The sequence below is a fragment of the Tamandua tetradactyla genome, chromosome 25, assembly GCF_023851605.1.
Source record: "Tamandua tetradactyla isolate mTamTet1 chromosome 25, mTamTet1.pri, whole genome shotgun sequence".
Lineage (NCBI taxonomy): Eukaryota > Metazoa > Chordata > Mammalia > Pilosa > Myrmecophagidae > Tamandua > Tamandua tetradactyla.
In genome coordinates this window covers 31,911,925-32,056,103 of record NC_135351.1, presented here as the reverse complement: position 1 = coordinate 32,056,103, position 144,179 = coordinate 31,911,925, and the positions used below count along the sequence as shown (strand labels likewise).

At 38.4% G+C, this 144,179-nt stretch overlaps 2 protein-coding genes across 2 annotated transcripts; one reads left to right on the top strand and one right to left on the bottom strand.

Annotated features, from left to right (window-relative positions):
* The first annotated feature begins 2,412 nt into the window (after positions 1-2,412).
* On the top strand, positions 2,413-5,470 carry CCN2 (cellular communication network factor 2). Its single transcript, XM_077143975.1, has 5 exons — positions 2,413-2,595; positions 2,707-2,923; positions 3,099-3,350; positions 3,494-3,705; positions 4,105-5,470. Exons 1-5 carry the CDS (start codon positions 2,530-2,532, stop codon positions 4,399-4,401), a joined length of 1,044 nt encoding a protein of 347 aa, XP_077000090.1. The 5' UTR covers positions 2,413-2,529; the 3' UTR covers positions 4,402-5,470.
* A 39,396-nt stretch (positions 5,471-44,866) lies between these two features.
* Positions 44,867-139,837, bottom strand: ENPP1 (ectonucleotide pyrophosphatase/phosphodiesterase 1). Its single transcript, XM_077143973.1, has 25 exons — positions 139,643-139,837; positions 89,535-89,607; positions 87,237-87,353; positions 86,329-86,454; positions 84,709-84,769; positions 79,400-79,497; positions 77,483-77,562; positions 76,468-76,587; positions 75,285-75,394; positions 73,840-73,905; positions 73,468-73,540; positions 70,393-70,501; positions 69,262-69,393; positions 65,028-65,059; positions 64,164-64,291; positions 62,763-62,832; positions 61,966-62,053; positions 60,695-60,864; positions 59,808-59,859; positions 58,325-58,476; positions 54,945-55,074; positions 53,778-53,858; positions 52,810-52,942; positions 49,357-49,519; positions 44,867-46,484 (listed from the first exon to the last, which is right to left on the bottom strand). The coding sequence occupies exons 1-25, from the start codon at positions 139,835-139,837 to the stop codon at positions 46,314-46,316; spliced, it is 2,730 nt and encodes a 909-aa protein (XP_077000088.1). The 3' UTR covers positions 44,867-46,313.
* Between the last annotated feature and the right edge of the window lie 4,342 nt (positions 139,838-144,179).

Genomic DNA, 144,179 nt, shown 5'->3' with positions numbered 1-144,179 from the left:
ATAAAAGGAGACTTGGGACCATGGCTCCCTAGGATTTGTGAATGGTAGTTACCCCACGTCCTGGTCACCCTACTATATCCCAGAGGAACCACTTGTCCACTCCATGAATGAGAGTGTCCTTACACCACACATAAAACTGCTGCTAATGGCTCTCAGACCCTTCTAAGGATTCACACACTTCCTGACTGTTCCCCAACTTCCTGCACACACCGTGCACGCCAGGAGAGCTTACCTTCAAGCCCACATCCCCCTAGGTGAGGTCTGAACTTCACATCCTTACCTGCCCCCATCCACCACATCTTTCCAACCATCCACAGTAGAGGTAATTGGGGGTTTAGGTCTTGAAAGATTTCCATGTGGCTTCTCACATATTTTGGACTCTTAAAATCATCCACAAAGGAAGAAAACCTGGGGGGTCAAGTTGCCTTTAATACACATGCGGCTATTGACATAACTTGGAATGTTCCTTCTTTAAACAGAACCTCTTCGGCCTCTTCTCTTTGAGGAATGCTTGGAAAGAACATTAAATAACAATGATGAAAATTCTCCCCGAGCTTCAGAGACCATTCACGCTGTTGACATGCAACTACCCCGAACGACATGTGGATTGTGGAGGGGTAATTGTGCACAGATGATGTGGCCGAGGCCCAGCTGGAGGGGTTGTTTTCTTTCTTGGCTGTTTTTCAAATGAATGAACTGAAACTTAGAAAAATTGGCCAGTTTTACCAGACTGGCTTCAAATGGCATATCTATAGCATCATTTCTAAAGCTTGTCTTTGCATTAGAAACAGACATGATTATCTTAAATATATACACCAAATATATTTATTGTATTGTATTTAAACAGAAGCAATGCTTCTGTTTATTGGTTGAACACAGATGTCAAGTGATGTAGCATTACAACAGACAAAGATGGTGGGGCCCTTGAATCAGATTGCTCTCTTTAAAGAAAATATTAACTGGAGGGAGTAACAAAAAAACACCTAAATAATACAGATCAAAGTGAAAGAAAGAAGAGTTCATTAACTGGGTCTTCAGTGAAGCTAACTGGCCACGTTAAGATATGGAGATACACTTAAGCTTTATGGCCATATTTGACATCTGCACACAAGCAGAGGAAATAAAACTCATTCTTTCCTTGACATGCTTGTTGAGTAAATAAGAAGTCACCATCACTATTCCTAGATGTGAAAGGTAGTCGCTAAAAACATGTTTATCCACTGACACTATTAGCTTAGAACTAGATACAACATGATACAAGCAATACAACATTCTTGACAGACAATCAAGTGCTTTACTTCCAAGCAAACTAAACTCAATCCACACTGGAGGAATATAGGTTTCCCTTATTGTTCAAAGACCCCAGCACAGCTGTGTTGAAAATGTCCCAAGTTTTACTTCCCCAAGCTTCTTGCTGGTCCCTTCTGTCTGGTTTCCCTCTCTTCCTACCCCCAGCTCCTCTATGAAACCAGCACATTAGAGCAATCATTTGCTCTGATGTAACAATAGACCCGTTTTTCTGGAACACTGGTGACCACTCAGCCCCTCTCTTTTGCCCACACCCCCCAACAATAAAACTCCTACATAGGGAAAGAGAAAACAAAGCGAGGGAGCTAGAAATCTCCCTCAGGAAACTGCATCCATACTCAGAACCCTAGCTTAGTCTTCTTTCTGGTATGGCAGAGGCTTCCAAACTGTTATGGCAAATGACAACCCATCAATCACCTACTCTTCCAATATGGGATTCCAGGTTTTGCAAAACTGAGTTTCTTAGGGATTTCTGCTGGTTAAAAACAAGTAACTCGTGTTGTGCTCTCAGGAGAGTTTCAAGGGTAGAGGGTATCTAAAACTAAGATCCTGACAAAAATAGTGAAAAAATCCTTTCCATTTTTTTTTAGGAATCCCTGCTGTTAGTTTCTTCAGCTATCTACCTCCTAAAAAGGATCTAGGGCAGTGGGAGGTAGAACAGGCTCAGCTATTAGAAATAAGAGTGGGTGGTATAAAAATAATAATAATTATTATGTGTGTTTGAAAGATATAAGCCAGGAATGGAGCAAAGAGGAAAGGGGGAAAAATCCTATTTGGCTATTTGGTGCTGGAAATACAGTGCCTCTCTCTCTTTCTTTTTTTTTCCTCTTTTGGAGCTGGAGTGTGCCAGCTTTTTCAGACGGGAGGAATGCTGAGTGTCAAGGGGTCAGGATCAATCCGGTGTGAGTTGATGAGGCAGGAAGGTGGAGAGGAATGCAAGGAATGTCCCTGTTTGTGTAGGACTCCATTCAGCTCATTGGCGAGCCGGGGCCGCCCTGAGCGCATAAAAGCCGCGGGCCTCCAGCCCAGGCAGCACACAACCGCTCTCCCCGCCCAGAGGAGACAGCCTGAGCCCTTGCAGACCCCGACGACCGATCGATCACCTCCCGCCAGACGGCAGCCTCCCCAGCCGAGCTCAGCGGAGACCACTGCCCGGCGCACCCCGACCCCCGCCTCCGACGAGAGCCCGCGTCCGACTGCCCGGCCCCCTGCGCCCTGACCATGACCGCCGCCGCCCTGGGTCCTGTCCGCGTCGCCTTCGCGCTCCTCTTCGCGCTCTGCAGCCGGGTAAGCAGGAGGGAGAAGCCGGGGAAGCCGGTGGGAGGCCCGGGGCCGGGGATCTGGGCGCTCGCGTCCCTGCGCCCTCCGCGCCGCCCCTGACCGCGCCTTCTCCCGCAGCCCGCCGCCGGCCAGGAGTGCCCCGCGCAGTGCCGGTGCCCCCCGGCGCCGCGCTGCCCGCTCGGCGTGAGCCTCGTGCTGGACGGCTGCGGCTGCTGCCGGGTGTGCGCCAAGCAGCTGGGCGAGCTGTGCACCGAGCGCGACCCCTGCGACCCGCACAAGGGCCTCTTCTGCGATTTCGGCTCCCCGGCCAACCGCAAGATCGGCGTGTGCACCGGTGAGCCCCGCGGCCCGCGCCGCCGTCCCCGCCCTCCTGCCCGCCTGCAGACAAGCCGCTCCCATCCAGTCCCTTGCTCCCCTGCTCCCTATTCGCTTCCCCGGGGGCGCTGGGGCGGCGCGACGGACTCGCCTCTGACGCCTGCCCTCCCCCCTTGTCCCTTCCTCCCATTCAGCCAAGGATGGTGCCCCCTGCGTCTTCGGCGGGACCGTGTACCGCAGCGGGGAGTCCTTCCAGAGCAGCTGCAAATACCAGTGCACTTGCCTGGACGGGGCGGTGGGCTGCGTGCCCCTGTGCAGCATGGACGTCCGCCTGCCCAGCCCCGACTGCCCCTTCCCGCGGAGGGTCAAGCTGCCCGGAAAGTGCTGCGAGGAGTGGGTGTGCGACGAGCCTAAGGACCGCACCGTGGTCGGCCCTGCCCTGGCCGGTGAGTTGTCTTCCTCTCGGCCAGAGTCGGGGCCCACTCCTGCCAAAAAGACCCCAGGGCCCGAGTGAGCGCTCTGCAGAGGGAAGGGGGCAAACATCTCAGGCCGGCGGCTTACCCTGCTTGTGTGTGCCCTGCCTTCACAGCTTACCGGCTGGAAGACACGTTTGGCCCCGACCCAACTATGATTCGAGCCAACTGCCTGATCCAGACCACAGAGTGGAGCGCCTGTTCCAAGACCTGCGGGATGGGCATCTCCACCCGAGTCACCAACGACAACGCCTTCTGCCGGCTGGAGAAGCAGAGCCGCCTCTGCATGGTCCGGCCCTGCGAAGCCGACCTGGAGGAAAGCATTAAGGTACCTGCTCTGCTCTTGTTCCCTAATGTGCAGGCAGAGAGGTTGGCTAGGGTAAGTTGGGTCTCTAACCCCCTTTTCATTAAAGGCCATTATCTCCCCAAATACCTAGGCAGTGAGCTATTTTGCTGGATGAGATGTTGTGTAATAGGAACCACCGACTTTCCGCGCAGAAACCCTCCACAGTGTTAGTTAATTCCAGACATCCCAAGAGGCCGTGTCTATTTTTGGAAAACTGGCAAATGAGACTCAAACTTCCTCTGCTAAAATAGAAACAGAATTCAGACAGCAGCGAGACTGGGAGCAGAACACACAGAGGGTTGAAAAAAAAAGCCACTTCCTTGGTGAAGTCATTGATTCTCTTCTTTTTTTGTTTTTCCTTTTCTCTCTTGTCTTCTGTAGAAAGGCAAAAAGTGCATCCGTACCCCCAAAATCTCCAAGCCGGTCAAGTTCGAGCTGTCAGGCTGCACCAGCGTCAAGGCCTATCCGGCTAAGTTCTGCGGCGTGTGCACCGACGGCCGCTGCTGCACGCCCCACAGAACCGCCACCCTCCCCGTGGAGTTCAAGTGCCCCGACGGCGAGGTGATGAAGAAGAGCATGATGTTCATCAAGACCTGCGCCTGCCATTACAACTGCCCTGGAGACAACGACATCTTTGAGTCCCTGTACCAGAGGAAGATGTCCGGGGACATGGCGTAAAGCCAGGGAGAGGGAGCTGCGCGGACTCGTTAGGCTGTAACTTGAACCGATTCGCATCTCATCTTTGTGTAAACATGATTTCAGTTTCAGTAGTACAAGGTATTTAAACCTGTTTTTTGTAACTGGGGAAGAACACTTCCCACCCGATTCCAAACATTGTGCCATGTGACATTTGAACGAATAGCTGATCAACCCCCAGACACTGGTTTGAAGAAATTGAGACTTGAAGGTGGGACTCCATCAGCATCCGGCTCCAGAATGAGGGCTGAGGGCATGGCTTTGGGAGCAGGGGGAGGGCACAAGCAGGAAGGCTGGTGCCATCAGGATGTCACTGAGTGGTAATGTGTCTATTTTGGAGTATAATCGAGAAGGAGAATTTTAGCGTGCCCCCTGGTCTAGTGACAGCTAGGATGCCCGTTCTCCAGCCAGCCAGAGGTGGAGAGCAGTCGTACTTTAAGTCAGGACAGTAAACTCAGCTCTGACAGTCTGATTCAAGCAACAATGTGCAGGAATCAGAATCCTGTCTTAGACTGGACAGCTTGTGGCAAGTTAATTTGCCTGTAACAAGCCAGATTTTTTTTATTGGTATTGTAAATATTGTGTATATATATATTTGTACAGTTATCTAAGTTAATTTAAAGTTGTCTGTGCCTTTTTGTTTTTGTTGTTAATGCTTTGAAATTTCAAATGTTAGCCTCAGTTTCTGAACACCGTAGGTAAGACGTAAAGCTTGTCTGATATTCAAAGCATGAAATGGATCTCAAATGGAAATTCTGCTCAATCAGAGTGACAGCCCATCAAGACAGTTGTTTGTTAAAGGTGAGGCAGTGATGTCCTTAGAAGTCTGATTTATAAGTTACAAATGTGGTGGCCTCATTTTTAATGAACAAATGACCTTTTTTAAAAAGATGAGTGGCTCTTTCTAGCTGATCAGTTTTTTTCACCTGGAAGCATTTGTTTCTACTTTGACTATGACTGTTTTGGGGCAGTTTATTTGTTGAGAGTGTGACCAAAAGTTACATGTTTGCACCTTTCTAGTTGAAAATAAAGTATATATTTTTTCTATAAAGGGCTTGTTTATTCATTTATTCTCAACAGTTCCAAGTTTTCTTGAGTATAAATGGGAAGTATTTGCTTATCTTAAAACAATTCAGCAGTCATCTTTTAAAGAAGTATTTTTTATTATACATACTAAAAAAATGGTTAATCACTCCAATAGAATTTTAACTTAACATTGACACTGAATCAAGGGTTTCAAACTTGCAGTCATACACACCAGAGTGACCCACAAGCATGCTTTATCTTCAAGATACTTTAGAAACATTTTAAATTCAATACTCTAGATTACCTCAGTCGCCACCAACCCCAACTGTATTACACCTAACCCTGTTTACATCAACCCTCTGGCCACTATAGGCATTTTATTTCCAACCCTTCACATCACAAAACTAGCACATGTGCCTCTCACATAGAGAATGTCTAAATATTTGTTGGATTTGTATGTGCAACTGTAAGTCTATTTCTGAACTGCAATATCTTACTGTTAAATCTGAAAAGTATGAAATGAAACCTATAAAAAATGGAGTCATTTAAATGGAGTCTTATTTTGAAGAATTCTGTTTTCGGTTGCCACGATGACCAATCACAAATAGATACTGGCTTACGCAGAAAAGGAGGATAAATAAGCCTTACATTCACTACCATTAATAGAAATGTGTCTTAATTTAAAAGCAACTTCTCCGTTTTTCCAAGTCTTTAACTTTATCAGACCTCAAGATCAACAGATGCTATCTTACCATGTGGTTTATAAGTGATGAAATGAGATTGTTGTAGGAGCCCAGTGGACCTATCCAGGCCTCTACTGAAAAGTAAACTGAAGTGAGTAACGAACTAAAGAAATGCTCCAAGGACAACCAGAAGTCCAGTCTTTTCCCAGAACAGAAGAGCTGTCAATTTTAGAGAAAAAATAGTTGCAGACAGACTAACCTGTACTGGGTAATTAGCAATGCTATAGCCCCAGTGTCATTCCAAGAGACAAAAATAAAGACTAGGTTTGACAGTGTCCATGCCACAAACCAAAGGGAAAACTTCCCGAGTTCAAAATGTTTAAAGTATTTCTGGTAAAAAACATCAGACTGCTAGGATACACCCACATACGTACATAGTGACACTGCCAGCTACAGTACCCAACTTCCCCAAATAAACACACATGCAAACACACACACACACACACACACACACACACACAAACACAACATTCATTGCTTAGTACTCTTTTCCTTTCTTTCAATTGACTTTTACCTGTAAAGATGAAGGCCCATGAGCCTGACTATTCAAAAAGTAATTGGAGAATTCTGCTGTAAACACAGATTTTCAACTTTCTATATTCCCACGTTACAAATAAAGTAACTAGATGGCAAAAGCAAAACCCTTTCAGAGGTCAGGACATGATGACTCAGCAGGCAGAGTTCTCGCCTGCCATGCTGGAGACCTGGGTTGGATTCCCGGTGCCTGCCCATGCAAAAAAATAATAATAAAAATAAAACCCTATCAGTGATACTTATATTATTAGATGACAAGGCAGCCTCTTGAAACCCAAAATACAAGTGAATGGGAACTAATCAACAACCACAATAGCTGCACAATGTCAGCATATGTGTGGGAAAAACAAAGGGACACAGCACTTCTGATGCTTCTGAGGACAGGACAGCTCCAAAATAGCAACACGTTTTCACTAGAAAATATAGGAGGCCAATTCAAGAACAGCTGCTGAAACTGGCAGTGTTTCCCCCACTTCAAAAAAAAACTTACAAGCCAGGGCTCCCTTTCATAAGAGGACCCCACACTCTTGGGAGTAAATTCAAAATTGAGCAGGTCAAGGGCAACTGAGACAATGAAAGAGAAGGTCCAAAAAACAATGAAGAGGGGAACAGAGGCAAGAAATCTCAAAGGACGGAATAACATCTCTACAGATAATACAATTATGCCAGCAATACATGCCAACAAGACATATCAAAACCATAAACTATGTCAAAAGAGCATTAAGAAATGATACTAGACATAAATGATAATAAGAAAACAACTATGGCATAAACTAGCAACATAAATCAGAATTAAAATAACATAGAAATATAGTGACAGAACTCAAGAATTAGAAATAAAAGAATATATCAAACTAAAAGGAACATAAGAGTGAATACACACAGACAATTACTCCTTAAGAAGAAGTGATGGTAAGAAGGAGAAAACTTTTGTCAAGTGTTTCAAGGAAAGTGATATATATTAAGATAGGCAAAGAAGATCCAACATGGATAGTAGGAGCTCCTGAGAAAGAAAATCCAAAATGTATAATTAAAAAAATTCCTAAAATAAAAATATATATATATGAAAGCACATATTGAAAGATCACCCCACATATCCTATACAATCAACTCAGAATAGCTAACTCCTAGACACATTCTAGTAAAATTGCTAGAATTTAAAGAAAATGGAAAAATCCTCTGGGCATCTATGCAAAAACAAAAACGTTCCTTATAAGTGAAAGGAAATTTGCTTATCATCAGAATTTTTGACAGCAATGCTTTATGCCGGAATAAAATGGAATAAAGTATTTAAGATACTTAAGGTCAGAAAATGTTAGCCAAAAAGTTTTTACCCCGAAAAACTGACTTTCACTGTACAATGGGCATGAATTGTTAAAAATGTCCATGAACTCAGAAAACTTATGAGCCCCTCCTGGGGAACCTACTAGAGAACAAGCTCAGAAAAATCAAAATGTCTAGCGTGATATTAACATAAGGACTGGTGATGAGCATGAAACATAACTTATCTTTAGAACTAAGTCTAAATGAAAGTTAAAAAGGTGCAAGTATGATATACAGTGCTATGTGCTCAAAGTACAGGCATAAAAATGAGAAAAGAATGGGGATAATGTAAGCACCCTTAAAAAATTTTAACTGTTTTTATTAATCATAATTGGTGATAATAGTATTGATCCTGTTATTCTGAGACTGTCATGTATGCAATGTGGGATAAAGCAAAGAGAAATTATAGATGTTCTAATTCTATTGTTCCTAGCATTGGTGAGAAATTAGATTCTCAGTGAGGAAGTCAGAAGATGTAGATATGGTAATATAAAATAGAAACAGATATAGATATAATACAAAAGTGGTTAAGAAACTATAGTCTTGAATTTGAATTGAAAGTAGCAGTACCAATTCATGAAGTATTTTATCTTTTAAAACACACATCTATACACACATATACATGCACATAGGTATTTTGCCACCGTTTGCCAACTAGGCTTAGGTACAGTGACAATGCAATAGCAATGAGAATTCCTGCTTTGAAACATCATTTCCCACTAAAGGAATAAGGGATCCTTGGAGAATCACTCGTTCTAGGTCTGGGGTAAGAAATGTACAAGATGGGCCTGAAACATCTTTTCGTCTTGGATAACAGCAATGAGCGTTGGGATAATATCAAAAAGTTTCAGGATACAAATTAAAGAGACTTCTATTAAAGATGGCACAATGTGGGCTTTAATAAGGATACAAATGTAATGGATTAAATCTATCAACTCTTAATTTATTAGTTCAAGATGATAACTAAGGAAAATAATTCTAGTGGTCACCTTCTAAGAATGATAGAGAAACAACTTATTATGCACAAAATACCATTTTACTATGATGCATTCAGTATCATTTTTTTTTGTGCATCACATATCTCACAGTGTCTCAGAAGAGATTGGCACAATCTGTACCAATCCCAGACAGAATCCGGAGATGGTTTTTAAAAAATAAATATTTTAGCCAACAGCGTTCATCTCATAATGGTTGGTTAAAAGTAACTTTAATTTCTTTCTTATAATTTTCAGTATGTCAACAGTTGAGGTTCTCCAGAGAAATAAAACCAATAGGACACACACAGAGACACACATATCTGGCATATCCAAAAATTTCAGGCAGGAGTTGATACTGTACTCAAGTTTGAAATTTTTAGGGCAGTACAGCAGGCTGGAAACTCAAGCAGGATCTTTATATTTCAGTCTTAAGGAAGAATTTCTTCTTTTCCAGGAAGCCCCAGTTTCTGCTCTTAGGGTCTTCCACTGTGTAGATGAGACCCACCTTCATTTTCAAGGGTAATCTCTTTACTTGAAAACTGATCATAGTTGTTAACCACATGTAGCAGCATCTAGATTAGTGTTTGATTAAATAGTTAGATACAGTAGTTCAACCAAGTTATGATATAAGACTAACCAGCACCCTGTATTTTGGATTTCATGATACATACATAAATATAAATGGTTTAGCTATTCAACCCACTACGTCTTAATTAGCTATGTGCTTAGAAGCATACACAACACATGTACTGCCTCCAGGGAATTCGCTATTCCTGGATATTCAGTGCATTCTCCTACCTCATTTTCCTGTGCTGTAAATAAAATAGTGGAGGAATTTCCTCCATAAGTTTATACTATTCTTTACTTCATGAATCATACTGATTATATGGAGACTGTTGTTAAGACTAAGAATAAAGTAAACAAAGTAAAATATATTCTTAAAATATAAAGTCAAATTCCAGATTTAAATATAGTATCTAAGGCAAGAGACGTGGAAACTATTTTCTATATCAGAAATTTAGAAGATAGTTAAAGTAGCGCTAATACAGAGTGTGGAATATCATTAATTACTATTTATATCTTAAGGTCATAGGACAGGGAGTACAAGCAGCAGAATTCTCGCCTGTCATGTGGGAGATGTGGGTTCGATTCCAGGTCCATGCACTTCCCAAAAAATAAGCAAAACAGACAAGCAAACAAAAATTTAACAAATGGTGCTGCAATAGTGGGATACTCACATGGAAAAATAATGAAATATGACCCCGCCATACAGTATGTTAAAAAAAAAAAAAAGACCGTAGGATATTTTAAGACATATGTTCACTAGATTAACAAATTCTAACACAATATTGTGAACAGAGTTGACATCTATAATTTATATAAATATAATAACTTTTTAAAGTTCCATGGCACTATCTAAAAAGCGAAACATATACCTAATTGAGACAGAGCAAATTTTCACTCCTATGTATATGTCCAAGAGAAATGAACAAAAGACTACTCAAAGCAGTTTTATCTACCCAAAAACAATCTGAATATCTATGAAGAGGAGAATTAATAAATAGACTAGAGAAGGTTTACGTGATGGAATACAATATACCAACAAAAAGACATACTGACATTACGCCAAGTAAAAGAAACTGGGCACAAAAGCATACATACTTATGAATTCATTTATGTGAGACTGAAAAACAGGCAAAATAAATCAGAATGGTGGTTACTTGGGGGTGGGGGCATAAAGAAACCTTCTGGGTACACTTAACACATATTGAATGTATATTATATTTCAATTCAAAAGGCTTAAAAATAAATGCATCATTAAACAGAATGATTTTGAGTTTGTGTTTTTTTTCATCTTTCTAATATACCACATTTTCAAATTTTTTTACAAAGAGTACCCCACAAAAGACACGCTCAAGTCTTACTCTGTACTTCTGTGAGTATAAACCCATTTTATAAATAGGAGGCTCTTTAAAGATTCTCTTTAGGTATGACCACACTATCAGGGTGGGCCTTAAACCATATGACCAGAGTCCTTATAAAAGAGGAAAGTGGAAGGCAGTGAGTAGAAGCCAGAAACCAGAAGAAGCCAGAAAGGAGAGTGAGATCACCGGGTGACAAGGGATGGCCATCCCCGGTACTCTCCCAACCCCAGGAGAAAGTTTAGTCTTGTTAACATCTTAAGTTTGGACCTCTGGCCACCATAACACCGAGACAATAAAACTAAATGGGAGGTGGTCCAATGGTGACTCAGTGTCAGAATTTTTGCTTTCCATGCCGGAGACCCGGGTTCAATTCCTGGTGCCTGCCCATGCAAAAAAAAAGAAAGAAAAGAAAAACAAAGAAAAAAAATGAATGGGAATAGAAACTCAAAGCCAGAGGTAACTTTAAGAACAAAGTAGCCCTGATGTCGTTTGGAGGCATTGGATTTCCCTTTTAATATTAGATGTTACATAAGCCAATTTTTATTTAAATTCTAGAGAACAGGATTTTCTTCCAACATTTATTTTTCAATTAATTTATCAGCAGACTCACTCATTAAAACATAATTCCAGAATGAAGTTGATGAATGGAAACCATGAAATTGTATACTTGTTGAATATTTAATTGCGACTCAAAAAACATCATCTAGTTATAGAGCATAACAAGATTTCAAGGTATCTGGAGTTTCAGTGGAAAGTAATGCCTCAATATGTAAGCTCCACTTAGCAATCAGTATTAGCAATACACTACATTACATGTGTGTGTGCATTTCGGCTGGATACAGATGGGCAAATAAATAGAAAATACCACTTTCATGTAAAACAAAAATTTCCTTTATTCACACTACCTTTATGTAAAAATAAAAGTGTAAACAAACAAAATAAACTTTATAGACGATAATGATATAGATAATGTATGGAGATAGGGCACTAAGCAACAAGAGACAGAAAGAGGAGGTGATGCTTTCAGTAATTTTGACTCACATGTGAATAAATATTTCTAACCAAATCCAGTTGCTGATTTAGAATGTAAACTTGCTCCATATAGACTGTTTCATATAAGAAACCAAGCTTGAAGAATCTCTTAGGGCATTCTGGGCCCTTTCACTATAAACAGTGGGCTATAAAGAATTACTATAGTGATTATAATTTTAGCCCAAGGTGTAATAAGGTCAAAGAGAATAATAATCAGTCTCATGAATCTAACTGTTTAGGAAACATCTTATATTAATTATCTTGTATTTTCAAGTGAACTTCGGTCTATTGCCATCTTAAAAATAATATATTAAAGCACATAATGTATCCCAATTTAACTGCTGTTGTGCTATGTGCTATGCAAAGAAGTTAGAATTGAAGAAATACAGACATTTACAAACCACATGAATCCAAGATTCAGAAAAAACATTCTAATTGGGAAATTGTGATCCAAATGTTGAATTTATAGATCTTTGTCCACTGCTAACAATGCTGACTAATCCTCATTTTCAATCCAATTTATACTGATTTATTCAGTTTGGGACTGAAGTCCTTTAAAATTGAAACCCCCAGCATTAAAAAATGAACTATTTTTGTTCTTTTTTTCGAATGCTCTTTTATATCATTCCAGAGGGACTTAATTTTATAATGAGAATAAATCCAACTCTTTATTTTTCTCCCTAATCCGAATTCCTCCCTAGCAAAATTCTTTCTGATCTCTGTCATCCTTGTTCATAGTTTGGTATACCCTCTCTAGGGAGATAACATCAAGCACCAAAAATGACATTAAATTCAAGGGCTTAGGAAATATTTTCGAGAATATGACTGTCCCTTTTTTTTGTTGTTTGTTAAGCCTTTTATTTATTTGACTTGGTTTTAAACTTCACTGGTAGTTTGAGCTGATGAATCTAGTGAGAAGGTTATTTTATGTCACTCATAAAAGGCAACTCAAGGTTACGTTAGAGAGTTATGAGAGAACCAGAGCAATTCCTAGGACACTACTCAGAGATGCAAAGAGAGGAGGGAGGAAGGTAGGCATTAGCCAAACACCAGATTTGGTCAAAGAACTAGATCTTTGGGTCTTTGAAGATGGGAATTATGGACTTTATGCTGCAACCTTTGGGAGATGGGAGGGAGGGAGGGAAGAGCTGAGCTGTAGGTGTCCGAGTTTGGAAAATTAGGGCACATGTTCCTCCTCAATGAACAGTAGAAGACAGTGAGAAAGGCCACTAGAAATGAGACACTGACTGACATCACCCACGTTCTTGGTTCACTCAAACAATTCCTGGTGGCTTTCACCCTTTTTGGTATGAATTTTTGACAAGCGTCTACAGTACATTGTAGCAATTGTTCTGTTGCACTGTTAAAAACGCAGTTGGTTACCACCTATCCTCATTTCCTAGAGATGCCATTTTAAAAGTCTAATAAACTAAGTGGTTTAAAACAACAGAAATTTATTCTTGCACAATTCTGGAGGCTACAAGTTCAAAATCAAGGTGTTGATAGAGCCATGCTCCCTCTAAAGTCTTGGGGGAAGAATCCCTTTTTGCCTCTTCTAGCTTCTGATGGTTGCAGACAATCTTTGTTTTTCCTTGGCTTCTGGATGCATCACTCTAATCTCTGCCTCCATCTTCACATGCTCTTCTCCCCAGGTCTGTATTTCTTCTTCTAAGAATACAAATGATTGGGTTTAGGGTCAATCCTAATCTGGCATGGCTTCATCTTAACTAATTACATCTTCAAAGATTATTATGAAATAAAGTCACATTCTGAGGTTCTGGGTGGACATGAATTTGGGAGGACACTAGCCCAGCACACCTCCCATAAGCAAAAAAGTTGACTGGGGTACATAGAGACACCCAGCAATATTCAAGTCAGAAGCCTAGCATCTCTATCTATGGGAGTTTCCTAGTAGAATAGCCAAGATCTAAGAACTCTGAAAGAATAGAGTGGTTAAAATTCGATCTGCCTCTAAACTGGGGAGCCTGTTGAGAACTGGCCTGTAATGGTGGTGCTGAAAGTCTAATAGAGTTCCCTCTAACCAGTAAGGGAATTATGAGTGAGAGGTTTTGGGTTGAGGTTCTCTAAATTTGAGCCTATCATAATGGCATGGTAACGATATTCCAGGAGATAGAGGTCAGGATCTACTTCCAATTGCTATGAGCAGCATTCACCAGCAGGAAGATCTGTTTGGAGGCATTGCTGCTTGTAAGGACCTGTGCCAATGGAGACAGCCACTGGAAGCTGCTACTATGGAGACCCATGCTAACCACTGAAAGAAATAGCAGCCAATGGGAGCTACCAATGCCTAGAGCAATAGTCAGAGGTCCTATTGGGACATGTTAACTGGAAGCACTATTGGGCATAACTGACCAAAACCTAGGTCTGGGGATCATCTGCTTGAAGCTTCCTTTTTTGGGGGGTGTGAGATGCGGAGGGGGTGGATTCTTTATTGTTTGGCTTAAATATGTTGAGGTGAATCATCCTTGATTTGGGAGAGAAAGGGAGACGATTGGCCTTATTATCCTCCTCACTAACACAGCATTATGATTTCCCTCAAAACCAGGTTTTCCACATGATCACACATTTCTAGTGATTTTCTATTAATGGCACTATTAATCAGCTTCGTACCTAGGCAAAAGCATTCCCTTATCGTTGACTCTTCCACTTCCCTTCACCCACACTCAAATATTTTAGCTTAGATTCAGAAATTCATTTATATAAAATGAGGCCAGGCTAGGTTAGCAGCAAGGCAGCTGGCAGAAGGAAAAGCAAAATGTCTTTAAGGGAACACACACACAGCCTGCATCCCGCAGCGGTGTGACCCACCCCCACCCCTACTTCTTGCCTCTCTATATAGAACCCCTGAGGATTGAAGGGAGGTGTTTAAAAGGTAATGGAAGCAAACCCTCTTATATAACTGGTCACTTCTCAGTAGGAAGGAAGGATCTCTGTTTTCATTTGGGATTACTTGGCTGCTGCTGAGACTATAAACACTGGGTCTAATTTTGTTAGGCTGATATTGAACTTTATTCAGTTCTTCTATCAATGACAAAGCATTATAGAACAGTTGTGCTTCTCTTTAGTCCTGCTGGCCAAACAGAACCTCCACCCCTCTTGAGTGGAGCTTTTTAGCATGGCCTCACAGTTACTTGGTGCCTCCAACTCTCCCTCCCTCCTCCAGACTCTCAGATGTTTCAGTGGAACAATATGGGAACTACTGAGATCTTCCTTTCTCTCTGAAGTACCCATAAAACTGAGTTTGGGTCAGGGTTTTCCCCATCTTATCCTCAGGCATCAAGGCCACCCTGATGGTGAGGCTACTGTGATGTTTTTTAGGCCTTATGGACATTCCTGTGGGTGTAAACCTATTGTGGGTAGGTCCTTGTGATTGGGTTATTTCAGTTGAAGAATGCCCCAGGTTAATCTTAAACCTCTTATTGAAGTCTCTTATAAGAGAATGAAATTCAAAACCAGAAGCTAAGAGAGGAAGTCGCAGATAAAGAATAAGCCACTAAAGCCAGAGCTGGAAGCAACAAAACCTGGAAGAAAAGGGAAAGACCAGCAGATGTCCCCATGTGCCTTGCCATCTGACAGAGGAGTCCAGGTATCATGTTGATGATGCTTTGATTTGGACCTATTCCTGGTCTCAGAAGTGTCAGCTTGTACGCTAATATATCCCCATTGTAAAGGCCAACCCATTTTATAGTATCTGTATTTCAGCAGCTGTAGAAGACTAAAACAGCTACTTTGCAAGCCATCCTACCTTCAGAAATTTGTACGCGATGAAGTAGGTATGAACTCTTTATTCACATATTCACATGCCTCCAATCCCAGAAAATTTCCTCTGAACCATCTCCAACCTCCCATTTCCATCATTCTTACTATAGGTTTTATTATTTACTATTACTCTCTTGAGTAGTCTTCATATACCACTCCAATTTTCCTTCCTACCTACTGCCATTGGATGAGTACCTCTGATCACATAACTTTGTGACTAACAAAAAAATGCAAGAGGGCAGGGCAACAGTGGCTCAGTGGCAGAATTCTCGCCTGCCATGCCAGAGACCTGGGTTCATTTCCCGGAGCCTGCCCACCCAAAAAAAGAAAAAAAAAAATATATATATATATGCAATGAATCCTTAATGGTTATCAAAAAGAGTACTAACTTTTCCATATGGCAGTCAAGATTTTTTACAAAATGGCCTCAAAAGTCCTACTCAGAACAATCTCCACTCATTCCCATACATACTCATTATGTCAAAACCATGCTGGACTTATTCATGTTTCCCAAGTAAGTCATACATTTTGCCTTCACTCAATCTAGTCCCTCTACCTGAAAAATCTTTCCATATGTATGTGTATTTATTCATGTATGTATATATATATATATGCACACACATACACTGTATTCATCAGCTTTCTCCACAGAAACAAAGCTGACACAGTAGATGTAGACATCTATCTATATATCAATATAACTATAGCTATATAGCTATTCATCTATATATGTGAGTATTAAGAGATTTACTACAGGAATTGGCTCACATGACTGTGGGGATTAGCAACTTTGAATTCTATAGAGCAGGCCATAGTAGGAAATTCGATGAAAGTGACAATGAATTCCCCTGGAGAAGCCACAATTTGGGGACTACAATGAAGGTAACAGTAAATTCCAGAGGAGAAGCTGGCTGCTGAACTAGAGATAGAAATTCAGCTTTCTGACTGCTGAAATCCTCAGGTGTCCCTTCAAAGCCTCTAACTGATTTGCTAAGAAGACTCCTCTCACTGTTAAAGGCAATCTTCCTTGTTGATTGTAGTTGTAATCACCCATAGATGCAATCAACTGATTAATTATGTAAATTCATGAAATACTTTCACAGTAGCAACCAAGCCAGTGTTTGCTTGACCAATCAACTGAACACCATAATCTAGGCAAGTTGACACAGGAAGTTAACCATCTCTCTCTCTCTCTCTCTCTCTCTCTCTCTCTCTCACACACACACACACACACACACACTCTCTCTCTCTCTCACACACACACACACACACACACACACACACACACGCACGCACATTTGTATATCAATTAATTCTAACCCTACCTATCCTTTAAGACTTCTTGCAGAAGCCACTCCCATAAATTCTCTCCTGAACTTTCCTGAATCCCCTAACCTGGTATCAGTCCTTTTTTCTTTAAAACTATATGGCAGATATTCTGTTTATAACTTTACTATGCCACTTATGTCAGTTTTACCCATATTTTAGTTCTGTGTTGTCCAGACAGGAGTCAACAAATAAATGTAGCTATTAAATGTAAAATTTAGTTTCTCAGTTACAGTCACAGCATTTCAGATGCTCAGTAGCTGCACATAGCTAGTAGCTTCCAATTGGATGACACAGATTTAGAACATTTTTATCATCATGGGAAAGTTATGTAGGAATGCGCCCTTCCAGTTGTTTATGGATTTATTTTATTCTTCCCCCATTCAGCTCCAAAGTTCTTGAGCAAAAAAATGCATGTTGGATGTGGAAGGTTCTCATAAGTGTGTGTTGAAGTAAATTGGATATTTAATGATTCTAGTAAATGAATATATACATTAACTCTTAAAAATAAATTAATCTATCATGTCTATTATTAGTAGTTAAATTAAATAATTAAAATATCCTTTTTAAAAAAAATTGCATTTGAAATTTTGCATTTAAATTCTTAAAGCCAGAAATGCAAAACATGTCAGTGAGGCATAGAATATATCAATAGTTTATGAAATGGACTGAATTCAACAGAATATCATTTTAAAAACTATTTTCCACCACCACTCCACCTTCAGAAATTGAACTTGTCTTGATGAGTATGCCTATCCTTTCTCTTGGCAAAAAAACAAAAACAAAAAACTATAATTTTGCATCCAATTTAAATAATCTCTCCATTTCTCATGGCAGGTTGGTGAGGAAGAAAGATTACAGGAGCTAGTCTTCCTTTCACTCACCTTACTCTACCTCATTTTCTCCATCTTTAGGTTGTCATTTCAAATTGAACTGCTACCAAGGCACATGCAATCATTTGCTTATCTTTTTCATACACTTTCTAGGGTAGTTTTATGCACTGTTTTAGGCAGTAAGAGAGATGCAAAGATAAGCAAGAAGTGGTTTCTGCTGTTACCTATCTTACAACATATAGAAAAGGAATACTTGTCCATAGATAGTCATGAAATAAGATAGAACATGTTAATTATCCTGGGAGTTGTATGGGGAAAAAAAAATCTTATAGGATGGTAAGGGAATGAAAATTTGCTTTCAACTGAGACTTTATGACAAAGGAAGCATTTGAGCTGGGTTTTTTCTTTTTTAAAAAAAATTTAAAAATTTTTTTTAAAATACCAAAAAAACATCAAACAAACGCAAACATTCTTAACTTTTGATCATTCCATTCTACATATATAATCAGTAATTCACAATATCATCACATAGCTGCATATTCATCATCATGATCATTTCTTGAAACATGTGCATCTATTCAGAAAAAAGAAATAAAAACACAAGAGAACAAAATTCATACATACCACACTGCCACCTCTCCCCTTCACAGATCACTAGCATTTCAATCTAAATTTATTTTAACATTTGTTCCCCCTATTATTCATCTTTGTTCCATATGTTTTATTGAGCTGGGTTTTATAAGGAGGATGTATAGGAAATTTCAGAAAGCATGTATTTCTTAATTTCATCTTAATAGAAAATAAATTATACATATCATGATCTGTCATTATACACATCATGTCCTGTCATTATGTCCATTGGATTTCTTTCCATTGCAAGCCACAGAAAAATCAATCTAATCTGGCTTAAATAAAAGGGGAATTTATTGGCTCATATAGTGGGAAAGTTCTGGAATATATTGGCTTCAGGCAGGAGGACTTGATGCAGGAACTCAAAACTCATCAGCAGAATTTAGTCCTCTCTATCTCTCAGCTGAACGCTTCTTTCTGCCTTTTGTTAATTTCAGTTTCAGACAATCTGTCCCATCAGAGCCCTGTGATAACCCCTCGCTTCTTTCTGGGCTCAAAACCAACATATCTTTCTGGGCTCAAAACCAGCATAAGAACTATAGACTTTGTCCCAGAATTCCAAGAAAAATTCTTGAGCTGTTATGGATTAGACAAGCTGAGGTCCATACCCACATCTAATTCAATTATTCATGCCAGCAGGATGGACTGTGCAAATTGGTTTAGCCCAGGTGAGCTTTAAAGCCCATGAGTGTTGTCAACTTAACCCAAAGAGCATGAGCTAAAAAGCGGTGAATATGGTTCCACCACAGCACAAAAGCAGCCAAAGACACTATGCCAATGAATGGACATAGCTATCTTCTAAGAAAATGTTATTATTATTATTTTTTAAATCAGGAGGTAAGTAAGATTTGACCTATAGGCTATAGGTTTTCAACCCCTGCACTAGAGAGAAATTGCATATAGTTACCAGATGGAGGCCACGTAACAAAAACAAAAAAAACGACAGATGTCCACTGCATGCCCAGCTAAGCAGTATAAATATGCTTACTATTTGGACCTTTGCATCTCTCTCTTTATAAGGAGAGCCACAACAGATGATCCATAGGAAATTGTTTTTCTTCCAAGTTTCACCTGGCCTCAAATTAAAATGGTCTACTGATATCCAGGTGATACTTGGGTACACTTGGAATGCAGGAGGAAAGAAAAGTAACAGCCTTTCCAATAGCGAGTCATGAGAACTTGCCTCTAGATACAACTCTTTCATAAGCTAAGAGATATAATATCCCTCCCTGCCTGCCCCCTACCTAAATCTGCTTTTCTCCCAGTCTTAACCATGTCAGGTAATGGGAACCTTTACCCAGTCACTTAGACCGAAAGCTGACGTGACATCCTTGATATTTTTTCCCCTCACACCTCCTAGCCAATCTGTCAGCAAGTTCTACATTCAAAATCCATAATGAATCCGGTCACTTCTCTACACCTCCACCACCTCAACTTCAGTCCATGTCTCCATTGTCCCTTACCAGGACTTCTCCAGCAGTCTCGTTGCAGGTCTGTCTCCTTTCACTTGCCCCTCTATTGTCCTTTCTCCCATCAGCTGCCAGAGTGATCTTGCTAAAATAGAAATCTTCCCACGACTTCTCAATATGTTGATAATAAAATCTAAACTACTTAGCATAGTTCACAGGCCCATGTTCGGACATCCTCTAACCTTCCCTGCCTCATCTCCTATGCCTGTTTGAAACTGTTGTGTACCTCAGAAAAGCCATATTCTTTAACCCTGATTCAGTACTGCTGGGTGGGATCTTTTGATTAAGTTGCTTCCATGGAGATGTGGCCCCCCCAACTGTGGGTGGTAACTTTTAATCAGGTGGTTTACATAGAGATGTGTCTCCACCCATTCGAGGTGGGATTGCTTACTAGAGTCCTTTAAGAGGGAACCATTTTGGAAAAAGCTTTATAGCCCAGACTGCCAGAGACCTTTGGAGAGGCAGAAAGAAAACAGCCCCAGGGAAGACATTTGAAGAAGCCAGTAAAGAAAGCTAGCAGAGGTCTTAGCTTTGTAAAAAAAAAAAGAAAAAAAGTGTCCCAGATGGCATCAGTTTTTCTTGAGTGAAGGTAATATCTTGGTGGTGCCTTAATTTGAACCTTTTCCTAGCCGTAGAACAGTAAACTTGTAACTTAATAAATTTCCCTTTTAAAGGCCATCTCTTTTTTAGTATATTGCATTCTGGCAGGTTAACAAACCAAAATTTTCCTAATACTGTCAGTCTTTTTATTCTATTCTAGCAACATTGCCTTCTGATCATTCCTCAGATGCTGTAAGCTTGGCTCCACCTCAAGGCTTTAGGTCTTAAGAGTGATCTCCACCCATAGGATATAGAACAGTGCTTGACACAGAATAGACAATCATTCGATGTGTTCTGGATGAATGAACAAAGGAAATGTGATGAGACAGATGAGAGCAGATACACAGACAATGGGATAATATGGAAATATTCAGACTAGTGTTCTAGATTGAAAGTCCATGAAGACATTTCACTGCCTGGTCAGATGACTGCACTAAGAAAATGTAAAAGTAACACTCAATCAGTAAAAATAAACCAGAAACAACAACAAAAATCTTAGTAATTACTACTTTGCTTTAATTAATGAAAGGTTGTATTCTTCTGAGTCAAGATACTTCATTTATCTAGAGCTCAGAAAATAAAGGACAAATCAACGAGGGGGTGAATAAGCAGCAAGCTAAATTAAGCCACTAAACCAAATATTTTTACTTATTTAATACTGATTTTCTATGAAATCCAGAAAGTATGTTGCAAAGAATTCCTAACACTAGCCAAATTGGTGACAAAGAATATTTCACACTTATAATTTAAAAACACAAAATGCCTACGTCAGTAAATCCCAGGAGGGGTCATTAGGGACAAATAAACTTTATTGGCTGTTGGAGTATCTCCATGACTCCATTCCCAGCATCCTGACATGGCTCCTTCCAGCACCCTGACATGGGCGGTGAAGGGATTAACCCTCTGTTAACTCTCTTTTCCGGTTAAAATGCCACTTACCATAAAGTATACACAGTATGGTTCTGGGCAAAGTGGCACATGCTGCTTTTTCTTTTCTTTTTTTTACAGTTGATTCATGCAAAGATCCTCTTTTATAAATTAGATCAACAAAAGATCAATGAGAAGAGTCCTCTCGCTTGCAGGAGTCCCTTCCTGAACCCCTGTATTAATCAGTGCTCCCGGATCTCCATGGCTTGTAACAAATAGCATTAATTTCTCCCACAGTTATGTGTGAGCATCTATCTGGAGCTGTGCTCCAAGCACCTTCTCAAGCCAGTAGCCAGGCAAAAAGAGCAGCCCCCATTTGGGACAGGCCATCCTTCTTGAGGCAGAAGGGGAAACAAAAGAGGCAGAGCCAAATCATACAACTGCCTGGAAAGTTGTCGTTCGGATGTGGCTTCATTGCACTTCCCTTAGCTAAAGAGAAATGTGACTAGGGCAACTTAGGAGCTGATGTGATTTAAATTTTTTTAACTTTAATTAATTTGAATTTAAGTTTAAACCTAATACTCAGATCAGTTATTGGAAAACTTTTATATGTTGACTGAAATAACTTGGGTACATTACATAATATCCAGCAATAAATGTCATGATATCTAAATACAAATCAAATATTTCTCATGAAAACTTTGTATCTGTATTGAGGTGTCTTTAAGTATAAAATATATACCAGATTTCAAAGCCCAAGTATGAAAATAATGTAAAATATTCAGTAATTCTTGTATTGATTAAATGTTGAAATAATAATATAATATAATATATTGGATTAAATAAAATACATCTTAATATATTTTATGATCCAGCATTAATGCATTGATTCAATATATTATTAATATATTAATTTGATACATTTAAATATGAATGTTAAGCATTTCTAATTTTGTATAGGCATATGAATTACATAAATGTGTAAGTCAATGCATTTAAAACATATTAATGAATGTATAATTATATATTCCTTAATTAATTTAATTAATGTTCCTTTTTCTTTTTGTTTCTTTAAGGTGACTCCTAGGAATTTTAAATTGCATGCAACACCTTATATTTCTATTGGATAGCACTGCTCTATTACAAGTTGATGTAGATCTTTCTCCATTTTTCAGCAAATATTGTTTCTTTAAAATGTACTGCATATACTATTTGGTGACTTTTTTCCCTGTTTCTCAATGCTGTGAACATCTTTCCATATCAATAAATATTCATCTACAATCTCATGAGGTCCAAAGTAAATGAGAGATCCTTGTTTCCTGGAATGAGCTTACTGCTGAGAAGGTATATGTGCTGAATCTCCTTTCCTTAATTAGACCTCCTAAAATACCAAGGGCAGAGAGACAGCAGGTGGGACAAAAGCAGACCACCCAATGGGATGTGTCTCCAGGTGTCTGAGGAGGGACTTTATGAAGGGAGTGATTATGAACTAAAGCCTTCATAGTTCATCTGCCCGAGTTGCAGTAACAATAACAGACAATTGATCAAGCAATAATACCATTTTTAGAAGGTGACTCTGTAGAGTTGACGAATCACACAGTTGCCTCTAAGCAACCAATACAAAACAGATTGATGGAATTTACTGCATTTAAAGTCTAGTAAGAGAACGGGGAGTAATAAAGTCTCAAAATAGATTTTCTTATATGAAACATTCCCCTTAAATGTCAACTTTTGAAGTTCAGCTTAAATATAGTAATCTGGACTTATGCTTAAGGAAGAGAAAGGTAATAATTTTTTTGTGCGTATGCCTACATATACTGGCAGAGAAAGGCTAAATTACTTCACAAATTTCCAAATATCAAAAGGATAGTTAATGGTACCAATAATCCTTGCACGGTAAGAATTGTCCAGGGAAAATATTCACTATTAAGACTATTTCTCAGAGAGGAAGCATGGGATTGTGGGGAAAAGCATGTGTCTTCAGTGTCTCAAAGACTTACATTCAATAATTTGTATATTGATTAACTGTTGATGTAATCATATAACATATTGAATTAAATAGAATGCTATTTAATATGATATATTTTATGATCCTAAATCCAGGATAATGGATCCACATTTACTAGTTGCGTGACTTTAAACTGTTATTTAACCTTCCTAAACCTCAGTTTCCCTATCTGTAAAAAGGAAGCAATGATAAATGCCTTATACATCAACACAATGATCAAATTTAATATTTTACTCAAAGGATCCTTTGAAGGACTTATTATATGTTAGGCACATAGCAGCTGATATATAATAAGCACTCACTAAATGTTCGCTTTTTTCTCCCCTTTCACCTTGTATTACTTTAGCATCTACCAGGTTACATTACAGAGCACATAAGGAAAAGAGCAAGGATAAGAAAAAAAATAAAAAACAAGAGATTTGTTTGTTTGTGTTTCTCATGTCACTTGCCTAGAATGATTTCATTTTAAAAGATATTGTGATGTCTTCAGTCTGTTGAGAGTTCGGTGTTTCTACCTTTGGATTACACCGACATCTTGTGGTCATCTGAAGACATGCCTGGAACTTGGCAATTATTCTCAAATCTTCAACTTCATTTGCAGAGATGCCAAGCATGCACTGACATTCAGAGGCCCTATTATTCATCATCTCAAGTGCCTGAAAATTCACTCACATACCACCATAAACACATGGATAACTTTAAGAATTGAGATGAATTGTCTCGGCTCATGAAGTCACATTGTTTTGTCTCATAGAGAAGTAATGAAAGAAAATATGTATTAATTTTGATTTACAGTTAGTGTTGTCTCTTTGTGAGTTGGAGACAAAACTTTGATTTTCAAATTATTAACATTTTTCTTAGATCTCCAAAATCTTGTGGCCCTGGGCACTATACCTAGAGTATCTCATTAAAAATGCTGCTTTGTTGTGTATCCAGGCTTTTCAAACTCTAGCGTGCATCAAAACCCTTGACATGTTTGTTAAAACCTAGGTGGTATTCTCCACCCCTTCCCTCCGAGTTTTTGACTCTGTAGGTCTGAGATGAGCTGAGAATTTGCCTTTCTAACAAGTTCCCAGGTGTTGCCGATTCTGCTGGTTCAAACATTGAACTCTGAGAATCACTAATGTTGAGTTTGCAAGTGTTGGAATAAAGATGATTAAAAGCAATATTCAGAGTCACAGACTATCAGGATGTATGTAGACATGCAAAAGACACTGGGTTTTGATTTCAAACCACTTACTCTGTAGTGTCCAAAATACATGGAGGTGGGACAGAGAAGAGTGAACTACCAGCTCTCCCATTAGTTTGTAGATTTCCCTTAACAAAAGCACTTCCCGTCTCTAGCATTTAGTTAGTTTTTTTAAGGGGGAAAATAATGCCTTCTTTACAGCATGTTTTTTGAATATCAATGACTTATGAGATGGTAAAAGACCATACAAAGAAAGTTGTTATTTTTCCTATTGCTAAGTGAGAAGTGAAAAGGATGAGGGAAGTTTAATATCTGTAGAGGAAGTATATGCAGTCTAAACACCACTGGGTTTTCCCACAAGCAGTTTGGGGGTTGAAATTGCACTGCCTCTGTAGTCTGGGAACTTCCAAGTTAGGAGATAAATATAAAACTGAGTCCCAAATTCTACTATCACCAGGCGCCTGGTGAAAGCAAACTGGAAAGGCTTTCCACAGACAAAGCCTAAGAAGTATTCACAGTTCAAATCAGACATTGAAATAATCCACGTGGGAATGTTAAGACTCAAAAATAAAAATATTAAACTCCCAAGAATTAACAAAAACAAGGACAGAACATCAGTTTGGGCTGAGGTGGGGGTTGGAGGGTGAGAAACACGTCTCTGCTCTATGCAAATCGTTAATGACTGGGAGTGGCTCTCCAGAGCTGGGAGAGTTCTCAGGCCATGTCCAGGATGGGTGGAAAAGAGTCATTGGCATGTCAGAATGTTTTCTTCCTATTAGAAAGGTTTGTTTGCTTCTTTTCTCTCTCTCTCAAGATCAGGTATCCCAGGACCGGTCAAGTAGCTAGTGATGAAAAGGTTTGTGATTAGAAGTAAAAGGAGTAGCAGCAAAATATTAAATCTTCTGTAACCCCTCCACACTGAGGGTCAATATGCTCCCTTTCTGGCTGGCATACACATTTAACAGAACTCATCATGGACTAAGAATAAAGGTTTACAAGCCTACTTCTACCACCAGGCAGTTTGCTTCTGGGAGAAAAAAAGGTCATGTTTCTTTCAAGCATGGATCCCTAGAACCTACAGGAACGCTTATCCCATAGAATGCATTGGGAAAAAGTGTGCAAAATTGAATTGGAGTGAGGCAGGGGAGGTGGAAGTCAGAAGGTAAAATCATTTCTTAACGTAATCAATCATCTCATTCTTCCCAGACTGAATAAGTGCTTTTCACTCTACCCAAAGTGCCTCCAAAATAAGTTTTTAAAATCCAGAACCTCCATAACACATTTGTTTTTGTGTCCTCCTTCCCCCCACCCAAGAGTTGACACTGCTCTGCTGAAGCACAGCAGGTGCTCAATAAATTCTTATAATTGATGAATGGTTCAGTTTTCCCGAAACAAAGCTTCCTTTACTCTTTGCCATGCTACCTGTCTTCCCAGAATTTGTGACCTGAGTTGTGACACCAGCTGCTGAGAAGCATCAAAGGCAGCAGCCAGCCTCTGCTGTCCCAAGGGGCAGCAGGAAGTCAGCTAATGAAAGGGTGAGCAGCAAACTGCTCCATATGCCAGCTAAAAGCCACTATTTTTATTTCTTGCAAGATATTTTCCACTTCAAAATTGTTTCCTTTTCCCTCCTTGATATATCTCTTACTTCCCAATTAAATTTCAGGCTTTCCTTTTTGAAGTTTCAAACCAAAATTCTCTCCCTAGAGATCTCTTTCCTGACCATGGTTTTATGAGGAAGGCTGAGAGGCGTGGACTGCAGGGCACTGAGGGCACCTTTGGTTTGTGTGAGATCACAAACGGCCCTCTCATCCCCCGGACACACCGCCAAACAGACAAAACTTTAGATAGATGGAACCCAACCACCACCCGCCCTGCCCTCCTTGCCTTCATCAGATTCCCACATCCGAAATCTCTGGCCGTCGTTGACACTCCTCTGTTTGGTCTGGACGGGGGAGTGACTTTGGCAGGACTCTCAGAATAGTTTTCATGAACTCGTGTTCCTCTTTGTGGTCTAGACAACCACAACATGTTAGTTCAGTTTCCCTTTTTAAGGGAAGTTTAGGAGCTGGATGCATTTAAAGTCTTGCACTGTTGAGAGATTGGGTTATGTTGAGTGGAAGAATGAAAAAGATCAAGAGAAAATCGCTCTGTAGAGGAAATGGCATTTGAGCCAGTGTTTGAAGAAAAAAGTGCCTCTGTGGAAATGGGGAGGCAGAGGGGAGGGGAGGGGAGAGGGAGAACAGCGGGAGCCACAGTTTGAGTAAAGTTTAACAAAGTAGCAGGATGCGTGAAGGTGAGAAATAAAAATGATGTTAATAAGTTAGTTGGGGGTCAGATGGTGTGTGTTAGTTAGATTCAGTTGTCAACTTGGCCAGGTGAGCATACCTAATCTTGTTGCTGCGGACATAAGCCAACGGTACGTGAACCTCATCTGTTGCCAATTACATCTGCAGTCGGCTAGGAGGCGTGTCTGCTGCAATGAGTGACATTTGACTTAATTGGCTGGTGCTTAAATGAGAGAGCGCAATGTTGCACAGCCAAGCATCTTGGCATTCCTCATCTCAGCACTTGCAGCTCAGCCCAGGCCCTTGGAGATGGAGGAAGAAATCACCCCAGGGAAAGTTGTTGGAACCCAGGGGCCTGGAGAGAAGACCAGCAGAGACCATCCTGTGCCTTCCACGTAAGAAAGAACCTAAGTGGAAAGTTAGCTGCCTTTCCTCTGAAGAACCAACAAAATAAATCCCCTTTTATTAAAAGCCAATCCGTCTCTGGTGTGTTGCATTCTGGCAGCTAGCAAACTAGAACATGGTGGAACAGAAATGAATTAGAAAGTGATTTGGTGGCAATCACCAAACTGCAATCATTTGCATATCTACCACGTGCCAAGATCTACAGTAGCCACTGAGGTCACCACAGTGTGTCTCCATGTGCTTCGATGTTCCCTCCAGGGACTCAGTCTTAAGAAACACACATTATAAAATATAGAGTATTTTACTTCCAATGAAATAAACAAGGTGTTTTGGGAAGCCAGAGCAAGGGTGGAGAATGCCTGGTGTATGGAAAGGTGGGAGGTGGGGGTGGGGGGCAACTTCAGTGTCACTACAGGAGAAACAAACTAGAAATTGACCTTGGTGAGGAAGATGATCAGAGGTTTAGAGATGACAGGGATGTGTGGCCAGGAAAGGGGGGTATTACTAAAGGAAGAAGCCAGTGGGTTTGAATCAGTGGAATACTGGTCAATATTTTACACCAAGCTGAAGGGAGGAAAGCTCCTGCCTTTTGGTATTAGCCCATTTTCATTGGGGGTGCTTCCACCAGAGCCAATGTCAAGTTACCAATGTGAAGTCAACCAGCTCGCAATTCATCATGTAACATTGAGCTCTTATAAGCTGTTACAAGCTGGCTCGAGCACACCACTGTTCAGTTTGAACACGATGAATCTGAGATGACAGCCTGATATCTAAGTGGAGGTGTCTACTAAGAATTAACGGTATGTTTTTCCATAAGAAGCTGAGATAAATCAGGGCCTTCAAACTTCCAAATTCTCCTGTATTGGGAGAGGGCACCACGGAGAAATTAGGCTCCTGGGTCCATGCCCTTTTTAACTAAAGCAGCTAGCCTGAAATAATCTTTCACATGCTTAAACAGTGTGTATCACTTCAGCAGCTTGGAAGCACCAAATGAAACAGTGTTTCAGTTAATAACCAAATTGACAGGGGACTTCTGATCAGCAGGAGTTACCCATTTCAAATAGCCCTTGATGAACTTGAAGTTCCTTTACATTGATGCTTGTTACAGTATTTCTCATGGTCCCTTCCTGCCACCTGCTGGGTGAAGAAATAAGGCACTCAAGGATAAATTGTATCTCAAGAACCAAATGAACTCTAAGCAGCTCTAACTTCTGGGCTCCTTGTCCTCTGGTGTCACTGCTGTTGTTGAAGCAGAGCCCAGGGGAGAAAAGACGGTCGAAACACTTCAGAGACATGTCCTCACTGGCAGCTGCCAGTCATTCTTGGAGTCTGCACGTGCCCTGGTGAAGGTCTCTACTGATGTGTCCAGACTTCAAGACCTTAAGAATAGGGGCAAACACTTCTCATTTGAATTGCAAACAGATCCTCTTAGCTAGCACTCCCAATGCATACTTAAACAGACAGCCTACGGTACCCAAGAAATCCCTGGTACCCCCTATATCTAGTTCAAGAGTGAATCTAGTATCAGATACCCCTAATATTTCCCACACTGAAAATATCCAGGGTGATATTTCAATGAGATCTGTTTCGAAGTTTTTATATTGTCTACTTTATTCTGTCAATTAGATGAGTCAGCTCAACTTTTTTTTTGCAAAGTGACTATAACTTATTAGTTACTACAGAAAATGTAATTTCAAAAGCCAACTCTAGTTGCTAAATTGTTTGACCTTTTTACTTTAATCTAATTAATTCATAAGGGTGAATGCTTCATTATAAGGAGAGAAAAGTACCCAAGGGAAGGCATAAAAAATATTTTGTAGTGATTGATCATCTAAATATTAATGTGATCACTACTTTTATGGAATCACCATAAGGTGAAATTTGTAAATTATGTATGAATATGCTATATGAGTATTATAAAATTTCACCAGGAGTGCTAGTTTTTCATTGAATTATTTATTTTTCTAAGTGTTTTTATAAAGATGATTACTGTTTGTTTACCAAAAAAAAAATGCTCATTAAACAAAGTGACTCCTGTTCTGATTTAATTTGATTGAGAAAAATTACATTAAGTTTCTTGCACTTTATAATGGTGAATAAATTAAAATGCTGCATCTTTTTCTATCAAAAGATAAATACTAACATCTACGAAGATCCCTACTGCAAACGTTATACGCAGTGGTGGAAAACCAAATGTTTACTTGCTAAGATCAGGAACATGCAAGGATGTCCACTCTCGCCACTGCTATTCAATATGGTGTTGGAGGTCATAGCAGTTGCAATATGGCAAGGAAAGAAAATAAGAGGCATACAGATTGAAAAGGGAGAAATGAAACTGTCCCTGTTTGCAGATGGCATGACTGTCTATATAGGAAAACCCAAGTAATCTAAAAAAAAAACTCCTAGAACTAATAAATGAGCTCAGCAAGGTTACAGGATAAAACATCAATAAGTAAAAACCAATTGTACTTCTATATACCAGAATGAATATTTGGAAACCAATTAGAAATTCAATCCATTTACAATGAACCCTGTTTTAGTGTGCTAAAGCTGCTGGAATGCAATATACCAGAAATGAAATGGCTATTTAAAAAGGAATTTATTAAACTGCAAGTTTGCAGTGCTAAGGCTGTGAAAATGTCCAAATTAAGGAATTAACAAGAGGCTACCTTCATTCAAGAAAGGCTGATACCGTCCAGTACATCTCTGTCAGTTGGGAAGGCATGTGGCTGGCACCTGCTGCAGTGTTTGGCTTCTGAACACCTCTTTCAGTTGGGAAGGCGCCTGGCAACATCTGCTAGCTTTCTCTCCATATTTCATAAGGCTTCTGCAGGGGGTGTTTCCTTCTGCATTTCCAAAGATCTCTGGCTGTGTGGGCTCTGTTGGCACTGAACCTTTTTCCAAAATGGTTCTCTCTTAAAAGGTTCCAGTAAGCAACCCCACCTTGAATGGGTGGAGAAACAACTCCATGGAAATCACTTGATCAAAAGGTACCACCCACAGTTGGATGGGTCACATCTCCATGGAAAACAATAAAAAAATGATCAATATTGAATGAGGATTAAAGAACATTGCTTTTCTGAGGTACAGTTTCAAACTAGCACACCCTCTTCCCCCCTAAAAAAATATCTAAGTGTAAATCTAACAAGAACATCCTGATAACTATGAAACATTGATGAAGGAAATCAAAGATCTAACTAACATGTTCACAGATTGGAAGATTCAGCATGTTAAAGATGTCAATTCTCTTCAAGTTGATATATGGATTTATCACATTCCTATCAAAAACCCAGCAGGAAATTTTATAGAGAAGACAAGATTATTCTATAATTGATATGGAAATGCAGAGTAACTAGAATAGCTAAAACCATTTTGAAAAAAGAACTTACCAAGTGTGCTGGTTTGAAAGGAAGTATGCCCCCTAAGAAAAGCCATGCTTTAATATAAATCCCATTTCATCAAGGTAGAATCATCCCTATTCAATACTGTATATTTGAAACTGTAATGAGATCATCTCCCTGGTTGATGTGATTTAGTTAAGAATGGTTGTTAAACTGGATTAGGGGATGACATGTCCCCACCCATTTGAGTAGGTCTTGATTGGTTTATTGGAGTCCTATAAAGAGGAAATATTTTGGAGAATGAGAGATTCAGAGAGAGTGACACTACGAAGCAGGGAGTCCTTCAGCCAGCGATCTTTGGAGATGAAGAGGGAAGATGCCTCCCGGGGAGCTTCATGAAACAGGAAGCCAGGAGAGAAATCTAGCAGATGACGCCGTGTTCACCATGTGCCCTTCCAGCTGAGAGAGAAGCCCTGACTGTGTTCACCACGTGCCTTCTCACTTGGGAGAGAAACCCTGAACTTCATCGGCCTTCTTGAACCAAGGTATCTTTCCCTAGATGCCTTTGATTGGACATTTCTTTAGACTTGTTTTAATCGGGACATTTTCTAGGCCTTAGAACTGTAAACTTGCAACTTATTAAATTCCCCTTGTTAAAAGCCATTCCGTTTCTGGTATATTGCATTCCAGCAGCTAGCAAACTAGAACACCAAGACTTAAGATGTACCTATAGTAAACAGGCAGTGGAGGAATTATAGAGATAGATAAATCAGTGGAACAATATAGAGCACGAAATATGCACAATTATTAAATGTCAAATCCAGGACACACTAATGTGACCTTTGAAGAAATCAGTTGTTGCCAGAGGTTAGGGAGGGTAGAGGGAAGAGGTGGGTATGACTATAAAACAGGAGAAAAAACTTTGTGGTCATGGCATAGCTCTGTATCTTGGTTGCAGTGGTGTGTAGTGAATCTACACATGCAGGCATGTGACACAGAATATGTACACACTTCATACCATTATCACTTTACTGATTTTGAAGATGTAACCAATGGGAAAACTGAGTGAAGGGTACATGGAACCCCTTTGTACTACCTTTGCACTCTTTCCTAAGAGAAAGAAAACAGGGATCTAGATTGTAAGCTCTTACAGCAGTCACATTTAATCCGGAGTGGTAATTATTATTTCTGGATTTTGAGAGGCTATTTTATAAATGTATAACCTGGTATTTAGAGAAAGAACGAAGTTTATCAGATTGGGATTAAGGTAATTCAGAACACAGGGGTAAGGAAGACATGTCTATATCTTAGAACCTCACCTACTCTTTCAGACTAAAGGAATAAAATTTTATTTTGTCCAGAAACTAAATTTTTTGTAGCACGTAATCTAACTCAACCTGTCTGGATAGCTCACTTTAACAATTGAAACACAGGGAGCCCAGAATAAGAATGAGGGCCTTTAATCTTGTATAGTTTAATGTATTGTCTGGATATATTCCTAGAATATGGTAAGAAGATAATAAAAAAAGTATTGGCAAAGTCCCTTGAGGGATAGTACAGAAAATATGGAACAATCAAACTTTACCACCGGGAAAACCCCTGATACCATGTCAAACATTAAGGACGCCCAAATCAATAGGCCAAGCCCTTGATCTTGAGGCTTGCTCTTATGAAGCTTATGTTTGTAATAGAGAAGGTTAGTTTACCTATAGGTATGCCTAAGAGCTACTTCTGGAGGACCTCTTTTGTTGCTCAGATGTGGCCTCACTCTCTCTAAGCCCAACTCTGCAAGTGAAATCATTGCTTTCCTCCCTATGTGGGACATGACATCCAGGGGTGAAAGTCTCTTTAATGGCATTGGAGATGACTCCCAGGGATGAACCTGGCCCTGGCACTGTGGGATCAACAATGCCATCATGACCAAAAGGGGAGAAAGAAGTGTAAACAAATAAAGTATCAGTGGCTGAGGGAGTTCAAATAGAGTCGAGAGGCTACTCTGGAGGTCACTCTTATGCAAGCTTTAGTTAGACATTGCTACCTATCATAAATTGCCAAACCCCAATCAAAACCATTCCTGCCAATCCTAAAGAACATCTAGGGTGTTATGTAAGATTCTACAAAGGTTCCATGCACTAGGATAACTTTCCAGAAGCCTACAACCTCCAGATGGGTCCCTGGATAAAATAAGTTCAGAAACTTAGAGGGGCCAGACCTGTATAGTACATCAGCTAGATCCATCTTCCTACCCCATATTATTGACAGCCCCTTTCAACATGAAAAAGTTAGAATGGGCATAACCCAAATACCCCTAAAGAATGGGAGAAAGATCAAAGATGATGGCGGAGTCATACAGAGAAGGTAGGGTTTAACAAAGGTGCATTATTGCTGAATCATCGTATTAATGTTTCTTTAGTCTCCAGTATCTTAAAGCAGCTAGAAGTAAAAACCTAAAATTGTGGGATTGCAATCCATACCAAACTCTGAAATTTGCTCTATGACTAATTATTGTGATGTACTTTGAAATGTATTGCTTTTTTCCATATATGTTATTTTTCACAAAAAGAGAAAAAAAGGGTCAATTGTGATGATAAAAAAATGTTTGTTCCTTCTAACCTCCAATGTTCTGGAGGAGCTAGAGTGAAGGATCTGAGATGATGGTATGGCAGCCCATGACAAACTGTTGGATCTTTCCTGTGGCTGTCTGTTGAACAGTGCTTTGAAAATTACTAATTTTTACTTTCTTTGCTTTGTAAATATATTATACAATTTTAAAAAGTGTTTTTAAAAGCCCTTCTGACCCTTAAAAAGCCAGAAAGTAAAGAATAATTTCCATGTGATGATTATTGTGGTGACTTAGGGCCCCCTCCTAAACAAGAATTAAACCCCAGGCACATAACTGTCTGTTTGACCAGGGTGAAGTTTCAGAAAGCAAATAACTTCCCCAGAGGGAAGAGAATGTAATCATGGATGTAAAATGGCACTAATAATATCTCAGTCTTAAACATGAATCTTAGTAAAACATCAGGTCTTATGTCCTTTAATGATTGTGCTAAAGGCTCGATGTCCTCATACTATGTGGACTGTCTCTATTCTAAAATCATATGTATGTTGCCCCTTATACTCCCTGTCCCTTTGTGGAGCACTATCCCTCTGGACTGCCACCACCGGAGACGTTCTCCTGTTTGTAAGTCCTAATGAATCTATGTCTACTTCTGGCATGTTTTTCAGTCTCATGGCAGCACCAGTTTGTTCTCTTTACAAACTCAGTCTTGGCCTGAATGGCTATCTAGTTGCATTTCTATAAACCTGTGTTTCTTTAATTATCTAAAAATGGATGTTATGGTGGGACCATTCATTGATTTTCATTCATCCATACATTTTGTATTAACTTCTATGTGCCAGGCAGTATGCTAGAGCAGTGGATACAGAGGTGATTTCTGTTCTCTCTGATGGATGACCTTGGGGATAAGAAAATACTATTGTGATTGTCTTTATTCATCGTACTTATTATGTTCTAGAAAGTCACTGTGAACACTGAATTAGGGGAAATACAGGATTAGGTGTCTGGTCACAACAGTTCTTCAACTGATCAATATAGAATCTTATTTTCTGAGTGTTTCTGTTTAAAGACACTGTCATGGTCAGGTTCATGTGTCAATTTGGCCAGGTGGTGGTACCTGTTTGTCTGGTTGGGCAAGTGCTGGCCTGTCTTTTGCTATGAGGACATGTCATAGAATTAAATCATGATCATGTCAGCTACCTCCATAGCTGATTCCATTTGTAATCAGCCAATGGGAGTGTCTTCTTTAATGAGTGATGCTTAATCTAATCACTGGAAGCCTTTTAAGGAGGATTCAGAAGAAACGGGTTTTCTTCCTGCTTTGGCCAGGGACCCTCTCCTGTAGAGTTCGTACAGACCCTCCCTCGGAATCATCAGCTTTACAGCCTGCCCAACAGATTTTGGACTCTACATTCCCACAGTTATGTGAGACACTTTTATAAATTTTACATTTACGAATATTTCCTATTGATTCTTTTCTCTAGAGAACCCTAACTAATACAGACACCTTATGTCTTTTGCTTCCTTCTTAAATTTGCATACGTTGATTCCCTGGAAAGTTCTTTGTTTTATCAGCCTTTTAGAGACTGCCCCCATTTAACCCCACCTAGAAACAGCGCCTTCAGAATATTTTACAGTAGCATTTAAACAAAGTCCATTGTTAAAATAAAAACTGGAGTAAAATATGGTTAGATCTCAGACAGTTTTATTGAAACAATTTATGAATTGGGGAAATTCCAGTTGCTGGGAGGTAGAGAGGAATTCCACTGAATGAAGAGAGCAGTGGGCTTCTATAGACAGAGCAAAGGAAGATATTGGGAGGAAATCGTCATTGTTAATGCAGCTGCATTTCCTAACATGGTTAGTTCAGGTGTTGCTTAGCAGTGACGAAGTTAGCTGGCCTAATAATAGGAAGTTGGAAATAGAAGATTGGCTGATTTAACTTCTGCTTTCGGGGTGAGCTGGACATTTTCAGGGAATAGAAACTTACTTAGACTGACTTTACTGATATGAAGCTTAGCACTGGTGCATCTGGGGCCTAGTAGATTTGTTTATTAATTCCCCCTTTTTGATCAGCCAAATTGAGGGCTGAAATTAAAACTTAAGGCATTAGAACCATTCAACCACCTGCCAGCTCTACACAGCTTTCTTAAGCAATGAACTGTTGGTCATTTTTGTTCTCTTCATGCTCCTGTTCTAAGTGGATGGACACTACTTGGCTAATTGGCTGGGAGCAACCCTTTATAACTCTTGAGAGAATAAAGCACAGAGGGGACCATTATGATTACTTTGGGTAGTAAAGGGCCCAAGGTTTGGAGTATGCTTCTGAGCCAAGGACCCCAGAATCCAAATCCACTGAAATGAAAGAAATAAAAAATGATTCCAAGAAAGGATTTATTTGCTTGAGTCATGCTTGATTATTATACATAACCGCTTTTCGATTTCCCCAGAAATGTTTATCCAAGTACAGCAAGTGATATTGATGACAGAATAAACTTTTCCTTGCTCTGCAAGGAAGTAGCCAAGCACAATCTACTATTTCAAACAACTCTAGCAAAAGAACCTAAACATTTTTATAATGCAGCAATGGCCTTTGCAGTGTAAGCAGCAATTTCTCCTACACAGTTATAGATAAATTTTAAATTATATTTTAATTGGTGTTAACTCTTAACAAAGGCAATAAGAGACTAAGGAAAGAGGCCCATTCTGCATCAGTGACATCCCCAAGCAATTTGGGGATTTGACTGAAGAACATAAATTAAGTGGGGTAGTCAGATTTGTTATGAATTTCTGAGGGAATAGGAAAGCATTTGAGGATGAATTGTCTTATCACTGCCCAATGACCGCTGCAGGGAGTGGCCCAACTAGTAGAGGTTTTATTTCCTCCACAAAGGAAAATAAACCCTGGCAGAATGCAGTACACCCCTAGAGATATCTGGTCATCTTGGGTTTGCCTCTGGATTTATGAGTGAGCCTTCTGCCATTTCCATTGTATTGGGAGTTGTTGCATCTTGCCAGATCGCCCAGGGTCACGGGGAAGAGGGGTGCACAGCTAGTAGCTGTGCCATTCTCTTTGTACAGGGTATAAACAAAAGCCTTCCTGACATTTGTACAAATGCAAGGCAAGGAAAATCAGCTCCTATGGTAGTGATCCTGACTCAACAAAGAGGAGAGCGAGATTGAGGACAAGTGGCATTTTTAAAGGTGGCATTTGGGACCTGAGAGTGATTGATCGTGGGTATAACAGTTGGGTCTCTGGCATCATGTACAGATCCTGGTTTGTAATGACAGATCCAGCAATCAGTTAGATCCTCTCGCCATTTTGCATTGGCCAGGAAAAATACATGATAGTGTTGTCTGTCCACACCAAGGCAAGAAGGAAGAAGGAGACAAGCAAGAAAAGTTTAAACATTTTTAGTGTTAGAATTTTCTAAGCAAGATGGAAAAGGTGAGTAGAAATGTAGTAATAATTGTAGAAAATAATTAGGTTAAGGAATATGTTGGGAACATAGAGGTTCTTGGGGTCTTGTTCCATGGTCTTGGATGAACATTCCATGATCTTTGTGAAGCCATCTACATCTTGCTCTAGTAAATTTCAGTTGTAGGTCTCAGTTTGGTCACAGTTCCAATTGTGGGAAGGTGGAGCCCTTTTAAGTTATGAGATGTGAACCCAAGTTTCAATCCCTTCTATTTGGATAGTGGTGTCAGAAATTAAGAGTCCCTTCTAGCGTGAACAAGGGTTGTTTTGTATCGATGTCGCTTCCAGTCTATTGAATCACCGGAAGTTAGGGTGTGAGGAATCTGAGGAAGGTTTGGATCTGGAAATGAGCCCCTCACCTGTTTGGGGATAACCTTTTGTGTAAGTCATAGAGATTTATACTATTGAGTTATCTCCTGTTAGGGAAGCAGGCGATAACACAATGTTAAAAAGGAAGTCAATTGACATAGGTCTTCCGGTGATAATTTTATAGGGAGAAAGTTTATGTTTCCCTAACGGTGTGCTTCAAATGGCCATAAGAGTCAGTGGAAGAACTTTAGGCCTAGGTAATTCGGTTTCCTCAGCTAATTTAGATAGTTTGAGTTTTAATAAGCCATTTGTTCTCCCTACCTTTCCAGAGGATTGAGGGTGACGGGGATAAGGAGAACGCCAATTTGTTTGTAGAATCGTGGTTAGAGCTTTAATGACCTGTTCAGTAAAATGAGGGTCATGGCCACTGAAAATAATTGAAGGCATTTCTCAGGTGAGGGTACATTTTCTAAGAGTCTTGCAGCAGCAGTTATAACATCTGCCTTATGACAAGGGAAAGCATCTGTCCATCCTGAGAATAAAGAGACAAAGACCAGGACACAGTTCAAGTCCACGCTGGTGGCAGTAGAATGAAATCTAGTTGCAAATGCTCAAAGAGGCCAGAGGGGGGCGGTGGATAACTTCTTGCAACTGCGATGGCTTTTCCAAGGTTGTGCTGTTGACAATTGTGCCTTTACTGTAAAGATGGGTAGCAACCTTATGAATATTTCCCCACCAATATTTATTTAGTTTGAGCCATTTTGTTGGAAGTATAGTGGGAGAAGGAGAGTAAAGTTCTAAGGATTGGTTCCTTTGAAGACTCAGGAAGTATTAAGCAACAACCCTTACTCTTACAAAAAAGTCTGCTGGAATTAAAAACATATCTTTCCAGTATGACATAGTGAACCTTGTTGTGGACGATGGCTGTGGTTAATTATACAAATGTAAGAAAGTTCTTACATGAACTAAAACCAATATGCATCATTACTACAAGGTGTTAATACTAAGGTGGTATATGGGAACATGCAACTAATACAAATTATGGATTATGGTTAACAGTAATATTGGCACTATACCAAGCCAAGCGCCAATAATAGGGGATATGAGACATATGGGATTATTCTTTTTGGAGCATTGAGAATGTTCTCAAGTTGATTGTGGTGATGATAAAGGTTCAATTCTGTGATTATACCAAGAGCCATTGATTGTGCATTTTGGATGGATTGTATGATATGTGAGTAAAACTGTTTTTAAAAAAATGCATCCATCATCTAGACAAGTTTGTATTTTGACCATGAGGGACTTTCCTTGTTTTACCCTTTGGTGTTCTGAAAATGTTCGATTAAAATTAGGAATTGACATGTCTAAGACAGAAAATTGAGTAAGTGTATCTGACAGTGGTTTGGTTGTAGCTATCTTTGTATGGAAATCTGCTAGCACATTTCCTTGGTGTTCTTTGTGTGTGTGTGTGTGAGCCTCAACTTTAATAATAGTGTTAGAATGAGGAAGTAGGATGGTAGTAGGTCAATGACTGGTTCTTTTATTATATGGGATCCAGTTGAGGTCAGGAAACCCCTCTGCTTCCATAGCATTACAAAACTATGGACAGCTCCAAAAGCATATCAGCTGTCAACATAAACATTACCTGTCGTTTTCTTTTTTTTTTTTTTGTATGCTGTATGGTAGGGGTCACATTTCATTCTTTTTCCATGTGAGTATCCCCTAATTGTAGCACCACTAGCTGAATTTTTGTTTGTTTGGTTTTTCATTTGTTTGTTTGGGAAATGCATGGGCCAGGAATCAAAACGGGGAGTCCCTCATGGCAGGCGAGAATTCTACCACTGAACTACCCTTGCACCCCCAACATTACCTGATTTTTTAGGTGACAGTGTACAAGCTCTAATGAGAGCATGTAGTCCTGCTTATCGGGTCGAGGTAAATTACTTCAATTAGTTTGCATTAGGTTGTGACTGCAGATCCAGCTTGAAATTCCTTATTCATTCTTCAGATATAGGATCCGTCAACAAAGAGAAAAACGTCATTGCTATGCAGTGGTACTGCTTATAAGCCAGGACAGGGGGTCATTAACTGAGAAGTGTAACCAGTTCACAGTTATGAGCTTCATCTTCATCTGGTAAAGAAAATAGGTGGCAAGGCTAAGGGTATTGCATTCTTTTTAAGGATTAAAATTAGAAGGGGGAGTAAAAGGACTTCATAGGAAGTTAAGCAGCTCGAGGATAGATGCTGACTAAATTCAGAGCTTAAGAGGCTTTGGACAGCATGAGGGGTTTGTAGATATACATTTTTGCCCAGTTTTATTTCAGCAAATGTTTCAATTAATTGTGCAGCTACCACTTTTAAACAGGCAGGGTGTGCTAGGACCACAACTTCTAATTGTAAGCTGTACAATTAGACCTGCAAACAGGTCTTAGTTTTCCCCTGTGTTCTTATGTCAGAAAGCCAAGAGCCTGCTTACTTCTTTCATGAACAAATGGAGGAAATGGCTCAGAATAATTTGGTAGTCCCAAGGCTGGAGGTGTTAATAAGTCCTCCTTAAGTAGTTTAAAGTCCTGTTCCTGAGAGTCGGTTCAAGGTTAAGGTTCAGGTGTAGGGGGGCTTAATTAATTCATAAAAAGGGGATACAAATGAAAATTTGGAAACCAGAATTGGCAATAACTTGCCAGCCCAAGGAATCCCCTTAACTGTCTTTTTATTGTATGCACAGGGAATTCCTGGGGTCATTTTTATTCTTTTGGGTGACAGGTAAATTCCTTCAGCATTTAAATCATGGCCCAGGGGTAGACTATCTCTCGAGTAAGCTGTAGTTTCTCCTTAGAGACTTTTGAGTTAGCTGCTGGAGTACTCACGGAGTTCTCTTTAGCAGAGGAGCAGACCAATAAATTGTTCACGTATTGTAATAGAGTGGAGAATCGTAAGGTGCCCAGGTCTTTATGTTACACTTGAGAGAAATAGGAAAATGCCTCTGTAAAGCCTTAAGATATAACTGCCCGAGAGTGTTGCTGACTATTCCACCTGAAAGCACATAGATATTAACTACCTGGATCTTCCCGAATGTTGGGGAAAAGGAACACGGATCTACAAGTGTAAACCACATTTAGAATCAAGAAGAATCTGGGATAACAGGGTATTTGGGTTTGGAACTACAAGAAAGGAAGGGATGACTAATTTATTAATGGCTCTGAAATCTTGAATAAACTGTCATCCATGGCCATTATGTTTCTATACAGGTAAATTAGGAGTGTTACGAGGACTAATGCAGGGAATAATTAATCCTCGAGATACTGAGTCTTTTAAGTACTGGGGTTGGCTGGCAATCGCCTCCAGTTTAAGTGGATATTGAAGAAGTTTCTAGAGGGTTTGGATGTGTCTATCTGTATTTTGATAGATTGGGCACTTTGGAGTCTCGCTACGTGGATAAAGGATTAGAACCCTTAAAGATTACAGGCCTATCCAAGGTGTCATGAGTGATTTCCTCCACCTCAACATCTCATAAAGTTTGCAAAAAGCATATAAAGTCAGCTTCAGTCTTTTCAGGAAATTCTAGAGAGAGTTCTCCCTAGTTCTCCCTCTGGGGAGAAGCAAATTATGCCTCTCACTTTTGATAGTATGTCTTGTCCCAGAAGTTTTATGGGGGCAGAGTTGCTAAGGAAAAAGGAATGTTTTTCAGTAAAGACATCTGGATTGTTTGGGAAAATACTCCTGTTGGATTCTATTGCTAAACCCCACGATCATCATTTGCTTTTGACTCCAAGGGAGCTGTTGTTTTAACTGTGTAGGGTTCAGAGTTGAAAGTTCAGATCTTTAAGGAACTACAAGAACCTTACATGTTCCCTCGATTTATTTTTTATTCAGTTTCACTTTGTGCGTTTACAGGGATTATGGAATAGAGGTCACTGGGATTCCCAGAACCTGGTGAACACTGAGCAGGGTTTCCTTTATGCCCTGGTAGATTTCTTCATTTTTCTTAGGGCAAGCTCTCTTCCAATGGCCAAGTTGATTGCTAATTAGGTCCCTATTTCTAGGCCATTGTTTGGGCATTTTGATTTCTAGACTTAAAATTGTAATTGGTTTGAAACCCTCAATTAGTTAGTCTAAGTCTGGGTCCTTGTAATTGTTTTAATTGCAAGGACCTACATTTGGTACTTTTTCGTTTTTTGTTCCTGAGGTTCTTTCAAAATATTCATTCATAGCTCCCATGTCTTAAAGTGTGCTATTAATTAAAACAGTGGTGGTATCTTAAGAGACAAACAAGCAAGCAAACAAAAGTCCCATGGATTTACCACTCTATTTTGGTATGGACCGCAATATAAAAGATATCAATATCACTTATATTGGATCTCAATATAAGTCTTCAAAACAAAGATACTGAAATTGTGCCAAAGGTACAGAATAATCAATGATAGAGAATTTAATGTTATAGGTATCATCTGACTTTTTTTTTTTAAGTCGTGAAAATTTGAGCAGTGACATCTATTCATTGGGTAGAGAAATTTTCAGTCTCATTTATTTAAACTAATCTCTCAAAAAATTTTAGTCACATAAACTTTCAGTTCCGAGACCCTTCTTTCATTTCACTTTATATCCAGGACAATGCAATTAAAGTGTATGCCTAAAGAAAATAATTAAAAATATATGGATTTGTGGAGCAAAACTATTGAGAAGTGTTGCAAAAATCTCATTTCCTGAATGTTTATCAATTTTTTAATCCGTAATCTATGAAAGTTGAAATTTATTCTGAGTACTGAATATCTGATGTAAGATAACATGGAATTAGAAATGACTTTTAAATGAAAGCATTGAAACTCATTTTTATAAAAATCTTAATTTTAGTTCTCCCTAGAAAGATTTATTGGAAAGCATAAAGTTAAATTTGCAACACAGGGATTGGGGTGAGATGAAAAGGGTTGCATTTAGGCATTCTATTGGTATAATGCCTATTCCAGAAGATTTTTCCGTTTCTAGTACACTAAGCCATTTTATGGATCTATGGTTTCTGGTAAATATCTTTACTTTTTCTTCACTAATCACTATTTATATATATAAAGGAGAGAGTAAATACAAAAATTTCATATGGGAAGAATCTATGGAAATTACAAATTGGAGACTTTCTCTCTGGTTTCAGTCCAGTCTAAACACTGGAAGGATATTTATATATAACTGACACATTTCCACCTGGAAGCATGATTAAATGTAATTAAAATAGCAAAACCAAGGATATAGGTCACAGATCAGAAATGGATGTTTACACTGTTGAACCCGAAATGAACTTTGGATCTTTTTATTCCTTCCTACAATACAATTGTCAACAAACCTTGGACTCAGTATTGTGTCTTTGAAGAAACACCACCCCCCTTTCCCTACATACACACATATATAAGAGAGCAGCCACTCTTCTGTACATATAACTTTATTTGCAAATCCGCCTTTCTTAGCTTAGAGATACCTATATTCTGTAGAAGAAATTTTTTCCTCCCTTACAGTATTTAGACTGGCCCAAACAAGGGAAAATGTTCTTGGATTAGAGACATGGTAAAATTTCACTTAATACTTATCAAAGCACCCACACACTGAATTCCTATGCTAAGGTTCAGGATGAAGTATAATTACCAAATTTAGTTTCAAAGTTCAAATGCCAGTTCCTGTTATAGCTAAGAATGTACCCACAAAGCCAGTAGGGAAGTTAGGGTTGTGGCTAAAGTTAGAGAAAAGTAAAGGGGGTGGCAGCCTCTTCTGAAGGGCAGGTGGTCTCAGCCCCAAACCTGTCTTATCACCTTGAACAGATTCTGGCTAACCAGCCTAACCTGCCCCAGGGACGTATCTACTTACTCTGCTGGTACATGAACATTCGCCTTCAACCTCTTTTCTGATTCTTGGAAATAGTTTTATATCTGCTATTAATTAATTGAGCAGCCATTAAATTTCCTACGGAAGTTACTTACCTCATTTAAGAAGTGTTGAATTGAGGCATGACAGTAAAATTAGGGATAAATTTAGGTATCCTTTGTGTGAGTGAAAAGCAAAGTATAGCCTTTATTAGAGATGTAGGATAAAGACATTTCCATTTACCACTCAATTTAGGGAGGCTGGAGATCCATCACATGTTTTAAACTGATGGAAATATTGAAAAGAAAGAATCAAGAAAAGAAAACAATAAGAATATTGTGTAAAAGCAACTGAATAAAAAGCTAAAGAAAAGCAGATGTGTATGTCCTTTCTTTAATAGAGACAGCATAGCATTTATATTCTTACATTTCCTTTAAGAAAAGGAGATTATCGTTAACAAAGCAAGAAAAATGAAGAAGAAGCTATGCACTGTAATTTAGTCACTATGTCACTGTAGAAAATATGAGAACCAGCAGTGAATGGGGAAATGCCGAGAAAAGTACCCATCCAAGGGATACTAGAATGTGCTTTCAGACTTTGTTCCCTTGAAGAGCTCTAAGTCTTAGTCCAAACATCATCTCCTTTGGGCTGCCATGCTGATATTGCCAAAGCACCAGTGTTTCCTTGGTGCTCCCTGGAACCTTGTCCATGGCTCTGTCATAGTATTTTCCATTTTCCAGATGTCCTTGCCACTCCTGCTGCTTCCTCCCCCTCCCCAAGACTGTAAGACCCTGGAAGGGGCTTTTTCACCCTGGTCTTTAACAAAGGAAAGGGGCATCTATCCATTCAATTCAGCTTTGCTAAGATGCTTTAGTAAATCATGCATTTACATGTGTTTTAAAGACTAGGTAAAAGTCAATCAGCAACCCTTGCAAAGATAGGGTAGACACTTATCCCTATTCCTTTCACTAAGGATAGGTAACAAGCCTGGATGTTACATATAAAACAAACCTAAGGAGACTCTAAAAGGTGGTGAGAAGAAGGCTGACTGGCTAGGGAACTCAGGACCCAAGGATCAACACTTTAGTAAGTTCTCTCTTTAGCCTCATATATCCCAGACTTGAAGCTGAAGAAGTCAGCAAACCTGGAAATGCCAATGAGTGCAAACAAAAAATCCTCAAGAAAAAACTGCCCTCTTGCTCATGCTAAAAGACCAGAAAGGGTGCAGCAAGACAGACAGTAACAACTTCTCTACTCCAGCCAAACACTACAGAAAACCTGTTGTCCCACCCCCACCCACGTCAGCAAAGCCTGAGTGGGGAGCCTAGACTTCCAACCTCATCAGCCTACAAAGAGGTACCCTAACATCACTACCAGGGCAGTGTCAGAGAAAACCGAGTAGGGAACTAGGGATTTCTTCCCACCTGCCAATGATAAAGTCTTCTCCACCATCCTGATTCTCCAGGGTCAGTAGAGATCACATGGAAGCAGTAGCAAGGTGCTCCTCTACCCATCTCAGCAAGGGAGGTGTCAACAGAGCCCTGACTGGGGAGCCTGAACTCCTACCCCACTCAGAAGTTACATAAAGCACCCCACCAGGTGTCCATGAAGGTTGAGAATCTGGATTTCTAGCCACACCTGACAGTAATGAGGCAGCAACCCCTCTTCCTGCTAGAGTAGTATCAGAGAAAGTCCACTAAAACAGAAGGTTTAAATTAGATGCATAGTCTTATAATATAATACCTAAACTGTCCAGATTTCAATCAAAAATCACTTCTAAGAACTTGGAAGACCTTAAGTTGAATGAAAAAAGACACAATAAATGCCAACACAGCGATAACCAAGATGCTGGAATTATCTGCAAGGATTTTAAAGCCAGCATCATAAATGAACCAATAAACAGTTACAAATATGCTTTAAGCAAATGAAAAAATAGATGTTCTTGGCAAACACATAGACTATGTAAAGAGGAACCAAATGGAATTTTTTAATGAAAAAATACAATAACCTAAATATAAAACTCAATGAATGGGCTTAAACGTAGAATGGACTGGATAGAAGAATCAGAAAAATGATTAATACACATTATTCAATCTGAACAACAGAGAGAAAACTGACTGGAAAAACAAAAATTAAGAGAGGCTCAGGGACCCATCAGTCTAAAACAAAAGTCAATGAGATTTTCTCAGTGATTACATAATTTTCAGTTCAAAATTCCATTATTTAATGGTCTTTGTAACTCTTGGAGCTGTTGAAAATGATTATCAGGTTTCAAACAGAAATACAAAATGTATTACTATCACACTTAAATCGTACCCAGGTAGCCTAAAAGTTAATCTAGCCTTTGAAGGTTCACAGGTGTGGATTAAAAGCTATGGTCTAGGCATCGTAGCAATTTGTTTCATTGTTTCATTTTTCATGACCAATGAGAGATGTGACATGATGGTGATATGTTCTCTTCAAATCTATGGAACTTCAAAACAAACTGCCTGGCACAGAATGCCCTGCTGCTGGTGAGGCCATTTTGATGCAGAGGAAAATGTTGCTACTATCTTGATGAAAAAAATGCTACATTGCACATGGTGACAAATTCTCTGAAATTTCTTCAAGATAAGACATATTTTTTAACAATCTCAAATAATAACTTTTATAGGTATTTTCAACCTGTGCTAATTACCAGTGAGCAGGATGGCAAATTTCTCTTTTTTTGTACAGGTACAATTTTTATAAGTAAAATTTTATAAGAGGCAGATATACTCAATTTCACAGACCTCCCCTCAAATTTAACTTGTCAGTGCCATTAAATCTGAAGAAACCCAATCACCATAAAAAGTAAACAAGATTAATATTTTAACTTTTGAGGGGATATGCAGAAAACATAGAAATAGGGCCACAGAAATATTTGTGCTTCCATTAATTTTTTGATTAAAATTGAAAGAAATGAAATTCCAAGTTAAAAGGAATCCAGAATCACTTTCCAATTCTTGGGACTATATTAATGCAACATAAACTGTTCCAATCCTATTCATTAGTTTAGCATTTGCCAGCTCTATAAAAAGTTACTAACAATAATATGGTTCAAACATCTGGTGTCCAGATGATATTCACACCTACTTCTCTGTTTAAGAGAAGCAGAAGAAGAGTTTTGGTGTGGTCTTTCTTTATTCCCCAGAACCTGAACATCACATACAATTCTTACACTTTCAGATATGTGCGAGACTCAGTAGGAACATACTCCTAAGGCTGGGTCGGGTCTGCAAATTTCCCTGAGATGTCCATATCACAGAGGATTCCTAGTTCTAACTCTGGCCAACAGTTTCTAAACAGTGTAACAGTGTGAATATAGGGCTGTACAAAATAAAAGTTTTTTTCAAAAATATTTATAGTATATTTCTGGAATTAAAAAAAAATCAATCTTCTTGGCTAAAAGTTGGCAAGTGTGTTTTCAACTTCAAAATGTCTGATACTGGCTCTTTCCTCTCTTGATAGAAGCTGAGTCCAGTGATGTGTTCAACATCTGTGATCCGGGCTCTGTGTAACCTCAAGAGCTCTTCAACCCATGAGGATTCATGCTTCCCGTGCTATGAGGATGGGAAATAAATAAGAAAAGTCAGTAGAGAACAGCCAGTTCCCTTTCTCTACAAGTTTCCATCTCCCCTACTTAAATCAGTTATGATACTTTGGCCCCCATAGGGCCACAAGATTTGTGAGGCAAAGTCCCACATGCTGAGAAACTCACCATGTAATATAAACCAGGCATGCTTTTTTAATTAGATGTGTCACTTTTGGGGAAGGGAAAGTTGACCTAATCTGCTTCAAGAAAATGATATCATGTATTGCAGTGGTGCAAGAAACTTCAGCAGGGTTTAAGAAATGTTGAAAAGCAGATGCCAAATGGCATGGTAGAAAGAATATGGAAATTAGAATGAAGGAACTTGAATTTAAGTCCTGGCTTCACCATTACCTATCAGGTAAAAAGCAGCAAGTGACCCAACACCTGAATCTTGATACCCTTGCCTGCACCCTCTTTAAAGGGTTGTTTTTAGGATCAAAGGTAATGATGTGGCCAAATTCATTACACAAATATCAGTTCTCATCAAAATGAATCACCTACATAGATGCATGAAGAATGGGGTTGAAAAAAGTAGTAAAATACAATTTCATTTCTGGCAGAATCTAAAGTCTTAAATGAGATCAGGAAGGAATTAAAGGCAGATACCCTGGCAAATGAAAGCAGATGTGGTCACTGAGACACGTAATAGGGAGGAAATCATACATCCACGTGGTAGTGTAAGTTTTTCTGAAAAACACTACTAGAGAAGGTCAGATGAAGAAAGTATCCACTGGTTTGTGGCTGATGTACTTTAAAGACACTTTTCAATACAATTTCATGTACCATGGGACATAACTAGTTGAAAATAGTGAATATAGACTTTCCCCATAGTGGGGAAATGGTCCCAAAATGCTCCATCTTTCCATTAGCCTCCAATTGCTCACTACCTAATATCATAGCCCCACACAGTCTCCCTTTCCACAGCAATCCTTACTCTTGCTCCAAGGGAAATAACATTGATGCAGGGCACTCTAGCCAGTAGATATTTGCCCTCTGTTCCAACATTTGTAGGAACTGAAAAAAGTACAAATAAAGCATCTGTTCTCTCAGGACGATATCCAGCTAAACTTTAGTTACCACTGCAGAGTAAGATTTAGATATACCTTCAAACAAGCCTCTCTCCAGTTCTAGTTCAATAGTTAGTGATTTCCAGGTCCATTGTTGTTACTGAATTTGGTAAAATGCTTGCATTTAAGATATTGATAAAACAGCATTTGGAATGCTAGAAATGGAAAAGGAACTCAGTGCCTAACTCATGGCACTTAACGTTGTTTCAGTAGATGAGATGTAAGAATAAGCTTGTTGTTGCCTTCTTTCCTTCGAGGTCCAGAATGCAGACATGATATCTAGAGAATCTTTAGCCCAGGTGGGCCAAAACTGCATGCTAAGAATGACAGTGCAGAAATATAAGATCCCTGATGGTGCTTCTCACACAATGCACAATCCCTGGACGGTCTACATCTAGACTTCCTAATTACATGAGGAGTCCTTCCCTTGCTCAAGTCACCTAACTGGGTTATCCCATATTTGCTCTTGAACACACCTCTAGCTGATACATTGAATGACAGCTTAATCTCTCAAGGAAGAGAGAGCAAAAGAGAAGGGGCTATTTGGTATGTATCCAACAATGTCCACAATATTGACCATTTAGCAGAGTTAGGTTCCCCAGAGACATCCAAATAGGTGAAATCCTGTTACTCTGCTGAATTATGAAGATTAAGGAAAAATAACTTATAGAGAAGAGTGTTCCATGAGGAGGGTCAAATAATTCAGAAAGCTTTTATCACAGAAACGATTAAGTGCAGTCATAACTTTAATAACTGATATGTAGAAAGTCTGTAAGTGAGGGATGGCAAATGGGTCACTGTATTCAATACCCAAGCCATGGCAGATATCGCCGTCTGTTTTGTTCACAATTGTGACCCCTAAATGGAAAAGAGTCCCTAGCAGTAAATATTTGTTCTATGAATGAATGGTTTGATCAAAGAGTAGATAAAGGAATGAAAGAAGGAATGAATGAAGGCCTGATCGCAGCACTCTTCCTGCTGGGTTACGACTGGACCACAAGATCCTCTTCACCAGACTCCAGATATTCACAAACCATCCATTGGGGCTAGTACGAAAGCCAGAATCTATTTGCTGACTCTGGTCTAGACTTACTTTGTGTAACTTCAGTGGAAAAAAAAAAAAGAAAAGAAAAACAAACCAACTAGGAAATGTGGGAAGAACTCAGAAAGGAAAACATTTCGCTCAGAATAAGGAAAAACTTAAAAACTGCCAGAATTTTATGCAGTCTTGATGTTCAAAGACTACAGTTTAGGTTTTTAAAATTCGGAGTAAATAAGAGAATAAAAAGCAATGTTTCCAAACAAACACAGGAATGACAACAGAATCAGAAAGGGTAATTAGGGACAAACATATGATTTTCATAAAAAATGGATATACAGAAAACTCCATATGAAATGTTTTCTAACCGCAACTTTAAATATAATTTATGACAGTGTTGACAGTTTTGGAATGATAAATCCAGTTTTAAAACTAGAGTAAATTCATATTTCAAATAAACCTAGGTTTGAGTGGCTAAGCCGTACAATGGAAAGTCATATAGGTTTTTACATTCTGTTCTAACTTTTAGTGTCTTTACCAGATGACAGGGTGGTCGTCTCTGAAGACATGTCATTTTTAAAGGATAAAATTTAAATCCCCCTTGTAATTTCAGAGTGTACATATAGTTCATCGTTATATATGATTCCACAATAATGTCAGGTATAGGACACCAACAATACACAATATGTATGTATTTTTAATGTTTATAAAGTAATTTGAGAAAGACTACTTACCACACAGCTCTCACTGTTATCAGTCCTATGAGGCAAAATGAAAGCTAAGGTGTCTAAATTTTCACACTGCAAGGGAATCTGCGATGTATCTTTACAACTTGTTAGCACAGTGAAGAAATGTGTTGGTATGTGAACTTCTTGATTACGGATGAGTCTGAAGTTTCTGTAAAATATGCCAGTGTACGCTTTAAGAAATAACTATCTTTCTTTTAATGAATATTTCAGAAGAGCAAGCTTTTAACTCAATCTATCTAAAAATATAATTCAATCAAATAATTAAATAAAAAGTTAGTAATCATAACACCTCAATATATTCTACCAGATTGAAGGATAGTAATAATAATAACAGAGTTGGACAAACTTTGTTTTCCATAAAAAATTTGTTTAACTTTTGGAAGTTTTTAAAAATTTCTACCTGAAGACACAGGAATTGGGACATTAAAGAAAAGAAAACATCATTTTTGAACATCAGCCCCCAAGATCTAATGCATTACTGAGTCTTTTAAACTCTGCAGTTGTGGCATGGGCAGTGGGCAGAGGGAGAGTTGGCATGGGGTTGTTTCATTCCCACTCCTTCAGAGAGGACACATTGCTGTGAATTCTTCATTTTAACTGATTTTTCTTTCCTATCCCAATAACTATTTTTATTTATTCTTTCTTTATTTGCAGCCAGTTATCAAAGATATCCCAAGTCCAACCTTCACCTGCTCTTAATTATCCAATTTCCTTTGTCCCCAAAGCTATGTTTTGCTTCTTTGTTCGTTTTTTTTTTCTGGAATCTTTCAAAATTTAAGGCAGCAGGAGTGAGATTAGCCAGAAACAAAAGGACAAATACTGTATGGTCTCACTGATATGAACTGACATTAGTGAATAAACTTGGAATATTTCGTTGGTAACAGAGACCATCAGGAGATAGAAATAGGGTAAGACATTGGGTAATTGTAGCTGAAGGGATACAGACTGTGCAACAGGACTGAATGTAAAAACCCAGAAATGGACAGCACAATATTACCTAACTGTAATACAATTTTGTTAAAACACTGAATGAAGCTGCATGTGAGAATGATAGAGGGAGAAGGGCTGGGGGCATAAATGAAATCAGAAAGAAAGATAGATGTTAAAGATTGAGATGGTATAATCTAGGAATGCCTAGAGTGTATAATAATAGATACAAAATGTACAAATTTTAAAAATGTTTTTGCATGAGGAAGAACAGAGGAATGTCATTACTGCAGGGTGCTAAAAATAGATGGTAATTAATATTTTAAAATATCACCTTATGTGTGAGACTAAAGCAAAAAATGTTTATTTGGTACAAAATTTATATTTTGACTAGTGCATTTCCTAATATAACTTATGTAGATAGTTTGATTGAACACCATAAGTACTTGGAATCTCAGGTAGGACATGAGATTTTGTTGGCTTGCCCAGAGTGATGCCCCAATGAATCCCAGAGTGATTCGATCAGTGAGTGGAAAAGTATTTGCAAAGCCCCCTTCAGGGAATGGTGAGAACAGGGAGAAATTCAACTTCCCCAAGTTGAATTCTTGATATTCTCACAAGCAGTATAGACAACCAAAGCTATAGGCTGAGCCCCCAGTCTTGGGGTTTGTTCATATGAAACTTAACCCCACAAAGGATAGGTCAAGTCTACTTAAAACTTAGGCCTAAGAGTTACCCCCAAGAGAGTCTCTTTTGTTGCTCAGATGTGGCCTCTCTCTCTAGCCAACACAACAAGCAATCTCACCACCCTCCCCCTGTCTACGTGGGACGTGACTCCCAGGGGTGTGGACCTTCCTGGCAATGTGGGACAGAAATCCTAGAATGAGCTGAGACTCAGCATCAAGGGATTGAAAAAAACCCTAGAATGAGCTGAAACTGAGCATCAAGGGATTGAGAAAACCTTCTCGACCAAAAGGGGGAAGAGTGGAATGAGACAAAGTGCCAATGGCTGAGAGTTTCCAGAGTCGAGAGGTTATCCTGGAATTTATTCTTATGCATTGAGTAGATATCACCTTGTTATTCAAGATGTAAGGGAGAGGCTGGAGGGAACTGCCTGAAAATGGAGCTGTGTTCCAGTATCCATGTTTCTTGAAGATGATTGAATAATGATACAGCTTTCACAATGTGACTGTGTAATTGTGAAAACCTTGTGTCTGATGTTCCTTTTATCTACCTTATCAACAGAAGAGTAGAATATATGGAATAAAAATAAATAATAGGGGGAACAAATGTTAAAATAAATTTAGTTTGAAATGCTAGTGATCAGTGAAAGCGAGGGGTAAGGGGTATGGTAGGTATAATTTTTTTTTCTTTTCTGTTTTCGTTTTATTTCTTTTTCTATTGTCTTTTTATTTCTTTTTCTGAATGGATGCAAATGTTCTAAGAAATGATGACTATGCAACTAAGTGATGATATTGTGAATTACTGATTATCTATGTTAATTTTTATTTCATTTGTTGATTTTTTTTTAATTAATAAATAAATTTAAAAAATAATTTAAGGCAGCAGGATCCTGGTTTTCAAGTGTAATGTTATGCGAAACCAAAATGTCTGAAACCAGATGAACACGAAAGGCTTTGGTTGGACCTGAGGGTGGGAAGGGTGTGCAGTCTACCTTTATGTAAAGAAGTTCTGCTGTAGGAGCCTAAGAGGCAGCTACTTGGGACCTTTATGCTTCAAGGGACATTGTAAGGGAATTTCAATTTTACAAACAAATGCACTTCAAGATATTTGTACAGAAACAATAACCCCTAAATCAGCTTGGGAGTAGAGGAGAGTCCTTGGAGTCGGGGTAGAACTCAAAAGAGACATTAGTCTCTGTTTCTTTGCAACTTTAATAGCAAAATTGCTTTGAAAAATCTTGTAATTACTGCTTTAGTAAAGATCAAACAGCACTAAAATGTTCTCTCTTTCTCCTTTTATAAACAGCACCACCAATGCTTTCCTTAAGATGTCACACCATCATCCCTTCTCACCCCTGAAATCTCCAGCAGTGTGGGATTAAAACTGTGCCATTCTCCTAAGGCCCTCGGACCTGGGCCACTACAGTTCGAATGTTCTGTCCCTTCTGGGCCTCATGATGTCTCCTGCCACACTGTGTGCTTCTTCATCTTCCAGCTGGTGGTACAGTAACAGTGACAATTAGCCACACCTAGAGATTTTAAATGCTGAAGTTACCTTCTAAACACATGGCAGAGTTCAGCATTAAACTGAACTCAAGAATTACTCATCTGAGGTGGGGTGGAGGGGAGAAACACTACTTCATTCATGATGGAGCACTGAGAGAAATGTCAAAATTAATCAGATATTTCAAGGGGCTTTCCATGTGGTCAGATACAGCACGTGCGTAAATATGAATAGCACAAGATAAGAAAGGTTCTGTGCACTCATCATTTAGATAGCAATCCCACTAGGCAGCTATCTTTAAGATGCAATGAAATATGTTCTTACTGGTTCAGAGTCTGGGGAGAATCATAACGCCCATCGTAATCAAAGTCAAACACAGGACCGCTGACGACGTTGACACCATTTCTTTCTTCAGCATACCTGCGCAGTAGGGTGCTGTGCAAGTGCTGCCACACGACTGCAAGAGGAAAAGAGAATGGTTCCGTGTGAAAAGAACAAGGGGCCGTGCAGCCATGCGAGATAAACGAACATCAGATTCAACACCAGGGTTTGTAATCAACAGAGAGAAAGTCAAGTTTGGCTTTGAACTTAGAGTGAGGTCAAAATACATTGTTCCTTTCTGGCCTTTGGAGGGCCTAATTGGCAACTGGTGAATTGAACTCTTTTAGGCACCCCTAAACCTGGGATCAAGTGTCATCTTTAAGCACATCATGAACACAGACGAGGCATGGCATTCAGGTTTATCGTTCATATCTGAATATTCCCTTTGAAATATACACAAGTATTCTAGATATAAATTACAGTAAAAATCTCTTGCTCTGCTCCATATTCTGAAATTCTGTGTCAATTTAAATATAAATTTATTTTATATTTTATATGTCAATTTAAATATGCATTTACTACTATAAGTCAAATACACAATAATCAATGATGTAAATCTATTAATTTCAAAATTAAAATTATTAAGAACATTCAAAGAGTTAAATGGGGAAACAGACTCTGCATTAATATAAATATTATTAGACCATATTAGCTAGACAACATTCGGAGAAACATTATATTCTTTTTGAGTCAAAGATGTTTATAAACATTTAAATACAAAGCAGAATAATAGATATTGGAATACATAATTCTAATATTTATAGAATGCTTTTTCATACTAGTATTCTCAAAGTTAAACAAACCATTAAGAATGTATTTTATATTTTCTCATTTAATTTAGATCATAAGCCCTATTACATATAAATTACAATATCTGTTCTGAAATTATACAATATAGGTTAAATTATTACCTTGGAAACTCTGGTACATTGGCACCACATTAGTGGTAAGCAATGCTTCAGTATGTATTTGTCTTGAACCTTTATATAGTTCTACAAATAAAAATAAAAGGCAACTTTTTTACTCTTAACAAATAATATTAGAAAGCACAGTTTCTCATCAGGGAGCGTTTTAAAAAATTAGCTGAGTATCATCTGAAACTACAAAACATTCCCAGATACTGGGCCAAGGGAAAATGCAACAGGTTTGGTCAAGTCCCTTAAAAACATCAGCCAAATATTTAGATCTTTTCTTCTTCTTCAAGATGAATTTATCAAGCAAACAGAAACCTTAAAAGAAAAAGGACTGCAAGTATAACATATTCAAACTTGACTTTCAGTACTTTATTTCAACTAAAATGTACTGCGCTGACAATCTTCTTTCCTTAAAGAAGGAAAATGAAAAAGAAAGAATATGTGCCTTCAGAACCACACCTACCTCAAAGAGGGGAAAAAAAAAAAACAAGGATGTCTGCTTCAAAATTCTGTACAAGGCTTCTTTGTATGAATTTTGGGTATGGACCTGGTCTATTTTTATAATGCAATACCTAAATTCTGACATCAGACACTTATTCTGGGGACTAGCCTGGGTCCTGAGGGTGACTGAATACCTGAAAGCCTCTGATTTTTACCTTTTAAGGCTGGCCTCAAATTGTCTTCTCATTAACATACAAATTTACCACTTTAAAGAAACAAAAAAAATTCTAAAAACTATCCCTTTAGGGAAGGAAATAGAACTTTGTGACTTAAAAAGGAAATGTCATTTGTCCAAGAATTAGATAAAGGCAGAGTTTTAAGATGATTAATTTTTCCCTCATACATTTATTCCCCTGAGGCATCCTTCTAAGGTCATTGAATTTTCTCCATATCTGCTTAAAGAAATGTCTATTAAGAAAAGTGAGGAAGAGTGCTGCTCTAGCTACAGTATCCGCACTAAATCAATCACCCTTCAAACAAAATGAAAAGCTTTTTAAATTTAAGTTTTCAATGTTCTAAATTTTTCCCTAGTAGTTAAATTTCTAATTCACAATTTTTTACTGATAAATAAATAAGGCTCCATAATGCATGACAGATATATAAATACAAGAAGAAAGAGAGGGAGAAGAGAAGGGTTGGGGAGGAAGAAGAAAGAAGACTTACGTGGTGGGAACAGGAACCCATAGCTCAGTTTGGCATTATTTTTATAAAATGAACATTTATGGACAGGACTAAAAGAAATTCGAAGATCCTGGTAAAGACAATTGGAAAAGTCTTCTGTAGAGAAACTGTCCTGAAGAATAAAATAAAAAGAATCATCAGGCATAGGGGGAAAAAGAAGATTGCTTTATAAGTAGAGGAAAGGTGAACTACAGCATAAATTTCTAGAGTTCCTGTCTGTCCATATTTCTCACCATTTTTCCATGAGAGTATTCTTTGCTCTAAGTGAAGTAAAGAAACTCTTTTCAATATTAAGGAGAGTCATCCTTTTATTTTTGGACATATGTGCAAATATTTTCCTATCTTGTGGCACTAATTTTGTTTAGACTGTTTTTATCTGCACAATTTTAAACTTTTAGATTGCACTGCTAATTTTCAAAGAGATATGAACCTATTTTCCGTACTCAACTATTCAGCCAAGAGTCAGGAAGAAAATAAGCCACTGAACAGCAACTTAAAAGCTTCAGGTAAAGTGGTAACTGTGAATTTACGTAGCTTTGATTATATGTGGAAACTGAAAATTCAAACAGAATCAAAGAACATTATGATAAAGGTATTAAACAACAATAAATACTGTAAGAAACCAACACAACATTGTGTAGAATGCTATATATTACCAAGCCAAATAAGTCTTTAGAGCAAACTAAGATAAAGTCTTCAAAAAATTTTGAAAAAAGTTTAGAGGCAGAAACTTTATATAAAAGTATAAAAATATGTGTATATAATACATTTATAAAAGTATAAATATATGTGTATATAATACATATTTTAATGCAGATTATACACACATATTTCTATCTTTTTAACTTAGCAATCTCAGTGAATACTAATAATAATTGCAATTTTAAACCCAGCCACTACCCTCAACTGCACTCTCTCAAATTCCCTTTTCATCCCTTTAGACATCCAATAGCCTGCCAGTCACATTGTCTCTGAATATCATTCTGGTCAGTCCAGTATGAAACTCTGATCTCCTATGAGATCTAACTCACACCTCGTCCCCTTCCCTCTTTCAAGGCCTACCTCCTACGTGACATTTCTTCCCACCAGGTCACCATGGAGGAAATGGTGCTCTTATCCTGGGATGTTTGCCCCATTCCCCTTCAAGCCTAACTCTTCTGGGCTCAGTCGTGGACAGGATGCCCACACCTTCCTCTGGTTTGGCCTGTGGCCTTTGGGTAGACAGCGGCATTGTGCTTGAACAGCAATGTCCATCAGTCAAGACCCCCTTAGATTTGGGCAGCTGCTAAGATCCCTAGAGGAGGTTTCTCTACTCACCAGCCTCCTCATGTTTTCCTAGCATCAGCGGCTGGGAAGATGTTTGGCCCCTCTTGGACTTCTGTAGCTCAGAGGGACCCAGCACACTTACAAAGTGGCTGTGTCCACCTTCTCCTACAGGGATCCACAGATCCCCAAATGCCAAGTTCTTTATAGGATTCGCTACCCTTCAGTTCTTATCTTGGATTCTGACACTGTTCTCCAGTGCCTTGAACTACCTATAGGAGAGACAACTCTACAAGAGAGAAACTCTACACTAATTATCTCCAGGGACCTTGATACTGCTGCAGTTCTCACTCACTCCCACAGGTTGACCAGCCCTCTAGCTCAAGAGGCAACTATCTTGTAGCTGGTCTGTCAAAACTGAGGCTACAGTTAGACATCCATAATGCCAGAGTCCCTGCTCCATCCACCCTACTCCTGGTAGCCAAAAGGAGCTTCTGCTCCCTCCTCTAATCACTCAGCTCCATTGTGGGAACTGCTAGGTCCACTTCCGTGCTCCCAAAGATGTCAAGGAACTGTGATAGGTGTGCCTCTTATCCTTTCCTGCTCCTCCTAGGACAGGATTCCACAGGGCCTCTTTGGCCAGTTAGCACCAGCTGCTCCAGCAAGCATTCCATAATCAGAAATGTCACGGCACAAGGCTAGTTCCCACATTCCCATGTTGTATGTGCCAAAATCCAGAGACCGTGGGTCAAGCTCTCCCCAAGCCCCCTCACCATGCTCCACTACAATAGCAGCACTAGATGCACCTAAAGGCCCAGCTCAGCAGCATCCCACTGCAGTGAGGCCCCAGGCTTCCTTCTGCTACAAGGGGAGACTCTAAGAGCCTCCCCTGCCACTTGACTTGGGTGAGAGGGCAGAAAACCAGATGGGCAGAGCTACTCATTAGCAACTGGGATATAGTGGTTAGAGTTGACAGATTAATCTGGCAACAATAAAAATACAGGAAACCCAGTTAATTTTATTGTCATACAAAAAAAACAATGAATAATTTTTAGAACATTGCATGAAACACCTGTATTTATTTGTCAACGCTAGTAGAGGTGGTAGTACTGATTGATTAATATAAGAACAGTTCTGCCGACTCTTAGTTAAAGCTGGGTGTGAGGGTTAGTCTTATTTGTCAACCTGGCTTGGCTACGGTATCCTGTTACTTAAACACTAGTCTAGGTGCTGTTATGAAGGTATTTTATAGATAGGTTAACATCTATAATTGGTTGACTTTAAATAAAGGGGTTTTGCCTCAATAACATGATTGAAGGCCTTAAAAGCAAAAACTGGGGTTTCCTAGAGAAGAAGAAATTCTGCTTCAAGATTAAACCATCTACTCCTCTCTGAGTTTCCAGCCTGCCATCCTACTCTACACATTCCATAGTCAAGACTATGAAAACATCATTCTTGCCAAGTTCCCAACCTGCCCTCCTGCCTTATAATCTTGAGACTCTCACAATCCCAATTCCCTAAATAAATTCCTTAAAATAAATTTCTTAATCTCCTATTGATCCTGTTTCCCCAGAGAACCCTGCCTGATACACTAGGGAAAATGTCTGTCCAATGTTGGTCATCCTCTTTAGAATGTGGGGAAGTTTAGCAACTGCTGTTGTTAGCTTTGGGTCCTCTTTAAATCCTGAGGAAAAGATAAAGTCTGGTTCAGCTTCCTCTACACACACACACACACACATTCTAGGTTAATAAACAACCCCAAAACACTTATCAGGCAAATCCTCATGTTATGAATTTAGAGGTGAATAATTAGAAACACAAAATATTAAACCTGGAGAAAAGGAAAACCCCCTTTACTGCATGCCCCGCATTCCCCAGGAGAAGAAACTTGCTCTGTCTGGACCTCAAACTCACATGGCTGGTTAGTGGCAGAGCTAGAATTGGAACCTAATATTTCTGAAGCCTGGCCCAGTGTTCCTCTAATGTGGGAACTGATCACAGAGCCAAGATTAGCAAGGAGAAACTATGGCTTCAATGTTTTGTTTAATGATTATAGTTTTAAATAGCCACGCATAGCTAAAGAGGTGACAGATACTTGCATTTCTGTTGACAGTGTAGGATGTCCAAAGCGGCAACCGCAGGTCATGGCTGTACCCAGTGACGAACTGGTGCTGATAAAGAAGACAGATGGTGCTGTTCTGGACAATTCTGGGTCTTCCATAGGGTAGAGTGCCTTGCTTAATGAGCTTCTCTTGGTTTGGAGGGGGAAATGAGACCACCATTTAAATATATTTAGTGTGCATCATATAGTGATATATAAGGATACACTCAACTCTTCCTCTATTTAACCCTATTGAAAGATTATTCTGAACTGGTAAAAATAATAAGACTAATTACAAAGACAAGAACCACAAATAATTATAAAGCAAAACAAAAGGTTTTCATTGCAATTTATGCTTATGAAGATACTGAAAGAACAATGTAATGTCAAGATATCAAAAGAGGACACTACGTGAAGTTGCTAGAAATTGCAGTTAATTGGGATTGAAATTATACCACAAAAATTCCTTAATATTGTCTTAATTACTTATTAATTAATTAATTAATAATGGCCATTAATTAATAATGGCCTTATTCTTTAGGCCATACTCCACAATGACATTTTTCTGGTTGATGTGTGCGCTTGCAAAGGCAAAGCTCAGAACTGTAATTTTAAGACTAAACTGAACAAAACAATAACAATAGTGGATACCACTTATTTCTCTTTTTCCAAATAGCGGGTGCTTTGTAGAGTTCTTGACATACATGATTCTCATTTAATGCTTTTATCTCCCTGAGAATTGAGGCTAAATGCCCATTTTGAAGATGAGGAAACAGTAGCTCATGGAAGCAAGTAATTTTTCCATCAATATATAGTTCCTAAACTCATATTCAAACCCAGATCTACCCAATTTCAAAGGTGTTGTACTGAACCACAGTACTTTGCCACAGGGAGGCTATCAAAGATTCCTCTTAACCCAAATACGGACAACAGGGATTTTACATAGACAAGCTCAAGTCAGGATTAGAGCAGATAAAATAATGTGAGGCAACCAACTTTAGATATCAAAGTTGTGTTTAACATCCAAGTCAAAACCGAACATTTCATCAGTTGTCAGCAAATTCTTAATTTTCATTCAAAAGTTATGAAGAAATAATTTTAGATAAACTAAATCTACTTATGCTCTCTTGTAATTTACAAAGAACCAGGTCAGATAGGAGTTCAGATATTCCAGAGGAATTCTGAGGCTCTATTATAAACCTTCACAAATCTTCAAATTTTCCAAACACCTCCATCAAGTTCATAAAGAGTGATTCAGCTTCCACAAAATACATTACACACTATTTCCACTGCAAATATCCCTTCTTCCCTTATGACTAACAATCTAGACTATCAAAGAAATCACTATTTCATCAGCTGGTCTTCCACTGCTGCATTAACTTTGTTGGTTAGTCTCAAATAATGTCCCTAATCAATTGTATTTGGCAAGCACTGTTTATTTTCACATTCCAAGCTTAAGAGTACAAACTTATCTTTCTTACCTTCTGCCATGGTCAGATTCAAATGTGTCTGAAAATCCACACTTGGGAAAACCTTAAAAAGTTAATAATACTTGTTTTGAGGGCTGAGAGAAATGTTTTAATTTTATAACATAGAGTTCTACAGCTTAATTAATCCAATTTGAAACAAAGATAACATTTTAAGCTGTCTCAGGTAAATGAAAGTTATTTTTTTGATGACCAAGGAAAACGGACAGGGATGATAGTTGTAAAAAGATAAAATTGTTAGCATAAGCATAACTCTATAATGGAAAAATAATATAATTACTGCTTTATAACTCTTATCTCTATTTCTACAATCTTTCTACAAGCCTAAATCAAAGAAGTCAAAGATTAAGACAAAATTGAAATCATGAGCTACTCCCCAAATCTCTACCATCAATTTTGTTCACAACTTGCCGTGAATTGTTATCTTCTCACAACAATTACAGTTTGATAGGAGTAAAACAGGAGCAGAGTCATACATCCATTTCCTAGCCCCCCCCCAAAATGTTATTTCCCCTAAATTTAAAATAGTTTGAGATGCATTCTAGAGAAGGAATATTGTGATTGGTTTACATGTGTTCAAGACCTCACTACTTAGGTTAACAGCACAAATTCTATGATCAGAATATCCCAGAACTCAACTAGACTTCTTCCAACCTGTAGCCCAATCAAGCAGTAGGATACAAGTCGAGGTGAAGATGCAAAAACTAGGAAGAGGAAAATATAAATAGTAAAAGGCCTTCATGCACTCCTAGAAAAAATAAATATATGAACCCCACCCCAGCACCTGAATTTTAATTTGCTCATTAATCTCTCTCTAGCACATCCAAGCAGAGGGTGCTGTAACACCATACACCCTGGGCTAAACTTCTGGCGGTACTTACAGAGGGATCGCATGAGCAGCCAAGGTTATCTTGGGTGGTTTTGGTGAAGGGGCACTGTACTGGAGGGCGGACTTCTTTGGGATGGTTTGGGCTATAAAAGGGATTCTTTAGGAGGTGGTTAAGACTTCCATGAGTTCCGTTATTAGAAGCTGGTGCCAAATTAAGCAAATCTACAAAATTCCAAGAATGGTCAAAATAAGTTACTTCAAAGTTTAAAAATCATATAAGTAGATGTGTACTGTGATTAAAAGAAAACAAGTCTACATGTGCCCTTTACTCTTTACCAAAAAATAAAACTATGAAATTTTCTTCAGCTTTCAAGTATTCCTGAAAATGTTTTTTCTTAAAGGAAATACTGATATGTATTCTTTACTTCTCTATAAAAACGTCTGAATTTTAAAGAATATGATAATTATATAATTATCAGCTGTTGAATGCTTACTGTATACCAATCACTGTGCTAATATATTTTTCTTATTTAATCTTCAACACTATTGAGTAACTTTTAGCACCAAGATTTGGTAGATGAATAATAAAAGGGCTTTGTCAAAGGTCTCAAAGCTGCAAGGATGGAGACTTAGGATTCAAAACCAGCTCTGCCTGAGTCTAAAGCATTTAACAGTAATTAATATTGGGTATTACTATTCATACCAATATTAATAATAATAGAAAACACTTACATAGAAAGCACTCACTATGTGCCAGTGCATAGTGGGGACATATGTACAGTTTTGCAAATGCCTGGCACCATTATTAGAAAAGGGAAACAATACTTACAACTCAGTATCTCACCATAGGAGTATTAATTCAGAAGGTACAAAGAAACTGAGAATTTTCCTAGTGGATCCATTCCTACAACCTTGGCACTGTCATTTATTCATGCTACTATGGTAATCATGTCTGACCGGTTTAGTCTGCCTTCCACTGTCCCCCAAACTCTTTTCTCTATGATGGCCCTAATTCATAAGCAGTCTAATAATGAAGCGCAAGGCCTGGCTCAGTGCTAACCACTGGGTATATAGGAGCCACCTCACCAGGGATGATGCACTTTGGGACACTTTGCAGCCTAAAGGAAGAAGCAGATAAGTAATCAGATGACATGTTCAGCACATGTTTTCAGTGACTGGCTCAGGAAGAAAGAAGGTGAGAATGTGAGGGGCTGTCTTCCCTCATCACCGTCTCCATGAAGTAGTTCACCATGGGACCTACTTTTAATAACGCTATTCCAGCTCTGCTTTCAGAAGGGATGAAAACCCTGTGTACATACTTACCACACATTAAGTTATAGATTTCGATATTTTCAAAGGGGTCGACTTCTACACCATGCTTGAATCCAGGTCCATAGCCAACAAAGAGGGCCTAGAATAGTCCAGAAGTAACAGCTTATAAATCACATTATATTCTCATAATTATAGTAAACAAAAATTATAATGTCCACATGGCCCACATATAAACTGGCTCTATTAACATAAAAAGGGAAAACTCCTATGCCCAATGGACTTTGTAGGATATAGTTTTTGCCCCTGTTGCATATAAAATCTGAGGAAATCAGGGATATTTCTCTTAGGTTTATCATAATTTCTGACTTGACATTCACAACAGAATGGGTGATAAAAACATTTTTTTTCTTCTATGAAATGGGATATAAATTCACCCTGGCCACTTCACACAGTCCTGTAGGAGTCAACTGAGATGATTATTTTGAGTGCATTTGGAAAATTTTAAATACTTGGTACTATCTTCTTTTAGAACATCTTCTTACTTATTAAATCACTGGCTTTAATTTACTGCAAAACAATGTTCTTAACAGAGCAAAAAAATTATGCAAAATAATTTCTAGAAATTTAGTAGCAAGTGTGTCACATGTTCATGAAAAACAAATATGCAGTTTTTAACAGAATCCTATTATTTTAATGTCAAAATAAAAACAGCTCTATGAAGGTATGTGCTTGATTAATTCTTAGTCAAAGCACGTAATCACAGTCTGTGTCTTCAAGTCTAAAGTTTTTTATATGTTTTACCTCAGAAATAATACTGTTTTTTTAGAAAAAAGTATGAATTTACTCACTTGCATATTTGAATAGATGTTATCAGAGCCATGAAATCCAGTTCCACAAGATTTCCTCTCTGAAGGATTCCTAATTTTGACATATCTCAATTAATGACATGAAGTTCATTCATAAAGCATAATTGATAACAATAAATAAGCAACTATTTTGCTAAACAAACCGACAAAAAGGTAAATATAAAACTACCTGGCTTTGAAAAGTATTAACAGGTCCTCTTTATATTTTATTTATTAGAGAAATCAACTATAAGCAATATGATACAGAGAAGACAAACTGCTAGTATCAAGACAGAACCGGTTTTTTTGTTTGTTTGTTTGTTTGTTTTTTAACATGGGCAGGCACCGGGAATCAAACCCGGGTCCTCTGGCATGGCAGGCAAGCATTCTTGCTTGCTGAGCCACCGTGGTCCACCCAGAACCAGTTCTGAACCCTGGCTGTGCTATGTAATACCTATAACTTTGGACAATTTAATTATGTTCTCTTGGTTTCAATTTCATCATGTTGAGTTATTTGTAAAAACACAAAGACATAGCCCACTCAAATGCTTGGAATATAGTAGTTATTCACTAAATATTAACTCCCCATGAGGGAAGTTCTTCCAAGAGTGTAGTCCCTTCTTTCATGTTCTTTTAACACTAAAAGCACAGCTCTCTAACAAGAGTAGAGAGGATGCAATTGTGCTGACTGACTCCTGGTTCACTGTTCAGGTTTTGCTCGATGGGGTATTTCTCAGCATTGGCTTCTTAACAACTATCAAAAAAGTTGATGATCAAATTTGAGATATTTGCCAACCAATAATTTACTGAATGCACCAGAAGACTGGTTTAATGATGGATTAGTACAAGGAGAATGAAAACAATGACGGTGTCTAACAGAGAAGATAATTGCTCATTATTATAAAGTGAAGTAGTTTCACCAATTATTTGCCAGACTTCTAAAGTGCTATTTTGAAGGTATTATTTGATATAACTGTCATGTACAAAAGAGATACAACAGCAAGTGGTTGCACATAACTACAGAACATAAGAAATAATCAATATGAATGTAAAAGGACAGAGCCACAGGTCTCAGACCGAGAGTATCCTCACCTCCCCAGAGGACTACCTGCAATATCTGGAGAAATTTGGGGTTGTCTCAGCTAGGGGAGGGGTACTACTTTCATCTAGTGGGTAGAATGCAGGATGCTGATAAACAATTCACAACACATAGAACGGCCCCAAAACGAAGATCTGGTCCAAAATGTCAATAGACTGAGGCTGAGAAAGCCTAGACTAAGTGAAGAGAATTATATTCTAGTTGTACAGATTTCACATAATACTGCTGGGAATCCAGGGCCCAACAGTTACCTTGAATTACTAATAGTTCAGGCTAAGTTTACCCGGGAGACGGTCAGAACTTACAATGCAAGTTGCCACTGAGGATCCAAATAGAACGTCAAAGGTTCAATCCTGTCACTTCTGGCAAAGTGCAAACGCTTGGGTAAAAAATGTTTCAGATAAGGTTTGAAGTGCTGATTTGGTTCCCGGCACTGAAATTGTAAAAGCCAAAGAAAAATCTTTATTTCCATATTTTCTAAAGTGTGAATTTTTCTTGAAATTGCAACTCCATATGAATCTTATTTTCACTCACAAATAATTTACTAAGCATGCCCAACAAGTCAGAGATGCAAAAATAACCAAGAATTATTGCTACTTGAATAGTGTGCAAGTTGAATGTCCCAGCTGGTTGAAATTTTTATAGGAAACCATGATTGTCACTGCACAAAACCCTGGGACCCCTGGATTCCTTCACTAGATTGTATCTGGGATACTGATGATCCTGCCTGCAAACACTATTGTTAACTACAATTGTAAGAATTATCTACAATACTTAAATTATATTAAGTAAAAATGCAATGTAGATATCTCAACACAAGAACAAAAACTAACTTAAAAAAATAGGTATAGAAAAAGTCTGGAAGGAAATATATCAAAATGCTAAGTTTATGGTGCCGCAGCTATAAATTTCTTTCCTTCATTTTTTCAACTGTTTCTTGCATTGTCATATAAAATTTATAATACCGATAAATAATTTCTTAAAAACTTTTAAACCTAGATTAGTGGGGTATGTCCTTAAGATCTTTAAAAACATAAAGCATTTAAATGCAGCCTAGATACTGAAAATTCTAATTCTACAATCCCAAGAATAAACATCTAAGAATTTTTCTAAATATTTATTATATGAAACTGATAATAATTATATAATGGGAAAGCAAAGATACTCACAGAAAGATTTCTGGCAATGTTTTCATAATTAACTGAAGGGGGACAAAATTAAGAATTAGTAGTTGAGGGAATACTACAATTAGAAATAAAATAATACAAAAATGTATAATATTGTACTGAAATCCTACATTTAAACATCAAAGCAGGTTTCAAACAGCTCATCTGAGGCTTATATATTAGCCACTTAAAAGAAAGAGACAAGTCTTCAAGTACGACCCTATACCTATAAACAGTGTCATATTTTTAATGAAAATGCAAGTTATGGAGCATGCACATTTCCATCTATCTATCCACCTGTTCATCTATATGTCCATCCATCCATATGTCCATCCATTAAAATACCCATTTGCCCATCCATCCATCCAAATACCTGTCCATCTACTCACCCATTTATCTATCTAGATATAGGATAATTTCACTGAGTAACGCATATGTTCAACATAAGCATAGAAATACCTGGAGAGACTAATTCCAAACTTAATAGTGGTTTGTCTCTGCAGAGGGGAACTGATGAGCAGTGAAGTTACAGTACTCAGAATGGAAAACTTTTACTTTTTTACTTTATATACTTCAATACTCAATGATAGCTCCAGAATTTCCTAGTAAGAAGGGTACTGGGGAACTTAGAAGAGAGAGCCAGGAGCCTAGTTTTGAAACTGAATTTGGGCCACAGTTTTTTGTGGTCCAAATCAATAACTGTCTGGTGTTTACAGATAATTTATGTCACACTTTACATAAGTCTGAGAAAATTTTTCCAGATAAAGGAATATAGAGTAGTGTACCTGGTTGTTCATTTTGCTTGGAAGGAAAACTGGCCAGAGGTGTGTTTGTATACTGACTCATGGGCTGTTGCTAATGATTTCGCTGGATGGTCAGGGACTTGGAAAGACCATAATTGGAAAATTGGTGGCAAAGATGTCTGGGGAAGTGTGTGGATAGATCTTTCTGAGTGGGCTAAAAACATGAACATATTTGTGTCCCAAGTGAATGCGCAGCAGAGGGTGACTTCAGCAAAGGAAGGTTTTAATAATCAAGTGGATAAGATGACCTGCTCTATGGACACCAGTCAGCCTCTTTCCCCAGCAACTCCTGTCATTGCCCAATGGGCTCATGAACAAAGTGGTCATGGTGGTAGGGATGGAGGTTATGCATGGGCTGAGCAACATGGACTTCCACTCTCTAAGGCTGGCTTGGCTACAGCCACTGCTGAGTGCCCAGTCTGCCAGCAGCAAAGACTCACACTCAGCCCCCAATATGGCACCATTCCCCGAGGTGACCAGCCAGCTACATGGTGGCAGGTTGATTACATTGGACCACTCCCTTCACGGAAGGGGCAGCAATTTGTTCCAAATGGAATAGACACATACTCTGGATATGAGTTTGCTTTCCCTGCTCGCAATGCTTCTGCCAAAACTACCATCCGTGGGCTTACAGAATGCCTTATCCATCATCATGGTATTCCACATAGCATTGCTTCTGATCAAGGAATACACTTCACAGTAAATGAAGTGCGGGAATGGGCACATGATTACAGAATTCTCTGGTCTTACCATGTTCCCCATCATCCAGAAGCAGCTGGATTGATAAAACGGTGGAATGGCCTTTTGAAAACTCAATTACAGTGCCAACTAGGTGGCAATGCCTTGAAGGGCTGGGGAAATGTTCTCCAGGAAGCTGTGTATGCTTTGAATCAGCGTCCGCTGTATGGTGCTGTTTCTCCCATAGCCAGGATCCATGGGTCCAGGAACCAAGGGGTGGAAATGGGAGTGGTACCACTCACTATTACCCCTAGTGATCCACTAGGAAAATTTTTGCTTCCTGTCCCTGTGACCTTGAGCTCTGCTGGTCTACAGGTTTTAGTTCCAAAACAGAGAGTGCTTCCTCCAGGAGAAACAACAATGATTCCATTGAACTGGAAGTTAAGACTGCCACCTGGCAACTTTGGGCTACTTATGCCACTGGATCAACAAGCCAAGAAGGGTGGCTGTCTGGGTTGACTGACCCTGACTATCAGGGGGAAACAGGACTGCAACTACATAATGGGGGTAAAGAAGAGTTTTCTTGGAATATAGGAGATCCCCTAGGGCGTCTTTTAGTACTACCATGCCCTGTGATTAAAATCAATGGAAAACTGCAACAACCCAATCCAGGCAGGACTACCAATGGCTCTGAAACTTCAGGAATGAAGGTTTGGGTCACCCCACCAGGCAAAGAACCATGGCCAGCTGAACCGCTTGCTGAGGGTAAGGGGAACGTGGAATGGGTAGTGGAAGAAGGTAGTAATAAATATGAACTTCGACCATGTGATTAGTTACAGAAATGAGGACTGTAATGCTGTTTCCTTTATGTTATACTATTTAAGTTGTAAGATATCAAGTTTAAGAATAAATATTACCCAAGGATTTGCACCCTATTCTGGAGAGATTTAATGTGATTCCAGTTACATGCAGGACAGTTGAGTATTGTTAGGTAAAAGAAAAAATGTGTGTTTTATTGTTTTTTATTTAGAAATTAGGTATGGTTTAAGGTGGTATATATAGCTGCCAAGTTGACAAGGGGTGGATTGTCGTGGTTAGGTTCATGTGTCAACTTGGCCAAGTGGTGGTACCTGTTTGTCTGGTTTGGCAAGTGCTGGCCTGTCTGTTGCGATGAGGATATTTCATGGAATTAAATCATGATCATGTCAACTATATCCACAGCTGATTCCATTTGTAATCAGCCAAAGGGGAGTGTCTTCTGCAATGAGTAATGCTTAATCTGATTATTAGAAGCCTTTTAAGGAGGATTCAGAAGAGACAGACTTTTCCTGTTTTGGCTGGTGAACCTCTCCTGTGGAGTTCGTCCAGACCCTTCATCGGAGTCATCGGCTTCACAGCCTGCCCTGTGGATTTTGGACTCTGAATTCCTGCCATCACGTGAGACATTTTTATAAATTTTTATATTTGTGAGTGTTCCCTGTTGATTCTGTTTCTCTAGAGAACCCTAACTAATATATCTTGTGTGTGCATGTGTGTGTATGTGTGTGTGTGTATATATATATATACATGCATATCAATACATGTATGTGTATATACATATACATAGACAAAGTATTTTGCTTTAATTTGGGAAACTCAGGGGCCTAATGGAAACAATGACTTTGATAAAACTTAGCCACCCCCACCCAACCCTTATCTGGGGACTGTCATTACCTATACAGTTTTAATAACAGATTTCATAACAAGTCTCTACTACTTTTATAAACAAAAAATGCTAATTCAAACTTATCATTGTACATATGGAGCCTGTGTATTGTGTCATTATTCTAATATATTTTCTGCAGTTAAATCTCTTTCTTTTCATAAATATTCACCATCTATTGAAATGTATACCCCTGCAGTGCCCAATCCAATTCTTAAAACTGACGAGAAAAGCTTTTCCCTCCTTTCTCCTTTCAAAGTTAATTGCAACAAAAAGCTAAATAAAATGTGTCCTAAGTATCTGAAAGTTATCAAGGATATTGATCAAAAAGAGGGTAGCAGAGGTATAAACAGTTATGAAATAGGCCTAACTTGTAAGGATGAATATTTCTAAAAATTTCTTGGCAATTTAAATTTCACATGTGGTCAAGAGAGAATGTGAAACTTTTCTTCTTTCCTGTTTATAGACACATCTTTTTTTTTTTTTTTTTTTTGCATGGGCAGGCACGAGGAATCGAACCCAGGTCTCCGGCATGGCAGGTGAGAACTCTGCCTGCTGAGCCACCGTGGCCCACCCTATAAGACACATTTTAATTGCTTTTTGGAATGGTAAGGAATCAATTGCTTATAGAATTGTCTCTGCCAGCATACCCCACCACAACTGAATATTATTCTAAAGTGATAGTAAGTTATTTTAATGATGTGTCATCAATTAATTAAATATGAATAAAATGTGGCTGATTTTCTCGTAGATCTTTTAAATATAAGTAATCTTGAACTTTAAAAATGAAAAAAAAGAGAACACAACACACTACAACGTAAGAATTTGCTAAGTCCTTCAAATATGATGTTAAGCCCATAAATAACCACAAATGGCTAGACTTACAGGCTCACATCCAGTCCTGTAAAATTCCTTTGGGTGCAGGAGATCTGTACTGCACTTTTAATCATGAAAAGGAAATCAACTTTGATTCCTTTTATCTTAGAAGTACAGTAATTAGAGAAGTGCAATCTGGTTATAACAACACTCAAAGTCATCATAAAGATGTACTCACATGAATAGTATCTATCTGGGACATCAGAAGGTCTCAACCGAGCTGCTGGACCATAGACAACTTTAATATTTTTAACATCCCCCAAATATTTGTTGAGATACACATATTTCTTACAACTGCCTTGTTCCATACCTAGAGGGAAAATCCCAAAAGAGGTTGCAATCTTAATAAAAAATGTAATGCGTAGTGGAATTTCATTCAAAACCACTCCCAGAACTAAATTCGGTAAACGTGAGTTCAGCGCTCAGGTTAGGCGAGCTCCAAATAGACCTGGAATTTCACTTTACCTTTTTCCAAGTCTTTTCCCTTCCCATCACAAAATTAGCTTAATGTTTCTTCTTATTTATGCATTATAATGTATTTCTGTCAGTGAGGAGGAATGTCTTATCACAGTCTAAAACTGACTACGAAAATCTAGTTATTTGCCCCAAATCATAGAGGACAGCAACTGGGAGTGCAAAACCGTCAATCTCATTCTAGGTTTCTTGGGGATATATCTTCTTAGGACTGTTTCTAGAAATGGCTTTCAGTAATTATTTCTGAAGCAGACAAGAACAAGAAACAAAAACAATTGCATATAATAATTTCTACAGTTCTAAATCTGTACACAACATGTGGTACAAAGATCACAGTAAGAGGGAAATTAAAATATTGTCAAAATTAACATATACTGCCTTTAAAGTAAGATTTGCAAAGAGAAATTGAATAGGAATATAATAATCTGTTCAAATTCAATCTATATTTATATTTATCAAAATTTAGTATTGAAAAAAAAGTTAACTATCCCAATTCCAAGAGGTGGGCGTTTCGCACATCAGAAGATGATTGCATTGGGACTAACAGACTCTCAGGTTCCCAAGAATTCTGTTTCACCTGTACTTTTATATTTTATGTACTTTTTTTTCCAAAAGATGTCTACAAAACTCTATTACAAAAGAAACTACATTTTAAAAAATGGATTAACAATATTCAGAGGAAACAATGAAATAATTAGCAAACAATTAATTAATTGCTTGGTTAATCAAAAAATTATAAATCAAAATAATAATAAATCAAAACATTAATCAATCAAGTAACTTTCCTTTTTTGGCACCACCTAACCTAAGAGGTAAATTATGCAAATTAGATTACCATGATCTGAAATGAGAATGAGGTTCAGGCATCTGTGCAAGTTCAGCTCTTTCAGCCCATCCATCAGCATGCCAACCATGGCATCAACCCTCTGCAATGCTCTGATGACCTAAGACATGGAAGCAATCTCAGATGATGCACTCAATACTATAGGCTATTTCAATATAGAGCTCTCTCTGCTAAAAAAGAAAAGGAATGAAAAATAAAAGGTCAGTTGGTGCAAATACTCTGATGAACTCATTCACAGTGGGCTAAGACAGGACAGTTAAGACATGAAGGGCTTGAAATAACTGCTGACCAACAAATATGGAAGGGCCAAAAATCCATACATGCTCAATCTTAAATCTCGGAAGAGTTGATCTGATGAGCTCTCCCTTCCTGAAGTCTCAGAGGTTATTGCTGTGCCAAGACCCGATTTAAGCTGAAATAACACTAGTTCAATTCCATATTGTTTGGGCAGAAATGAATGCATTCCTACCTTAATTAAAACTTCATTTTCTGTAATCAGTTTCTTCTTGTTCTATCTTACCAAACGTTCACTGTGTAAACAAAATATGTTCTAATTTTCAAAAATATTAAAATTATTCATGAAATACTTCCAATAATTCTATGCTTATAATTTTTAAATTAAAATTCCTAAGAATTCAACCCGTCATCTCCTTACAAACTGATGCATGTTACTTGTGAATATCACAAGGAAACAAGATAGCAAACGATTTTCAGCCAACTGCTTTCTGGCACTTTCCTCCCTCCTTAACAAATCACCTGAGCAAAATTCATGTGCAGTTTTGTATAGGTTTTCTGTAATGTCTAAAATCAGGCTAGTCTTTTATAATCAGTGTGTGGCACTGTAATATGAGATGATTTCTTTCAATATAGTCTCTCATTCACTAAAGATATCCCAGCAACATGCATTGGAATTCTTAAAAGTTAAGAAAAAGTGGGGTTTGATGTGCCAGCAATATTAGAGCTTAACAGAGTTTGCAACTTAATGACTATGATTTGAAAAGTAACTGGCTCAACCTTGAATGAAGATGAGTCAGAAAATCTTTAGTGAACTAGAAAAAACAGCATCAATTTAAAAGATATATGACACGATAAGCAAATAACTGCAACAACAACAAAAAAAGGCCATGAAATGGGTGACCCAAACTGTAAATGATGCCTGAGATATTTTGAGTAAACTCTGGAAAACTTCTAAATTCTTATATTAAAATTGTGGGTAAATTCAAAGGACATACAGGTTTAGAAATGAAAATAAGACGCAGAAACCACATCAAAAAGGTAGACTTGGGAGATGGAAAATATCCTTACCATGAGCTATTATTTAGCATCTCAGCACATACCACTGCTTCTCCAAATGATTCTTAAACTTAGTTGTAGCCAACCTGGCCTAGACATGGGTCTTGAGTGTCAGTGTTTCCAGTGAAAGAATAAATATTACCCTAGCTGCTGGCCAATTAATTGTTCAAACTGAGAAGACAGCTATGAGAAACATTTCCCTTGGACTTATTATGATACGGCTACATTGCTGGCCATACATCTGCCCCACCCTGCCTCTACAAAGGAGCATTTCTGCTTAGTTGAGGGACAGAATCAATGCAAGGGCCCAATGGGTTTACCAACTACATTGGCATTGTTGGAGGTAGATTTTGGTGGTAAGAATACAGAGAACAAAAACAGACGTGGATGGAGGTCAACCTCCCTCACTCTCTACTTTCTTTTATTGCAGCCACCCAGCGGTTACCAAGGCTAACAGGGACAAATGGAGGATAAGCCCAGGGTAAGGGAAAACAGGGGATGATAATTTAGTCAGCTGTTTTAGATTCAAGTGAGAAAAAACCCATATGTCTTTTCTCTCTCTCTCTTCTCCTGCTGAAGCTGCTGAAAGAATTTAGAACAAGAAGTATCCATAAGTCAGGGCTCGCAGCAGACATGCCAGGCTAGGCTCTAGCTTGGGCTCTTTATTAAAGGGTCCTTGAGGCTCACAGATTTTCCACCCATGGGCTACGAGGGCAGAAGAATTGATAGGAATGTGGGGGTGAAACTGCAGTTCTTTTTTTTTTTTTCTTTAACTAATTTATTTATTTTTACATGGGCAGGCACCGGGAACCAAACCCGGGTCCTCTGGCATGGCAGGCAAGCATTCTTGCCTGCTGAGCCACTGTGGCCCACCCAAAACTGCAGTTCTTAATGAAACATCTGTTGTTTTAGTCTTTTATCCCTTGGAATCACATAAGGTAAGAGGTTCCAGGATTAGGGATCCTGGTAATACTTCTTCTTCCTCTTCTCATATTCATCAAAATTCACAGATTTTTACTGTTTCTTTTCATATCTTAGGTCACAGGTAAAATGTTATGTCAGAAGGAAAGTCACCTTGTAGGTAAAAGGAAAGAAGCTCAAACCATTTTCTATTCTAATACTTCCTGTGCCCAAGATAAAAAAACAATACAGCCACGCAAAAACTGAGAGTAGTATTTGTTTTTGTTTTTTTTAAGTGCTATAGAGATTACAGACACAGTTGGGAGTTGGTAAGTTTCCGGAGGGAATGTCAGGTCAGACCAGACGCCACCTTAAGAGTGCTAGTTCACAAACCGTTTCTCTATCTCCTGCTTCCAAGTAACCACTCAATAAAACAATAGTTATTTGAACCTCTCTGTATTTTGTGGAAACATCTCCAAACCTTAGATGCCCAGGAGGTGTGGTAAGTGTGGTCTCAGATGGTCAAAGACATACCTCCTAAAGAGCAGAATTCACAGGAGGCCTCTTCCGTAACTTAGATTTTCATAGAAATTTGGACTCTTACTCGTTCACAAAATTCTCAAAAAAATACTTCACTTTTAGGTCAAAGTAGGAAGATAGAGATGGAGTAGACAAAGGCTTTAGAAGTGGAAAATACAGAATTTAATTCATCACCAATTCATTGAGCAATGTGGAGAGTATAAACAAATCAATATCCTTCCATTTAGTTTAGTACATTGTACCTAACACTCACTCTGCAGAAATTATGGAATTTTATAGAATGGTCTAGAAACCTGCTTCAAAGAAAGTCATCACAGATAAAAATGTACTTACTTCACTGCTGACTGGTCCATATGAATGGCCTGAAGAATCTGGTTCTTCTAAATACAGAGTGTAAAAGTGTGGTCTAAATCAAACAGTATCAAAATGTAATGTTTTATGAACACATTGAAAAACAGAATGGACAGAACAATTCAACAATTGATAGTGATTACAAATTCTACAACTTGGAGACTGCATTTCTAACCTTACTGAATGTAATTTACAGGTTTGAAATTCTTTAAATTGTGGCTGGTATAATTCACTAAAGAGTTCATCTGATAAAAACAGCATAGCCAATAGCAAAGTTTTGTCGTCATCTACTTTAAAACATCGTGTGATTTCTCTCAAAGGAGTATTTACAATAGGAATGAATTATCTACATACCTTTCATCTTTAGGAAGCTGCAGCCACTTAAGAACAGCTAAAATTCTTTCTTCAAATGGTACTGAACTAAAATTAGACAAATTAAATGAAACAAAATGGTGACAACTGTTGGTTTGGATTTAAAATATAAATATTTTTCTTAAAAAGAAAATAGCTTTAAGTGCACCAATCATGTTGAAGCAGCGTTTGAGTTTTCCTTGAAACCCTAAATTTGTCATGCCTATGGAGAAGCAAGAGTTACACATTTAAAAGTAGGAACTGAGTTTAAAAACTTACTTTCTATACTCTACTTGAGGATATTACTCAGGTATCTGAGAGGAGCCATTGTATTTCAAATAAATAACCCAGGTATTATGAACACATTCTACTAAAGGATACCTCATGAAGAACTCACTCAGTGATGACTTAGTAAAACTGGGAGGTGGGTCCCATGAGAAACAGCTTTCCCAGGCAACGTTTCCTCAGAAGAATTAACTAAGCCTTCCTTGGTCACAGAGTTTTGTTTACACACCTCCATCGGAGTACTTAACCCAATCTCAACTGCAGTTATGTTCCTTACTAGGTCTTGAGAAGAAAGAGTCCATATATCACTAATCTTTGAATCTCTCTTGCCTAGCACAGAACACAGCACATAAAATCTCAACTAGCATCTACAGAATGGAAAAAATGGCAAATGATAAAGTGGAGAAGTACTACCCCATGCTCATGTGAGCCACAAAGAATAAAAAAAATTGTTATGCATTTCTTGTCAGGGATTTATACTCTTTTCTGACCATGTTTCTCAGACACAGTGATGTAGGAGAAATTATTTTGCCAGAGGAATTTAAAAAACTATAAAATAAGTAAAATTACTTTAGTACTCTTACTTAAAATTAACCAAAGGGAGTCTTCTAGAAAAAAAAAAAATTGTTCTTTCTCAATACAGCATAGATTCTGAATATCACAGGCAGGTCAGTCTAAACCAGTTTCTCACAGTAGAAAGCATATTTACTAAAGTAATTTGGAAATGAAAATCCAGAGATGCTATTAATATCTTCTTTTAAATAATATTTTCCAAATACCAGAGAGCTATTCTCAAGTGCCCTTTTTACTACTTTCATCTTCTCCTGGTTCTATCTTTTCTCTTCTTAGACTTAAAATGTTCAGTGTATCCACCTCAGATCTCTATTTTTACCATGATCTCATTCTTGACTCCTGCCCAAACATCTGAACATCAACCCCAACATGCTCCCAGAGCTTTCTAGAAAACCACTAAAAAACACTTGCCTCACTCCACTGCCATGTATCACCCATTAGAGCTCTTGAGAAAGACTTCTCATTCTGACAGTTCTCACTTTTCAGCCAACGTATCATGTTAGAGTTTAGAACTTAAAGGATGTGATGAACAACAAGACAATATTTATTATCTATATTAGAGAGCCTAGAAAAAGTACATCTATACATACCCATTGTACATCTTATAGATGTCAGGGAAAATTCCATTGATTTCCACATCTGACCCTGGCCAAAAAAAGGTCCCAGACTTGAGGCCTTGATACTTGGCAGTGAGCCAAATCTGGGGGACACAACATAGGAAAGTTAGAAAATAATGTGGACATTCACCTCTTAGGCAAGTATGTGTACAACCAGCATCAACACATCTGCTTAAAGCAGACTGTTTTTAAGCTTACCAAGTTCCAGCAGTTAGACTGCAATAATTACATAAGAAGATATAATATGGTTCTTTGAAGAAGAGCAAAAAGAAATTAAATAGCCAAAGATTAAATCAAACTAAAACAAGGTCAACATAAGTCAGCTGGAACCCCTGCAACTTCAAGAGCTATATACCTAAGTGATAAGATTCCCTTGAAAGAATAACTCAAAAATATGCATGTCTTTGACTGACTTTTGTTCATATACTAGTATGTATTAAGCCCTTATTATTGCCTAACACAGATCTAAATACTATACCTCTGAGCATCCTACATTATTAACTTACATAATCCTCACAATAACTCTATGAGGTATTTACAACAGAAATAAGACAAAATTGAGACATGGTAAGAATAAGGAGCCCAAAGTCACACAGCTCTAAATGTCAGCTGAAATGTGAATTCATAGCCTTCAGTCATAACCATTATACTCTTTTTCCTTCTAAGATAAAATATTAAGACTGCCCAAATGAACCCTATGTTATTATTGTGGTATCTTTTTAAAAAAAATAAAGAGAACACATGTAAATGTGTTCATAAGGAACTTTCTAAATAGGCATAAGGAAATAAAGCCAATATTGACCTTCAGATATAAACTAGCTGTGTGTAGATCACAACTATTCCCTCTACTGCTATTTGCTACTAGTACAAGAAGGAATCAAGCTACTAGTACAAGAAGGAATCAAGCAGAAAAACAAAGCGGTTCAGTAAAACCCAATCCCAGCTCTGAAATAAACTACTCTTCGTACACAATCGTACAAACTATTTTAGGGTTATCAGCATTGTTCTCCATTTGCAAAAAGGTAACCAAACAAACAGTAGATGAAATATGTTATTCAAAGCTCCAGGGGATCTGGTTATTTTTCTCTGAATGATACCGATGAGAATAATAAAAGAAACTGTTTTAGTGGCTAAAACAAACAAATAAGGAACTCACTGGTTCTCCTTTGTACCACTCAGGATTAAATTTCTCTTTACTTTTAAGTGCAAAGGAAGCATTCATTTTGGGATCATACATTTTATTGTCAATTATGCCATGGGATTCTGGATAAAGTCCCTGAAAATATAAAATACAGATACATGGAAGTTATGAATTTTTTAACCTTAAATAAAGTCACAGAACAAAATGCTCAATGAAGAACTGATACCTGCAGCTACAAGGAACTATTAAGTTTAAGTTGGGAAGAACCAAAAGATGAGTACTATTAAAACACTGCCACTCAAGATATGGTATAGTATTTGTGTTTTTAAAATTACGTAATAGGAGAAAATAAGTTGGGATGGCGTGGATGAAGATCTATATAAATGTACTGCCTCTCAGATTTTGAAAATAATACTCCATGGTCCTTCTGCATTTTGGAGTAAAGCATTTCTCCAGAGCAAACTCTTTTTTTGTTGGATCCAAGAACAGCTTGTGTTAACATAAGCTAAAGTACTAAATTTCTGGCTTCTCTCCTAAGGTCTAATGAATTACATTTTTTTCCCTGAATCCAAATTAAATCTGGAAACTTGGGTTGAAACAAAAGCAGGGATATAATCTCTGGATTTAGGCAAAGTGGGTTGCTCAAACTCATACAGCAAGATAATTAGAAAGGCAAGCTGAGAAAGCATTTGTGAGGAATGGTTTTTGGCTAATAAGCCGCAAACTAGTGGGAAAAATAGGACACTAAAGTCAACTCTTAGAACTAAAAAGAAACCAGGAAATAATTTCTTATGTCTTTAGTCACCTCCTTTCACAGGCAAGAACATTGAGACCCAGAAGTAAAGTGACTTTCCCAAGGACACAGCTAGTTAGGAGGGAGAGCAAACATCAGAATGTAGGCTTTTCCCACTTCACTACACTTTGGAAAAGAATTTATTTTTTTCTAATCTAAAATCTAATTATTCCCTTAAAAACTTTTATATTTACATCCCACTTCCAGAACACAGAACAGTCAAAATACAGAACTTACTGTGACAATGCTGTAGTGATTGGGGAAAGTTTTTGTCGGATATACAGGTCTCAGGTTCTTTGTATAAGTTCCACAGTTTTCTAGCATTGGAAAAAAATGAAAGATTGTGGCTAAAGACATCTGAGAATCTGTTTAACTCATTTAGCTTTGGTACCACAGCAGTCTAAATATTGAAAAATTAGTCACCTGGGAGAGATTTATAACCATGGAAAAATTCAGGGTGAATTATAAAGCAATATGTGGATTCCAATTCAATAAATTTCTTTTAGTCAGAAAAACATTAAACAAAATAATTAAGCCAAATAAATTATCTTATACTTAACAATGACATTAATTTCAAGATGGACAAGTTGTAACGACCATGCATGCTCAATCCCTGTCTGAGACACCTAAATTACAAGAGGTAGAAAAACAAAAATCAAGAAACTGCACTAGTAGCTAAATCTACTAATTTAAAACCAGGGTGACACAGTAGCTGGGGTGGTACTGTCCCAGCCCAGAGATCCAGAAGCAGCTACCCTGCATGAACTCATCACCACTCTAAAGACAGAAGGCATCTTTTTGGTTTGAATTCAAAGAACAGAAGTGGCTAAATCATGGCTGATTCAGGCATGGTGTCTGGCTTCTTTTCTCCTCCTTTTTCTACTGAGGAAGGAACACATAACCAATGATTCCAGTCTTCAGCACTTCATTACTTGAAAGTGTTCCTCAGATTGGCACGCTTCTAATATCTCACTGTCTTCCTAACAGCTCACAATTACAGCCTACATTCCCCAATTATCCAAGACTAGGGTTTGGCTAATGGTGTAGGCTAAAAGTGTACTGATTTCTTTTAAACTTCACACACAGGTACCTACAGCTCTTCAAGTTTGAACTCAGGACACCGTATTTGGTGCCATTGAGCAAACTTTTTTGGTAACAAAGAACCAAAGGATTCATTGTCATTGAATTTTTTGGTAACAAAGGATTCAAACTTCAAATCCCACAGATCTGGCTGTAAGAACAGAGCCTTGCCCATGCAAGCTCTTGACTTAAGGCTTTCTATGCCAAATGATCATTTACTAAGACTATTTTCTTCCAAATAGATGATTAAGTCTGTGGTCACCCAAAAAATTAAAACTGAAATTTTAAAAACTTCTCCAAAAAGTATTTGGCACATCACATTTGTATTTACTGAATTATTTTAATGTTTAAAAAATGCCACATGCTCAATTCTGGTAAACAATATTTTAGAATTCTACAAGAACACTGAAACAGTTGCATCTGCTTTCTTTCATTTCAGTCTACTATTATACTGTAGATACTCAAATATTTAAATATTGACCATTGTCAACAAAGTGCCATAGTTTCCTCATCCGATTATGCTTTTGTCCTTTTTCAAAAGCAATGATGATACAACTGAGGCTCATACTGCCAGTTGTTGTGATTTAAAACTTTGGCATGAATACTTATAGAATCATCATTCAGTTAAGGCTTGGTTTGAGATAAGGAAATTGGAAGGATGCTATAATAACTAGCAGGCAAATATTCTATGCCTACATTACTAGTCTCATATCAAAATACCTTCTGTTTTTTTAATTGTATTTTTTAAATGGAATATTTGTAATATAAATAAATAAATAATTTTTCCACAAAAGGAATGTAAAATTCTAAGACAATATTTATATTAAATATTTATATTTATATTAAAATGTCCAGGAGGTCAAAAATTCTATTATCTTAGAAGTATTTAAAAGGCAGCTTCCATGGAATCATAATATTAAAGACTGTTTCCTTATCATCAGGTTCAACTACTTTGCAAAAGAGTAGTTTGGTATAACAGGTAGGTTCTGACGGTACTTTTCCAAAAAAGACTACCTCCCTAGTCTATCTAACTGAAATCATCCCACTCCAATAGTAAACCCTGAAGTTACTCACTTAGTCTGCTAATAACAGGAAGCAGTCCACCCCAAGTGTGTAAATACTCTGCCCTGAAACCATCCAAAGAAAATAAGAGAGTAGGAGGCAATTCAAACCTGGGTAATAAGAAAGAAAAAAATATATTTTAAGAAGGAAAAAAGAGGCACACATCCAACAAAGATTTTCTCCTTCTTTGGCTCTGATTTAAATGAAGATTTTCCACTGAATAGTACACAATCTAAAGTAACCTAACAAGCTCAGCAAGTATGTTCACAAAGGTTATTTTACATGCATTTATACTCGCGTACATGCTTTTACATCTCATACCATTTTGACAGCCACTATATAGAAGCATCACTCATTGCTCCTGCTATTCCAAAAGCCAGGACAAGTGCTTTGTTACTAAAATGTATACTGATGCTCTTACCCCAAATCATTGGAAAATAAATGTTAACAAACAGCATCATCTAAATCATGTTTGTGTTTCCATTAACTTTTCTTGAACATCTAGTTTCTGATATCAGTTGCTTCTACTTCAAGCTAATAAATGGTGCCCATTTTGCATGAATTTTATTCAGCACTTTTTTTTTTAGTTTAATTGTTTAGTTTTGTTTTGTTTTGGCATGGGCAGGTTCCTGGAATTGAACCTGGGACTCTGGCACGGCAGGCAAGAACTCTGCCACTGAGCCACTAGTGTCTGCTCTGGTTTAATATATTTTAAAGATAGTATTTAATAGGGAAATTTGAGAGATGTTCATTAAAATCCTATTTAAATATATAAACAAGAGAAAAATGATCCAAAGTTAGGAGCGTATGTGCATGTGCCCCCCACAAGCAAAAAGCAGTTAAAATGTGTGGTGTGGAAATTAAAAAGGGAGACAAAAAACATGAACAATGATAGTCTCAGCAAAAGAAAATAGCTATGGACAACTGCCACCTAGCTACACCAGAGCAGCCCTGCTTCAGGGGTTCTGTGGCTTCTAGTGATATCTGGTAGATGGTAGGAGGGTCCTACACAACTTCACTGAAAGAATTTTTCAATGAACAGTCACTCAATCATTTAAACTTTAAGTAGAAATACTTATCTTCACTTGCCTTTTTCAATCGTACTTTCTCCTCATCTTATTCACACACACAAACACAATCCAAACCCATAAAAAGGAGAATATGTTTATATAATTCCCACTAACTAGTATTAGTAACATAGCTCCAACGTGAGACTTTGAGTGTCAGCTGAGTATACCTTCTGTGGTCATTCAGAGCTGTTATGCACCCCCAGAAAAAGCCATGTTCTTTTAATCCTTCCCAACAGACCCAACAGGTCTGCAGGTAGAACATTTTGATAAGGTTGCTTCAATTGAGATGTGCCCCAGCTCATTCAAGGTGGGTCTTAGTTTATTGGAACACTTTATGAGAGGATAAAAGACAGAAAGTCTGAGAGACTTTGGAGAAAAAAAAATGCCCAGAGAAACAAGCAAGAACCCATAGAAACTGAAAGAGCCACTGAGGCCAGAACCTGGAAGCAATGAAACCTGGGAGAGAAGGACCAGCAGATACCAGCCATGTGCCTTGTTCTCTAAACCGAAGAACCTCAGATGTCAGCAGCCTATCTTCAGAAATGGTACCTTCTTGTTGATTCCTTAATTGGGACATTTTCATGGCTTTAGAGCTTTAAATTTGTAAACTAATAAATCCCCATCATAAAGACCAATTCATTTCTGGTATATTGCATTTTAGCAGCTTTAGTAAACCAAACAGATTTTGGTACCAGGAGTGGGGTGCTGCGATTTGCAATTACCAAAAGTGCTGAAATGGCTTTATAAATGGATAAGGGGAAGATTCTGGAAGAATTGTGAGATGCCTGATAGAAAAGGCCTAGAATGCTTTGAAGAGGCTGTGGGTAGAAATAGGATACTAAAGGTATTTCCAATGAGGCCTTACACAGAAATGATGTACGTGTTGTTGTAAACTGGAAGAAAGGCTACTCTTGTTTTAAAGTGGCAGAGAATTTGGCAAAAATGGATTCCTGATGTTATATGGAAGGTAGAAATTAATAGTGACAAGCTGGACTATTTAGCTGAAGAAATTTCCAAACTAAATGTCAAAAAAACTTCTCCTTGCAGCTTATAGTAAAATATAAAAGGAAAGGCATAAGCTGAGAACTGAATTCTTGGGTACAAAGAAACCAGAAATTGATAGCCTGGAAAATTCTGAGCTTTTGGAAAATGAGTCTCCAGATGACATTGCCCCATGTAAGAATTTAACCAAACATGGAACCAGTCAGCCATTTCAGGACAAACCAGGATGGAAATGGGGCTATCCAGGAAAGATTTGTGGAAAGTTCTATTGTCTGGCAGTTGGGACCCTTGTTTACTGCATGTGAAAACTGCAAGTGTGTTGCAGGATCTGTATAAATGCCAGTCTGGACTAAAAGGGACAGAAAAGGGACAGACTGAAGGAAAAACAACTTCAAAGGCAAAACCATGGAAGCTAAGATCTGGAGCAAGGAAACCTCAGGTCAGAAGAGCAGATCCACCTATTCACATGGAAACTGTGACTTTGCCCCAGAGTTTGCGGAAGGTGGGCCTTCCACCCCATTGTTCAGGAGGAGTGCTACCATCCCAGAGCTCTCAGATGCCTGGAGAATTGGGAGCTTGGCTGTCCATTGATCAGGTAGAAGCCTGCCATCCCAGGCTCAGAGAAGGTAGAGCAATTCCCTGGGGGTTGGGGATTGCCTGGCCATGACCCCACTGTGTAGAGAGTGATGAATGTGCCCTGGAGGTGGCAGGGAGTCTCGCTGTCACCCAGATATTTGAAGAGGGTGGGAAGGAGAATATGCTGGTCTCACCAAGATATTTAGAGATGTTGGAACCCTCACCTCAGTGTTTGGAGAAAACAAGGCCACTTTGCAAGCCCCTGAAAGGGGTGGGACTGCCACACTCTCAAGCCCTGAGGATAAAATGTCATTTTATAGATGACTCTCAGACCTTGAAATCTAATGAAGTACGTTCTTCATTTGGAACTGTTTGGGTCCAGTGACCCCTGTATTTCTTCCTATGGAAATGGGAACAATTATCCTATGACTGTCTCGCCTTTGTATATTGGAAGCAGATAACTTTTGCTCTAAGTTTCACAGGTACACAGTCAGAGGAGAATTTGCCTTAGGAAAGACCATGACTGTAAATGATTTTGATGAGACTTTCTATTTAATATTGTTATTGGAATTATTTAAGGCTTTTGTGATATAGTGATGGAATGAATGTATTTTGCATATGGCAAAAGCATGTCTTTTGGGGAATGTGATGGTCAGGTTCATGTGTCATCTTGGCCAGGTGATGGTGCACAGTTGTTTAGTTAGGCAAGAACTGGCTTATCTGTTGCTGTGAGGACATTTCATGGACTGAAATCATGAGTACATTTGTTGCATCCATAGCTGATTATATCTGCAGTCACCTAAGGGGAATGTCTTCTGCAATGAGTGACACTTAATCTAATCTCCTGAAGGCTTTTAAGGAGGATTCAGAAGACATGCTCTCTCTTTCTGCTTCAGCCAGTCAGCTTCTCTTCAGAGTTCATTGAGGACCTTCATTGGAGTTGCCAGCTCATAACCTGCCCTAAAGATTTTGGACTCTTATGTTCCCACAGTTGCACGAGAAACTTTCATAAATCTCATATTTACAGATATCTCCTGATGGTTCTATTTCTCTAGAGAACCCTGCCTATTACAGGGGTCCAGAGGTTGGGGTGTGGTAGTTTGGAGCTGTTATGTGCCCCCATAAAAGCATGTTCTTTTAATCCATCCCTGTGGTATAGCCCTATTGTGAATGTGAACTTTTCATTAGGTTATTTCAACTAAGATGTGATCTAGCCCATTCAAGGTGGGTTTTAATCCTTTACTGGAGTCCTTTATGAGAGGATAAAAGGTAGAAAATCCAAGAGAGCTTGGAGAGAGAAAAATGTCCAGAGAAACAAGCAAGGACACACAGAAGCTGAAGCCAGAACAGGAACACAAAGAAACACAGGACAGAAGGACCAGCAGATGCCAGCCATGTGCCTTGCTCTTTGAACAGAGAAACACTGGATGCCAGCAGCCTTTCTTCAGAGGAGGTATCTTCCTGCTGACGCCTTAATTGGGACATTTTTATGGCCTTAGAACTGTAAATCTGTAAACTAATAAATCCCCATTGTAAAAGCCAACCCACTTCTGGTGTATTGCATTCTGGCAGTTTTAGCAAACTGAAACACTTTCCAAAGGTCCATATTTGCATAAAATTGTTTGTATTCAGTCAACAGAAAACATAAAAGCAGCTCAGTAGTATACCAAGTGAACAAACTGGTGTAATTTCAAGTATAAGAAAATATGTCTAAATCACGATCTTCTTGAAAAGAAAGGTATTTAAATTTTTCACTAAAAGATTCAACACTATTATGGAAACAAAATCAATGTTTAGAAAGATACAAAATTCACTAAGTCTAAAGTTTCTAATATAACTGGACTTAAAAAAACAACATAGGCTACATAGAAAGACCTCCCTAGAAAAAAAGCTCTTCTGTTGGTTTTTTGGATTTGGATTAAATCATTGCTGCTATTATTACTGTTGTTTTAAGCCATAAAAGCATTCTCCCAAGGAAAAAAGACATATATAACTAAAATACATTATATATACAAACACAGCAAGTTAAAAGGTAGCTTTAAAAATTTTTAAGTTTTGAAAATCTTCATTTTAAAGAAGTAAAAACTATATTTCTGAAGATTAGTAATTCAAATTGAGATTGTAGAGCTCAGATGGAGCAAAGATAAATATATCAAGCACCACTATAAAAATTCCACATTTTGAATTCATGTAAACTTTTTTGATGGCCTAGTATATGTAAGGTACTGTGCAAAATATTTAAGGACAAAAAAGAACAAATATGAATTCTAAAAATTGTATAACATCCTCCCACAGGCATTTTGATTATCAAAAAAACTTTAAAAGAAATTAACTAAAAAACAAAAATATAAAAAGAAATTATAAAATAATTTGCTCAACTCTCAAAACTACAAAGAAAAGTAAAAATCCTTACTTTCTTCCTAGGAAGGAAGAAACAATTACTTTCATCTAATACTCAGGAATACTGAAGACTAAATATTAATGATCTATCTTTTTTCTATTAACTTCAAACCATAATCATCTCTTTACATATAGTGCCAAACAGAAGGTTTGGCTAAAAATAATGTTCACTGCAACAATGACGAATTATTATTTTTATCTCCACAACTTGGAAAGAGATAAAGAAAAAACTTCTTAAAAAGAAAATATTAATATCTCAGAATAAAATCTTACCCTGCCGGACACTGTGGCTCATCAATATTCTCACACGGTTCCTCTACCCAACTTTTCTCACCTAAAATAAAATATTTTTAAGAAAGAAAATGAGTTGAACACACTAAGTAGTAAACACAGTTGAAATGCTTGTGAGACACAGTAAGGCAAGTTCCAAAACCAGTATGTGTTAACAGATACATAGATAACACAGGGCACGATATTAGGGAAATAGAGTGAATACAAGGAGTTATTCTCTTTCAAAATAAGATTAGCTGATATCAGAAATTAAAATGAATGTATAATTGCAAGACTAAAATGCATCACTGGATTCTAAAGAATGAGCAGACATCTTTTCCATTTTCAATTTTTTAAGACTTTTGGCAAATTGACAACCCTCCTAATCACCTAATAAACTCTTCTGATATTAAACTTTGATGTCTTAGTTTGTATAACCAGGTCTGTCGAGGCATTTCAAGGAACACCTGAACCAGATGTCCTGATAACACCACTTTGCACGTCACCCTATAATCTTTCAAAAGTAATTTCACATCCACTCTCTCAACACTTGGCAGGCACGATCACCAAGTGTGCTGGTTTGAAAGGATGTATGCCCCCTAAGAAAAGCCAAGTTTTAATATAAATCCCATTTCCTAAAGGTAGAATAATCCCTATTCAATACTGTATGTTTGAAACTGTAATCAGATCATCTCCCTGAATGATGGGATTTAGTCAAGAGTGGTTGTTAAACTGGATTAAGGGATGACATGTCTCCACCCATTTGGGTGGGTCTTGATTGGTTTATTGGAGTTCTATAAAAGAGAAAATATTTTGGAGAATGAGAGATTCAGAGAAACTCAGAGAGAGCAGAGAATGCTGCAGCACCACGAAACAGAGAGTCCACCAACCAGTGACCGTTGGAGATAAAGAAGGAAGACGCTTCCTGGGGAGCTTCATGAAATAGGAAGCCAGGAGAGAAAGCTAGCAGATGATGCCGTGTTCGCCATGTGTCCTTCCAGCTGAGAGAGAAGCCCTGACTGTGTTCGCCATGTGCCTTCTCACTTGAGAGAGAAACCCTGAACTTCATTGGCCTTCTTGAACCAAGGTATCTTTCCCTAGATGCCTTTGATCGGACATTTCTTTAGACTTGTTTTAACTGGGACATTTTCTTGGCCTTAGAACTATAAACTAGCAACTCATTAAATTCCCCTTTTAAAAGCCATTCCGTTTCTGGTATATTGCATTCCAGCAGCTAGCAAACTAGAACACCAAGTTTACCATGAGGGAATCTGGGAAGAGAAGTGAGGTAGGACTGGGAAAGTGGATTTTCCATAAATACAGCAACAAAAATCACAAAATAACATGAGGGGTGATGGAGGGAGCGTGAGTGATGACACAAAACAAGACAGGCCATGTGTAGATGGTAATTATGTAGTTGGGTGAAGGGCCCAAGGTTCATTACGTCACACTCTCTATATGTTTGAAACTTTCTTTAACAAAAAGATTTTAACATATTTCTAAGCTAAAATAGTTAGTGATTAAGTAGGACTCTTAACATAAGCCATTGAGCCTACCCCAAATCCAACCAAGACCCAGGAAGGTGTCAGGCTGCAGGAGCTCAAGGGTGTGTGAAAGTCTGACCTTGACACACAGAGCTGTAGTTGATGCAGCAGTCACCCTTGGCCTTGCAGTCATCTGAACAGGAGCAGAGGCTTCTGGACAACCTTTTCTCTCCACACCTGAATTTGTTGCAAGTCCATATACTTTCTAGAAACAACATAAAACAAAATGCACTTAGTGGTTCACATGCCGCACATCCAATGTGAACACAGAATTGTCGTCTGGAGCAAGGTGCATGAGACACGACAAACTAAATCCTAACTGTTTTTCATTCCCAGAATCTGTCATCAGAGCAGTCAATCTGAACTATCAGATATAAAACACGAAGCATCAATTATTATGTCACAAAAAAACAAGTCATCATTTAAAAAGGGGGTCCCCACCAAACTTTCATGATGCAATTCACATGTAGATATTGGCTTCTTCTATCAACCATTTTTCAGGACTAAAAATTTAATCTAAACTTAACTCACTCTCATTTAAATATCATCCATGTCATACATGAAGAAGTCCAAATCAAACCGAGAACATTTTCTTAATGTGATGGTTGTAATTTAAACTTTGGGTGAACATCCAAGAACTCTTGTTTTAACAAGGACATAATCAATATAAAAGGAGTATTGAAAATATTCAAGTATTTCCAGCATCTTAACTTAAATGCAAATTAGATTACAGAGGTTTCCATCATATGCTTCAAAAAAGCAGTTTTGCTATCTATAAAATATTTAATAAAGGCAAAAATATTTTAATTGTTTTCCTTTAAGCAACTGTTTGAAATAATGGTTTAAGATGGAAACGTATGTGCATGCTAATGTTGCTTTAATATCCCATATTTAGAATTAGGCAAATCATATACCTAAAAGAGGCGGACTTTTCCTTTGACTTTTCCTAATACGTATGGCTCCATTTGTTCTCCCAAACACTTTTACCTGGTTCTCTGCACATCTCCTGATAATCCAGACAGCAGTTTCCAAGGTCAACGCAGGCAACATCACAGCGGCAGTTCCCAAATGTTCTCTCAAAACAGCGACCTTTGCAACTTTTAACTGAAAATATTGAGCAATGAGTTAGAGATCTCTAATCATTATATAATTGCAAAGCAAACATCAAGTAGCACACCTACAATATAGAGTGGGTTCAAATACAACTTTGGAAAACACACATGGGGTGATAAAGTGACCCAAAAACCTTCTCGTAAATACACATAAAAAGTGAAATAAATAGAAAGAACCTATAGACAAAGTCTGTGATTTTATGTCTTGCCAGAGGAAAAAGAACTTTCATTACAAACTCTACTGGGTCTGATAGAATTTAAAACTAGGGAACAATTAAGAAAAGGAAACTCAAACTACGGGCTTGTCCAAAATATTTTATGCTAATAAAATTATGGCATAAACACTCACATGAGTCTCTAAAATTTCATTATGTGGGAAAAGAAAGTGATTATGAATATTTCATAAAGGGAAAGAGCACCTAGTACTTCACTCTCAGTCATGGTGTGAAAAAGAAGTAATGGGTTTGGACAGAACTGATTCTGCAGTTCATTCCCTTATTATCACCTGGAATCCCCATTCCAGCTTCAGACCCAACCTGACTCCCTCAAAGAAGCCCTTCCTAACCCCTGGCCTTGGGATGTTTTACTTTTATCCTGAAATTATAAGACCTTGTCCTTCCCATCAGGTACTTAATTCCATCTGTAACTACATTATTTGGTTAGTATCCTTGACTCACACACTACGTATAAATTTTGTAAGTACAAAGACCACATCTGAATTTTGCCTGGCCTACTGTATCTTTAGTTTCCAACAAGACGTTCAGCATACAGTTGGTACTTTATATATTTTGTTAAGTAGATAAATGATGGATATGGAAGGGAAAAATTGTTTCAATAAAGCAACAATGTTACTACTGTAGCTCTTTACTGGATAACTAGAATAAGTTATGCTTTCATTGGATTACTAGATAATCACGCTGGTGAGGGAAAAAAGTCACTCCTCAAATAGCAGAAGTCCAAAAGTTTAAAAAAGGAATACTCATAGCCTGTGATTTTAACGGACACCTGACCCAACAAATCACTGGCAGGGAAATTTACTCATTTGTCACTGGGACATCAGACAGTTTTAAAGGACATGGAGGAGCAAGAATAATTTTTAGGGTCAGAAATACTAAATTTTATGATCCAAGGGGAAAAAACTATTAAAATAATAGCTATTACTTGGATCTCATTAATAAGCATCCTGTAAATTTTAAAAAATATTTACAATGTATATTTATATTGGGCATAGATGATTACTGTTTTCAATCCCTTTAGTGTAACCTAACCTCAAGGAGAATTTTTCCTGCCAAAAGATTAGAGGTGAACACTAAAGTCTGTAATTTTGTTGTCTTTTCTGTCTTCTTAATTACATTAAGTTTGGATATGTTTTCTCTGAACAGGTTTCTGAGTAAATACATAAAATTACTCTCCTACATTTCATTCACTTCAACATTAATTATAGTTTAACAATGACCAGAAATTTTAAATGACTAAGATTAAAATGACATGGTAGTTGAAGAGGAGGGAAATTTGATCAATTTTTAAAACTATATCTCTTAGGAAAACCATCAAGGATTTTATAGAAAAAAAAATACAAACTCAGAGCCAAAATAATAAGCACTACCATTTATGACTTTATCAATGTTGGACAGATTTCTGCACTAATTCATAAAAAATTTTTTATCTAGAAGCTTAACATTATCAGGTTTGCTTTGAAACCAATAATGTCAACAATGTAAAAAGCTTTAAAAGCACTTAATAAGTTTCGGATTGCCCAGGATGCTAGCAGATCGCCTGGGAACCTCCAGGGTTGCTTCTACAATTAGCTCCTTGGGGAAAAAAGAGTGTCCTTGGCAGCCCAGGAAGAAATCAGGGAGAAGGGGCCCCAGTGGCACAGCGCCAGAAGCCATCAGGCCACATTCTTAGCTTCTCTGTTCTTAATTTAATTTGCTTACATATATATGTATTTTTTTTTTCTGCCATAGACCCTCTTCCTACTTTGGGGATGAAGTTTTGCAAGTAAACAAAATTTTATATAGCTAAAATGTAGAAGGACTCCAAGAAGAAAAAGAAAACTCAAACTTACATCAAATTTGCAATTACCTATGGAGTTTATCTCTAAGAGGTAGGAGATAACACTTATCTCAGTCTCATTCTGAAGATAGCCAAACACAAACACACACGTAATTACCTTCTTTGGCACAGCTTGGTTTCAACCCAAATATACAGCCAAGGATCGTTGTTAACACACAGACTGACAAAACCTGCGGAAGGAGGGAAAGAAAATCATATAGCTTCAAACTCTTATTTCTTCAAACATTGCTAATCTTACCAGAGCTGCTCTGTTTCCTGATCTGGGTGCCGCCCAGGGATGCGCCACATCTATGAAAATTCATCACATTGTACTTTCATGATTTATGTATGTGTATTATACATACATTATATATACATACATTATATATACATCAATAAAAGCTTTAATTCAATAAAAAAACCATAGAACTATCCAACACAAAGAGTGAACCCTAATGTAAACTATGGATTATAGCTACCAGTATAATTATAATAATATTGTTTCATCAGTTGTAGCAAATGTACCACATAACGCAAAGTGTTAATAATAAGGGAAATGTGAGGGGAGGGGGTAGTGAGGATATGGGGACTCTACTTTCTGTATGATTTTTCTTTAAACCTACAACTTCTCTAATTTAGAAAAAAAAAATTTTGAAAAAGTGTACTTAAATTCTATACTGTCTAAAGTATAGAATTTGTGGCTCAGCAAGCAGAATTCTTGCCTGCCACACAGGAGACCTGGGTTTGATTCCCAGAGCCTGCCCATGCAAAAAATAAAAATAAAAAATAAAGTATAGCATTTCCAAGTTAATATAATTGCATCAGAGAAACTCATTTTTAACAGGAGAGAGAAAAATCTATTTGGAGATTCAATTCCTATTTGTTAAACTATTAAAGACAAAATGAGAATGTTATACGCCTCTTTGAACAGCTATCTGAAATTTGACAGTATAATTCAACAAAATACTATGTTATGCATTGAAGGAAATGAGTAAGAGATACCTCAGGGCACTTCTATTTTTGCGGTGGAAGGTAAAAATAATTGTAGAATTGGCTCATATTTGGCAGCCACTGAGAAGCTGCTGTAAACTGCTACAGTTGTTTAAAAGAAAGATCAAATGTTCCTGGTTGAGGTGGTTGGAGAGTGGGAGACCAGGAAGAGGTTCCCAGACAAAACCTTTGGGCCGGGCTCTGAAAGAGGTAAACACTGGAACGATATTGCCAGGCAGAGCTGGGGAAAGGAAAGAGAACACAGAGCGGAGAAAACTTTTCGGAGGAAAGGCCCAACAGCACGGGCACATCGGAGGCATCAGATGAAAAAGGAGCAGCTTTTTTAGGCTGGAACAAAGAAAATGCAAAAGGAAAAAGATGCTGGGTGGAGTTATGGAAAGATGGTGTGGAATTTCCTGAAAGCCAAGATGAAAAGATACAGTGGAAACGCAAGGGATGGGTGAATGGAGCAGGGAGGGTGGCCGGTGGAGGCTCTGATGAACTCATGCCTTCAACTAAGAAAGGAGTACTGACCACATGCCAGACTCTAGGCTCTGAACTGGATATTTGGGAACAGAGTAGGCATGGTCTCTGCCCTCCTGACGTTTGCCATTCCATGACTGCAAGAACTAAAGAGGAAGCAGATGGCAGTAAACTGAGGCAGGACTTCTAGCTTATTTCTAGAGAAGATTGGGATAAGAAAAAAGAGCAAAAGTGTAGAGGGTTTAAAAGGCATAAGCTCAATTCATATACGTCTATAAAAATAGGCAGCCACCAGAAGAAAAGCTTGGACAAATAGGTAAATAAGAGCAAACAGACAGAACAACATTTCAGATGGATTCTCACAAACCTTTGATAGTGGTGTAAACTGACACAGCATTAAAAAATATCTACCAACACTGTAAATGGAACTGCCTTGTTACAAAGCAATCCCACCTCTAGAAACTTACCCTATAGATAGAGTAGGCAGTCTTTGCTTTGCACAGTAGTGCAGGACCATAAAAACAACCAGGCAAGCTGAAACCATGCAAAGCAGACTTAATAATTAATGGGAAAAATATGATTGCTCCATGCCTTTAAAAATTTTTGTCAGTTAAGCAGAACTACCAAATCACTGTGCAATCTTACTTTTAGTTATATCCCCAAAAGAACTAAAAGCAGGAACTTGGACAGATATTTACATATAAATGTTCATAGCAGTTAATATTCATGACAATTATTCACAATTGCCAAAAGGTGGAAGTAACCCAAAGTGTCCATCAATAGATGAATGGATAAACAAAATATAATATATACATACAATGGAAAATTTATTCAGTCCTAAAAAGGAATGAAGTTCTGATACATGCCACCACATGCAAGAACACTGAAGATTTCATGTTGAGCAAAGGAAGTGAGACACAAAGGAACAGATATTTTATGAGTTCACTTATACGAACTAGCTGGAGTATGCAAATTTAAAGAGACAGAAAGCAGAGTACAGGTCACCAGGTGCAGCAGGGAGGAGGAATGGGGAGTTGTGCATAATGGGTGCAAGGTTTCTGACTGGGGTAACAGGAAAGTTCTGGTGACAGGTGATGATGAGGATAGCACACCTTAGCAAATGTGATCATTCTCAGTGGATGGTATACCTGGGAGCAGTTGTGATGGGAAAATTTATGATGTATATTTGCTTCCACAATAAAAAAAAAAGACTCAAAGCAGACAATGACAATTAAATGCAATACATGATCTTAAACTGGACCTAATAATGGAGGAGAAAATGTCCAAATGGACAGTATTTGTATCTATGAAATAATTGGAATATGGACCATTCAATTTCTTGAAATCGATAAGGCAGTTACATAAGTGAATACTCCTGTTCCTAAGAAATGTACATAGAAGTATTAACAGTTCAAGGAGCCTGATACATACAACCTATTCTCAAATGTTTTGAAATAGACAGATGGATAGATGGATATAAATAGATAATTAGAGATATGTAACGAGATACATGCTATATAGATGATACACAGATAGGTAGATAGATAAAATGATACAACAAATGTGGCAAAATATTAAAAGTTGGTGGATCTGGGTATCTGGGTAGAGTATGTGAGAAGTCTCTGTATAGATTTTGGATCATTTTTGCAATTGTCCAGTAAATTTGAAATTATTTCAAAATTAAAAGCTAAAAAATATTAAAAACTTCAATTACAAAGAAAAAGAGAAATGAAAAAATAAAATTAATATATATTTAGCACTTTGTAATCAAAAACATGGAGAATTGGAATTTTGTTTCTTTATAATAAACTTATCTAGAGTTGTTTGCACAGGGCTGGCCTTCTACTCATCAGATAACTTACGATACAGAGTAAAAACATTTTCTACACTTTGGTGAATTGACACATTCTTTTCTAAATTTGCATCAGTTTCCACTTTAACCTTCGTATTTTTCAGTATCATAAAACAGCTCCAAGCACCCCTTGAATGTAAAGTTTTTGGCCAGTGCCACCTCCTCTGGGACATCTTCACCCTTTTAGTCACAACCCCTGTCCTTTCTTATGTCAATAGATCTGCTAAATTCCTTCACTGCCTATGAGAGTCCCTTTAACAGGGCAGTGTCAATATTTGCACATAAGCTACTTCTTCAATAACAACATTTGCACTCAATTTGAATTTTCTTGAATTTGAATTTGCACCCAATTTGTGCTTTGTCACTTTTCCTTTCTTTGTTGTCCTTTCATTTTTGTCAGTCAACTCCTTCTTTCAGTGATTTATTTTCATCAAACGTCACATAGGTACACAACTGGGAGACAAGGCAGCTGCACAACCATATGTTTTGCTGTTTGTGAGAAAACTGAGTAACAGATGCCCAGTGACCAATCACTGACAGCCCGGAAAGGAAAGTGATGTGACTGGTCACTGATCATGATGTACATCTGTTACTCACCTGGCAATCTGTGGACTGAAGAGCGGGCAGCAAGGTTTGACGTTATGCAACTATTCATGGTTAATATACTGTGGCAACTGCAATTGCACATGTCAGGGCCTTTCAAAGTCTCAGTGGGCAATACTGTTGTCCAAGGATGTTCACGTCAAAACTCTTTAGAATCATAAAAAAAAAAAGCAATCTAAACTCATTTTAACAGGAAACTGGTTTAGTAAGCCATGTTCCATCCATACAATAAATTAGTCTCATGGGGTGAGCCTCAGAGTTGGGGTATCAGAAGAGGGCAAAAGAGAAGGTACCCCCCCTCAAAAAAAAAAATGAAGTTAAATGATAGGAAGGTGGAGGCAGCTGACATTGAACTGCCTCAACCTTGGCCAAGTAGGAAGCATCTATTGGGAGTGAGAAAGGCAAGGTGGGCTGTGCATAAAGGATGTGTCAGGTGATGGGTGATAGTAAATCAGTGGGGACAACAGAGACAAAGTCAATGAGGAAGAGTGAAGACTCTCAAGCTCTGAGAACCCAGCTTAACCTGAGAGCATGGGTTATAATGGACCCAAACTTGGAATTCCATGAGTGGAGTGATGAAATCAGGTAAAAAATTACACAGTGTGGGGACATGGGAAGGCTGGAAAAACAGAGGACAGAGGGAGACAAGGAAGTCACAGCACCCACGGAATGGGTGAACAGGGTGAGGACCAAGTGAACTGAGGTACTCAAATGGGAGAAGTAGGAGAAGGGAGGGGACCAGGAGAGTATTGAATAGAAATGAGGGAGCAAGTAAGGGAGAGGAAATAAAATGTTCCGGATTCAGAGATATTTTCACAGTTTGAGGTCACAGAAGTGAGACAGTTTGCAATGGAGACAAAGTCAAAAGTGGAAACCAGAAACTGAAGTATGGCACTTACTGGATGAAAGAAAACCCCAAAATTCTAGAGCAGTAAATCAGAGTTAACCTTTTACCATTAAAGACCACCTCAGAAAGAAAACTTTATTCATATTCTGAAATCTATAGACTTAACGTTTGACTGTGCATACTCTTCTTTACTTAATTTTTTAACTTAGAAATTAAGTCATAAAGGTGTATTACCAATCACTTCACTATTCTAAATAAAAATAAAACAGAATATGTTAGTTTTAATGCATATGTCAGAAATAAGTCTTGTTATAATAAAAACGATGCAAAGATGGACGTAAGCATGTATTTAAGTCTTAACCACTAGCTTAAAATACACCTGCTATTTTTTGCAGGTCTTTATCCTCCTGATAAGCAGCAGAAGAGGTATGCTGATTTTTTTATCACTTTTTCATTGTTACATTGATTTGCTTTTCATAAGATAATGCACAGCATCGAATTGTAACAAAATTATGAAACCGAAACAACAATTTCTGATTGACTATAGGCAATCACCTATCATCACATCCATAAATATCACATTTAGAATACCTACAACTCTCTTACATAACACCCAATGAGAAGAGTTTTTAGTAGGACATTTTCAAAAATTTTCAGAAACTCAATTTGGTTCAAATTTTCTTCTTAAAGTAGTTTAGTTCAAAAACATCAAAAGCCACTATCCATTTTTATTTCTTCAAGAATTTATGAATGTCATATTTTGATATTTTCTTTGAAAACACAGGGAAAACACATTTATCTTAGAAAACATAAAGGAGTACATAAGTAAGTAGGAAAGAGGGAGCAAGTAAGGGAGCAGAAAGAAAAGAAGTTATGGATTCAGAGAGAAATTTGGAATGTTTTACTTCTATGTTAGAAGAATATTAATTCGAATACCCTGCTTAATTGATAGGAATCCCTGAATCATTAGCTCTTTCTTAGATATTTAGTAAGTCAAAAGAAATCGATTTAAAGGATAGAATCATTTTTTTCTCACCAATTCCCTTAAATACAGTGACATCAGTGTATTATGTATTGCTCTTCCTTTATCAAACATTCACAAAAATGTAATGTCTATTGTGCTCAGTCCCTGAGCTAAAGGCCAGAGATACAAATAAAAGCAACCCCTGCCCTTACCAGGAGCTAAGGGGGTCAGACCTGAAAATGAATGATTACAATGCAACTGGTTCAGAGCTCCAACAGAAATATGTGAAAAAAAATAGTCAGAATGCTATTAGCACAGCTAAGAGCAGAAAAAGGAGAAAATGGTTACAAAAAACTTCACATAAAAACAGAAGATGAAACATGACCCAAAGAGTGATCTGGAGAAAAAAGGACTTTTCCTCCTCAATCAGAAAACAAATAGTTGAATGTCTACAATATGTACTATTTTATATTCTGTGGAAAATACAAAAACAAAACAGAAATAAAAAGAATTTGTGGTGAAGTGCCAATTCTCAATGTTGACAATCCAGTCAGGGTGACAACAAGCATGGAACGATGCCACTCATTGATAATAAAGATATGAAATAGTGAGACGCAACCCAAGTTAACTGTATTGCATTGACAGTACACACAACGGTGCTTGACCAAAAGTGCAGAAGACACCTCCAGCCTGGGAAAGAGAAAATAGCACCAGTAATAGCAGATTGCTCTAAAGAACTTACTATACGGCAGGCACTTTCCTAACAGCTTGATATGAAATCGCTAAACTCACACAATTATGTTACAACCCAAGACAGATTACAAGAATTCACCCCATTTAAGGAAACTGAGCTACAGAGAAGTAAGCAATTGCCAAAGATCACAGGTAATAAAAGGCAGCAGTGACATTTGAACACAGGTCATCAGGTTGTAAAGGAATGAGGCAGAAGTGGGGAGCAGAGGTGGCTGAAGGAGGGCTGAGGCTTAGGGGCTCAGTCAGTGAGGAGCTGTTGACATGACTGGATTTACACATTCTAGAAAGATTCATCTAGCAACACTGTAGAAACGAAGACTTGAACTTGCCAAGGATATGCCCTGTGCCCCTCTAGATCTCCCCAACACCACCCTAATTAGGGAAACCCTGACTATGTGTCATTGGATTTGGTTATTTGTCTCTCCCTAGACTGTGAGTTCCAGGGAGGCATGGATTTATTTACACTTCTAGGCATGGGGCCCAGCACACAGAAGGCATTTAACAAATAGCCACTGAGCTGAAAACCAGAAAGCTATGACTTAATACAGCTTTGGGAAACCGAAAGTCTCCCCACTTTTCCTCACCTGAGTTGACAAAATTAGTTTGGATACCACCAAGGCACCAAAATGTTAAATGCCTTGATATCTGCTTTATATAAAGGATGCTTACAATGAATATATACAATTTTTTTTAAGGACATGGGAGATTGTTGGATTTACCCTGCTAATCAAATGTGACAAATGGAACATAAATGCCCATTCAAGTGCAGGTGAATCAGCTGGCCACATTGCCTATCAGGCCTCTGACCTTTGACCAAAGATGCTTTCTTTAAAAAAAAGCCTGTGAGAACTCAGCCCAACACAGAACTATGGGTATTCAGCCCTCCCCTACGGAATGGGATTAGATCCTAAAATATTAAGTCCAATTATGAGAAACTTCCACAAGAGAGTCAAAGAGAGACTCAAAGACAACGTTACTTTCTTTAAGAACTTTTAAGTATTACAAAGTTCAAAGTTGAAGTTGTAACCTTTCCTACAAAAAGGATTTAAGTCCACTCAAGCAGTTCTTCAGGCATTTTTGTTACATTTGACCTATCTGAAGAAAAGTCCTGCCAAACTGCAGTGTTATTTTAGAGGAAACCATTTATATAACTGAGCATATGAAAAGGGAAAAAAAGCACCAAGCACTTAACAAGCACATCAGTTAAGGGAAGCCTTCCCCCTTAATCTCTCAGTGAACCCCTAAAACCCTGAAGGAGCTGCCATCTGCCTAGTGGAAAGAGCTCCAGGTTCAAAATGACTAGGATTCAAATTCCACCTCTGCCAATTCACTAATTCAGCCATCAACAGATGTTCTTGAGAATCTACTACATGTCAAGCACTGATCTACTGCTGAGGATGCAGCAGGGAGCAATGCAATTTCAGACCCTGCTCTCCTGGAGCCTACATTCCAGCAACCTCTAAACAATCACACCTCCTAGGAGCTGGGTGCCTTGAGAATGCTGCACACTTAATAAAGTATAACCTCATTTCTCATCTATCAAGTGGCAATAATACCCATCCCCCAGCACTGGCATGGACACTGGCATGGACCTTGGGCATCATGTACAGAAAGTGCCTAAATGGTGACAGCTCCCATCAGAAACCCAAACTCTACAAGACTGAGCTCACTACAGAATCTTCCAAAGGGAGAATGTAACCTCATCAATGCTTAATCAAATTCAGGTCATCTTTTTTATTTGGCATTAAAAGAAATGCCATAAAACTAATTAATTGTATTAACATTTTTCTCTCAGTGTTTTGGTTTTGATTCTATGGTAGTCTGTTTTCAACACTAATTGAAGATCACACAGTGCTAAGGAAAAATAAGTCAAAAAGATTTAACAGAGGGAGAGGAAGGGCAAAATAGTTGTATCTGTACAATGGCTCTCCAACTCATGCTACTGGAAATGGGATCCATAAAACACTACTTCGTATATTAGAGGTTAACACTACAGATTCATGTCTGTACACTTAATAAAATACAGACCCTGTCTGATGCAAGCACTTTGAGTTTAAGAAACTATAGAAAAACGTTATAAGAACAACCTAAAATATAATATTCTTTGGCTCAAAATTTACACTCCAGGAGTTTATCTTAAGGTAATAAGTAATGTACAGATATTTAGATACAAATATTTGCAATGCAGTATTATTTATAACAGGACAAAAATTAGGCATGTACACAATGTCCAAAAATAGGAAAATGGCTAAAGAAAATTCAGAACATTTATATATAATTGAATATTACACAGCCACTAACAAGGATGAATTGGAGGATACTAAATGGCATGGGAAAGTGACACATAGTTGAGTAAAAATAGCAAATTATAAAGCAGAATTGGGAATATGGTCCCAGTTTTATGTTAGATGTGATACATATTTTATAAATAACAAGGCTTTTATCTATGGTTGATGGGCCTAGAAGTGATTTTTACTATCTTCTTGGTACTTACGTTTATTTTCTAAAGTTTCCACAATAGATCAATGTACTTTTAGAATCAATATGTAGGAGAATCACAGGGCCCAATTTTGGTATTAATGATCCAGAGTAAAGTGCTCATCATTCTGTTATTTTAGGGATCCCCAGCATAGCTGTCTGCTCCCTTTCTGCCAACTCACTTGAAGCAAACTCTAATCAACAAAGTCTGTTGACTATTCACAACTCTTTTCAACCTACTTAATCCCTCATTCTTAATTATAAATGAACAGCCATGATTCATCAAATATTTGAGGCAAACCTAGAATAAGAGATCAACAAAGAGAAAAATCTGAGATCAACCAAGAGAAAAATCTAAAATCAACACAGAAGAAAAGAAAAAGACCCTGAGGGAAGAAAAAACAATATCTAATTATTATCCTCCATGGGATTCAAGAGGGCATTATATCAATAATTCAAGAACAAGATATCATGGGAAGAAAACTAATAAGAACATAAAAAGGAGCCCTTAGATAATAAAAATAGGATTACTGGAATAAAAAATTAACACAATATTTTAAAAATAGAATTTAGGAAATCTCCAGAATATAAACCAAAGCACAAAACAATTAATCAAAGAGAGGAAAAATAAAATACATAGGAAGTCCAACTTCCTACTAGCAGGAGAATCAAAAAGAAACTATGAAAGAAATAATACCAGAATGTTTTCCAGAACTGAAAATATATGCATGTCTTCATACCAAGAGTTTAATACAAATTTTCCAGAACAATAAATCAAAGAAGTTTCATACTTAATAGCATTAATGTAAAATTCTAGAGCACCAAGGACAAAATTATCTTAAAGAATAAAGTTGTGTTAATTTCAAAAATTGAGCAGGAAGGATGTGTAAAATTGGAGTTAGTTTGTCCTTGGAGATTTGATAGAACTCATCAGTGAAGTTACGTGGATCTGGAGAAAGCTATATAAGAAGTCTATTTATTACTGATTCAACATTTTCACTGGTTTACATTTATTCAGATTTTCCCATTTTTCTTCAGTTTTGATAAACTGTATTTTTAATAGAATTTTTCATTTCACCTACATTTTCAAACATGTTGGCATAAAGTTGGTTGTAATACCTCTTGTTATCATTTCAATTCTGTAGTATCTGTAATTGTGTTTCTTTTTTCATTTCTGATACTGATTAATTATGCCTTCTTTATTTTTCTCATTCAGACTCATCAAGGTAAACTTTTGTATGCTTATTTTTTATTTCATTATTTTCTAGCCCTATCTTTGGTATTTCTCACATTCTACTCTATAAGTTCAATTTTCTGTTGTTTTTTTTCCCCCACTACATTATTACTGTGGATGTTTGACTTAATGATTTCAGATTTTTCTTCTTTTTTAATATTATTTTTATTCTAGCTTTTAAACAATAAGACATTATTGGTATTTCATAAGCTAAAGCTTCATTTAGATTTATCCACTTATTTAACTCTTTTGTTTTGTTTTGTTTTTTCTTTCTTACAACTCACTTTCCAGGTGGAATTAGGTTCCTTCTGCCAAAAGCATATCTTTTAGAATCTGCATGATGGCAGAGTCTCCATATTTGCTTGTTTATACATGTTTTTATTTTATCCTCATTCTTTAAAAATATACAATTCCGAGACTTCCTGGAAGATGGCGGCTTAGTAAGACGCGCGGATCTTAGTTTCTTCCCCAGGACAGCTACTAGGGGAGTAGAAACGATACAGAAAGCGCCCAAAGCCACAACAGAGATAAAAAAGACAGCGTACCCCATCCTGGAACGGCTGGCTGGCTGAGAGAAGCAGCTCGGGTGAGACCACCGAGGCGCGCGGGTCTCACTGGGTGGGGCGGCAAGCGGCCGGAGTTACTCCCTTCCCCCTTCCCGGGCCGGCTGGGAGAATTGGAGAGGCGGTCCCCTGAAACCAAGGCAGCTGGCGCCCACACCACGCGCAGCCCCCCGGACCAACTGAGAGAATTGGATCGGAAATCCCCAGGCCGTGGAGAACGGTGACGGGTGGGGGAGGCCCCTTCCAAACTCGTGACTCCCGGGGAACGAGCACTCTCCTGGGCGGGCCGCTGCCGCTGGCGCCCTCCAGCCACGCTTGTCGCCCAGGGCCGACTAGGAAATTCGGACGGGCTCTTTCCCGGGCTGCGGCGACCAGCAACCCTCCCTGCGTTCGGACCCCGGGCCGGCTCAAGCCGTTTCGGCTAGCGAACCCCCCGGACGGCAAGAGTTTTCCAAAGTTTAAGGTCCCACAGCACCTTTTACTGGTGGGACCTGCAGACAAACGTGTGCCACGAGCGCCACCTACTGGGCAGAATAAGAAAAACAGAACCCAGAGATTTCACAGGAAAATCTTCCAAACTTTTGGATCCAATACCCAGGGAAATCTGTCTAAATGCGCAGACGCCAACTGAAGATAACGGATCACGCTCAAATAATTGAAAATATGGCCCAGTCAAAGGAACAAACCAATAGTTCAAATGAGATACAGGAGCTGAGACAACTAATACTAAATATACGAACAGAAATGGAAAACCTCTTCAAAAATGAAATCGATAAATTGAGGGAGGACATGAAGAAGACATGGGCTGAACATAAAGAAGAAATAGAAAAACTGAAGAAACGAATCACAGAACTTATGGAAGTGAAGGACAAAGTAGAAAAGATAGAAAAAACAATGGATACCTATAATGATAGATTCAAAGAGACAGAAGATAGAATTAGTGATTTGGAGGATGGAACATCTGAATTCCAAAAACAAACAGAAACTATCGGGAAAACAATGGAAAAATTTGAACAGGGTATCAGGGAACTCAAGGACAATATGAACCGCACAAATATACGTGTTGTGGGTGTCCCAGAAGGAGAAGAGAAGGGAAAAGGAGGAGAAAAACTAATGGAAGAAATTTTCACTGAAAATTTCCCAACTCTTATGAAAGACCTAAAATTACAGATCCAAGAAGTGCAGCGCACCCCAAAGAGATTAGACCCAAATAGGCGTTCTCCAAGACACTTACTAGTTAGAATGTCAGAGATCAAAGAGAAAGAGAGGATCTTGAAAGCAGCGAGAGAAAAACAATTCATCACATACAAGGGAAACCCAATAAGACTATGTGTAGATTTCTCAGCAGAAACCATGGAGGCTAGAAGACAGTGGGATGATATATTTAAATTACTAAAAGAGAAAAACTGCCAACCAAGACTCCTATATCCAGCAAAATTGTCCATCAAAAATGAGGGAGAAATTAAAACATTCTCAGACAAAAAGTCACTGAGAGAATTTGTGACCAAGAGACCAGCTCTGCAAGAAATACTAAAGGGAGCACTAGAGTCAGATACAAAAAGACAGAAGAGAGAGGTATGGAGAAGAGTGTAGAAAGAAGGAAAGTCAGATATGATATATATAATACAAAAGGCAAAATGGCAGAGGAAAATATTATCCAAACAGTAATAACACTAAATGTTAATGGACTGAATTCCCCAATCAAAAGACATAGACTGGCAGAATGGATTAAAAAACAGGATCCTTCTATATGCTGTCTACAGGAAACACATCTTAGACCCAAAGATAAACATAGGTTGAAAGTGAAAGGTTGGGAAAACATATTTCATGCAAATAACAACCAGAAAATAGCAGGAGTGGCTATACTAATATCCAACAAGTTAGACTTCAAATGTAAAACAGTTAAAAGAGACAAAGAAGGACACTATATACTAATAAAAGGAACAATTAAACAAGAAGACATAACAATCATAAATATTTATGCACCGAACCAGAATGCCCCAAAATACGTGAGGAATACACTGCAAACACTGAAAAGGGAAATAGACACATATACCATAATAGTTGGAGACTTCAATTCCCCACTCTCATCAATGGACAGAACATCTAGACAGAGGAGCAATAAAGAAATAGAGAATCTGAATATTACTATAAAGGAGCTAGACTTAACAGACATTTATAGGACATTACATCCCACAACAGCAGGATACACCTTTTTTTCAAGTGCTCATGGATCATTCTCAAGGATAGACCATATGCTGGGTCACAAAGCAAGTCTTAACAAATTTAAAAAGATCGAAATCATACACAACACTTTCTCGGATGATAAAGGAATGAAGTTGGAAATCAATAATAGGCAGAATGCCAGAAAATTCACAAATACCTGGAGGCTCAACAACACACTCTTAAACAACGAGTGGGTCAAAGAAGAAATTGCAAGAGAAATTAGTAAATACCTCGAGGCAAATGAAAATGAAAACACAACATATCAAAACTTATGGGACGCAGCAAAGGCAGTGCTAAGAGGGAAATTTATTGCCCTAAATGCCTATATCAGAAAAGAAGAAAAGGCAAAAATGCAGGAATTAACTGTTCAATTGGAAGAACTGGAGAAAGAACAGCAAACTAACCCCAAAGTAAGCAAAAGGAAAGAAATAACAAAGATCAGAGCAGAAATAAATGAAATTGAAAATATGAAAACAGTAGAGAAAATCAATAAGATCAGAAGTTGGTTCTATGAGAAAATCAATAAGATTGATGGGCCCCTATCAAGATTGACAAAAAGAAGAAGAGAGAGGATGCAAATAAATAAAATCAGAAATGGAAGAGAAGACATAACTACTGACCTCACAGAAATAAAGGAGGTAATAACAGGATACTATGAACAACTTTACGCTAATAAATACAACAATTTAGATAAATGGACGGGTTCCTGGAAAGACATGAACAACCAACTTTGACTCAAGAAGACATAGATGACCTCAACAAACCAATCACAAGTAAAGAAATTGAATTAGTCATTCAAAAGCTTCCTAAAAAGAAAAGTCCAGGACCAGATGGCTTCACATGTGAATTCTACCAAACGTTCCAGAAAGAATTAGTACCAATTCTCCTCAAACTCTTAAAAAAAATCGAAGTGGAGGGAAAACTGCCTAATTCATTCTATGAAGCCAACATCACCCTCATACCAAAACCAGGCAAAGATATTACAAAAAAAGAAAACTACAGACCAATCTCTCTAATGAATATAGATGCAAAAATCCTCAATAAAATTCTAGCAAATCGTATCCAACAACACATTAAAAGAATTATACATCATGACCAAGTAGGATTCATCCCAGGTATGCAAGGATGGTTCAACATAAGAAAATCAATTAATGTAATACACCATATCAACAAATTAAAGCAGAAAAATCACATGATCATCTCAATTGATGCAGAGAAGGCATTCGACAAGATTCAACATCCTTTCCTGTTGAAAACACTTCAAAAGATAGGAATACAAGGGAACTTCCTTAAAATGGTAGAGGGAATATATGAAAAACCCACAGCTAATATCATCCTCAATGGGGAAAAATTGAAAACTTTCCCCCTAAGATCAGGAACAAGACAAGGATGTCCACTATCACCACTATTATTCAACATTGTGTTGGAGGTTCTAGCCAGAGCAATTAGACAAGAAAAAGAAATACAAGGCATCAAAATTGGAAAGGAAGAAGTAAAACTATCACTGTTTGCAGACGATATGATACTATACGTCGAAAACCCAGAAAAATCCACAACAAAACTACTAGAGCTAATAAATGAGTACAGCAAAGTAGCGGGTTACAAGATCAACATTCAAAAATCTGTAGCATTGTAGAATCCCATTTACAATTGCAACTAAAAGAATAAAATACCTAGGAATAAATTTAACTAAAGAGACAAAAAACCTATATAAAGAAAACTACAAAAAACTGCTAAAAGAAATCACAGAAGACCTAAACAGATGGAAGGGCATACCGTGTTCATGGATTGGAAGACTAAATATAGTTAAGATGTCAATCCTACCTAAATTGATTTACAGATTCAATGCAATACCAATCAAATTCCCAACAACTTATTTTTCAGAAATAGAAAAACCAATAAGCAAATTTATCTGGAAGGGCAGGGTGCCCCAAATTGCTAAAAACATCTTGAGGAAAAAAAACGAAGCTGGAGGTCTCGCGCTGCCTGACTTTAAGGCATATTATGAAGCCACAGTGGTCAAAACAGCATGGTATTGGCATAAAGATAGATATATCGACCAATGGAATCGAATAGAGTGCTCAGATATAGACCCTCTCATCTATGGACATTTGATCTTTGATAAGGCAGTCAAGCCAACTCACCTGGGACAGAGCAGTCTCTTCAATAAATGGTGCCTAGAGAACTGGATATCCATATGCAAAAGAATGAAAGAAGACCCATCTCTCACACCCTATACAAAAGTTAACTCAAAATGGATCAAAGATCTAAACATTAGGTCTAAGACCATAAAACAGTTAGAGGAAAATGTTGGGAGATATCTTATGGATCTTACAACTGGAGGCGGTTTTATGGACCTTAAACCTAAAGCAAGAGCACTGAAGAAGGAAATAAATAAATGGGAGCTCCTCAAAATTAAACACTTTTGTGCATCGAAGAACTTCATCAAGAAAGTAGAAAGACAGCCTTCACAATGGGAGACAATATTTGGAAATGATATATCAGATAAAGGTCTAGTATCCAGAATTTATAAAGAGATTGTTCATCTCAACAACAAAAAGAAAGCCGACCCAATTACAAAATGGGAAAAAGACTTAAACAGACACCTACCAGAAGAAGAAATACGGATGGCCAAAAGGCACATGAAGAGATGCTCAATGTCCCTGGCCATTAGAGAAATGCAAATCAAAACCACAATGAGATATCATCTCACACCCACCAGAATGGCCATTATCAACAAAACAGAAAATGACAAGTGCTGGAGAGGATGCGGAGAAAGAGGCACACTTATCCACTGTTGGTGGGAATGTCAAAGGGTGCAACCACTGTGGAAGGCAGTTTGGCGGTTCCTCAAAAAGCTGAATACAGAATTGCCATACGACCCAGCAATACCATTGCTGGGAATATACTCAAAGGACTTAAGGGCAAAGACACAAACGGACATTTGCACACCAATGTTTATAGCAGCGTTATTTACAACTGCAAAGAGATGGAAACAGCCGAAATCTCCATCAACAGAAGAGTGGCTAAACAAACTGTGGTATATACATGCGATGGAATACTATGCAGCTTTAAGACAGGATAAACTTATGAAGCATGTAATAACATGGATGAACCTAGAGAACATTATGCTGAGTGAGTCTAGCCAAAAACTAAAGGACAAATACTGTATGGTCCCACTGATGTGAACAGACATTCGAGAATAAATTTGGAATATGTCCTTGATAACAGAGTCCAGCAGGAGGTAGAAACAGGGTAAGATAATGGCCAATTGGAGTTGAAGGGATACAGACGGTGTAACAGGACTAGATACAAAAACTCAGAAATGGACAGCACAATAATACCTAATTGTAAAGTAATCATGTTAAAACACTGAATGAAGCTGCATCTGAGCTATAGGTTTTTGTTTTGTTTTGTTTTGTTTGGTTTGGTTTTACTATTGTTACTTTTATTTTTTTCTCTATATTAACATTCTATATCTTTTTCAGTTATGTTGCTAGTTCTTCTAAACCAATGCATATGTACTAAGAAATGATGATCATGCATCTATGTGATGATGTTAAGAATTAATGATTGCATATGTAGAATGGTATGATCTCTAAATGTTGGGTTAATTTCTTTTTTTCCGTTAATTAAAAAAAAAAAAAAGAGAGAAGGGATAATTGGAGCTGAAGGGATACAGACTGTACAACGGGACTGGATATAAAAACTCAGAAATGGACAGCACAATACTACCCAATTGTAATGCAATTATGTTAAAACACTGAATGAAGCTGCATGTGAGGTATAGGTTTTTTGTTTTTTTTTGTTTTTTTTTTTTCTTTTTCTTTCTATTATTGTTTTAATTCTTATTCTGTTGTCTTTTTATTTCTTTTTCTAAATCGATGCAAATGTACTAAGAAATGATGAATATGCAACTATGTGATGTTATTAAGAATTACTGATTGTACAGGTAGATTGGAATGATTTCTAATTGTTTTGTTAATTCTTTTTTTAATTAATAAAAAAAATGTTTTGGAACTAAAAAAATATATATATATACAATTCCAATGTGTATTTTATTTCTGCACCATGAGGATATCATTATGATATCATATCCTTTAATTACTGCTACTGAGAAATCAGCTGTCAGCCTAACTTTTGCACTGTTGATGGAAAACTGTTATTTTTATCTAATACCTTTTAAGATTCTTGTTTTATCTTTGTTCTGTTGTTTGTAAATATATATTTCTGTTATTTATTCTGCATAAGATTCAATGAGCTTTCTAGAGTCTGAGGATTAGCATTTTTCATGAGTTTTATAAATTTTTCCTCTCTTCAAATAGTATGCAAAAGATAAGACAAGCCGGATAACATTAGCAGAAAACAATAAACTATAAAAAGTTATTAGCAAGTTTTTAAAAGAACAAAACAAAATTTCTTGAAAAGAAAAATAAAATAAATAATGACTTGATTTGGTTTAACAGCAGAAGAAACATAGTTGAAGACAGAATTAGGGAGTTGAAAGATTAATAAGAAGAACTTATTTAGCATGTAGCACAGAAAGAAAGGTTAAAATAAATGACCTTTCTCCCAGCTCACTATCTCTTTCATAATTTCTTCAAAAACAGTAAAGAGTTTTATAATCCATGTTGGCTGATGCCTATATCTAAAGTCTCTTTTATCTGCTTCTGCTGTGTGATATCAATGCTGGGTTTTGCTCATGGTGTCATTTTCTCTTGTGCAATTTATTACTGTCCACTGTATCTGTCCATTGATGTTAAAAATTGTCAGGTTTCTTTGAAGCCCAGAAAGAAGGTATCTTCTTCCAGAAAGTATTTGTGTTTGCTTCTGTCACAAAAAACTTGCATTTGCTTCAATCCTGAACCATGTTAATAGCTTAAGATATAGGAAGTGAAGTCAATTTGCCCACAGCTTCACACATGAGAAATATCCTATAAATTACACAATAGATATATCCCTGGTAGACTATGCTAACTCCACACATTATAATATATAATTAATATATTTACAATACAAGCATGCAAAGTATAAAAGCATTCATAATTTTCTGTAGAGTGAAATTATGATTTGAAAGTTTGTCCCCATTTCTGATTGATGAGAGCTCCCAACAATCTCTCTCTCTCTGACCCATCTTTAACATTATCAAGTTGAAATGAAGAAACATTTATGGCCTGCCATATGGTACAGTGCCAAGGAGCATCTAATATGATTTCTGTCTTACAGCAGAATGCCCTTTCCCCTTAAAGTTATGACAGCTTTGGCAATTGTGGGACTAGTAATATCTGTTTATTATCCCAATTAACAGGCATCAAATAAGATTCACAGAAATCATTTGTAGGAACATCTATCAACTTACAGTTGAAGACTACACAACAGAAGGAAGAGTAAATGCTGAAACAGAAGAGCAGGGACAGAGTCATTTTGTGAAGTTTTGAGCAATAACTAGCAATTTATTAAGATACATGCAATACCAAAGAAAAATCCAAAACAGCTAAGAAACTCACTCTTGTTATCAGTGGACAAGGCCATTTGTTACCAAACCACTGCTTATAAAAGTAACCACAATCAGCCATTGGAACATTAATGGCAACAGAACAGAGGGGACACTGTGCCATTCCTTTTGGCTCTGCACAGATTCCTATATAAGAGAGAACTTGTCACTATCTGCTCAGGCCCAGCTGCTGAACCACTGCTAGGACCTCTCTGAGTGAGTGCCAGGCAAGCCAAGATCACAAGCCACAGCCCTTTCCCTCAAGGAGACTCCTGCTTCTATGCATGAGGACTCTCCGCTCTGTGAATGCCAGGCCATCGCTTTCCACAAACATGAAAAGGAAAATATTGGCTTTAGAAGGAGAGATGTTAAGACAAAAGTCCACAAAAACAAGCTTCAAAGACTTATCACAGCAATTGCATTTGACTTTCCAAGAATCTACCATCAACACATTTTTTTACAATGATTAATGGAATTGCTGGATATGTAGCATCATTTCAAACAGTACTTGTTTCTACTTTGCTTCAAAAAATCCACATATCTATGGATTAAAAAAAAATGTCGAATACTTCTTATATTTAGTAAGTGGGTAAAATCAGCAGCAGGGAGAATTTAACAAACTTTGCCTAAGTGAATAAAAATTGTAAGTAAAGATAAAAATATCAACATCAAAAAGAACATACTCATAGAACCAACTTCTGGTCTTATTGATTTTCTCTATTGTTTTCATGTTTTCAATTTCATTTATTTCTGCTCTAATCTTTGTTATTTCTTTCCTTTTGCTTGCTTTGGGATTAGTTTGCTGTTCTTTCTCCAGTTCTTCCAAGTGGACAGTTAATTCCTGAATTTTTGCCTTTTCTTCTTTTCTGATAAAGGCATTTAGGGCAATAAATTTCCCTCTTAGCACTGCCTTTGCTGCGTCCCATAAGTTTTGATATGTTGTGTCTTCATTTTCATTTGCCTCTAGGTATTTACTAATTTCTCTTGCAATTTCTTCTTTGACCCACTTGTTGTTTAAGAGTGTGTTGTTGAGCCTCCATGTATTTATGAATTTTCTGGCACTCCGTCTATTATTGATTTCCAACTTCATTCCTTTATGATCCGAGAAAGTGTTGTGTATGATTTCAATCTTTTTAAATTTGTTAAGACTTGCTTTGTGACCCAGCATATGGTCTATCTTTGAGAATGATCCATGAGCACTTGAAAAAAAGGTGTATCCTGCTGTTGTGGGATGTAATGTCCTATAAATGTCTGTTAAGTCAAGCTCATTTATAGTAATATTCAGGTTCTCTATTTCTTTATTGATCCTCTGTGTAGATGTTCTGTCCATTGATGAGAGTGGTGAATTGAAGTCTCCAACTATTATGGTATATGTGTCTATTTCCCTTTTCAGTGTTTGCAGTGTATTCCTCACGTATTTTGGGGCATTCTGGTTCGGTGCGTAAATATTTATGATTGTTATGTCTTCTTGCTTAATTGTTCCTTTTAATAGTATATAGTGTCCTTCTTTGTCTCTTTTAACTGTTTTACATTTGAAGTCTAACTTGTTGGATATTAGTATAGCCACTCCTGCTCTTTTCTGGTTGTTATTTGCATGAAATCTCTTTTCCCAACCTTTCACTTTCAACCTATATTTATCTTTGGGTCTAAGATGTGTTTCCTGTAGACAGCATATAGAAGGATCCTGTTTTTTAATCCATCTGCCAGTCTATGTCTTTTAATTGGGGAATTCAGTCCATTGACATTTAGAGTTATTACTGTTTGGATAATATTTTCCTCTACCATTTTGCCTTTTGTATTATATATATCATATCTGACTTTCCTTCTTTCTACACTTTTCTCCATGTCTCTCTCTTCTGTCTTTTCGGTTCTGACTCTAGTGCTTCCTTTAGTATTTCTTGCAGAGCTGGTCTCTTGGTCACAAATTCTCTTAGTGACTTTTTGTCTGAGAATGTTTTAATTTCTCCCTCATTTTTGAAGGACAATTTTGCTGGATATAGGAGTCTTGGTTGGCAGTTTTTCTCTTTTAGTAACTTAAATATATCATCCCACTGTCTTCTAGCTTCCATGGTTTCTGCTGAGAAATCTACACATAGTCTTATTGGGTTTCCCTTGTATGTGATGGATTGTTTTTCTCTCGCTGCTTTCAAGATCCTCTCTTTCTCTTTGACCTCTGACATTCTAACTAGTAAGTGTCTTGGGGAACGCCTATTTGGGTCTAATCTCTTTGGGGTGCGCTGCACTTCTTGGATCTGTAATTTTAGGTCTTTCATAAGAGTTGGGAAATTTTCAGTGATAATTTCTTCCATTAGTTTTTCTCCTCCTTTTCCCTTCTCTTCTCCTTCTGGGATACCCACTACACATATATTTGTACGGTTCACATTGTCCTTGAGTTCCCTGATACCTTGTTCAAATTTTTCCATTCTTTTCCGGATAGTTTCTGTTTCTTTTTGGAATTCAGATGTTTCATCCTCCAAATCACTAATTCTTTCTTCTGTTTCTTTAAATCTGTCGTTGTAGGTATCCATTGTTTTTTCCATCTTTTCTACTTTATCTTTCACTTCCATAAGTTCTGTGATTTGTTTTTTCAGTTTTTCTATTTCTTCTTTATGTTCAGCCCATGTCTTCTTCATGTCCTCCCTCAATTTATCGATTTCGTTTTTGAAGAGGTTTTCCATTTCTGTTCGTATATTCAGCATTAGTTGTTTCAGCTCCTGTATCTCATTTGAACTATTGGTTTCTTCGTTTGACTGGGCCATATGTTCAATTTTCTGAGTGTGATCCGTTATCTTCTGCTGGCGTCTGGGCATTTAGTCAGATTTCCCTGGGTGTTCGACCCCACAGGTTGAAAGATTTTTCTGTGCAATCTCTGGGTTCTGTTTTTCTTATCCTGCCCAGTAGGTGGCGCTCGTGGCACACGTTTGTCTACGGGTTCCACCAGTGAAAGTTGCTGTGGGTCCTTTAACTCTGGAAAATTCTCGCCGTAGGGGAGGTTCGGCAGCCGAAGCGTCTTGGAAGAATGCCAGCCAGCCTGGGGTTCCGAATGCGGGGAGGGTCACCGGCCGCCGCAGCACGGGAGAGCGTCCGGCCGAATTAGCTAGTCGGCCCGGGGCACCAAGCGTGGCGGGAGGGCACCAGCTGTCGCAGCCCGGAAGAGTGCACTATTCCCAGCCGACGGGGGAGTCACGTGTTTGGAAGGGATCCCCCGGTCACTGTTCTCCGCAGTCTGGGGATTTCCGACCCAACTATCTCAGTTGGTCCGGGGGGCCTCGCGTGGTGGGGGCACCAGCCGCCGCGGCCTAAGGGGACCGCCTGTCCAATTCTACCAGCTGGCCTGGGAAGGTGGAAGGGAGGGACTCCGGTCGCTTGCCATCCCACCCAGGAAAGCCCGTGCCCCTTGGTGATCTCACCGGAGCTGGTTCTCCCAGATAGTCAGCCGTTTCAGGATGGGGTACGCCATCCCTTTGCTCTCCCTCGTGGCTCCGGGAGCTGCTCTGTATTATCTCCACTCCCCCAGTAGCTGTTCTGGAGGAGGAAAGGTGAGGGCGGCAAGGCTGTAGAGGCTGGTGGTGGAGGAGCCGGTGAAGGCGGGGGAAGAGGGCACCGTGGTGGTTGGAGAGCGGCCGGAGCAGGAGGGGGAGGAGGGGGGAAAAGGAGGGCGGGCGGGTCGGCTGCTGCGGGGCGTGGGCACCGCGCGGCAGGCCGGCGGAGAAAGAGAGGGGAGAAGGAGGGCGGGCGGGTCGGCTGCTGCGGGGCATGGGCGCCGCACGTCGGGCCGGCGGAGAAAGAGAGGGGAGAAGGAGGGCGGGCGGGTCGGCTGCTGCGGGGCGTGGGCTCCGCGCGGTGGGCCGGCGGAGAAAATCAACAAGATTAATGGGCCCTTAGCAAGATTCACAAAAAGAAGAAGAGAGAGGATGCAAATAAATAAGATTAGAAATGAAAGAGGAGACATAACTACTGACCTCACAGAAATAAAGGAGGTAATAACAGGATACTATGAACAACTTTACGCTAATAAATACAACAATTTAGAAGAAATGGACAGGTTCCTGGAAAGACATGAACAACCAACTTTGACTCAAGAAGAAATAGACGACCTCATCATACCAATCACAAGTAAAGAGATTGAATTAGTTATTCAAAAGCTCCCTAAAAAGAAAAGTCCAGGACCAGACGGCTTCACATGTGAATTCTATCAAACATTTCAGAAAGAATTAGTACCTACTCTCCTCAAACTGTTCAACATAATCGAAGTGGAGGGAAAACTACCTAATTCATTCTATGAAGCCAACATCACCCTCATACCAAAACCAGGCAAAGATATTACAAAAAAAGAAACCTACAGACCAATCTCTCTAATGAATATAGATGCAAAAATTCTCAATAAAATTCTAGCAAATCGTATCCAACAACACATTAAAAGAATTATACATCATGACCAAGTAGGATTCATCCCAGGTATGCAAGGATGGTTCAACATAAGAAAATCAATTAATGTAATACACCATATCAACAAATCAAAGCAGAAAAATCACATGATCATCTCAATTGATGCAGAGAAGGCATTTGACAAGATTCAACATCCTTTCCTGCTGAAAACACTTCAAAAGATAGGAATACAAGGGAACTTCCTTAAAATGATAGAGGGAATATATGAAAAACCCACAGCTAATATCATCCTCAATGGGGAAAAATTGAAAACTTTCCCCCTAAGATCAGGAACAAGACAAGGATGTCCACTATCACCACTATTATTCAACATTGTGTTGGAAGTTCTAGCCAGAGCAATTAGGCAAGAAAAAGAAATACAAGGCATCAAAATTGGAAAGGAAGAAGTAAAACTATCACTGTTTGCAGACGATATGATACTATACGTTGAAAACCCAGAAAAATCCACAACAAAATTACTAGAGCTAATAAATGAGTACAGCAAAGTAGCAGGCTACAAGATCAACATTCAAAAATCTGTAGCTTTTCTATACACTAGTAATGAACAAGCTGAGGCGGAAATCAAGAAACGAATCCCATTTACAATCGCAACTAAAAGAATAAAATACCTAGGAATAAATTTAACCAAAGAGACAAAAAACCTATATAAAGAAAACTACAAAAAACTGTTAAAAGAAATCACAGAAGACCTAAATAGATGGAAGGGCATACCGTGTTCATGGATTGGAAGACTAAATATAGTCAAGATGTCAATCCTACCTAAATTGATTTACAGATTCAATGCAATACCAATCAAAATCCCAACAACTTATTTTTCAGAAATAGAAAAACCAATAAGCAAATTTATCTGGAAGGGCAGGGTGCCCCGAATTGCTAAAAACATCTTGAGGAAAAAAAACGAAGCTGGAGGTCTCGCACTGCCTGACTTTAAGGCATATTATGAAGCCACAGTGGTCAAAACAGCATGGTATTGGCATAAAGATAGATATATCGACCAATGGAATCGAATAGAGTGCTCAGATATAGACCCTCTCATCTATGGACATTTGATCTTTGATAAGGCAGTCAAGCCAACTCACCTGGGACAGAACAGTCTCTTCAATAAATGGTGCCTAGAGAACTGGATATCCATATGCAAAAAAATGAAAGAAGACCCATCTCTCACACCCTATACAAAAGTTAACTCAAAATGGATCAAAGATCTAAACATTAGGTCTAAGACCATAAAACAGAGGAAAATGTTGGGAGATATCTTATGGATCTTACAACTGGAGGTGGTTTTATGGACCTTAAACCTAAAGCAAGAATACTGAAGAAGGAAATAAATAAATGGGAGCTCCTCAAAATTAAACACTTTTGTGCATCAAAGAACTTCATCAAGAAAGTAGAAAGACAGCCTACACAATGGGAGACAATATTTGGAAACGACATATCAGATAAAGGTTTAGTATCCAGAATTTATAAAGAGATTGTTCAACTCAACAACAAAAAGATAGCCAACCCAATTACAAAATGGGAAAAAGACTTAAACAGACACCTACCAGAAGAAGAAATACGGATGGCCAAGAGGCACATGAAGAGATGCTCAATGTCCCTGGCCATTAGAGAAATGCAAATCAAAACCACAATGAGATATCATCTCACACCCACCAGAATGGCCATTATCAACAAAACAGAAAATGACAAGTGCTGGAGAGGATGCGGAGAAAGAGGCACACTTATCCACTGTTGGTGGGAATGTCAAAGGGTGCAACCACTGTGGAAGGCAGTTTGGCGGTTCCTCAAAAAGCTGAATACAGAATTGCCATACGACCCAGCAATACCATTGCTAGGTATCTACTCAAAGGACTTAAGGGCAAAGACACAAACGGACATTTGCACACCAATGTTTATAGCAGCGTTATTTACAATTGCAAAGAGATGGAAACAGCCAAAATCTCCATCAACAGAAGAGTGGCTAAACAAACTGTGGTATATACATACGATGGAATATTATGCAGCTTTAAGACAAGATAAACTTATGAACCATGTAATAACATGGATGGACCTAGAGAATATTATGCTGAGTGAATCCAGCCAAAAACTAAAGGACAAATACTGTATGGTCCCACTGATGTGAACGGACATTCGAGAATAAACTTGAAATATGTCATTGGTAACAGAGTTCAGCAGGAGTTAGAAACAGGGTAAGACAATGGGTAATTGAAGCTGAAGGGATACAGACTGTGCAACAGGACTAGATACAAAAACTCAAAAATGGACAGCACAATAATACCTAATTGTAAAGTAATCATGTTAAAATACTGAATGAAGCTGCATCTGAGCTATAGGGTTTTTTTTGTTTTTGTTTGCTTGTTGGTTTGTTTGTTGTTGTTTTTTACTATTATTACTACTTTTATTTCTTTTCTTTATATTAGCATTTTATATCTTTTTCTGTTGTGTTGCTAGTTCCTCTAAACCGATGCAAATGTACTAAGAAACGATGATCATGCATCTATGTGATGATGTTAAGAATTACTGAGTGCATATGTAGAATGGTATGATTTCTAAATGTTGTGTTAATTTCTTTTTTTTTTCTTTCCGTTAATAAAAAAATAAAAAAATAATAAAAAAATAAAAAAAAAAAAGAACATACTCTCTCCAGAAACAAAAGAACAGATATTATCATCCCTCACTTATGTGGGCTAACTATAATCTAGAAACGACGAACTGAAGTTGAGAGCATGGGCTATCAGGTTGGGGCGTATTTAAAATAGACTGTAAACTTTTAGCAGTCACATGTACTCAGGAGTTGTAACTGTTATTTCTAAATTCTGAGATACTGAGCTGTTTGTATTATAACCTGGTCATTCCCAGAAAATTCAGGTATTTATGTGACACCTGAGACTCAGAATTAGAGCTCTGAAGCTATAAAAGTCACCATTACCCCATACAGGAACTGTTTAAAAAGTTGAAAAAGGGATTAGATTTCAACCAGAGATATGAATGAAGCTGATCTGAATAGGACTAAGGTAAATTAAAATATAGCATAAAGGATGATATGGTCCATATTTTAAAACTTCAACTTCTATGTGAGACCAAAGGGAAAAATGTTTACTTGATACAAAATTTATACTTGGGGTAGTACACTACCAAATTTAATTTGTATGGTCAGTTTAATTGAACACCACAAGTACATGGAATCTTGACTAAGACATGAGATGTTGGCCTGTCCAGATTTGTGTGATGTCCTGATATATCCCAGAGTAATTTGAGCAGAGAATAAAAAAGTATTTGCAAGTCCCCTTGGGGGACTGGGGAGAAAGGAGGAAATATTCAACTGCCCTATAAGGGGAATCCCTAGTATTTTCACAAGCAATGGGGACAACTAAATCAATAGGCTGAGCCCTCGATCTCGGGGTTCACCCCTATGAAACTTATTCCTGCAAAGGAGAAATTAAGCCTACTTATAATTATGCCTAAGAGTCACCCCCAGAGAACCTCTTTTATTGCTAAGATGTGGCCTCTCTCTCTAAGCCAACTTGGCAGGTGAACTCACTGCCCTCCCCACCATGTGGGATGTGACTCCCAGGGGTATAAATCTCACTGGCAACGTGGGATATGGCTCCTGGGGATGAGCCCAGCATCATGGGATTGAGAAAGCCTTTTTGACCAAAAGGTGAAAGAGAGAAATGAGATAAAGTTTTAGTGGCTGAGGGATTTCACAGAATCAAGAGTTTATCCTGGAGGTTATTCTTATGCATTGTATAGAGATCCCTTTTTAGTTTCTCGTATACTGGAGTGGCTGGAGGGATGTACCTGAAACTGCAGAGCTGTGTTCCAGTGGCCTTGATTCTTAAAGATGATTGAATAACGATATAGCTTTTACAATGTGACTGTGATTGTGAAACGCTTGTCCCCAATGCTCCTTTTATCCAGGGTTTGGACAGATGAGTAAAAAAATATGGATAAAAAATAAATAAATAGTAGGGGATAGGGTAAAATAAATTGAGTAGATTGAAACACTAGTGGTCAATGAGAGGGAGGGGTAAGAGGTATGGCATATATGAGTTTTTTCTTTTTTCTTTTTATTTCTTTTCCTGGAGTTGAGGGAAATGTTCTAAAAATGATGATGGTGATGAATACACAACTATGTAATGATACTGTGAGCCACTGATTGTACACCATGTATGGACTATACGTGTAACTTCTCAATAAAAATATTTTTAAAAAAACCATACTCTCTTCTTTGAGTCTCTTTTACTCATATCTTTTTTTCTAAAGAACAGAAGAGAAATGAATGCAGGAGAAGGTGAGGTTTTGTAATGAAGGTGTAAAACAGAAATCTTTAAATTATTAATTTAAAAACTGGCTCTCTTATATGTTCCCCATATGTCATGTGAGGCTCAGAGCTTTTAACCTTTACCAAGGTATAAAAAAGAAAGATAATAACACATGCAAATGTGAAAAGATTAGGATATTATCACCAGGTAAATGAAAGAGAGAGAACACAATGCTTTCAACCTAATTTAGTCAGTTAGGAGGAGCTGATAATGGAAAATGCTGTTCAAAATAAATATTTTGAATATTCCCTATATACTTTTGGTTGAACTACTCTCATGGGCAGAGTCTTCTCCAAACTAAAATCAACAGTCCAAAAAAGATTTTCTGGCACATACGATATTTAAGCAAATAGTCATTTCATAGTTTCCCTGACTTTCAATAAATTTTCCCAATAAATAAGCATTTGAGAAAAAGACTTACAGAAAACTTTTAGCAGTAACCCATCAGGGCTAGTTATAATAACTGAAAAATTGCTTTTTGGAAGGTCAGTTAAAATGAAATATCATATCAAAATCTGGTTAAGACAAAAATGTTAGTACTCTGCCTATTAAATGATGAGGAAATTGTCAAAAATTCTAGTCATTTTCAATTAAAAATAGAAGTATGGAAAAATTGTGGCCCTAATGTCAAACAGACAATAAAACCAAGGTCTTTATACTCGAATGAAAATGTATCCTTTTGACCTCTGTGATCTTGAGAAAGCCACATTGTCTATAGTTCTTTCATTTGTAAAATAAAGGGCTGGATTGAATATTTTCCATAGCACATAAATCTAAACTATTTCTGAATCTTGTCCTCCCTGACAATTGAGCCTGTCTCAATTTGGCCCACTTCACACCCCAAATCCTGTACTTTCTACATTAATAAGATTCTTGATTGAACGTCGGCCATATCTCTCTACACATGGAATAATCCAGGCTTCTTCACAACTTGATGGCCTCAGAGCAAACTGCCTACATAGCGGCTGAGGGCTTTAAGAGTATGTACTCCAGAGATGGATCTACCTAAGTTAAAAATGACTGGATACCATTTTGTATTGTTGGGATTTGCCATCATGAGTATTATATTTATTCAGTTGCTTATTAAAATAAATTTAGGTTGTATGACAGTTTTTGCTATTCCAAACAATGCTGCAATAAATACATAGCCATGTATTCATATCTTTGTGTACTTACATGAATGTTTCTGTCAGATTGTACTGATTTATTAAAGGTACCAGATTGCAATATACCAGGAATGGGTTCGCTTTTATAAAGGGAATTTATTGCACTGCAAGTTTATAGTTCTAAGCCATAAAAAAGTCCAAACTAAGGCATCCAGGAAAAGATACCTTGACTCAAGAAAGGCCCATGGGTCCAGACTTGCCCCACCAAGCCTTTTCCAAATTCTTAATCCACAAAAACCAGGAGAGGTATTTTAGTCTACAGAGCTGATGACCAGATGCTGGACAGAGATGACTTGATCAAGTTGGTGATACAAACTAAATGGCTTCCTGAGAGATGGGGGAGAATCTGTGGCTTGCTCTTTCTCACAGATTTTTTTCTGCATGGGCAGGCACCAGGAATTTAATACAGGTCTCTGGCATGGCAGGTGAGAACTCTACCACTGAGCCACCGTCGTACCGCCCTCTCCCAAGTTTTTATGCCTAAATCATTCTTTAGGTAAAATGGTCAAGGAAGGAACCTAAGTTTGGTACTGCCCGAAGTTGGTACTTCAGTACTGCTTTTGATTACATGCACTAGTTTTACAGTATCAAGAATATTGGTGAACCTATAAAGAAAAAGAAGACATAGGACAAGATGAGATTGAAAGCCTGGAGGTTGTAGTTCCAGAAAGTAAAAAAACAAAAAAAAAATTATTAAATACCCACATGCACACAATAAAGGAGGTACGTCAAAGAGGTATGACAGCCATCTAAAAGAGCTCCCAATGTCCAAAGCTGGAACAATTTGAGCAACAAAATAAATAACAAAGTTTTGGGTTATAACCCAAGATATAAAGTAAATATCCATGAGTTTATACTGCTATAAACAAACGGGGATAACAGATCTCCAGTGCAGAAGAATTCCAAGTAATTTCTATAGGCACTCCACCCTGAAGGAGGGGGAGCCTAACTCCCTACCCCTTACGTGTGGGCTGCACCTCATATCTTCCTTCCAAAGAGCACAGAATGGAATGGAAGGAAGGAGCAGATTTTCACATTGGAGAAGCCTGACAAACACCACCTCTCCAGGTGATCACTGTCAATATCATCAATCAGAAGTCACGCTGTGGCAGAAACTCTTGATATGATATGGGAAGAGAACAGCTTTTTACCTCAGTGGTCTTCCTCCCCCAAAATCCAGAATCCAAATCTAGTCATGAGAAATCTCACTTGTAGAATGAGAGACATTCTACAAAAATGCCTGACCAAGAGTCCGCAAAGCTCTCTAGGTCATCAAAAACAAGGAAAGTCTGAGAAACTGTCATAGCCAAGAAGAGCATAAGGGGATATGACAACCTGGTTTGCAAGCTGCCCGAATATGATACACCAGAAATGGAATGGCTTTTAAAAAGGGGAATTTATTAAGTTGCAAGTTTACAGTTCTAAGGTCGTGAAAATATCCAAACCAAAGCAAAGCTATAAAAGTATCCAATCTAAGCCATCCAAGGAAAAGTACCTTGGTTCAGTTAGGCCGATGACATTCAGGGTTTCTCTCTCAACTGGAAAGGCACATGATGATGTCTGCTGGTTTTCTCTCCAGGCTTCTTCAATGGCTTCCCTAGGGGCAGTTTCCTTCTTCATCTCCAACAACCTTTGGTTGTGTGGGCTCTGTTGGTTCTTTCCAAAATGGTTCCCTCTTAAAGGGCTCCAGAAGGCAACCCCACCTTGAATGGGTGGAGACACATCTCCATGGAAATCATCTAATGAAAAATTACCACCCACAATTGGATGGGTCACATCTCCTTGGAAACAATCAAAAAGCTCCCACCCAGCAATATACTGAATGAGGATTAATTAACTTGGCTTTTCTGGGATTCAAACTGGCACGACAACTAATTGTAATGTGGGATCCTGGATGAGCTCCCGGGACAGAAAAAGGACATTAGTGAAAAATTAAGGAAAATGATTAGAGTATGAACTTTTAGTAAATAAGAATGCATCAATATTGGTTCATTAATGTAAGACATTAATCAATAGGGAAACTGGCTGTGGGAACTCTGACCTATGTTTGCAAGTTCTCTGTAAATCTACAACTACTCATTAAAAAAGTTTTTTATTTAAAACAAAGAAAAAATAGACATAAATCCATATTACTGCACCACAAAATTTCCATCATTTAAAATTTTCTGGTGCATTTTCTTTCAGTGTTTTTAAAAATGTATATACAAACAATCACATCTGTGTACATATTGAGATTTTATCCTATATATGACTTTGTTTCCTCTTTTGGCATCAGGTACTACTTAATAAACCTTTTCTTACCTTATCAACAAATATTTTCATTTTAAAACAATTAGGTAGACTCATAGCCAGGACTTGAAAATATATAGAGTATTTCAAGCTAAAAAAAAAAGCGAGTTAAGCTATAGCTACAGTATTTGTCCTATTTTATATGGAAGAAAACATGCTAACAGTAGCTATCACCAAAAAGTGGAATTCTCTGGAGAATTTCTGCTTCCACATTTCAGCAATATATCTTTTTTTTTTTTTTTAAATACACAACGTGTGTGCTTTGCCTCCCTCACTCATTCCTGTGGTGGACACTGTGTTAGCTGTCCAGTCCCTTGCAGGAATGAAGGAGCTGCTCCCCCAGTGCTGGGCTGGGAATGCTGCCCTGCAGGTGAGCCTCTGCTCAGGATAGAGTCACCTTCTCAAGGTCGCACCCTTCCGGGGGCAGCTTGCTCCTTCCTGGGCAACCCTCAAAGCTCACACTAGTTTAAGAATGCCACACAGACTTGGCCAAGGGCTCCACTGAGCATCGCAGCTCAAGCTCACCCTCTGCACGCTGCTGCGGCTGTGCCTTCCCTTCCAAAGGCGCTGATCTCAAGCTGGTGCTGAGTTCCATCTTCCAGGCTGTTTTCCAAGGAATCCACCAAGTGGTTCTCTCAGAGAAATAACCCCTGGCCAACTACATTTCCCAGCTGCCTGCTACATGCAGCAGGCCAGAGTAAGCCAAAGGGACACACCAGAAGGAGACTGGAGATGGAAAGGAGACGTGAGACTCTTTCTCCCCTGCTCCCCGGCTTCTGGGAGAGCCCCCCAAATGACTTTATCTTTCCAGGATCCCAGCTCCTACTCCTACAGGGAAGCCCCACTACACAAGCGCAGGTTTCACTCCTTTTTCCCTTTGCCTCTCCTGCCCCCACGGTCATGCCAGCTCCCTTCTGTTGCTCTTCTCCTTACCCTACCATCCTGTTTGTTTTCAGCTCTTCCAGTGTCTCTGTAACTTGTTCCTCTAAGAAATATCCTTGATTAAATCACAAGGTACGGCCTCTTGGTTTTGTATTGTACCCTGATGATACATGCAGACAATCAGACCAAATATACAATATATATAAATATTCATATTTTTAAATATATTTTCAATGCCTCCCAAGACGTGATTTGAGCTAAATTTAAAATAGGCAAAGAACTTCCCATTTTGAAAATTCACCTGTTTTATAATTCTCAGAATACCTAGATGCCACATACAAAAAAAGCATTACTTGAATCTTGCTTCAGCTGGATTTCAAGGACAAGTACACCACCAAAAAATATCCTGAAAACTATTTCTTTGAGGCTATGATTGAGAAAGATATGACTCATTAAATAAAAGGAGGTTGTTTTTTTTTTTTTTAAGTTTAGTTAAGCTCTTCTGCTAAGAAAGGGAGGGAAAGTGCTTTGTGTATTGGACAGGACAGCTCTTCCTACCCTGGGGCAGAGGACAGAAGAGATGAAGTGAAAGGTAGAGACAGCCCCATGGATCTTATCCAGAAGACGTGGTTCTTCTTGTCTAGGCAGGGATCTTGTCTAGGCAAGTGCTGGGTCAGGGATGAAGTGCAAAAGGTGGAAAGAACATCATGTGCAGGTAAGTTTATTTGATACATTCCTGTGCCACTTTTTCTTTCTGAAATTTTTGGAACAAAGTCACAGAACAACTGCATTTATTCTTGGAAAATGGGTTCAATGGGACAAGACTGAAAAAAGACACTATACAGGAGATTTTTAGTAATTCTAGAGAATGGGAAATAGCAGAATAGGGAGATACAACCATTTATTTTCTGTAACGACCTAGTGGTTACTCAATCACAATTATACTAACAACCTAAAGACAGAATTAAAAATTGGTAATGGCTACATGGGTTTATAATTTGGAAGGCAAAGCAACCTTAGAAATGGGCCACCTTTTAAAGTGTATTTTAAGGCTTGTCATGCATTCATTTGGATGAAACGCTCAAAAATATACTTATCAGAACATTCACGACTTCCCCCTCTTAAGTAATTTATTTTGTTATTTTAGCAAATGTTTCTTGAACAGGTAGTATATATATTTTCATTATTAGGTGCTGAAAGAACTACAAAAGTAGGGGGAAACTATAACACCCTTGTCTGTAAGAGCCAGCCAAAAGAAGCTTCTAAGATGACAAAAATGTTGTACATATTTGCATTGTCCAATAGGCAGCAACCGGTCACACGTGGCCTTTGAAACCTTGAAATGTGGCTACTACAACTGAAGGACTGAATGTTTCCTATTTCTTGACTTGAATTAATTTAAATTGTGATAGTCATGAGATGGCCAAGCAAAAAATAAGCCTGGTCTTTCTACAGCCACCCTGTTCCCTTGAATTTGTTCCTGCCACTAAAGTTCAAATTCTCCCTCCAAAATATAAATTACTTCTTGTCACTAGGAACAAAATAAAAACAAAACCAGCAAAAAGACTTCAGTGATTTTTCAATTGCTCTGAAAACAAAAATCAAAAGCCTGACTACAGTTAGGTTGCATATATGTCACCAGAATAAAAACCCATAGAACTGTGCAACACAAACAGTGAACCCTAATTAAACTATGGACCATAGTTAATTGTCAAATTATAATAATATTGTTTAATCAATTATAACAAAGGTACCACACTAAAGCAAAATGTTAATAATAGGGAAAATTGGGGGGGGGGGGGGGACAATATGGGAACTCTGAACTACCTGCATGTTTTTTCTATATACCTACAACTGCTCTAGTAAAATAAATAAATAAACAAAGCCTAAGATGGTCTGCAAGATCCACCAGGCCTGGCCCCTGGCAACCTAATTTTTCCAACACCTCTCACAGCATCCAGCTCTCTGCACGTGCCGCTCCCTCTCCTGGGAGTACTCTTGTGCTCGCCTGGCACTTCCTCGGGGATGCCTTCTCAGATGTCCACCACAGCAGCCTCATGAACAGCTCCCAGGGAGCATGTATCACAGCTGCAGTGTGAGAGAGCCTTGTGTGATTCTCGGATAAACAGCCAGTCCTTGCAGAGATGAGCAACGAGAGCAGCAAGTACTCGTTCCCTCCCACCATGACCACATCGGCACCAGCCTCTAGCACAGGGCAGCTCACACAGGAGGCATTCTTTAAATATTTCTTGGATAAATTACTAACCATGACAATAATAATTATTATTATTTATTATTTTATATTAGAATACAGGTAGTCTGCAGATATTAATTTATTTAACCCTCGCAACAAACTTATGAGGTTGCCACTCCTATGATCCCCATTTCACAAATGAGGAAACTAAGGCACAGAGAAGTTAGAAGACTTGCAGAAGGTCACACAGCACTGAGTGGCAGAAACAGGATTTAAAGCCCAGCAGTATGGCTCCAGATTCTGTTCCACAATCGCTAAGCTCTACGGCCCCTAAATGATTAAGTGGCAACTGAGTGGTTCAGAGACTGGACCAGAGAGAAGTTAGGAATATTTCATGTGAGCGAATAAACTGAACTGGATCCTAAGGGGTGCCTAGTGTTGGGTGAGAAAAGAAAGGTGAAAACATCACTCTTGGGAGAGAAAACAGAAATAACCTGTACATTGTGTGTCTGGAGAGCAGCACAAATCTGAGCCGGATTACTGTCTGAGCTGACAGTAAATGGAAGGTTCATTTAGGCAGAGCTGAAATATTTGTAGGAAGACGTTAACTGAAAAATATAGATCCCTTCGAATGCTTAAATCCAAGTTAGGTATTTATTATAATGCAGAGGGAACCCCAATGCTCCACTGAGAGGCAGAGGCCAGACCATCTACCCATCAGCCAAAAGGTTTGCTCCCTCTACTTCACAGAATTGTGCCAGTTAAGGGAATTCAGTGCTTGGCATAGGGTCTGACCAACATTAAACTCAACAAAAGCATGTGTGTATTGAACAAACACTTTGCAGCACCAACTATCTGCAAGGCTCTCTTCTCTGTGCCTGATGAACAGTAACTGATAAATGGCTACACAGGTATGCCATGCGCCTTTAGGACCTGCCATGGATGGATAAAGCTGTCCATGATCACACCTCAAATGACAAGGTGTGCTGGTACTCAAGTCATGAGAAGCAAGACCAAAAAGGAGGTTGAGCACAGAATACACATTTACCCAAGGGGGTTGCGGCAGTTTCTGAGAAATTCTGAGCAGTAAAGTCATTATTTTAGGAGAACTGTAATACTCTAGCCATGAGAAAGAGGTCAAAATGTGTGTCAAGGAGACGGAGCTGAGGAATGATGTATAAAACTGATGATGTGGACTAGAATAAAAAATTATTGAGAACCATTATGAATTGAATTGCTTTTACCAAAAAAGACATGCTGAAGTCCTCACCTCCAGGACCTCATAATGTGTCCTACTTGGAAATAAGGTCCTTATAGATAGAATTAGGCAAGTTAAAATGAGGGCAGGCTGGAGTAGGGTGGGCCCTCTATCTTCTAGGACTGGAGTCCTCAGGATAGGAAATTGAGACACAGACAGAAAGAGGTCTTCCTGTAAATTGCAGGTAAGAAGCCAGGGGAGAGGCATGGAGCAGATGCTCCCCTGCAGCTTTCAGAGGGAGCACAGCCCTGCCTGCACCTTGATTTAGGACTTCTGGCCTCCAGAATCGTGAGACAATACATTCCTACTGTTTTACGCCACCCAGTTTGTGGGACTTTGGCAGTCCTCGGAAGCTAAGACAGGGACTGATTATCTGTAAAATATGGATAGGAATTATTTCAAAGATTGCCCCTTGAATTAAGTTTAGTAAACCAAAAGTACCAAAACTCTCTTCAGGGAAGGCATACCAAACAGCTGTCTAACAATGGTAAAGTCTCAAAATTCAAAATCATTTGGATTTTGAATATAAACCCAAAAAGGATGCAGAACAATATATCCAGTATGATGCTATTTTTGTCTAAAAATAACAGATGCACAGAGAGAAATAAACAAAAATATTAATAGCAGATAAGACAAAAATAATTTTTATTTTCTACTTTATATTTTTCTTCATTTTCCCCAATATATCATATTTTATAACAAATATTTTATAATATTGGAAGCTATCAAGACTGTAGGCCCACCTAACTTAAATTGCTGTATTGAGACAGGAAAACAGAAAATCAGAGGAGTGAAATTCAAAGGTCACATAGCAAATAAGTCTTATAAGCCAAGTTTAACACTTTTTATATAAGCCCCTGTCTCTCAAGACCTTTGTCTGTATCATTCCAGAAATATCAATGTTTCTTTTTTTCTTCCAAAATTTCCAAAATACCTTTATATGGCAACATTCTTCACACTTACTTTCTTTGAGTAGATCAATAAGGCATTTAAATAGTATACAAGGACAGTTTTGTACTTACTTTCCTGGTTAACCCAGGAATAAATAAGATCTGCTTAGTCTATTCATACAGCTCCTTGCCCCACACTCTTCCAGCTTTCACCTGTTTACTAGTCTCCAGCCTATTCTAATCCAAATGATACTGAATAGCAGCTTATATAGGACGCCAGTGTGTTTGGCCCAAGAAGTATGGAAAAAAAAAATCTGTGCCAAAGACATTTAACCTTATTCAACACCACCTGAAAACAAAACAAAACAAAAAACCCTGGTATAAGATTTCTTTGTTTTGGTTTTGTGTCAAGCATATTGTTGATTGTTGAGAAGGTGCAGCAGTGGAAATTTTGAATGGAAAAGTTCTACTGATGGTGCGATGTAAAGACTGCAGAGACAGCCCGAGAGATGGCTGGTTGAACTGGAAAGAGTGAATGCTATCAGATAACCACAAGCGCAGAAGATTGGCACTGAAGACAGCAGTAATGGGACCAATCAAGGAACAAGCCGGGGCCGAGTAAGGAAAAGGCAATTAGAGTCCAAGGGAAAAAAAAAGAGAGCACAGGTAGTCCTAAGAGATAGAAACTGCACACCAGAAGGGAGGTGAGAGACTTCGCCATGATCTGTGCACACCCCACAAGTAATGGGGTTACTTTTATGAATAAAGTTAAGGGCCAAATCCGACGAGCAAAACCACCCTTTCCACCCAACGTCACCACAGTTGAAGTCACTAGGGGACATCGGTAATTGTTTTTAATCACAGCATCATATATGAAGTCAATGTCAGAGCAAAGGTTGAGTAGAACTTCCAGCTAAAGAAATTCCAGTTGCTTGCCTTCTGCACCACCTCCTCGTCCTAGGAGCATTGCTTTGCAAACTTTCATATGTACAAATTCCCTGAGGATCTTGTGAAAAGACAGGTTCTGGTTCAGAAGGTCTGGGCCAGGGCCCGTTTTAACAAGTTCCCAGGGGGTGATGCCAGTGCTGCTGGCTCTGCTGGCCTCACATTGAGTAGCAAAGATGTAAAGTGCCTTCCAAAAAAGGAAAAATAAAAATTCACAGTCATGCTGAAATTTATGGATAATTACAAGAAATATGACTGCTTATGCAGGGTACACTATGTGCTGCTGTATATTAAGCATTTTGCATAAGGTATCTAATTTAATTCTTCCAACATCCTCTAATGTCTTCTATCATCTCTATTTTATAGCTATGGAAAGTGACAGACAGGGTAACTTATTTGCCTGAGTTCAAACAGCTAAATAACAGTGCCAGGATTTGAATCCAATTCTGTCTGATTTCATGGATATTCCTTAATAAGTATCAAAGGTAATATTATCTTGGAAAGTCCCCACATTTCCCTATACCATGATTTCTTCATCTCTATCGTGGGGATAATGGCAGAATCCATGGCATGGATCAAATGAGGTGGGAGATGTGCAAGTATTTTGAAATCTAAAAAGACTTTACAAAAAGATACAATGTAATTCGCTGATTTTCCTATGCATCTTAATCTCCCTACCCCGTTCTTCAGATATTACTGAATATCCCTTAAAGCAGTTATTCTCAAAATTTCTGTGTTACGGAAGCCATAGACACCTGTTAAGCCATCTTTGCCCAGACCGTACCTACGCCACTTCCTTCTCACTCAGGGGAAATTACCACCAGATAGGCATCTTCAGGCCTCGCCACCCCCGCCACCATCTGCTGTTCCACACCTGGAGGAAATGTTAAGTCTAATGAAAAGGCCAGGCCAAACCTTAAACCCAGTAACTGGGAACGAGCAGCCCCAGGTGCTTATCAGAACGAGAATTCACAGTGGCAAGGTCCCCTCATCTCAGAGTGGGTGAAAACCACACTCAGTTTAGATGTGTCTCTCTTCTCTGGCACAAAGTGGGGCATGCGGAGCTGTCATCTACCATCCCTGTCTTAAGCAGTTTCCGGTCACCCCAGGAGATGGGCCATGATGGAACTACTTCCCACACTCTTTAAAAGAACGTTTTTGTTGTTGTAAAATATAACGCATATACAAAGCAAAGAAACAAAAAAGCAATAATTTTCAGAGCACACTTCAATAAGTAGTTACAAAATAGATTCCAGAGTCTGTCATGGGCTACCATTCCACCATCTAAGATTTTTCCTTCTAGCTATTTCAAAATGCTGGAGGCTAGAAGGAATATTAATATAATTATTCTGCAGTCATACTCATTTGTTAAATCCTATTTTCTCTAATATAACTCCTCCTTCTCCTTTGATCTTTCTCCTAACCTGCAGGGATCTTTGGGCAATGCTCATTCATGACTTTTTCATATTGAGAAGGGGTATCAATACTAAAGGATAAGGGGACGAAATTAACTGATAATCTTGGAAGACTGGTCCCTCTGGGTTTCACGATTTATCTGACCTAGGGACCCTCCAACAATTATAAGTTCCAGGAAGGCAAAGTTAGTGCATGAAACCTTTATAGCCTCAGTTCAAGCCCTAGGTTTTCTGAAGAGTCAATAGGAGTGATGTTGGTTGGAGTTAAGCAAACCATGGCAATTAGCACAATCTAACTGATGCTTACATAAGAGTAGCCTCCAGAATCACTTGTTCTTCTGCTCTTCTGAATTCTTTGTACTGTGTAAGTGACAAAGAGATTATTTTCTGTTCTAGTTTGCAAACTTCCAGAATGCGAAATGGAACAGCTCTTAAAAAGGGAAATTTATTAAGTTGCAAATTCACATGTTCTAAGGCTGTGAAAATGTCCAAATTAAAGCAGAGCTACAGATACGTCCAATCTAAGGCATGCAGGAAAAGATACCTTGGTGCAAGAAGGCCAGTGACATTCAAGGTTTTTCTCTCAACTGGAAAAGCACATGGCAAACATGGCGACATCTGCTAGCTTTCTCTCCAGGCTTCTTATTTCATGAAGATCCCCCGGGCGCATTTTCCTTCTTCATCTCCAAAGGTCTCTGGTTGTGTGGGCTCTAAAGCTTTTTCCAAAATGATTCCCTCTTAAAGGGCTCCAATGTGCAACCCTACCTTGAATCTTCATGGAAACCATCTAATCAAAAGTTACCACCCATAACTGGGTGGGTCACATCTCCATGGACACAATCAAAAAGCTCCCTATCAGCAACACTGAATGAGGATTAAATAACTTGGCTTTTCTGGGGTACACAACAGATTCAAACTGGCACATTTGCCCTTTCTGGATTCTGTATTCTGTGCAATTAATAAAGGGATTATCTGCTGAAAGTTTCTGTTGTGTTCTGAATCTTTGTTCCCATGATGCAGGATTGTAGCAACTCCACATTCTAGCCTCTGTATCCCTTTAAGCTCAGAAAACTTACTGAGAACCCCAAGAAACCATTTCAATAGCTGCTGATATTGTCCTTTAAAACTATACCACAATTTGACAAGTTTACATTCCTAAAGGTAAATTGCAACATGAAACTTGAGATCATATTAATGAACTTTTCATACTCTGTACATTAAAATCCATTAATAACCTTGCACCTTGAAATTTGTAACATCATCTATTGGTCATTTGGAAAATATTCATTCATTAAGTTATGCAACTGTTCCAAACATTGATACTTCATTGTACAATATCAAAAACAAATAAATAAATCACAGCTGTGACTATCATCACCAATTTCACTGGATGAATCTTTAAGGATTGGGAAGCTGTCAAGCTCACAATGGGAGATTCATCCAAGTTTTCCAAAATCCTAATTTCTCATTGAGAGCTTGCATTTTATAATAGGCAACAGTTATTTTCATCTGTTTTCTTGCAATGACAAGATAACATAATTTGTTTTTTGGAAAATATGTATCAAAAGTTCAAGTCTGAATAACCAATTTGTCAGCTGTTCTTTCAAAAAAAGATGCTGTTCCATGAAAACAGCAGCCAGTTCAGCTCACAACTCTGAAGAATCGAGCCATTGCTTTACCTCAAGAAAACAGTGGTACTTCAGTAGACAGTGTACTGTATGGGTACATCCAGTTTTGCTACACAGAATATTAAAAAGACTAATAATCTAAGGTTGAAATTTATTGCAATATGCCTCATCAAGGGCATTTCTACTGCTTCACCAAGGACATTCTTTCAAATGAAATTGGCTTTTTTCCCTATTGCAAGTGCGCAACTACTTGCATAGTTTGTAACCACTGCCTTGAGTTCTACAAAGGTACCGGCAGTTTTATGCACAATTGCTTTTACACCATCATCATCAACCCAGTGAAAAGGGCAAAAATCATCTTGATATTGTTGTTAAAAATCTTAGGAAAAAAATATTAGTAGCCCCAGGCCCTGCTGACCATACTCTGAGAACTGCCGCTTTAAATATTTTGGCTGAAACTTTCTTTGTGCTACCTGTTTTGTGTTTTGCTTATAAACGTATTCATCTAAAATCATATAAAGGTACTTGTTCTAGTTTGCTAGTTGCCAGAATGCAATATACCAGAAACAGAATGGCTTTTAAAAAGGAAACTTTAGTAAGTTGCTAGTTTACAGTTCTAAGGCCAAGAAAATGTCCCACTTAAAACAGCTCTATAGAAATGTCCAATCTAAGGCATCCAGGGAAAGATACCTTGGTTCAGAAAGGCCGATGAAGTTCAGGGTTTCTTTCTCAAGTGGAAGGGCACATGGTGAACACAGTCAGAGTTTCTCTCTCACCAGGAAAGGCATATGATGAATACGGTCAGGGTTCCTCTCTCATCTGGAAGGGCACATGGCGAACATGGCATCATCTGCTAGCTTCTTCTCCTGGCTTTCTGTCTCATGAAGCTCCCCGGGAGGCATGTTCCTTCTTCATCTCCAAAGGTCACTGGCTGGTAGACTCTGCTTCTCGTGGCTATGTCGTTCTGCTTTGCTCTCTCTGAATCACTCTCATGCTCCAAAATGTTTCCTCTTTTGCAGGGCTTCAGAAACTAATCAAGACCCACCTGAATGGGTGGAGACATGTCGTCACCTAATTCAGTTTAATAACCACTCTTGATTAAATCACATCTCCAGGGAGATGATCTCATTACAGATTCAAACATACAGTATTGAATAGGGATTATTCTGCCTTTACAAAATGGAATTTTGATTAAAACATGGTTTTTCTAGGGGACATACATCCTTTCAAACCAGCACAGTACTCAAAAGCAATATGAGACCTAAATGGAAAAAAACCTCATAATGACAGTTGTATTTATATTGCTGCACAACAGCATCATTAAAAACTACCAGGGTTTGTTTTCTGTTCTGTCTGCCCATCAAAGCCTCCACAATCCCAGGTGGCACATTAAGGCCCACTTTTGTTCAAGCCCAAAAGCTATCCAAGGTAAAGAAACCAGTTTTAGGAACAAACTACTTTCTCAGGAATATTCTTCTGAAAACTGATGAACTTTAAGGCTCCCAAATCACACCTGGGATAGAATTTTTGCTAGTTAAATATGTGCAAAATCCTAAGAAACAGAAAGAAAATGATCAATCCATAAATGAGATGTTTGTGAAAACCCCCTCTCCCCAGGATGACTTTACCATCATGAAGCTCCAATTCCCTATGTTACAATTTTCTAAAATGTATCAAGAGGGAAACTCACATTAAGAAGAAGAAAACCACATTCCCAAAAGGTTGCCTACACTGGAAGCTCAAAATAGCATGTGATTACCAGCATCATGCTGATAAAAAGTGTGCTGATTTTGGCTTCCACCCAGGGAAATTTAGTTACCGAACTACCAAAAGGCACAGTATGTCTCACTAGCCAAGCAATCTTTGGTGCCACCACTAGAAATCTTTCTGATTCAAATTACATATTGTTTATATTAGAGTGGGCAAAGGAGAGATGGTAACCCATTGGCAGACAAGGACAGGGGAGACAGGATGGAATAGTTAGTCATCATGGAGAAGGTGAATAGATGGATGGATGGCATTAGCCATCATTCCAAAATAAAAATCTGTAGTTGCAAATCCTAAAGTTCAGTTATCATAATCTACCACTTAGTAATGGTGTGACTTTTGCCTACAAACTTAACCCATTGTTTCTTAAACCAGCATCTGAATAACCTAAGATACTTCCTAAAATGCAAATAGGTATATATTTGATATATTGTTACTAGGTATATACTTGGAAGCATTGAAAGCAGGGACATAAATGGACATTTGCACACCAGTGTTTATGGTGGCATTATTCATTATTTCCAATGGGTGAAGGGAGCCCCAGGGTGCATTGACTGATGAGCAGAAGGGCAGAAAGGAATGAGTCATGAGGCATGCAATGAGGTGATTGAACCATAAAAACATTATGTTAGGTGAAATTAGCCAGAAATGAAAGGATAAATATTGTATGGTCTCACTAACATAAACTAGCTATAAAGAACAGTTTCTGAGAATTAAATTCGAGAGTATAGATTATCAGGAGATAGAATGTGGGCAGAGATTGGGTAATTGATGTTTAAGGAGTACAGAATGTTCAATGAGGCTCATTGTAAAGGTTCCTAGATTGTAAGCTCTTACAGAAGTCACATTTATTCCCAAGTTTTAACTGTTATCTCTAAATTCTTAGAGGCTGTACACTTTGTGTATAACCTGTATCATTCCCTGGAGCTTGGGTTATCTGTGTGACACTGAGACTCAGAGTTCTGCAGCTCTGAAAGTCAGCATTACTCCATACACACCTGTTAAAGTAGCTGAAAAAGAGATCAGACTTCAATTAGAGATGTCAATGAAGCTGATCTGGTTAGGACGAAGGTAAATCAAAATACAAGGTAAAGGATGATGTTGTCTGTATTTCAAAACTTCAAATTCTGTGTGAGACTAAAGGAAGAAATGTTTATTTGTCCAAAATTTAAATTTTCTGTTGCACACTATTTAATTTAACCTGTCTGGTCAGTTTAGTTAAACAACCTAATTGTATGGAACCTAGAATAGGGAATAAGATCTCGTTATTCTGTACAGGTTATTGTAATACCCTGATACGTTCCAGAATATTTGGGGCTGAAAATAAAAAGTATTTGCAAGGTCCCTTGAGGGACCGGAGAAAAACTAATATTAGTTTATTGGAACTAATAAACTTTTCCACCTGGGAAACCCCTGATAGTCTCACAAGCATTAGGAATTCCCAATTTAATAAGCCAAGCCTTTGACTTTGAGGTTTACCCTTATAAAACTTATTTCAGTAATGGCAAAGCTAGACCTACTTATAATTACTCCTAAGAGGCACCCCACGAGAACTGTTTTATTGCTCAGATGTGGGCTCTCTAAGTCAAACTCTGCAAATAAATTCACTACCCTCCCCGCTACATATGACAAGACTCCCAGGGGTGTAAGTCTCCCTGGCAATGGAGGACATGACTCCCAGGAATGAGTATGGCCCTGGCATCATGGGATTGACATGTCTTCTTGACCAAAAGGGGAAGAAAAATGAAAGTAAATAAAGTTTTGGTGGTTAAGAGATTTCAGATGGAGTCAAGAGGTCATTCCAGAGGTTACTCTTATGCAAGCTTCAGCCAGATATTACAAAACTGCCAGAGAATGCCAAGTCCCAACCAACAGTATTCCTGAAAATCTTAAAGAATACTTTAGGCTCTAACTAAGACTCTATAAAAGTTTTACCTATTAAGTTTATTTTTTCAGAAATTAACACCTCCAGAAGGCTCCTATGCCAGGTAAGCCCTGAAATCCAGAGGTACCAGTCTCTCCAAGAACATCAACCAGTTTCCTTCCTTTATCCCATTATGCTGATACCCCTTTTCAGCACAAAGTTAGAATAGTCATTACCCAGTTATCCCTAAAGATTGAGAGAATGATCAAATGAGAGAGAGGAGTTGTAACTAAAAAGTTAGGATTCAACACATGATTACGGCTACTGACTACAGATATTTCTTTTTAGTTTCTAGTATTCATTAAAATAGCCAGAGGGAAATACTTGAAATTGTTGAACTACTGTAATCCAGTAGTCTTGATCTTCAGTAATAACTGTATAACCATACAGCCTTCATCTTGAGGGCGTGTGATGGTAAAACCTTGTGACAGACTCCCTCTTTATCCAGTGTATGAGTAGACGAGTAATAAAAACATGAATGAAAAAAATGCACAATCCTCAGTTCCATTCAAACATACTCTCCACAAATTAAACAAGTTCCCATGTGATTCCTATGCACACAAGGTTTGAGGAACCTGACTGAATCCCTTTGAAGCTCAGTTTTCCTGTCTACATAGAATTTCATTGTCAATATACTTTCCTATTCAAAGCTATTGAGAATCAGTCAAGAATATGTGAGAAAATGCTTTCTAAACCTTCAAGTGTTATGTGAATGATTATAATACCTAAACTTTTACCACTTACTTTTCCACAAAGTCTTCTAAAGCTGAAAGCAAAGGAACAGAGAATAATGAAAATCAAGTAGATAGATGAAACAAGTCTTGCGACTGAACCTCAGATAACTAAAATACTGAGAATGGAGTGTTCTAGTTAATATTTAATTCAGCTTTCTGGTCATTCTTCTGAAAAATTTTTTGAAGTATTGTTTTATTTTCTCTTCTTGGTAAATAGATAATTTAGCTCTTATTTAACGTCAAAGGATTTTCCTATTGGGTCAGCATTCTGAATATCAGTTCTGTTCTATAGGATTTAGGCTTAGTAGAGTAAATCTATGTTCAGCCTTGAATTCATTTATTAAAAAGTTTCTTGTTTGTTGTTTGGGGGATATTTTATGGTTGATGGAAGCATGTTTGTTTTAACCAAAGGCAGACGTCTTCTTACAATTTGTAGTCCCAAAGCTTATTTGTTCCTAGGTTGTTTGGAAGTTGAAATGCCTCTGTGCCTAGCAGAAAGTTATAAATCACAACTAAGCTCCCTGGTTTGCCCTAAAAGCCCATGAACAAAATACATTTGCTGTTTTAAAAAATAAACACACACACAAACATTTTGCAATGGTATTCATCAAGTCAGAAAACAAAACTGAATATGAATTTTCATTTACCTTTAAAATTGGTATCTAAGAAAAAAAAGAATTGGTTGAAGGAAAATGAGAGGCTAATAGATAAAATTTCTGTAAAGGGCGGGCCATGGTGGCTCAGTGGCAGAATTCTTGCCTGCCATACCGCAGATCCAGTTTCAATTCCTGGTGCCTGCCCATGAAAAAAAAAAAAAAATTCTATAAAAACTTGGCTGGTAAATTCACTGTCCTCCCCATTACGTCAGGACATGACTCCCAAAGGTATAAATCTCCCTGACAATGTGGGACATGACTCCTGGGGATGAGTCTGGATCTGGTATCATGAGATTGAGAAAGATTTCTTGATCAAAAGAGGGAAGAGAAATGAAACAAAGGTTTCAGTGGCTGAGAGATTTCAAATACAATCAAGAGGTCATTCTGGAGGTTATTTTTATGTGTTATATAGATATACCTCTTTAGTTCTTAGTGTATTAGGATAGCTAGAAGGAAATACCTGAAATTGTTGAATCCAGTAGCCTTGATTCCTGAAGATGACTGTATAACTATATAGCTTTTACAGTGTGACCATGCGATTATGAAAACCTTGCGGCTAAAAGGGTGCAAGGGTAGCTCAGTGGCAGAATTCTCACCTGCCATGTGGGAGACCTGGGTTCAATTCCCGGTCCATGCACTTCCCCAGAAACAAACTAACAAGTAAAACAAACAAACAAAAATTCAACAAATGGTGCTGCAATAATGGGATACTCACATGGAAAAAAAATGAAATGTGACCCTACCATACAGTACGTAAATAACAAACAAAAACTTCTGGCTGACACTTGATCCAGTATATAGACAGATGATAAAAAAAAAATAAGGATAAATAAACAAACAGATAATAGGGGAGGATTAGGGTTTTGGGATGTTTGGGGTGTTTCTTTTCATTTTTATTTTTACTTTTAATCTTACATATATTTGTGGAAGGAGTAATGAAAATATTCAAAACTTGATTGTGGTGATGTACGCACAACTATACAATGATAATATGAACCAATGATTGTATCCTTTGGATAATTATATGGTATGTGAATATATATCAATAAAATTGCTCTAAAAAAAGAAAAAGGAAAAAAAATTTAACAATTTCTATAAAGATTTTTAAAAGAGGGCGGTATAATGGTGGCTCAGTGGCAGAATTCTTTCCTGCCAGGCCGGAAACCCGGGTTTGATTCCTGGAGCCTGCCCATGCCCCCCCCCCAAAAAAAAAAGTTTATAGCTCTGGTTCTTCATTATACAAAACAGGTATATTCTCTGTTAAGGACTGCCTTGGATTCTCCTGAGAGTCACAATTAGTATTTGGGGGGATGGGGAGGCAGGGGAAGACAAAACCAAGTATCCAGAGTTAACTGTACAAGTGGGATAGAAAGAGAAAAGAAAAGGTGTTAAAAGGGTAGCTGGGCAGCAGTGAGAAAGAGACTACTGGTGGTGGGGATAGCAGAGATGTAAATAGTAAGGAGAGAAAAGAGTAGCACATGGCTGAGGCAAAAGAAAGGAACAGAAACCCGAGCAGGAGAAAAGAGTTCCCTTCTGTAGACCAAGGACTGAATTGGGGTTGTGACTGCAAAGTCACCAAAACAGAAGGGTCTTGGGTTGAGTGAGGGAAATGCTCAATTGTACCCACAGGAATGGCCACCCGAGTGTATGTACTTCAGGAAATGCCCAATGGCTAGATTCCCGATACTGATTTCAAGTAGCCGTGGAGGCTCTGTTTGGTCTCCTCTCAGGCACATTGGTCATAGCTGGAATTTCTGCTTGTAGCTCAATCACTACCTCTTCCATCTCCCTATGCCTGAGTAAAATATCTCAGTTTTCATCTTATCCTTGGATTTATACCCAAGTATCTTGGGTATTCTGGTGCATCCATATTTGGATTCCTGATTTTAACTGGCTGTGTGGGTCTGTGCTTGTGGATGCAGTCTTCCCATCTTGTCCTTCACCATGTCAAAGTGCAACCCACTCTAACTGAAAATGAAGTTCATTCATTCATTCAGCCAAACTGGCACTGAGGGTTATGGGTCATATTCATAAACAGCCCTACACACCCTTGGTGCATTTAATTAGAACTGCAAAACATATACCATCAAGGACAACCACACAACTTCTCTGGCCTCTAGAATGCTCTGGTCATTTTAAAAGCAAATGCTAACTATGGCTTGACAAATATTCAATTTAATAAACCAAGGGTAATGTCAACCAGGAGCCTGAATAAGGATTTAAGAGCCATCTTGAATCTCCTCCATGCAGACTTCTACTAAAATAGAGGGTTGCAGGGGAAGGAAGAGAAGCTAAGCTAATAACTTTCACACCCAATTTCAGATAAACAACGCCATCTTGCCATTCACAAAGAACTCTTTCATCAAAAGCTGAAAGTAGTTTTCAATGACCACCACCCACACACAAAGCCCTTCACATACACACAGGTAAATGTATTCATAAGCACAGCAGAAGCTCACAAACACACACACAAAAAAATTCTTTAGGAGAGCCAACTGAAAATCGTATTGCCAAGTTGAAAAATCACCTGTCCCAAGGGAGGGATAAATAGGTGGACCACAGGAGATTTTTACGCTAGTGAAACTACTCTGTATGATACCCTAACAATACATGAATTTGTGCATTTATCAAAAACCCATAGAACTGTACAATACAAAAAGCGAACCCTAATGTAAATTATGGACTTTAATTACTAACAGAATATAAGTATTGCTTCATCAACTGCAACAAATGTACCACACTAATGCAAAACATTAATAATAGGTGTGGGAGAGAAAATATGGGAACTTTCTACACTTTCCACTCAATTTTTCTCTAAACCTAAAACTGCTCTAAAGTTTATTTTTTTAAAAAGCCTGATCCTTTAAAACTATGCAAAGGAACAAGGAGGACATTTCAAATAAAAGAGAGTGATGTTTGTATTTTACACCTTGGAGTTTTCCATGGACTGGCTCATTTCCTACATTGAGCATTTCCAGGGCCTGGGCCAAAATCCTCTAGAGCAGAGCCTGTGGATCTTCCCCCAGGATCTAAAGCCACCTGGTATAAGCAAGGGTGGGGCAAGGTTTTTCCCTCCTGCATCCACTTTCTGTAGCCTCCATCATTCAGGCTTAATGAAGCAATTTCAGAAAAATGTAATAGGCATATTTCCATTGATTTATTATTTCTTTGCAAGATAACTTGCATGATAGATAAAAAGCCATGTGGCTAAAGAACACCTCAGTGAAAAGCCCTATCTAATCCCAATCCTAAAGTGTACGTGGTCCAATCAATCTATAGTATGCTGATGTTTTAACCTGAAAGAGAAATCCCAGCATTGCAGCTTCTCTTCAGCAGACATGTCCCAGACTGTCAAGTTCCTTTGAGACTTTTCCATTTGGAAGTGAACCATTTGGGGAAGATATGAGGTAAGGAGAGTATTGAAGAAGAGAAGAGAAAGAGCAAACAAGAGGTAGAGATTCACTCAGTTCAGTTATTAAATAAGGGTTCCAACAAAAAAAGCAATGAATTTGGTGTTCGCTTATTTATTAATACCCCATAGTGTTCCATCAAAAGATGTGAGGTAAGAATTCTTCCCAAGTTAACATGCGTTAAGCAAAAGACCCTCATCTAATGGGACTTTAAACTATTTCTGACTGTCCTTCTTGTGGAAATCCAAGCATATGTCCATGACCAGCGCCCATACTGAGTCATCAGAGCCTACCGGAATGCTGTTTGACCTGTTGGCTGCAGGCATCAAAATTGTTAGCCTCCAAGGCAGACCTTTGTTGATAATAGTTGTCGATCTGTAAGTAACTGGGTAGCAAAGACTGAAACACCAAATTTAGCAATTGGTACACCTTCCAAGGGCACTATGCATCTTTAGAAATGGTTTTATATTGAAGTTACACACAGATTGAACATACTGAATACCTCGTAGTGTGCTAAACACCAAAAGTTACCAATACTAAATCATTTAAGTGATTATATTGCAAAAGCTAAAATTTCTCATTAACGAAAACAAAACAAAAAACGATTCAATAGACTAAAATTAAATAAGTTCTCACCCAGATGGTGTGTTACAGACTCAATAAACAGCCATATGATGCAAAAATAAATATTGAGACACAAACAACACGTAGTTTGAGGCACTTCCCTTTGAACCTTGGGTTTCTTTTAAAATAGTAATTTATAGAACACCATCTCAAGTCAAGAAATGTTGGTTCCTCAAAGCACTGTAACATTTCCATGATACCCAAAATATAGTGAAAAGGAAATAATTACCACAAAAAGATTTCATAATTCAGAAAAGATATTTTCTACAGAACTTTTGCTCAATCATAATATTTAAGTGACAATACACCTTAGGTAATACTATACATAGAAACCTGTGTCTTCCATATAATACAATAAAACTAAATCGTCTCCTTGCAGTTTCAATGTATTTCCCCAGATACAATGCTCCATTTGACCCTAAGTACAATTCTCCGCCACCACAAAACAGTTACCACAGGTTTGGGGAGTTTGAGCTGCCTGGGGCCTCCTCAATGAACAGCTGAGAAAGCACCGACCCCAGCCTTGAACTCTCAGGTCCAGCATTTGCCACTTCAGATTTAGAGTGAAAAACAACTGCGATATTTCATAAAGCTGACTGTAGATCCTGCGAGCAGTCATAACAAAATAGAGGAATAAGGTAGTTTTGGTATCAACAAAAACCGTGTAGTGTGTCATGAGTGGGCAAAGAAACATAAACAGTGAACGAATGCTGTATAATGTATTACACTGCACAAATCACAAATTATGAGTATTGATGAAATTTCTTAACATCTGCAAAGAAATGCTGAGACAAAGTCAAAGGGAAAAGTGTTTCCTTGAGTTCTTGTTGAATCTTTTGAAACCTGAATCAGCAAATATAAGTCCAGTCATTGTACTGCACGCAGAGCCTCCCAAAGGAAATCAAACATCGCTGCAGCTTCCTAAAACCAACATCTTTGGGGTTGGGAGCTTTTTCTTTCAAAAAAAAAACGCATCTTTGCACATTAAGAAAAAATTTTTAAAAGCCAGCTTTCATAAAGAGACCCGTGAAGACTAGAGGAATACAAAAGAGCGCGCCGCGGAGGCTGTGGAGGGAAGGAGAGCGGCGTGGACCAGCCTCCGGCGGCGGCAGAGCAGGGCGCACCCGCCACGAGCGCTGGCACCCTCGGCTCTCCGCGGCGCCGTCCCGGGCGCGCCCCCACCTACCAGCGAGAGCACCTTGTAGGTGTTGGGGTCTTTGGCCGTGCGGGCGCCCTCCGTCTTCTCCAGCGGCTCGTCGCCCAGGTCCATGGGGGCCAGCAGCGACGCGGCCGCCTGCGGCTCCCCGGGCGCCGGGCCCGGGTGGCGGCCGTTCCCCGCCGGGCTCTCCCGGCATCCGCGCCCGCCCTCGCCGCGCTCCATGGTGCCCGGCTCGGTCCGCCGGCCGCCGCCGCCGCCGCCGCCTTTAAGAGGCCCGGGCGGCCCCGCCCCGCGCCGGCCCCGCCTCCCCGCCCGCCGGCCCGTGGCCCGCTGCCTGCCCGCCCGCGGCGCGGCGACAAGGGACAGCAACCCAATGCCCCGGACGGTCGCGCTTCCTGGCGATCGCCGGCCCGGGGCGCGGGGGTTATTTTGGGCGCTGGCGTGGGCGTGCCCTTCGCGTCCCCGCGAGCCCGCCGCGCGCCGGCTGGAGTCGCCGAGCCGTGGCCGCGAACCCCGGGGCAGGCGATCCTGGGGCCCCCAAATCAGGCGGGAGGTCGGGGACCAAGAGCAGAACCAGAGGGAGGCGGCCGCGGAGGCCCTCCAGCTTCCAAAGGGTGGGACACGTCGAGAGTGGGGCCCCGGGACGGACCGGTGTGTCTGGAAGACGTACAAATGGGCCCTAGGGTCGAGTGGTGGGAGGCGACTTGCTTTTTCCCCCTACGTGGACACCAAGAATCCCCTTAGAGTCGTGGCCACCGCTGCCCACGCTACTCTGAAAAGGAAGATTTTAAAATGCCTGTGCGTGGTTTTACAAGTGTGCACACGGGCGCACCTATAGTGGATGTTTAACTCTCCTCGGTTTTATGTGGGTTCTGAGTTCTCGTAGCTGCCTTTGTTTTAACATATTTTCCTTATTTTAATATATTACACTGTTTTAATATATTTACATCTTAGTTGTTTTAGACTTTCTATACAGAACTCGCAGTACAGTGCGGCACTGACACCTGGTTAGCAAATGTCAAAATTTTAGTGCTGTCTGAAATACTCTGATAAGCTTTATGTTTGCACAAAGACGCAAACAGTAGGTTGTAATTCTTGGGTTTTTAATTGTTTTCTCTTGTGATTCTCCAACTTTTTCGTCTCCTTCCTCATTCAGTTAGAAAAAACACAAGTGTGTAATGAAGTCAGACCTGCCTGTCAAGGGGAAAGAAGTGTTTCAAATGTGGCTTTAAGACCCAGCTCAGGCTCCAGTGACCCAGGGAAGTTATACAACCCCAAAACTTAGTTTTCAATTCATTTTGTTTACATAAATATGTCCACATGCAAAAAATGCAGATGGATGTTTAACAGGTATGTAGTGGGTGCTGACCCCTTTAAAACAGGTAACAGGCTGCTCTCCATTTATACTGACTCATTCATTTAGTATTACTACTTCACTTCAATTTTTAGGCCTCCAGCTATGAATACTGTGGGCCTAAAGATGAATAAAAAAGCACACCTTCCTATCTGAACTCTCAGCCTTGTGGAAGGTGGGAGAGTAGAACCTACATGTAAACAAAATTAAAGCATCCATATATGCATAATAGTGTCAGACATAGGATATTAAGAACCCTAAGTGGATGAGTGACTGATATCTGGCAGAAGCCAAGGCCATCCCTCAGAGCATTATTGAATGTCCTTTTTCGAAATTACCCTTTGAGTCAGCTTAAAAACCACCCAAGAGAAACAGTTTTCAGTATTTCACAGTCACTCATATTTTGTACTGTAAACTTAGCTCCAACCAGTCCTTTGACTATTTCCAAAAATCAGATTCAAGGACAAAGATTTGCTCCACTGAGACTAGTTGAATGAGCATCAAAACTTCTAAAAGCAACTCAACAGAGACATTCCAAAGTGGCTTTGGTCATGACAGAACAGACAGAGTATACTGCCTGCGTCTCAAGGCAACAATTTCAAGGATATCATCTGTCAGGAGAGTCAGTCAGCATCTGCAGATGCACACACTCAGGAACTTGCAGAAAGCAAAAACAAGTGAGCTAGCCCCTGGAGATGTGGCCAAATATGAACTGAAAGCCCTTTTTAAAAGTACAGCCTCTATTCAGCAGCATTATGCACTCAGAGTGGCAAGAAATATTTTTCAACAGAAGCAAGAAATTTAGATGTTCATATGAATTCTCCAAATGGCAAAAAAGTCATCTACACAGTTCAGAAAAATGATTTCTTTAAATATTCTAAGAGCCAAACAAAATGCAACACATCTGCACGGTAGGCCTAGCACATGGGCCAGTCTGTCTTAAACTTGCCTGTGCCTGCCTGTTGGGACTTTCATGGGTAATTATAAAAATCCAGTTGAAACTCTAAAATCAGGGAAACAAAAATGGGTGACGCATGGAACTTGTGTCATTTAGCTATCACATTGCAATGTCTGCATCAAGTCTTGCTTTGGTCTTGCTTATTCTAGATGGTCTGAGGAACTGCTTCGAACTCCAAAGTACAGTAAGGGCTTGAGACATGATTGTAGTACAACTTCTCTGATTGGTGGAAAGGGAAACATTGGCTGTCTCACCCATAGCCCTAATTCACTCTGCTTTAGTGACTGAAGACGCTGCTCAGGCATGGCAGAAAAGACGGTAGTTTCAGATTGCAAAAGATTCCTTAAGATTTTATTCTAACGCATAAACATTTAAACATTTCTCATCAAAATGCCTGAAACTCTACATGTCGATGAGGCCAAAACCCTAAACAAAGCCATTTTGATCTACGTTTGAACTAGGACTTCTCAAAGTTGAGAGACAACACTCTTCAGCTCTTAAAACTCAAAATATCCTGCAGAGTAATTATTTAGCAGCTGCTCCAGAGCTTCTCCAACTTTCTCCAGTTCTCCAATAAAAAAAAAAAAAAAAACACAGAAGACGCCCAGCCAAGTCTAAAATGTAAAAAAAACAACACGTAAGGCGCTTTAATCTTTATGAGACCTAAACACACACACACATGCATTTTTCCATGAATTAACTTGTGTTTAAGATTTTGTAAGACATCCTGATTTCCCTTTCTTTCCTGTAAACCAAAATCGTACCCTCTGGAGCAAGAAGCTGTGGATAGTTACGTGATCTTGAACAGATTACAAGAGCCCCCTGAGCTTTAGTTTCCTCACTTATAAATTGATGCTATAAATAACATCATAATATTACACTGCTATCTCTACATGCCAACAACAAAAAAAGTTTTGTATTTCCCCAACTTTACATAAATATGCAAATCTGTCTTTTATTTAAGCCACCCACTCACTGCCTATACGAATAAAGAACAAAAGTATTTAATTTTTATATAAATTATGCATATTTCATATGTAATATCCAGAAAAACTTAAGAGCTGCTATTGGATGTGCATCTACAAAGGAAGAGCATGGGATCAAGAAGGACACTTGTATTTCTGGAATGGGAAAGAGAGGGCCATAGGGGTCAGTCAAGTAAGAAAGTGAGTGACATCAACTTAGAAATATAAGACGCATCTAGAAGTGGTAGAAACTTGAGAAAATGGAACATGCAGACGCCATCAAAAGGGAGAAACAGTCCAGTTCTCCACTTTTTAGATGTCCAGTCTCTGCCCCTCCCCACTACCTCTTATTCTTCTATTGAACAACATCAAGGGTTTCCTCATACTCTGAATTTGAAGCTTTATCAAGGTATAATTTACACTCCACAGCACTCACACATTATAAGTGCACCATTCAATGATTTTTAGTAAATGTATACAGTTATGCAACTATTAACACAATTACAACCATCATCTCAAAAATTTCCTTACGCACATTTGTAGTCAAAAGCTACTCACCCCAGCTCCAAGCAAACACTGCTCTCCTTTCTCGCTATACTTTTGCTTCTGCCAGAGAATATATGTAAAAGGAATCACACAAGTTGTCTTTTGTGTCTGGCTTCTTTTACTTAGCATAATGTTTTGAAGTTTATCCATGCTGATGCATGTATCAGTAGTTCCCTTTTATTAGAGTAGTATTCCATTGTGTGGATATACACTTTGTCTATTCACCAAGTGACGGACATTTGGAATGTTTCCAGTTTAGGTTATTATAAACAATGGTGTGAATAAGACTCATGTGCATGTCTTTGCATGAACATATATTTTCATTTCTCTTGGGTCGATAACTATGAGTGGAATTGCTAGGTTATCTGGAAAGTGTATGTTTAACTATTTGAGCAACGTCAAAACTAAAATGGCTATACTGTTGTACATTCCTACCAGCATTGCATGAAGAGTCCAGTTTCTCCACATACTTCCCAACATTTAGTATTCTCAGACTTTTTGATGACTACCATTCAAGCGGGAATATGGTGGTATATCAAAGTGGATTTTATTTGCATTTCCCTGATGACTGATCTTGTTACTCATCCTTTCATATGTTTATTTTCCATATGGTGAAAAACCATTGGTGAAATGTCTACTCCTATCTTCTGCCCATTTTTATTGAATTTTTCTTCTTAACATTAAGTTGTAAGAGATCTTTATATGTTCTAGACACATATATACGATTTTCAAATATTTCCT

Excerpts from the sequence above, each read along its gene's own strand:
- CCN2 (XM_077143975.1), top strand. The coding sequence starts at position 2,530 with ATGACCGCCGCCGCCCTGGGTCCTGTCCGCGTCGCCTTCGCGCTCCTC. Across the intron at positions 2,596-2,706 it reads TCTTCGCGCTCTGCAGCCGG|CCCGCCGCCGGCCAGGAGTG; the intron begins GTAAGCAGGAGG and ends CTTCTCCCGCAG. Across the intron at positions 3,351-3,493 it reads GGTCGGCCCTGCCCTGGCCG|CTTACCGGCTGGAAGACACG; the intron begins GTGAGTTGTCTT and ends CTGCCTTCACAG.
- ENPP1 (XM_077143973.1), bottom strand. The coding sequence starts at position 139,837 with ATGGAGCGCGGCGAGGGCGGGCGCGGATGCCGGGAGAGCCCGGCGGGG. Across the intron at positions 73,906-75,284 it reads ATCTATAAGATGTACAATGG|TTCAGTACCATTTGAAGAAA; the intron begins GTATGTATAGAT and ends GTCTAATTTTAG. Across the intron at positions 64,292-65,027 it reads ACATTGCCAGAAATCTTTCT|TGCCGGGAACCAAATCAGCA; the intron begins GTGAGTATCTTT and ends TTACAATTTCAG.